General features: G+C 40.5%; 3 protein-coding genes across 5 annotated transcripts; 1 reads left to right on the top strand and 2 right to left on the bottom strand.

Annotated features, from left to right (window-relative positions):
- Positions 1-8,234: 8,234 nt before the first annotated feature.
- On the top strand, positions 8,235-75,904 carry ITGA2 (integrin subunit alpha 2). 2 transcript variants are annotated; one of them, XM_030968181.1, is made up of 30 exons: positions 8,235-8,334; positions 26,894-27,017; positions 34,978-35,087; positions 36,021-36,112; positions 39,792-39,906; positions 40,365-40,474; positions 41,612-41,760; positions 42,786-42,936; positions 43,410-43,575; positions 44,882-44,955; positions 46,299-46,437; positions 49,017-49,162; positions 49,871-50,014; positions 51,869-52,072; positions 52,845-52,981; positions 54,460-54,599; positions 55,556-55,707; positions 56,755-56,865; positions 57,504-57,586; positions 58,376-58,517; positions 60,117-60,209; positions 61,229-61,305; positions 61,404-61,487; positions 64,183-64,285; positions 65,079-65,189; positions 65,694-65,798; positions 66,106-66,219; positions 68,474-68,563; positions 71,881-71,997; positions 72,745-75,904. In XM_030968181.1, the coding sequence occupies exons 1-30, from the start codon at positions 8,289-8,291 to the stop codon at positions 72,832-72,834; spliced, it is 3,519 nt and encodes a 1,172-aa protein (XP_030824041.1). In that variant the 5' UTR covers positions 8,235-8,288; the 3' UTR covers positions 72,835-75,904. The 2 variants fall into 2 exon arrangements, with proteins under 2 accessions (XP_030824041.1, XP_030824040.1); XM_030968180.1 differs by having other exon boundaries at positions 40,347-40,474; positions 72,745-75,903.
- A 5,824-nt stretch (positions 75,905-81,728) lies between these two features.
- On the bottom strand, positions 81,729-89,864 carry LOC115915111 (molybdopterin synthase catalytic subunit). 2 transcript variants are annotated; one of them, XM_030968177.1, is made up of 8 exons: positions 89,778-89,864; positions 89,339-89,460; positions 86,714-86,860; positions 86,539-86,614; positions 85,490-85,625; positions 84,476-84,629; positions 82,955-83,078; positions 81,729-81,838 (listed from the first exon to the last, which is right to left on the bottom strand). In XM_030968177.1, the coding sequence occupies exons 5-8, from the start codon at positions 85,608-85,610 to the stop codon at positions 81,770-81,772; spliced, it is 468 nt and encodes a 155-aa protein (XP_030824037.1). In that variant the 5' UTR covers positions 85,611-85,625; positions 86,539-86,614; positions 86,714-86,860; positions 89,339-89,460; positions 89,778-89,864; the 3' UTR covers positions 81,729-81,769. The 2 variants fall into 2 exon arrangements, with proteins under 2 accessions (XP_030824037.1, XP_030824038.1); XM_030968178.1 differs by lacking the exons at positions 86,714-86,860; positions 89,339-89,460; positions 89,778-89,864 and adding an exon at positions 86,147-86,212 and having other exon boundaries at positions 86,539-86,608.
- Positions 81,816-89,886, bottom strand: LOC115915112 (molybdopterin synthase sulfur carrier subunit-like). The gene is made up of 8 exons (XM_030968179.1): positions 89,778-89,886; positions 89,339-89,460; positions 86,714-86,860; positions 86,539-86,614; positions 85,490-85,625; positions 84,476-84,629; positions 82,955-83,078; positions 81,816-81,838 (listed from the first exon to the last, which is right to left on the bottom strand). Exons 1-3 carry the CDS (start codon positions 89,787-89,789, stop codon positions 86,734-86,736), a joined length of 261 nt encoding a protein of 86 aa, XP_030824039.1. The 5' UTR covers positions 89,790-89,886; the 3' UTR covers positions 81,816-81,838; positions 82,955-83,078; positions 84,476-84,629; positions 85,490-85,625; positions 86,539-86,614; positions 86,714-86,733.
- Between the last annotated feature and the right edge of the window lie 23,684 nt (positions 89,887-113,570).

Here is a 113,570-nt window from a genome sequence, read left to right as displayed (position 1 = left end):
TCATTCCGTTTAAAAAAAAAGTGAGTGAAAGACCTAAGAGGCAGATTTTGATTCTGACTCTAGCACAGTGGGGTAATAGAGCTACTTACTGCTTTTCCCTGCTTGCTCTTATCCTTCGGCCCTTCCTCTTTTCTCAGTTTCTGAGCATTCTCAGAAAGGACAGACATTCCTCAAGGGCTCACTGAATGTTGCATCTCATGGGGATTTTCAAAGACATGGGATAGGGTGCAGAAGTATTCAAAGTAGATTGGCTTACAGATCTAGCCAGCCAGTTGTCTTGGCACACTTTGTCCATCCCCTTCATCCACTCTTTCACTTTCAGTGGTAGTGAAATCACACTTCCTGGTTATGGTTCAGCTTGATTTGATATTGGAAGTTAATATTTACTGCAAATCTTCACCCATCTAGTTCAGAATTACCTATAGTCCTTAAGATTTATGCATGTTCACGGTATTGTTATTCTTCCTGCGGTAAAGGAATAGAATCTCTTTCTCTAGTGAAAGTTTCTTCATATTATTTTCCATTACAACATATTTTCACTCCATCAAAATCGTTAAGATGAAAAACAGAGGATATCCTCAGTTTTCCCTGAAGAGTGTTTGAAGTTCAGCAATTCTGTGACAGTAGACGTAGTCTGAGAAATGTAAATTACTTTCTATCATTTCAGAGAACAGACGAAGAAATCTTTGTCATTTTTCTTTTCTCATGGTCCAAACTAATAGCCATTAATATCTCACTTTCTTGGATGCCAGTTCATAAAATCCCAGTGACAGAAGCCTATTACTCCAGCCTCAGCCATTTTTACACTGTGCCAGAATAGACACTGCTGCATCTCAAAACCTTTAGGGGTCAGGTAAAATTTCCAATGATCCTGTTAGCCAGAAAAAAAAGAGTTCTAGTGATGAAGGTTTTGAAAATCTTAGGAATCTCAGAAATTACTAAATTGCTTTTTGCTGTTTATTTGGAGCAACTACCAAAATTAACCGAGTGTCCTGGCTCCTATATGTCATGAATTCCCAGCATTTGAAAAAATTGCCTATAGAACCTAGCCAACAAATATTAGAGAGTAACATATGCTTCATAATGTGCTGCTACAACATAGTTCATGGAATCATCGAATCATTAAGTTTGGAAAAGCCCTCCAAATCATCAAGTTCACCCTTTGACAATACAGTATCAAGCAAGCCACAGCACAAAGTGCCATGTCCAGTCATTTCTTGAACACCACCAGGGATAGTGATTCTACCATCTCCCTGGGTAGCCCATCCTAATGCTTAACCATCCATTCTGTGAAAAAATTCTTCCTGATTTCCAATCTAAATCTCCCCTGGCGAAGCATGAACTTATGTTCTCTCATCCTCTCACTGTTTGAATGGCAGAAGAGATTGACGCCCAACTGGCCACAACCTCCTTGCAGGGAGTGATAAAGTCACCCCTGAGCCTCCTTTTCTCCAGGATAAACACCCCCAGCTCCCTCAGCTGCTCCTCACAGCACTTGTGCTCCAGACCCTGCCCCAGCTCCATTGCCCTTCTCTGGACTCTCTGCAGCCCCTCAGTGCCTTTCCTGCAGTGAGGGCCCAGAGCTGGACACAGCACTGCAGGTGTGGCCTCAGCAGTGCCCAGCACAGGGGGACAATCCCTGCCCTGGCCCTGCTGGCCACACCATTGCTGATCCAGGCCAGGATGCCATTGGCCTTCTTGGCCACCTGGGCACAGCCTGGCTCATGTTCAGCTGCTGTCAGCAGCACCCCCAGGTCCTTTCCAGCCACTCTGCCCCAGCCTGTGGCGCTGCCTGGGGCTGTTGTGACCCAAGGGCAGGACCTGGCACTGGGCCTTGTTGAACCTCACACCACTGGCCTTGGCCCATGATCCAGCCTGTCCAGATCCCTCTGCAGAGCCTTCCTGCCCTCCAGCAGATCAGCATTCCCACCCATACTGTCATCACCTGCAAACTGACTGAGTGCCCCCGACTACTTGTCAAGGTCATTGATCAAGCAGAACTAGCCTCAGTTGTAGTGACAAAATAAAATCTACAGAACATGCACAGCTTTGCACATCGCTTATGGCACCATTTCAGTCACATGTCACCAACCCTCAGAGGGGGCATGTCCTCTCTTAGCACATAGCCTCTCTTCCATGACCATCCCACCAGCCCTTCATGCAAAGAACTTTCAGATTTTATTCCAGTTTTTGAGGGCTGGCCTGTTGGTTCCCCCCAGGACAAATTTTCTTTGAAAATGAATAAGATTTTTGCAAGCTGGTAAGGAATGCATTATAAAAACATTAATAACAAAAAGAAGACGAAGGAAAAACTCCATTCTTTATTGAACTCTATGGGGGAAATATTGTTCCAAAGATGAGGAAAAGGCTGATGTCCTTAATGCCTTCTTTGCTTCAGTCTTCAACTGTGAGACCAGTGATCATCAGAGCAACCGGCCCCCTGAGCTGCTTGACAAGGACGGGGAGCAGAACAGACCCCTGCAGTCCAGGAGGAAGCAGTCAGTGACCTGCTGTGCCACTCAGACAACCACAGGCCAATGGGACCAGGTGGAATTCACCCAAGGGTACTGAGGGAACTGTCAGAAGAGTTTGCCAAGACATTCCTCATCACTGATTGTCAGTCCTAGCTACCTGGGGACGTCCACAGATGACTGGAGGTTGGTCATTGTGATTCCCATGCACAGGAAGGACTGGGAGGAAGATATGTGAAACTACAGGTTTGTCAGCCTGACCTTGGTCCCAGGGAAGGTTATGGAACAGATCATCTTGAGTGGGATCACATGGCACTTACAGGACAGCCTGTAGGGATCAGAGGGATAACACCCAGCCACCACAGGTTTAGGAAAGGCAGACCCTGCCTCATCTCCTTTGATGGCCTGGTGACACACCTGATGGACGAGGGAAAGGCTGTTGATATTGTCTACCTGGACTTGAGAAGAGCCTTTGACACTGTCTCCTACAGCATTCCCCTGGAAAAGCTGGCAGCTCATGGCTTGGACAGGAGCACTCTTTGCTGGGTTAGGAACTGGCTGGATGTTCACCACCAGAGAGTGGTGGTGAAAGGTGCTGCATCCAGCTGGGAAGCCCAGTCATTCTTGGGCTTCCACAAGTCTCATTGTTAAGCACAGTTCTGTTCAATATGTTTATTATCCTGTTCAATATCTTAAAGATTTGGATGAGGAGACTGAATATACCCTTACTAAATCCCGAGTCTATACCAAGTTGGGCAGAAATGATGATCTGCTGGAGGGCAGGAAGGCTCTGCAGAGGGATCTGGACAGGCTGGATCATGGGCCAAGGCCAGTGGTGTGAGGTTCAACAAGGCCCAGTGCCAGGTCCTGCCCTTGGGTCACAACAGCCCCAGGCAGCGCCACAGGCTGGGGCAGAGTGGCTGGAAAGGACCTGGGGGTGCTGGTGACAGCAGCTGAACATGAGCCAGGCTGTGCCCAGGGGGCCAAGAGGGCCAATGGCATCCTGGCCTGGATCAGCAATGGTGTGGCCAGCAGGGCCAGGGCAGGGATTGTCCCCCTGTGCTGGGCACTGCTGAGGCCACACCTCCAGTGCTGTGTCCAGCTCTGGGCCCTCACTGCAGGAAAGGCACTGAGGGGCTGCAGAGAGTCCAGAGAAGGGCAATGGAGCTGGGGCAGGGTCTGGAGCACAAGTGCTGTGAGGAGCAGCTGAGGGAGCTGGGGGTGTTTATCCTGGAGAAAAGGAGGCTCAGGGGTGACCTTATCACTCCCTGCAAGGAGGTTGTGGCCGGATGGGCGTCAATCTCTTCTGCCATTCAAGCAGTGAGAGGGTGAGAGGATATAAGTTCAAGCTGCACCAGGAGAAGTTGAAATTGGACATCAGGAGGTATTTCTTCACAGCAAGGGTGATTAGACATTGGAATAGGCTTGGTGATCTCAGAATTCTTTTCCAATGTAATTGATTCTGTGATAATGCAAACACTTTTTTAGAGTCTACTAGACAACACGTGATCACACTACCACATTTTTTCCACCACCTTTCTGATATTTCATCTTTTACTCAAGGTTTGTAGTTAATCCTACAAAATGTAGCAAATAACCAGGAGAGAATAGGTCCAGTTCATCAGTTACAGATATACTAAAAGATTTCTTTTATATTCAATATTACTTTTCATTAGCTTCACATGTCCAAATTGCAAACAGTCTTAGAAGGAAAAAAGAGGGAAAACAAATCCATGATAAAGCAATGCAGTAAGACTAAACTATTTCCCACATAATTAGTTAAAAATTCAGAGGGATTCAGTGGAAATTGTTAAGGGAGTCAGGTTTGCTCAAAAATATCTACCAAATTCTTGAGCAACTTTTGATGTCAAGCAAATAAAAAGGAATAATTTATAGATCCTAATTAAAAAAAAATCCAAACAATTATGAAGTTTTCAAAACAAAAATGTTCAGAAACATAAACAAAGGCATATTCTAAGGAAAGAGAGGCTCCTGTCTTTTCACTGGGTACTTCTAAATCCTGACTGATAAATATTTTAAAGATAAACACTATTTTTAAGAATTCATGTGATTATTGGAGCTGTATCAAGATTAAATGCTTTGGTGATTGGAGTAGCACATCAACTGCCCCAGAGACCCTGAAATTACATAGATTGTGTTAGTGGGCTGTGCTGCAGGACCTCACTTTTGAGACCACAGGTGGATGGAACACTTCCTCACTGGCTTCACTACATCCCATTCATATTATTTCCCCATGACAGATTTAAGCTTTTCTTACCTGAAAAAAGAATTGGTAAAAATATGTATTTTTAATATACATATATACATATATACATATATATTCTGTGTTGGGTAGAACACAGTTCAGTCAATACAGCAAGAGACAGGTAAGTGTATGCTGGTATTCCAGAGTAGGAATTCCAGAGTGGTGCTGTACATCAAGACCAAGACTGGAGAGTTCCTGTGTAGCTCTTTGAAATGATTGAACCAAAGTTGCAAAAAGCATTAAAAATGTGTGGTTTGCACATTAGCATAGCAAAGTGCTGGTTTGTCCTCTGCTTATTCCCTATGTGATACCTAAAATGCCATTAGTGTATTTTTGACCTTTTCCAGTTTTATTTCAAAACTGAATTATTACTAATGTCTAAACTACATCCTCACAGCTAATTTTAACATTTCCTTTCTAGATTTGTTTTTTTTTTTTTTTTAGTAGCTTGTTCTTCTTCCTTCAGTGGAGATCTTAATGTAACATTTCTGCTATAGACACCATGTTTCTGCTAAAAACAATAACTAATTTTTCTAGCCCTTTCCTCTAGCATCTCCAGACAAATCAAAGAGTGACCTTGAGCCATTCAGCTTGGCTTTCTGTGTGTAAATTTGTCACTTTTCCAAGATTTCCTCCCAGAAACACATTAACAGATAACTGCTAAGTTTTGCATGCCACAGAAACTCTGATTCTCTGGTCAGCCCTTGCAAATGACAAAAAATGGAGATACCTGCATATTTCTCTGAAAGGCTGGCATTAATTTGAACATTTTTCATTACATTAAAAAGCTAGAATAACATGCATAAATTGTAAAATTGGTCATTAAGTATGTGTTCACCAGAATAACTTTTAAAAGCAAGATTTCTTCATTATCTTCACTCTGCAACTTCTATTTTTTTCTTGAAAATGCAAAAACTATAGTGAACTGTTCATAGTGATCAAGCAACCTGCTTCACACAGGGAAAAAGAAAGTTTGTTTGGCCCTTGATAACAAAATAGTTTATTCTAATGTGCACACTGTATTTGCATAGAACCAAGCCTGAAACTTTGCAAATAAGCTCAGGCAGATACAGTGCTTTTGGCAAGTGTCCCTCTGATCAGTGACTAGCAGACATGACAAGGTGCTATGAAACATCATTAAACAACAAACACGTGTGCAGCAAAGGGTGTGTATCAGATCCCATTTTATAGTGCAGAGATAAGGAGCACTAACCAAACTGTTCTCTGAGTAATTTGATTATCAGAATAGGTGAACAATAGTAAATAATAATTTCCCTGAATGTGTGTAATATACATGTAAAATCTCTGAAGTGAGTCAAAAAGGCAAAATATTGCACAATATAAAAACTCCTGTTTCCTATAATATGCAAAGTACAGTTCAGGATTATATGGGAACGTTGTTATCAAATGGCTTACAATAATTTAAAACAAAAGCATTAGTTTAAGGGAGTATTGTTGAAGAATACAGTAGTTGTCACAGTATTTATTCTCCTACAGCCTATTCTTTGTAAACACTGAAGAATGTTGGTCAAAGAAACAGCACCCTGGGAGACAGCCTTTGTGTGTGAGAAATTATGCTTCAACATTGTATCTGGATGAGAAAGAAAGTTTCATATCCTAAGGATATATTTATAATTAGAATGATGTAACTGAATCAAAGACATTGTTTCTTAGGAAACTGAGACATTAGTCTGCAGAGGTTATTTTAGGGTGGGGCAGAGGGCAAGTCTAGGTTTATTCCATTATTAAGAAACCATTTTGCTCTATGATGTGGATTTTTTTGTTGTTGTTGTGTTTTATTGTCCTTTCATCAGAATTATTTAATTATGTTCTTCTTATTCCTTGTGGAAGTATAGATTTTCCTTCTTGTCCTGGAGTGGCACATACATGTATACACTCAGTGCAGATGGAAAGAAAAGCTCCCATGGCTGCGCTTCCCGTCACAATTTTCCCACTGGTCCCTGGACCAGTCTGGGTGCTGAAGGTGGTGTTACTGCTTCAATATCTGCACTTCAATACTGTTTGAGGTGTCTGCAAGTCTCCTGTGATGCCGTGCAAGGGAAACAGAGTGCTCCCAGACATTTGTGAGTTGTCCCTGGTGGGTTGTCCCTGGTGGGTTGTCCCTGGTGATGACTTGACCAAGGGCCTTGGAAAGGGCTTTGGAGTTCGGTGTCTTGGGAAGTGCTCACAGTAAGTCCATGTACAAGCTCTTTCATTAGGTTGGGTAACACTCCTGTGTGTCCTATAAAGTTAATACATGAAAGAATCCAGGGCAAGTTATACAAAGACAGGTCCCTGCTGCACTTCCATCAAGTGGATTTTATCATCCTGGTAGAGATTTCTTTAACCGCATGATGTCTACATAAAACCCATGTCCAAAAAATCCTGTTGAAAACCACCTGCTGACAAATGCTGAGAAACTTCTTCATTTTAATTTACAGCTCAGTTTCCAAAGGTTAAGTACAAATAAGAAGCTGAGAGAATACATGTGCTCCTTAAATAATAGCTAGTGTGTCACACCTAAGTGGCCATGACCTAGATGGCAAGGAGGGCGAAGGAAGGAAGCTCTTTTATTTCAATTTTCCAGGCCAACTGTCTTTTTCATTACACAGTGTAAATGCCAAGAAGTTCAAATTATTCAGCAGAATTCACTGCACAAAATGAAATACATTCCATATGAAAAGGTAGTGTCATAAATTTCAATATTTACTGGGACTGTGGGATGGAGAAAATGCATGTTTCTCAAATACTCTGCACATACAGTATTCAAATAGTGCTGACAAGGATAGGTAGACTGAAAGCTTCACAGCACCTTGCATAAGAACCCTTTCTGATTGCATAGGAAGTCAAAGTTCTCATCTCCCTATTTTTGCTGGCTTTGATTATCTTTGTCTACCTGGATATTGGCCTGGCATCCAAGGGAACGCAGGCAGTTATTTTGCCTAGACAATACATCCTCACCGTCATTGCCAAGTTCGAGACAGTTGTGCGGCAAGGCTTCTGGATCCTGTTTCACTCCTGCATAGCTGGGGGCAGATTCTGCAAAAATTTCATTTAAAGAAGAAGATATAGACTCAGTGTCATCAAATGTGCAATTTAATAAGAAAAAGAGGCATCCCCAGCCCTCCAAACCGCTGTTGCCCGGGGTACCCAGGGCGGGGGTGATGGGTGTCCCGATCCTGAAGCCCCCTTCCACGCAGCCTTGGGCAGCGCCAGGCGGGCCGAGCGCGGGAGGCTCTTCTCCAGGGAGTAAAACCGGGAGGGAGCAGAGTGGGGCAACCCGGCGGCAGAGCCTGCAGGGGACAGCACAGCCGGCTGCGCCGCGGGCGCGGAGCAAGGGGCGGGGGACGAGAGGAGCTGCCTCCGGCCCCTCCGAGGCCGTGGACCGCAGGGGGCGTGGAGGAGGAGGAGGAGGAGGAGGAGGAGGAGGAGGAAAAGAAGGAGGAGGAGGAAGAGTATTTGGGGGCGGCTCGGAGCAGGTGGCGCTCAGTGTCGCCCTGGGAAGCGGCCAGCTCGGAGCGGCCCCGGCCCGACCCCGCAGCGCGCCGGCCATGGGCTCCGCGGGCGCGGCGCTGCCGCCTCTGCTCCTGGCGCTGGGTACGTCTGTCCATCCCGCCGCTCCGGGAAGCAAGAGAGGAAGGAGGGAAGGAGGGAGGGAAGATCCAGCGGCGGGCGCGAGGTGCGGAGCGCCGGCGGCCCCTCCCGCGCCGCCGGGCCGGGCGGAGACGCGCGGAGGGTGCGCGGGCGCGGGCGGGCGCGGCGCATCGGCGGCGATTTTAAAGCAGGTTAAACTCCTGGAGCGGCGTGGATTTCACTTCGCCGTAAAATGGACAGTGTGGGTGCGCGCCGGAGCGGAGGGGACGGGGACAGGCTGATGTGTGAATTTAGGATTATATGATGATTATACCTTTTTAGGTGCGAAGATGATGTTCTCTTTGTCAATGCTGCTCCTATTTGCAAGAGTCCTCTAGGTCTCTTACTACACTGTTGGGCAGATGTCTCTCCTTGGACAAGGATAGGGAAACTTGAACCATCTCCTCCTTCTCTTGGCTAACTTAATTACCATTACATCTATTTTCCTGGGAACTATAAGCAATCATATTCACTTGCCATGAGCAAATTCCCAGGCAGTTTCAGAGTTTTAATATTACTGTATACTCTCAAAACCCTTAATTAGCAATTCACCGAAGAGGCAGCATGAAAATGAGTTTTCACTGATGAGCTGTTCTAACTTGTTCTTTCAGTAACTATAGCGAACACTGCAGTGGAATGTGTGGCTGCAGGGTATGAAATAAAATACAAAAATTTTAACCTGTGATGTGATATAATAGAACAAAAACAACCTGCCATTTATTTTTTTTTTAAGAAAAAATTCTGAAAAGTACCAGTGGTGAAAACATTCCACCGTGTACTTTTGCCTAATCTATCCTTTATTCTCCTGGTTACAGCTACTGAAAACCAGGACCATTAGCATTCACTGCAATTCATGGGGTCTTAAGACTTGCAAAGGTTGTAGAGCAGTGCTGAAAGCAGAAGATAAGGGTTGATTGTGAGAGGAGAATTCCCCTGGCATTTTGAATGACAGAAGTGGGATAGGTCTATTTCGTTCAGGCACTACCCATGATTTATCTCAATTTATACTTCTGAAAGCTGTCATAATTTTGATTTCAGATATGTCATGACATTTGATGTTAGTGGATACAATTACTGGGTTAATACTTGCTAAGGCCTTTTTGATCTTATTGGAGTAACAACAAAAGTTTTAGGACAGGAAAATTTTCTTCAAGTCCTTTTAGAGTTCTGCTGTGGTGGCACTCTTGTAGCTCTCCCACAATAATTTTCAAGTTGTTTGAATTCTAGTGAACTGGTTTACTTTCAAAGGTGATATTCTTAAATTTAATTGGAATAGCTTGGCTGAATTAGTCTTTACTTCCAGAAAATATTCCAAGTTATTCCAGACTTGATTTTATGTCAGTATATTAACTTCTGAATTATCAGCTGTATTAAATGGGCCATATGAGGTGCTTTGTTGTGTCTCTAAATTCAACTAAAAATAGTGCAACAGTGAAGTAGTGGGTTACTCTTTTCTGATGTGTACTTTTGTGTCTGGAAAGTAATTAAGACTTTGTAGATGCTACAAGAAGAAGAGATCTGTAATAGAACTATCATTTTGATAGCATGACTTTGCTACCAACCTTGTTAATTGTTGACCAAAAAGTGTATAGCATAGAGAAGTAGTTTATGTCAAGAGGAATAAATGATGCATTAACAGGACAACTTATGCAACAAAGCCAGAAGCTTTTCTGTTGCTACATGTTGCTGATAGATTTGCCACGTCCAGTTCTTTAAACTTACGTTTTAAGTATGCATTTTTTTTCCTTATCCTGTTCTTAAAAGTCAGAGCCAAAACAGCCCAGCTCTCTCTGAGAGTGAAGCCAGTGAAAAATACAGTAGCTTTCCTGGGCTCAGTTCTGGTAACATTTCTTTGGAAAGCTCTAGTGCCCTCATGCTTCAGAGGAGATATTTGAAATTTGGCAGGAAGGCACTATTTGCATTGTCCACCTAAATTTGGCCAGGTAACAAGTCTGTGCAAAACTGTATTCCTCTGGAAAGAAATGCATTTTTATCGGCTAGATTCAAAGTTAATTTATGTCCACCTTGTTGTGCACCTTAGTCAGATGTTTCTGTGTGAGGTCTTAGATCTACACCTGCAAATACAAAAAATTTCTCTCTTGACATCTCATGTTATTTGTTATATTTAAAGCAATATCCATCATTGTCTAAGTCACTCTGCTTTCCGGTTTGCTTCTGGATGGTGGTCTCCTCACTGTCTGTACTGTGTGCTCTTAACTATTTCCTGGGCTTCAGATGAACCATCTTGTTTTCCTTTTTATAAGAATAATTAACTTCAGAGTGAGTTATCATGTGATAGTGTTGGAGGACCATACATAGGGGAGGAAGTAAAATTTGGGGTGACCTCTCCTATACTACCTCAGCAAGCATTCATATTAAAGCCTAACATGCACCTTCCTCCAGCAACCCAGGATGTGAATGATACAACTCTTAGCACATTCATAAAATCTCCACTCTGTGAAGTACACATCCCTTGAACCCTTTAATTCTGAAATGAACACTTGCAGCAACACAAAGGTTATGCCTTTTTGGCTAAGGTCTACCACATGAGTGCCATGGATTCTCAAGTCTCTCCGTAGGACCCAGGCAGACCAAAGGAGGAAACAGGTCTACCTGAAATTGGGGTGTCTGTGTAGAATAGAGAGTTTCCAATGATGGAAATTCTTGTAAGTAATAGGCTGTAAGGCCTTATAGAGGAATAGGAGACCCTACTTACAGACTCATTTTCTTCAGAATGCTTTTGTTTAAAGTGGGATGGAAGCTGTGATAATGGCATTTAACATGCAAAAGTTGGAAAGCGCCCAGAGTAAGTTGGCCACCTGGATTTGTCTCTTTTGCACATCAGTACACCATGCTGTCACTGTCTATGAACAGAGAAAGATGGTGTGAGCAGATAATGAGCTGGAGCTCCTGCCTTGCTTAGTTTTGAAATTAGAAAGTGGTCTAATGAATGAGAATGAAATGTAGGATTAAGAGAAATAAATTTCTCATTTTTCCTTAAAAAAGTGGATTCTTTCTCACTTTCTCTCTTTTTTTTTCTTTTTTTTTTTTCCCACAAAAGCTGAGTACAATTTCAGACGAGTCATTTAAATCAAATCTTTGACATGTGGTTGGAGCTTTTGTGTTCTTCTCTTTCTCTTTGCTCAGCCAGGGGTTCTCAAAACTGAAGCTGCGTTTTCACGATCGGGTTAAGCTGACCTGAATGTGGAGCTGACGCTGCAAGGACATTTCATCCACTCCTGTTTGCATGTTTCTACCAGTTTCTCTATGCTATCACTATGTCTTAGTCTTGGGAACAGGTCAGGGACCCATTTGCTTAAATAATTTTTTCCCCCTTTTGAGCCAGGTTAGTTTTGGAGATGAGCTAAACTGATCCTGCTCACTTGAGCAATTTATTTGTTAGTGCTGGCATAGGGTACAGTCAGAACTCGTGGCCAGAGGAGGGAGGAAAGCTGGAAAAGTCTCTTTCACTTGTAGCTGTCACTTCCACTGGCTTGAGCTGGTTGTGCAAGTGCATCTTGATGTGCAAAACTGCTCTGTATTCACTGCTGTGGCTGAAGTAAATGGAAATTGTACTTTAAATGTGAAAAAATAAGGGTTTAGCTGTATCACTAGATATCCAAAAGTGGTAAGTACTTTTTTTTTTATGGAGATAAGGATGATCTCTCATTTCACTTGAGTGTTGAAAAATAAATCCTCTGTCATATGCAAATACTTAAATGTTTATTTTCAATATATGTAGGCAATAATCAACAAGGAAGCTGCTAAGATTAAAATCATATACATTAAAGGACATGGCAATGTACAAAGCAGAATGGACTAAACTGATAACTGAATAGCAAATGGAAACAGAACATTTGGTGCAATAAATGAAGGTAAAAGTTGGGGTGAAAATGCTTTTAACGTGCACTCATGCACACCCCGTTAAATCTGTACAGCCTATTTTGATTTCTGCCTTTCTCTCTCTTTGTGATCATCTGTTGATACCTTGATGTTTTATTATCATATTTGTGAGTAAGGTTAAGGTTAAAAATTATTCTGTAATCTGGAGATGGCTTGAAAGAAGGACCTAAACATGAACTCTTCTTAAAGTAAACCTGTTTCTAGTTTTTCCTTCTTTCTGAGGTAGCAAGAAGTAGCAGCTCTACTATGTATTATTTTTGGAGTTTTGCCTCTCACAGCATTGCAGATTGAAGTAAAGCTTCATTCATACTGCATTACAGGACTTGTATTTTGTATTATGTTTATTTTAGGCTATTACCATCAGACACATAAACACATTAACGGTTAATATTTATTTGTGCATAATTTGGTTAAAGTCAACATGAGATCCTACCAACAAGTTTTAACTGTGTGCTGCCTCTCTCTGGAACAACATGTGAATTGTTCTTTGCTTTTTTGATTCAGTATCACAGCACTTTAATTTAAGAAGTTAAAGAAGTAAAAGTACAGCTACTCCTTTTTTTCATTGTGCTTCCTAGCCACTATATAAATATTATTCATTGTGGTCTTTCTTCACTATTGTAATTTTGAATGAATGAAAGTGGGGTTTGTATGTACTTCTTGTGATGTGTTTTCATGAGGGCTAATAACTGGAACTACCAGTGTAATGTCTTAATGTCAAAACAGCTAAATGTGAATAAAGTACTTTCCTTTAGGATTGATGCAGGTAAAAGGGAGTTTCTGCATCTCCAGATGAGTAAAACAAGTCATTTTCCCCAGCAGAAATCTTGTGCAGCCTCTATCCAGTGTTGTTATTTTCATTTAAAGGTTTCCTTTGTTAGGCTCTGTGCAGGCTGGTTCCCATTTCCATGGTGACCGTGCTGAAATGCAGACAGGACACAGACTGGATTCTCATCGGCATAGCCATGCACTTGCATACCAACACATGTTATCTGCTTGGCTTAGGGCATTTCCATTAGCAGTTTTAATGTTTAGAGCTTCTTTTCTCTGGAGCTTTTAGACCACATAGTGGTCTGGATACTACACAGTGTTGGGATTTCAGACCCTGTGCAGCAAGACAGAACAAGTTGATAAGCTTATTTTCTTGTGTAAATAATTTGGCTCTACTGTTCCAATGTAAATTACTCAAGGACATCAGAGAACTGTCTGAGCCTTTGTTTTCTTTTCTATTCAAAGTGATAACACAGAAGAATTTTTTATTTATAAACCCTTAAGTGGACAACTGACATATATCTGTGCTTAATAGTTATGGGAACATACCCCTTCTTAAGGCACTGAAGAAAGCATAATAAAAATAAGTGAGTGTGAATTACACAGGATAAATGATTTCTTCTGTCTGTACTGGTCAAGTGTGAGTATATGTCTTTGTGAAGCAATATGCAATAATTTTCTTCCTGCTTATACTGTAATCATTTTCTGGAGGTAGTGAATACTAAAGGCATTTAGTGGTGTCAACATAAGCATTTCCATCACTTCCAAATAAGGCTGTGATTTCTGAATTGCCAAATAAACCCAATATTCTCAGTGTTGGTAATCATTATTTTGAATTATTCCCTGAGTAGCATTTCAGGATCCTCAGTGGAGAAAATTTTATTTTCTCCCAGAGATGCACATGCTCCAAAAAATATAGTAAGACTTGCATATTATTCAGGACTTAAAAGAGCAGGCAAAGAAGAAGGATCAACACAGACTCTTTGAATGAAGGATGAGCAAAGACATTTTGTGTGCAACTGAATGGCATGTGCATGGTTGAATGTCACACATGATGAATGTCACGGATTCTTTTGTCCCTTTCAAATTGCTGTTAGACAGGGTGAAGGGCTTGGAAGTTATGCACAGCCCTGATGGAACTCTTGCCTTATTCCTGATTTATTTTGCCCTTTGCAACCTGCTTCCAAGTTTATCATTCTTCCCTTATATCATACACTTGCATGCCTTTTTTTTCCTTAATCACACGAATCTCCTTGCATAGCATGATTGGTTATTTCTAAAGGACAGACAATAAAGAAATCTTGGGGGAAATTACTGTCAACAGCAGGCTTCAGGGAGGAAGCTTAGTGCACAGTAGAAATACCTAAGGAAATAGTGGAATTTGAGGATGGAAATGTGAGGAGGGGTGGATGGGTGTGAAGGATTGAACTAAAAGTTTACCTTTTATCTATATGACAGCTAATCTATCTGCCTGTCTAGCTATCTGTCTCAAACATAAGGGACCTTAAGCAGGAAAAGCTGGCACTGGTTGATGCTCTGTTAGGACTGCAATACAAAGCTGCGTGTGATGATAAGACTACAGATGACCAGGCTGCTTCACCCACTGGATTTCCTGGTGAACAACTACCTCAGCCAGCTGCAAGATTGGTGTTCTTGCCTGACTGAGGAGTAGCTGCCTTGTGCTAGGTCTGCATGCTTAGTGCTGCAAAGGACGCTGTTACTAGAAGTTGTCAACCCAGCACTTTCTGGGGGATGTGCCTGTGCCATGCTCTGTGCTGCCTGCAGTAAGGTAAACCAGTGGAATTAGCTATCAGTGTGTCTAAATTTCTACAAGCACAGCAGTCACTTCTCATAATTCCTCAGTTTCTGTGGCTGTTGCGTTCAAGTTTCCCTTCAGCTATGAGAGCACGCTGGCTGAAAAATTCTACTTCATTATATATTCAGCTTAAAGAACAAAACAGTAAACTGCTGCAATTCAGGCCTAAATTTATTCTTGGCTGGTCCCATTCTCTTAGCTGAGTAGATGTCTGCGTAGGTATCAAATCAGGGCAACTCATGTCAAGAATTTGTGTCCTGGTTTCTTTATAGCAACATGCTAAATAAGGAGAGTAAAACACAAAAGAATCTCCTTGAGGCACCTGTTCAAAGCAGCAGCAAGTGAACTATTATGTCCTGAGGCAACTAATGCATCCTAGATAGTTACCAAATATCACTGCAGAGGAGGGTGTGTGACTCAAATGTCTCTGTACCTGTATTATTATTTGAATTTTCTGTCTGAAGAGAATATTAATTGCTACCTAAACAATAGCAAAACATTTTATGAAATAATTTTTCAGTGATTCAATTTTCTTACCAGTAAATTCTAATAAGACAATGACAGCAGTCTTTAATGAAGAATTTTTAAACTATTTTATCCGGTATTCCTACTGTGTAGTATAAAATTCAGTTGTCTTTATATGCAGTATTTTAGATGCACATAGAACAGATTGAATTTAAAATATTAAACTCAGATTTAGCTGAAATTCCTCAAATGATAATTTAGCTCACCTTTTCTGCATAGAAAAAATTTAAGTGACATAACACTTTCTTTAATTGTGCTCACAAAATAAAGTTCCCATTTAAACATATATTTAAGTCAAATATAAAATAGAAGAAATGATGAAGAAGGAACTCTTAGTAAGATGGGCAAATATAAACTGAGAAAAAATCCGGCAGTGCTACTCACATAGTCCCTCTGCTGATAATAGTTATCCATTTAACTCTAGCCAAATATCCTTTTGTTTCACTGTTTCTACTCTCATTCTTTATTTTTTCCCTTTTTTGTTTTTTGCGGTGGTGCGAGTGGGGGTTGGTAGACATTTTTTTTATTTTTTGTTTTCCCTTCCAAGCTGCCAAAAACCAGTTCATCATATTGAACAGTAAAAAGGTACTTGAGTCTCTGGAGTTGTCCTTCTGAGAAGCCGAGAGCTACAATAGACTTTGGTTCTGTGAAGACAAAAAAGCAACTGTTCTGCTTTTGTGGAAGCAAGTATTATCTCCAGAAAACTCTTCTTAAATGTACATGGGCCCTTCTCTCTGACCCCGAAATGTACAATGGCTTCATTTTACCAAAAAAAAAAAAGATAACTTCCTTCTGAACTCTAACTATAGTATCCTGTCACCAACCTGAGCCCTGGCATCTGGGTAGACCCCGTGTGATGTGTGGGCTGAGGGCTGGGGGGGTGCCTGCTGCACCCCCACTTCACCCAAAATGTGGTCCCCCAGCCCCAGAGTGCAGGGTCGGGTGCCTTGGACTCAGCACTTTAAAATGCACAAAAAGCCAGCTTCTTGCAAAGCAGGAAGACTCCTGCAGCTAAGAGGTGGACCAAGGGTGTTTGAACTCCATCCTTCTCAGGCACCGTCATAGTTGCTTCATGCTACTGAGGTCAAGGATGGGGAAGAATTATGGGAGACAAGTGTCCAATTCAGCTTTCTTTCGAGAGGCAGCTGCTTCAGAAGTAATGGTAATAGTCATCTAGAAAATATGGGAAATAGTTACCTAGTTCCCCCTTGAGGCTCATGGTGATGTAGATTCACCTCTCAGTGTTTTCCAGAAGCATCCTTGCTACCTGGCAACAAAGCAGTCAGACAAGCAGTCTCTACCCCATATTTTGAAATGAGGTCTCAGTTCCTCCCAGGATGTATATTCATGTTTCCAGACAGGCAAAGATACATCTTGCCTGTGGCCTAATGTCTGGGCACTTAGCTGGAAGGAGTTCTGAGCAGGCTTTTTGGGACCAACTGCCCATATAATTCACATTTGGTAATTTAGTTGTTAGAAAAGTTACATAACTATTCAGTTAAATAATTTCATTATTACAAGTCAAAATAATTAAGTTGAAAATCCTTCATTGCATCTTACTGTTGTATCAGAGTGGGTTAACAGTAGGGTAGAAAACTTTGCTCTTAGACAGGGCTGCTTCTACACCTGATTCATATTCTAAACTTTTGTGCAACTTTGTGTAATGACACCTAAGTGACAAGTAATTTTAGGTTCTTTGTGGGTTAGCCAGCTGCTGAAGTCTGGGCTTCCTGGATTGTTTTCCTGATTTTAATGTGCCTAAATTCTGCCTAGACACTATCTGGTGCCAGAATTGATCATTTCAAGGTGCATTAAGGCGCAATTTCAGGTGAGTGATTGGGACCACCTGCCTACCATTCAGGATGCCCAGCCATGAGCTCCCATTAAAATCAAAGGAGAGAAGTAGTCATTACTTCTGGCATAGGAGAACAAATGATCTGATAATTATAGCTCTTCCAAGTATTGTGTTATATATCCTGTGGTGCTTCGGAGTTTTTCTTCTTGCAGGAAGCTGATGTAGCAAACTTTTTACAGCTGAAGCTGCTTTTATTTCTGTGGCTGTCCGTGTACAGGGTACAGAGCTAAGCTTCCAGTTAGCTTCAGAAGCTGTGAGGGAGGAACAGGGTCTTAAACATGCTGCCCTAAAAATGGTATGATGGAATGGTCACTGGACCCACTGCAGTCCTCACGCTTTAGGCTGTGAGTGGCAGAGGGATGGATGGTGATGGCAAGTCCCTCAGCTTTTTTCTTGTCTAGCCTTTCAGGTCACATTTAACAGTGATATAATACGATATAACACACAGTATAATACGTTGTAGTACACTGTAATTTTCATATAGGCTAGTGTGATATGGGTAGAGAAGTATAGAGACCTGTGCTTGTTTTCCCTTCTTGATACTTGTGTGAAAACCTGCATTTTTGCTTTGTACAGTCATGTTTTCATAGCAGCTGAGATGAGCAAATGTGGCATATAGGGTGTATAGATAGCAGTCACATTGCTTTCAGTGTGGTGACATGCGTTTCCTCTCTTACAGTTGTAGTGTGGCTCATGGTTCTCTGACTATATTTGGAAATATTCCTGGTTTAAAAAAGAGAAAACATGACCACTGATAATGTGGACACAAGGGAAGAGAAACTGCTGGAGTGAAATGCCACTTGGAAAGTCAGTTTTATCATAGGGAAGCATGCAAAGTTTTTTGTGTTTATCATCCTTACTTGTGAAGGCCAGTGACAACCGCATAAATAACATATGTATATGTACAGCTTGTTACCCTTACAGACCTTTAATCTCATTGTGGTGTTGAAAAAAAAATGGTATTCTAAGAACAAAGTTGAAAAATCCTGTTAGTACCAAGATAAAAGAAAAACTGCATGTCATAACAAAAAGATAGAATTTAAGTGAATTTTCTGTAAAATAAAGCTTTTCCCCACTGAAAACATGGATAGAAACATGCCAAGATAATAAATTTGTGTAGGCTTGAATACTTGCTGCCTTTATTAAAAACTCATAGGAAGTTGTCAGTCCTGCAGGAGCTGCTCCTAAGCATTTATTCGGAACCAGTGCTTGTGTGTATAGCAGGTTGTCTGGATTTCTTAACTACAGATGAAGAGTGGTTGATTTGTCTGCTCTGGAAGCCAAAGAGGGCAATATCTGGGCCACAAGTAGGCAGTTACCAGGAGAAAGACAAGTCTTGTAGACTAACTAATGAAGTTGTGGATAAATTTAATTAGATCTCTTATTCTGCAGCAGTGTCAGAAGAGCAAAATAGACAGCTCCTATTTGGGTTATCACAGTCTCTGCAACTTTACAGTCACAATTTGTGTCCTATCAGGTTTGGGCTGCTTTTATAGGAGGTTATTGACTCAGTGCAGCTTTTGCATTGTGAACCATTGCAAGGGAAAGGCAGTGTCTCAGGCTTTCACACACACAGAGGCTCTCAGGCTGGAGGCTGACCTATTTCCAGGAAGAAGCAGTCAGCCAACTAAGCCAAGAAAACTTGCTGAAAAGAAGGGGAGGAAGAAGGGTGGGAGGATTGTTACTAAATGAGGCATTGTTTCTCTTTTGTTCGAGTGGTGGATTTGGGGGAGGCTTTTTTGCCTAAAATTTATTTCTACTCTAAATGTTTTGATTTCTGTTAATTATTAAGAAGCCTGAGATATTGTGGCTGTTGTGAGGAAAAAGTTGGTCTCAAGACAACAGAAAGTAAAACAGTTAGATGAAGTAGTAAATTGAAGACTTGCCTTTTTCAAGCTTCTGTAAACATATGAAATAGTGGCAAAGAAACTGAAGTGAGGATTATACAATGTTTCAACTGCCAGTATAAACAGTGTCTTGCCAATCACTTTCTTTATTCTTTTTGATTCCTGTAGAAGTACATATTGTCTGTATTTAGGAGGTTGTCCTCTATAAGAAGTGTGTTCAGGTTTAAATAAAACCAGATTAAATGTGATTTAAAAACTGCTGTTTTAGTATATGAGCTGAAGGTATCTACATGCCATTATATCTACTGCTGTGGGTGTATATATTGAAGAAAAAATTATTACAGAAAGTAGAAAAGTAAATATAAAAGAGAAAACTAATGAGAATTTTTTTCAGTTATGTTGACCATACTGGGTAAAGGCTAATACACCTTTCCAGATTGAATTATAAGTAGTCCTTTATTTTTCTTGCATGTTGGATTGGATTCTGTGTAGCCATTTGTGAGTATTCTAAAGACAGATAAAAAAGTTATTTTATATTTATGTTCATTTGTAGAAAAGTCACAAAGAGTGAAACCAACATAGTTGGAGTAGTACATTACAAAAGGAAAAAAGAGTTCTTTTTTTGTGAGGATTTTGCTCATTACAGTGAGAATTGACCGGTGGCTTCTGAAAGGCACAATGAAGAACATCCATATTGCAATTCAATAGCCTAAATTAACTGCATGCTTGTTGTTGTTTTCTTAATGTTGCCACAGTCTGTCAATAAAGCATTCAAAGCACAATATATTATGAAAGCTGGATAGTTCTTTCTGTAAGAATACTTGACTAATTCCAGTTGGATTATTACTCTGATAATATATGTTCTGAATAATAAGGGAGTAACATTACTCTTAAACCAAAATGTTGTTCAAACAGTAAAGTAAGACTAAATATATTTAATATAAAGCAAATACTACTTGACTACCCTCTTTCATAACTTTATTGCTTCCCCTTCCTGCCTTCATTCCACCTTCTGGCTAACATTGTAAGGACAGTAGGTGATTATAATGTGAAGGGGGTCTGTACTCCCTCTCTAACTCTGGAATCTGTGAGCCAACTTCAGCAAACTTTTGCAGAGGGATGAAAAAATTAACCAGCTGGGTATCAGACGGAGACAAAAGTGCTTTTTCAAGTTCCCTGACAACTAAGGAGATCCAGTGTGACTTTGCACAATAGAAAATAGCTGAAAATCTACCCCAAAGAGAGCCCTTAGAAATATTTCAGTCATGGAGAAAGCTTGAACCAGAGTGTGCATCCACTGTGAGATGAAGTCAGTGGAAAACAACAGCTACAAGTTCTCTCATCCCTCCCACCCCTTTCTTTTCTCTGTCCTCAGCAGGGTCTGACAGGCTTCAGGGCCCTGCTGATGTGTGTTCTTTGGAGGTAGAAATCTTTGAGACCAACGGAAAAATTTTCTTTGTGGAATTTGTAGTGGCTGTCTTGGAGCAGTATAACATAAAAGAGCAAAGCAAAGCCCTCTTCTCTAATGAATAGATATTTTTTAAAAGGCCAGACTGAGAAATTAAGGCAATGTCAGCAGCACACGTCTTAGTGGCTGCCAATCTAAGAAACTAATTCAGGAAGCAACCAATAATCCAGTGGGGTAGTCTTGATTCATTTTTCCACCCAAAATAACTTATAGATGAACAACCATAGTGCATGGTTTTAGCATAATGCCAGGGCATGGCTTTGCTTTTCCTTGGTGACTGCATACTTACCCCTTCCACTCCCAAATCCCTCAGCATGCTGCTGACACCTTGAGTTTGGGTTTCTTGGGGTCAGCTGCCCTGCTGGAGCTGGCAGAGGGGGCAGTGGTTATAGCTGTGGCTGTGCTACCCAGCGGAGGGGAGCTGCCAAGGATGCTCTCCTGGCATTGTGACTGACACAAAGGCTCACTCACAAAGACAAAGGGTCACTTAGCTGGGTTATATAACAAACTTTTTCTGGTTTATAGCTAGTAGCTCTTCAAAGAAGGAAACACCATGACATTAAGTTAAAAAGGCAAACTTTCCTACTGGCAAGGTTAATATTAGACACATTTAAAACTTAGTGTGTGGTGGATCCTTACAGACTCAGTGGTCAAAGTCCATTGTCTCTTTTTTTTCTTGATATGTCTTTGCTAGACCTGTTTGATGGAGAGAGATAAATAACAACAGCAGAGAATGCCTCTGACTGGATATTTTAATAACAGGTGAGACTTGGCATAACTTACTCTAATTATGGTATTTTGTAATTTATCGCCATCTAAATTTGGCACATCACCTTTGCAATCTAGTAAAATGTGATTGAAAATTCAATCTTTACTATTTAGAGTGAAAACAAAATGACACATTTATTATGATACCTATGATATATTCTATTAGAGCTTTACAAAGTTGTTCCACCAAATGAAATAATCAAATACATAAAAATCAGATTTCATTTTTTTATCCAGTTGATGTTTTTATGCTCAATGTTAATCTGAATAAGGAGCTTCAATAAAACAGCTATTATAATCTTAGCAACTGATTATCAAACAGACATTTTTTGCTTGATCACTTTAAGCTGTGAACTTTGCTTACAAAATCAAAACAATTATGAACTGGGTGTACCTAATATGAGCTTTTACTTCATTAAAACTTGCTTCAGCTTGTAGTGCAAACAGAATGAAGCAAACAAGGCATTAGAGCTATCATTAGATATGTCATTTATAGCTACAAAGGAATTCCCACACGTTGAGGCTTAAAGGTGCCCAGTCATAACATGCATTATTTTTCATCCTGCTAGGAGAAAAAAAAAATCCTGGCGTTAAATTATAAAACCAGCTATATAACTACACTGCAGCTCCCATGGCTCACACTGCAAAATGCAATTGCTTAAGTATGGAAATTTCCAGGGGGAAAAAAATACCATGCAGAGGGTTACTGGAGCTTATTAGAAAGCTTAGAGTTTCTTTTATCCCTTTAGGATTTCTTTTCTTGCACTTCCTTTCTGAAGCTAGATGTTGGGACTACTCTACTTAGTGAAGGTGTTCCCTTTAAACTGAACTGCCCAAGCAACTTTCCCAGTGGAGAGGAACTGCTGCTTTTGAAGTCTGCAGAGGGGCTTTCAGAAGCTTTAGGCTCATATCTAGCTTCCTTTGTTCCACAGAGTCTGTTTACTTGACTGTAAATAAAGTGCCATTTACAGACAGAAGTTAGGAACTGGATTTTTACTTGCCCAACCAATCTCTCATCATGATCATTAGGTCACAAAGTAGAAGTCTGTCACCAAAAGCTATTAAAATCCAGATAGTGAATTAGTTTTCTTTATTTCAAGATTCTTAAATTATCAAAGTTCATTGCCTGAAGGCAGCAACAGATACGGAATCGTTCCAGCCTGGAATATACAGTACTTTGAACCTAGATGCTTCAATGATTGGCACCCTTTTAATGCATAAGAGACCCTCTTATTTTGCACAGGCTTAAAATAGGTCTAAAGGAAACTTAGAATTTTCTCTTTTTTTGGCTGCAAATGCTTGAGTTTCTTTTTATGGATACTATATTAAGATAGATGTACAAAATGTATAAAAGATGTCCTTATGGTGTAAGCACTATATAAGATGGAGGAAAATGGCAGGAAAAATGCCTACTATATTATTGCCAGTATATACTTGCTAGGCCCAAGCCAATTAAGATTTGTGTGGAATAGATCTAAAAAAATCTGATGATGATTTTAAAATGTGGAATTTAAAATGTGACTGAAATATGCTGAAACTAGGCTGATCTGTAAGAACACTGCAGACAACAGTGTGTCTTCAGAGGCTGGGTTTTATGATTGCTTTTTTTGTTCTTCTCTTTTCACTGTCCTTGACTGGCTGCCTGTCCAGAAAGTGAACATGAAGGAGTCAGATTTGAAGAGACCTATGACCTGGCAGACACCTCTCCATTGTTCCAGCTGTGCATTTTTACTCTCAAAGAGCAGCACTCTAATGCTGCACTTGTGCAAATGATTAAAAAGAATAAAATCAAGCCCCAGTGGTAAATGGGAAGGATGGGTGAAATGGTTCAGTGAGAAGAAGGCCATGGGAAGAGAAAAAGGACATTGCTTCTGTAAGCTGTGGTGAAGCCCAGGGGAGCTACAAGGAGTTGAAGCTTCCCAGTGCAGGGACAGGTGCCTTGTTCCTTGCTTCTTGGAATAACCCCCATCTTGGAGAATACAGGACCACAGAGAGTGGCCCTGGGCAGTTCAGGGAGGGATGTTCAAGGGAGGACATGAACAGGCAACACATAACCTACCACACATTTTGCTGACCCCACCTGTCTTGTCACAGCACCCCAGGGGAATTTGAACCATGGGGACTTTCCTTTAGGCTGTTGGCTGTCATACCTGCTCCCTGCATTTTCACCCAGTTCTGGAGGAATTTTTTGCCCTGCCTGTGGCATTTAACAAAACTCTTACCTTGGACATAAATTAGAAACATCTTCCATGTATTTGCATCAAAGTTGTCCAATGCACTCAGCAATGTTACCATTTGGCTTGCAGCTTGATTTGGTAATAAGTGTGTAACAGTCCAGAGAGTCAAGTTTTTCTCTAAATGTCACTGGATTTTGGGTCAGACTGGAACTGTTTATTATTCTATATTGCTTTCATCTCTTAGGTTTGAAAGCCAGCGTTTATTTTCATGTGCAACCTATAATGTGGAGAGTTCTTCTTCAGTATTTTCATGCAGGATGGTGCTGTGTTATAGTCTCCTTTGGCCTCTTGAGAAAGGGACACTGCTAAATCACACTTGATTTCTGACTGAGAATAATACAATTTAGCAATAGACACAAAAATAATCCTCAGGATATTACATGAAAAAAATGTTTTTATAAAACACAAGTATATTAGATCACAAAGGAGTTACTGGCAATTGTCAAATACTATCTCAATACACCGTTCCTTGTCCTCAAAACCCAGACATAAACTGTGATTATATGAGGTTGCGTTTAGTGTCAAAAGGCTTGCAAAATACAGGGCAATGAGTCTGTACACATTCTCTTCTCCAGTCTTAAATAGCTTGACTCAAGAAATATATTTATCTCAAGGATGTTTCTTAAGAAACTATACTTCTAGCAGTGGGTGACATCTTGCTTTCCAGAGGCTGACTGTAGATGTGGTTGTTTGAGATAACTAATGTATGACTTCCTGTTTGAATTTGTGGTAAAAAAAAGTAGTAACTCTTTTACTGTTGTATTTGGTCTTCTGCTAGTGATATTCCTGTTTTGAATTCTGTGGGCAAGGGTACAAAATACATTGAGACTTTCTACAGGTCATGAACTTTGCCTGCAAACCTGTGTGATTTTAATATTTTCACTATTGTTTTATTATCATTATTGCTATTACAATTCAGCTACTGTGATGGGCTGTTTCATGCTGATATAAACCCTGTTAACCTCTCTTCCAAAGCTGCTCCTGGGACCTGGGAGAAAGTGATACCAACAGTAAGCTCTCTGCCCATCAAAACTAGAGAAATGGTTAGAATTTGAGATTATACTTTTAAGATGCCATCTCTCCATAAAGTAACCTTGTTGTAAGGGATTATTGAAAAAGCTGCTTCTTTACTACACAATGACTCATACTAAATGATTGTGGTGAGGCATATTTGTGTGTAAAGCAGATAAAACTCATTCTGTCTGGGCACACAGGAAGGGAGGGGAAACATGAGGGACATTGTTTAACCCAAGAGCAACTCTGTGAACCTGCCTCATCTGGAAACCTCAGGGAGTAGCTGAAGTCATGATTTCTTCCATCACTGCCATTTTTGGAGGCTTTTCAGGAGCTCTAAGGTGTTCCTCAGCTGGGCTCTAGCTTGTTCCTGGAAACCCACTGTTGTCTCAGTCCTTTCACCTCCACTCTGGGGAAGCAGTTACCTAGTCACAGCAGAGTCCCTCACGGGAGTCTGGTCTTTTTCCTGCAGCCCTCTCAGTGCATATTCTCCTAGGTATCCTCCTACGGTTCTTGATCAGAAAAACAATCAGGCCCTTTATGGATGAGAAGGGGGCCCCCATGTCCTACAAAATCGACTTAATCCCCAGTCCAAATAGCTGGTTCCTTCCAAAATGGCATGGAATGGCATGCCATTATTCCCAGGCACATAAGTGCCCAAGGAAAAGCAATTAAGAACAAAACCACAGCTAAGTAGAATTGCAATGTTTAGTGTCACGATTTATTAATGCTGTTCTACCTTGCATGTTTGTAGTTCTAAGTTTTCCTGTTTGGACAACTGTTCAGACTGTTTGGACTGAAAACAAAGGCTTCTGGCATGATAATGAAATGACTCAAAAATTTAGGTTTTCTGATGCAGCAGATAATCTCATTTTTATTCCAGTGCCACAAACTCAATTATAAACAGTGTTAGCAGGTACAGTCAGGCCATTTTGTTTGAGCACAAAAAGTTGAGGTGAACGGAGTTGCACCCAGCTGGTGGATGGTCACAAGTGGTGTTCCAGATGTTTTGCTTTGTGGTGTTCCAGTTTTGCTTTGATATCTCCATTGCCTGGATGAGGGGATCGAGTGCATACTCAGTCAGATTTTGGGTGACACCAAGTTGGTTTGTGAGAGTGTTGATCTGCTGGAGGGCAGGAAGGCTCTGCAGAGAGATCTGGGCAGGCTGGATCATGGGCTGAGGCCAGTGGTGTAAGGTTCAACAAGGCCCAGTGCCAGGTCCTGCCCTTGGGTCACAACAGCCCCAGGCAGCTCCACAGGCTGGGGCAGAGTGGCTGCAAAGGACCTGGGGGTGCTGGTGACAGCAGCTGAACATGAGCCAGGCTGTGCCCAGGTGGCCAAGAAGGCCAATGGCATCCTGGCCTGGGTCAGCAATGGTGTGGCCAGCAGGGCCAGGGCAGGGATTGTCCCCCTGTGCTGGGCACTGCTGAGGCCACACCTCCAGTGCTGTGTCCAGCTCTGGGCCCTCACTGCAGGAAAGGCACTGAGGGGCTGCAGAGAGTCCAGAGAAGGGCAATGGAGCTGGGGCAGGGTCTGGAGCACAAGTGCTGTGAGGAGCAGCTGAGGGAGCTGGGGGTGTCTATCCTGGAGAAAAGGAGGCTCAGGGGTGACCTCATCACTCTTCTAGAACTGCCTGAAAGGAGACTGTGGCCAGGTGGGGGTCAGTGTCTTTTCCCAGGTAACAGCCAATACCACAAGCAGAAATGAGATCAAGTTGCACCAGGAAGGTTTAAACTGAATGTTAGGAAAAATTTCTTCCTGGAAAAGGTTGTCAAGTATTGAAGCACTCTTCCCAGGGAAGTGGTGGAATCACCATCCCTGGAAGTTTCCAAAAGATATGTAGCTGTAGCACTTGGGGACATGGTTTATTGGTGGATTTGGCAGTGGTTGACTAAGGTTCTTCCAGTCTGCAAAAAGATTTTGTGATTCTAGTCTACCTCAGCAGGCTGTTGATGTGTTTGCTGTGCCATAAGCTTAACTTGTGCCTGAAGGTAAAGGAGGATAACAGACCTGTGAATCACACATTTTGCCTCTATTCAGCTAAAACATTCCCATTAGTAATGCTGCAACTTTTGTCAAGACAAACAGGGAATGAGTCACTGATCTGTGCCCACGGTAATACAACACGAATAAAGAGTGCTAGAGAGGCATTTGGCATGCACGGTACTGTGGCAAAATCACTGTTTTTTCAAGCGTGTGTCAAAGGCTGTATTTATTTTCTTCTGTTGGGGGAGCTGTCGCAGATGAAGAGCCTTTTTCACTGGGATCAAAATTCTTCTTTAATTGCTTCTGTTATAATCATAATCTTTCTGTTAACAGGCATTCTTCATAACTGCTGTGAAGCCTACAATGTTGGGCTCCTGGAAGCAAAAATATTTTCTGGTCCACCAAGAGAGCAGTTTGGATACGCAGTTCAACAGTTTATAAATGAACAAGGCAAATGGTAAGCAGTTTGAATGGGTTGGTTTAGGTCCAACTAAAAGGTTAAGTAAAAAAATGTTGCAACTCTTAATATTTCTTTTATAATTCCACATCTCATTTAAAGGGATTCTGGCTAATTTGTCTTTATATTACAGCTATCTTTTTACGAATACTTAATGTTATTAAACCAAAAGTTGAGATATTCTAAAAGTATTTGCATGTGATGGTTCACGCTTTTTTCCTTAACATCATATCTTTCCTTAACCTGAGGTCTTTCTTATGGTAATCTTTCACTTCTTCTCCAATACTCTAATTTCCTTAGGCTTACAGTTTCTCTAGAATTTCAACTTGCATTTCATTCCTTTGTGTACCCAGAGCATCTTTGTTGCTCTTTATGCTCTTTTATGCTCTTTATTTTAATATGTGGGTATTTTTCCATTTAACATTGTTAAGGTTGAAAGAAATTATTAGGTCTAGTGAGTTCTAATTATTAATATTAAAATTAAACTAAATGGATATAATTTTGTGTCTGATACAGTATTAACTGTTTGCTTCACAAGGGATGGTGTATTTGGAAGTTTATGATAACACAATCATAGCAAAGTATTGTGTTTACAACATCTCTTCAGCCACAAAATTTGACCTGAAATCCTCTGTTGACACAACATTGGGCTTGATGAGCAATTAGTAAAATATTTTCTCTAGTAATGTTGGTTTCAAGAAGAACTTTAACATATTATTGGGAGTAAGCGCATTTAGTGGAAGACACATTGTTTCCTCTTCCACAGCCTCAGCAGGCACAAATCTTGAGGTGTCTTTATGTCTAAGAACTGTAAGTCTTTGAAAGCAGTTGAGAACTACTGAACTCTTCAGTGGCTGTTTCTGTATACATGGGTTTAAGTCTAGGGCAGAAAGCCACACCAGATTGTACATATTATGGTATGCTGAGACTCTTCAGACTGGTCATCCTCCATGGACAGGAACTGTGTCAGAACCCAAATAGCCACAAACTGGCAGTTCTGCTCTTGTGACAACACCCTCAGGAACTGCACTTTTTTTTCAGTAAAGAGAAAGAAAGATGTCACACGAGAAAGTGTATTTTGCAGTTAAAATTTGGAAAAGTGGCACAGAGTGACGGAGGCAGCTGAGAGGTTTGTGACAGAGGCAGCGCAGAGGTTTGTGATGGCGCTGCTGCCATCGGCTGCACATGCAAATGTACAACCCCGAATTCCCAGAGGTGTTGGCTTCCAGGGACCAGGAGACACAGCCAGAGCAGAGCAGAGCTGTAGCCTATGAATTAAAACCTTGGCATTTTCTCTCCCTCAGCTGAGTAGGCTTCCAAACTACCCCCACCATTCATCTAATGCTGTGGTGGCTTCTCACTGCATTTCTGCCTGCTTTAATTATGTGTTTAGTCACCCATAGATCAGAGATCTCTTTAAAAAAAAAAAAAAAAAAAAAGCAACCAACCCCCCACCCCGCAACTTCTGTGTAAAGCCATTGAAGGAGAACAAGAATGTGTGCCTGTACTGAAGTGAACATTTCTGCTTCATACATGGAGAAATTGTTGTGTTTTATACTTCTAGCAAGTTTTTTATGAAATCTTGCAGAAGAAGCAATAGCTGCCTGATCCATCCAAGCTATTTATGTTTTATATTTCCCTCTTTTAGTTTTGCTTCTAATATAAAAACTCCTCCGCTACTACTTTCTTGGATAATGTGTGCTGGATAGAAGGAAAAAAAAGCAACTTTGGTTTAACTTTTCCTACCTTACAGAATCATGGAATCAGTTAGTTTGGAAAAGACCCTTATGACCATGGAGTTCAACAAATCTCTTAAGTATACGAATATTTTGAATCTGGTAAACTTTTCTGGATGTAGGCACTTCACCATTAGTTCTTTCCCGCCATGGTGTCCGATGTATCTCCAAAAATCAGGGAAATTTTATCAGCTTCTGTTCAAATAACTAGGACTTGTTAGACACTCTTCAGTGAAGAAAAGACCTTTTCAGTGTTCCACTCAAAAAATCATTAGGCAAGCTTAAAACAAAAGCGAGTCATGTCCTACTGTCTTGTTCTCTTAATTTCTAAGCTGTTTTCTTTTTCTTGGGACAATAGAGCTTTATCTTGTATGCGTTATTAAAAACAAACAAACAAAAAAAATTAAAACCCAAAACAAAAAACCCAACCAAGCAGACAAAAAATAAACCCCAATCCAAACAGAACATTCAATCTCTTTCAAGTTGTTCAGTAGAGTTGTTTTCTCGTTTAAGCCATGTGGAGGCTGCGATCCATGCGCAGAGTCCTTGTTGACATGGCTGAACTGGGAACAAGATAAACAGTCTGAGATAAGATCAGGGTGATTTTTCTGTCTGAGGGGAGCATTCATCAACATATGCTTTTGTGGAGAGATCGTCACTGTGCAGCAAGAATGTGATGTATCAGAAAACTTCTGTCCAGGCACAGAGAATGGGGCTGCTCACCACACTATGCGCTCCTGGGGTGCCATCCCTCCCCAGAAAAGGTTATTCAGGATCTGAGCTCCACCAGAAATTCTGTCACTTCCTAGACTTTGCTTAATAAGTTCATAGGGTGCTATATAAAATACAGCTTAAAAAAAAACTTCCTGTACTCAAAGAGTAGAAAGGAGAGCTACAGAAATATAGCAGATGCCAGTTATGTTATTCAGCAGCATTTCTGGGAGGTGCATCTCCTGAGGCAGTATGAACTAAAGAAATTATAAAGAGAGAATTTTTGCAGAATTGTTACTGGTTTTCACTCTTGCTCAGGGATGAGTTCAGAGAGAAGAGGGAAGACAGTCCAAAAGGGAATGCAGGACTATTGAAGAGTCTGGTACATGCTGGGATGTTGTGGCCCAAACCACCAAGGAAGACTGTTTGTGTTAGAGCAGACGATCCAGGATAATTGGGCACTAATCCAATCCGCTGTGCATTGATGAGCCTTGATGGTGTGTGGTGCTCATAAATAAGGACAAACTTGCAAGTCAAGCCCAGCTCAAGCTTTTCACAGTTTCTGGTGGGAATTTTAAAACAGGAGCTCTTTAATGAACTCAAGGAAAATTGTGAAAGCCAGTGAAATTCATCAATTAGAAAAGCAGTTGGCCACACAAGTAATTAGCCACCACAGACACATAATTCAGTTTATGCTGTGGTTCTCCCTGTCAAGAGGTCATCCACATTTGAATCTTAAATTGAAACTAAAATTTCTGTTATTTTATAAATATAATCTTTTAGAAAGTCAGATTGTACCCTATCAAGTTCATCTTAAATGTGCATTCCCTGAACAGCACTGACAGTATATTCTTCAGAGATAACCATATTTAGTCCATGCTGAGAGTTGATTTTATAGCTGTCTTGGGTGAGGAAGATTGAAACAGTTGCAGATAGCTGTGAAATGCTTTTCCTACGCACATGTGTCTTCAGACACATGCTCAGCTGTGTCTGTGTGCTTAGAATTTGCAATTTTAAAAATTATTTTGGTTTTGAATTTATACTGTGGGATTTTTGTCTTAAAATATTTTGTTTCATCTCACATGTCAGTAATCACACAATATACAGTGCACTTACTGATGTATCTCATAATTACTGCACTACCAAACATAGTTTTAAAACTCATTGCCTACTTCTTACTGGTCACCAAACATAATGGCCTTTCTCCTGATGATCCGTGTGGCCTTTTCAGACTAAGAAGATATTTTGCCAAATAGACACATTTCTGTATGAACTTCTATTGATATCAGTACATTTTCAAAGCTTCTGATTTTAATGAGGAAGGCCATTTCTTTTGAGGAGGGTAATTTTTTGGTTTTTTTTTTTCCTCCTAACAGAAGCTGCCATTGTTGCAGCTCTGTCTTTTCAGTGCCAGAACCACTGCTAATGCTGAGTTCTTTACCCAGTTTTGTTTTCCCTGACTGCATGCAGCACAGTTTGCCCTTTTCCTGCTTGGAGAAGCTCAGGCTGCTTTTTTCTAGGACTTCTAAGTTTGTCATTCAAAGTCTCTTGCCATAGCTCACTGTATGTAGTTTTTGAACTTCTGATTCTTGTTGAAAGGATCAAAAGTTTTAGATGGCGAAAGTGCTTTGGTGTGTGCAGAGAAGCATCCATAAGCATGAAGAGTTTTCTGGTCTTCATATCTACTCACCACTTCCTGTAATTGTAGGAAAAAGGCCAGATGATCTAAGAGGTTCTTTCTACTCTTATTTTCCTATTAGCCATCTGCATGTTTAGAAAACAAAACACAATGCAACACAATAAAAAGCAAATACATGAGAAGAGAGAAAAAAATATTAAAAAACCAGAAAATACAAAACATGCTCTAACAACAGCTGGGAATTCAGCCCTTCACTATGAATTCTGATTTTGCTTTCTGCTACATCACAGTTTGCTGATTACTAGCTTTGTCATGGTGTAATTTCCCAGAAATAATTCCTGTTGCACTTTGATCTGCCACTCCTGCAGCTTGTGTGGTAAGGCCTTGCTGCTGAACTTCATTTGACTTCCTAGTGCCATTGCTTTGTATACAGTGTTGGAGAATGATTAGGGAGATGAATAATAACATCAGTAGCAATATTACATTATACTCACTATAGTATTTTGTAAAGATGATCTGCAAGGACATATAAAGAGGTTTTGTAAAAATAAATATTTGACTCATGGCTGAAAAAGAGCCTTAATTAATACATTATAAAACATACAGTTTATTTGGAAACAAACATTTTCAAGTATTTTAGTACTGCTTTCTTGCATGCTTTCTTGATATATTCTGTTTCACTTTGTCTCATGTATCCTGTCTAATTACAGTAAAAAAAAATTGTAGTTAGCAGGATGCTAGCCAGATACTCCCTTGCTGTCTTCACTTCTGATGTTTCAGAAAGATACACATGCATTTTCCCAGAGCAGTGTTGTGTAACTCCCTACTGTAATGGTTTATGTTAATTTTGAAAGGCAAGTAGGACATTCTGATTTCTTACATAGATTAAGACTGGTATTAAATATTAAGTAAGGCAAAGAGTACAAAAGAAATAGAAATTATGTTATTTCCTAGAGCCTTTACAGCTGGCAAAAGTAGGGGGCTAAGCTTGGCACAAGTCAGTTAATAATTTTTTCTCAGGCATGCATTGACGACAGGTTAGACTAATTAAGTCAAAGAATGCAATGGGTTTAATAGCTCTGTTCACTTCTGAAAATCACCATCAGAAACAGTCGGTTCTAAGTGTAAATTCTGTGTATGGAGTGGCATTTTTTGGCCTGCAATATAGGTATGACACTGAGATTCACAGACTCTGCAAATCTACAAGGAATACAGAAAAATAAACTAATAAAATAAGTCCCAGTAAACTGTGAGGAGTGCAAGGCAAATGAAAGACAAAATTAAATTTCTTTATTTGGCATAGATTTGAATCTGGATTTAAAATGAGAAAAGTTTATCTTGTTTTGTCTTATATTTTCCTGTTTGTACCATGCAGCAACCCCAAGGTTAGTTTCAGGGGTAGCAATAGCAAAATTAGCTTGTGAATATCAAGTTTTAGAAGTGATAGTTCCTTGGTATAAGTGCATGTCTGGATTGCAGTTAATGTTGAGGGCAGGGAAAATGGGAGGCAAATAATACCCATGGAATGAGCAAAAGTATGCATGCTGAAAAGCAGAGAACAGCTTTTAGTAAACACTACAGCAGGGATGATGTTTGTCTCTATGCCAGTAGCAGGGGTGGAACTTGGGGTGAGCTTGGATTTAGGTTTGAATTTGGGGTCAGCTAGTGCTCAAGCATGCTTCTGTTCCTCTTCGCCTTCTCACTCACTCTTCTTGTGAGTGAAACTGTGTGCTCTGGGCTCTCAGGAAAACCTGTGGCTGCAGAGCTTTGCCAGCATAACACAGATTCACAGTGAGTTTCATGACTAGATGGGAGTAGTTGCAGTGGGTATTTACAAGATACAAGGCCATTCTCTGAACAGTAGCTGTCATCCTGCAAGGACTCTGAAATATGTTTGTCTTCTGGGAAACCTAGAAAAAAAATGCAAGTGTTTATAAATGTACACAGTGCAATGTTCAGCTTGACAGTTAATGCTGGAAAGCTGTTCCAGTTTCAGATATTGCACACACAGTGTTGCCATCCATTTTAAATCTGTTTCCTCTTTCCACAAAAACTCCTAACCCTTCTCACCCATCAGCCCAGTCAGCATTTTATATTCCTGTACCCAACTCAGTAGTACCTAGCAAGCTGGGACAGTGTAACACCATGTCTTCCTCCTCCTTCTTCCTCCCACTATTGACCAGGTCCAGCCCTCTGTATCACTGCAAGTATTTGCAGATTATGTTATGTGTTGGCACATGACCAGTGCAGTAGCTGCTTATGAGCTCTATTTACTTGGTCCTGAGCTGTGGCAGTTCTGGTTTCCACTGTGCTGAAAAGGCTCAGAAACACTCATTAAAAAAACAAGAAAATCAGAGGCCTCCTCACAGCTACTGCAATTTTTTTGTTTGAGAGAGGTGTTTGTATGAAGCTAAGTTGCGTATTTAGAGATGCTAGAAGTACAAAAAGTCCTGTTCCTGCTGCCTGCATGATCACCCTTTTCCAACAAGGTAATTGAGAAAGAGTTAGGCATTCTTAAAATATCCAGACACACAAGAAAGAGAATCTGAAACCAAACCCCCAGCTCAACTGATAAAATAACGTTATTTGTGTTTGATAAATGTGAAATAAACTTAAAAAGAAACTGCAGTTTAGCAGTATTTTCTCTGAGCAAACTAGAGAAAAACTCTTTCATGTGCATCTAAAACTCTTTTTTGTCATAACCATTTTATTCAAACTAACATCACAGTAGTAAAATCACATGATCCCTAGGAAGTTAATGATATATATAGAAATTGCTTTAAAATATAAAAATGTCACAATTTTTTTTATAGCACAAGGTATAAAGGTATAGGTTAGATACCTAAAAATTTTTAGAGAATAGCGATTTTACTCTAAACAACATACCGATGGACTAAAAAAAGATCATTTCTAATTGAATTCAATATTCTGTATTGGGGCTGCAATGCTTGTCTTCCTACAGTCTCCAAAATGCATTACTTACTACCATGGATTGTTCTGTTTGAAAGTAAAGTCATGTTGCTGCTGGAGCAAATACCCATAGTCCCTTCTTTTCAATAATCTGCTTTATTTTTAATAACCCTTGAGATCATCATTTAGAGACTTTTGATAAAAGATAGGTTTTCTTAAGCAGTATTCCAAGCAGGTGAACTAAATAGTTTTGTGAAGGCTTTCACAGAAAAATTAAGACTCTTGAGGGGCAGATGTTGGGGGGAAATCTTATGGCAGATGAACAAATGAGTCAGAGAACATGAATCACTTTGTGTTGCAGGCAAAATTATCATAAGTATTAACTTTCTTGTTCAGGATTACAGACTTTATGCAGCAGATTGTTACCACCTGGAGTATTTTCTTTCTGACTCAGTGTTATCAAGGTGTGGTAGTGCTCAAGCTCAGACATAAGTGTTTTATTGTTGCTGAGCAGATCCTGTAGAAAATGCTTCTTATCAGTTAAAAGAGTAACCCAAAAGGAATCAGTTAACCATTAACTGATAGAACAATAAGTAATATGTATCTCAATCCCCAACATATATATTTCTACATTTTTATGTGTCTATATATATTAGAACCTTCACTGTATTTCTTCTGACCTATGACATAATGTCACATTAAAAATACTACACGTGTTGGAGGCAGATGAATCCCCAAAGGCTCTCCCAATCTTCTTCTCCACCAAAGCTGCTCCCAGTGAATCCAGTGCAATGTACTGACATGCAAGTAAAGCTTCTGAACAGTTCTGGAGAAGACTCCCGCACCTGAATGCCTTGGGTGCTCGTGAAAGCCTCTCTACCTGTTACCTATACTGTGCCATGCAATGCTGCTGCTGAACTTTTTCAGTATCATTAAGGACATAATCAAGTTCCTTTTCCTTTAGGTTGTTGGTTGGTTCACCCTGGAGTGGCTATCCTGCGAACAGAACTGGAGATATATATGCATGTCCTGTTGGCGTCTCCAAAACCACATGCAAAAAATTGAATTTACAAGGTACGTTCTAACTAACAGTGTCTTGCTACACTTGTTCAGTTTTCCTCTGTGTTTGTACGAGGCCAATCTACCTTATTAAAACTTTTCTTAACTAGCAGTCTGCATAATCACAGATTCTGTGAAGGCGTGTGTGTGCTGCAGGGCCTCAGTGCTGATGAGATATGTGTCTGCCTGAGCAAAAATTGGTGTCTGCCACTGGACCCAGGCCAGGTAGTGCCAGCTGCAGGAGGCACTGGGGTCTCAGTGTCACCCACTGGAGCACCTGGGGTCTTCACCCTCCAGCCAAGGGGCAGGAGCACTGTGGGTCCCAGAGCCAGTGGCTGGTGGGCACAGGGCTCCAAGGTGGCATCCAGGTACAGGTGCCTGTCCCTGTCCTCCCTAAACCAGGTAGGGGTGTGTGTCTGTGCTTGCAAACTAGCAAACTTGCAAACTAGCTATAAAATGGAGTTCAGGTTGGGATACAGGGAAAATACGAGACAGAAGGGTGTGCGGAGATGGCTCCTTTGTGTTTATTTGTGGTGCAGATAATTTCTGCCCTCCGCTGGCTCTTCCAGTTTTTTGTCTAAAGCCTGATACTGGATCAGAGGAGTCTGGTGTCCTGAGGAATGTAACAGTAGCTACTCAACTGCAGCTATTCAGCCAGCCAAAAACATGCAATAGGTAGTTGTTTTTCTTCCTCTCTTTTGCCTTCAGCTCTCTTGAGGGCAGATACTCTAAATGGCCATACTTAATTGATGTCTATATTTGACGGTTAGCAACTTTTTCCCCCCAAAGATTGGCTTTTGTTTCTTTTGTCTCAGAATTGCATGCAGCCATTTGGAAAATGCACCTTAGATTATGAAAAATCAAGTTTTTGAAATGAATTCTAACTTAGCAAATTGCTTCTGCATCTTATTTATTATTCTGTCATTACTTAATTTAATTTTATTTCAGCTTTAATAAATATTCCAAATGTGACTGAAATTAAGAAGGACATGAACCTTGGCTTGACTCTGATACAGAACTCAAAAACTGGAGGATTTCTGGTATGTATCATATGTATCATATGCAGTACACACAGAAACTTCTGAAGAGACTCAAGAAACCAGAATTATCCACATATTTTCATTAGTGCAGGCTAAATGTATTTTATTATGCAGCATGGATTAGTACATCCTACTGCAATTACCTAGGGTCCAAAATCAATTGTAAAATGTATCATTAATGCAGGAAAAATTGTGAAGTCTCTCCTTTGTTGTTTATCTAAACATCCTTATTAATGTCTCAATAATTTAAGTCAGACAATATAGGCAAGAATATTTCCACCATTAAATTATTTAAGGCGGTCTTGTATAGTTCTAATTGTGCTTTCAATGGGCTTTATATAATCTGTCATCTATCATTCACACTTGCACAGGCACTGTTCTCCTGAGATATCAATATTTCAAGTCCCTTTTATTCGGTTAGTGAGCTTGGAAGAGGATGCATTTTCTCAGTGTATATTTCACAAACCACTGTCGTTGGAGCCTGCAAAATTCTTACTTGAAAGGAAGTGCATGCCTGTTTAAAATGGTTTTTTATGATCCTAATCATAACCATGAAAACTCTTGGTGTGTAGGTGTATTTCAGTTTGATGTAGCCATATGCAGTACGTAAGTCAAACAATAAAATACAGAGAGAAAAGCTCTAGGCTGTCCTTAAGCTTTCTATTTTTTGTTGCATCTTCCTAGTAATCACAAAAGTATTCAAGTATTTATTATATTCATTAACATGTAGTTACATGTAGTACATGAAGTACTTAGAAGTATGTCTAATTCCAACCTTTCCCGCAGTTCTCATGGAATTAGTAAAGTTATTCATAATTTCAAAATATAGCAACAGTAATTTTCTTGACTTGTGGCTTGAAAAGGCCTTGATTAAAATATCTTATTCTCTCTCTTGAATAATGCTTTCAATTACTTTTAATGTCCTATGCATACCCACTTTCAGTCAGTATGAGTAACTAGACTGTTTTAAAATATCTCATGCAGGGAATTTTGAATTTTCTAATAATATTTGAACTTCTCTCAGTTAAAAAAGTATTTCCTGATCCACATGTTATTGATTGCTTCTCCTTAAATTTAAAAAAAAAAAACACAAAAAAGCCAGGTTGAATTCTAAGACATAAACAGTCACATTTTCATCAACAGGAGTTCTTTTTTGACATAAGGAGAGCGAGGTTCTGGAGACAGGTGCTTATCTGTGACTCAGCCTCAACAAATACCCAAAGCCCCATGGTTTAGTTGTGGCAGGTGTTGAACCCCGTGCGTGGACACCCTGCTCCTATTTGCAAGCTGCTACCAGCCGGGACTTTGCTCCAAGACTCAGTCTATGGCAGCTGGCCTCTGTGATGGGCTCTGCGGGTTATTTCAGGCTTTCCTCCTCCCAGCTCACTGTTCTCCTTCCTCCTGAGGGTTCTCCCAGCCTCCATCTGCCTGTCCCACTCTGTGCTGCATGCTCAGTCCCTGGGCTCTTTGGCTTGGGAGCATGACCCAGGCTGGCATGTCTGTGCTGCAGCTCCCAGTCCTGCTGGGATGCTGTTTGATGCCAGGGGATTGCTTCCCACAGGTATTCCAAGTGCAGGGCAGTAATTTCCCACACACTCATTACATTTTTCTGAGGCATGCTTAGTCCTGTTGGAGAGGTGCTGAAGAATTTCACTGACGGTTAACAAGGTTTTTCTGGATTTCCCATCTAAATTTTTATCAGTTTGTTTACTGGGCAGTGCTGCACCTTTAGTTGAAAGAAGCAGCTCTCATCTCCCTGCAGGTAAAATCTCCCTTCTCTGTTTGACAGCTGAAACCACCTTTCTCCTTTGCCTTTCGAAACAAATACAGAGTTTTTTGGCTGAAATGTTCTTTTAAAATAAGTCTCTCTCAAACATCATTGACCAGGTCTCTGCTGTATTCCATGTGAGTCTTTCCCAAGCACTACACAGTGTATTTGGTATTTCCCCAACTCAACAGGTTCTCGTCACACATCTTTAAGCAATATTTGCTTTGTATACTGGCTGCATGCTTGCAGACACTCTGCAGTCATCCCATGCCCAATCCATCTGCTTCTCTCCCTTCCATTCAATGGCCTTCCAGTTTATGCCCACATTTCTCAATGTTAGTCCTGAAGGGCAGGTCTCCACCCCTTTATAAATTTCTGCCTTTTAAGTTCATCTGTCCTTGATATGTGATCTCCCCTTCAGTAATGATGCATCTTAAATTTCTGACTTAAGCAGTGCTACAACATTAAGTTTACCCTGTTTTTGTTCCTCTAAAGATCAACAAAGATTATTAGAACATTTTTGCCTTTTGCTCCAAGGTTAACATCACACTTTTGAACTACCACCAATACAAGAAAAAAAAGCTAGAAAATGGGCAAATAAGACTGATCTAAAAAGAACTTTAATTTTAAAGGCCAGTAGCCCTCCTCCAGCTCCATATAGATTATTTATTTTGCATCTTTCACCTCTCTAAAATTCTGTCTTTTCAGTAAGAACTAACCATGCCTCGTGTAGCAGCTAAAAAAAGCACTTATCTCAAGATCAGATAATGTGGATATACTTCCTTTCTCATCTACAAAATCCGCCATCTGGTCAAATATCTTAGGATAGTTTGATGTTGTCTCTCACTGGGATACCAAGTGGGCGATTTAGCTCATTTTTTACTTACTTTTGAATTTAATTACTTTTTTCTACCCTCTACTATTCTTGAGAAAAGACCCTCTTAAATAAAGGCGGGTGCAACTAGAGCATATATATAAGGAAACTACAATTTCTCACAGAACAGTTGGAGAGAGGTTATGCAGAGGTTACATTTATTTCCTCGAGTTTATAATGTTTTCTTTTAAGAAGGAAATACACCCACCGACTCGCCACCTCAACCCACACACACACACACAACTCCCCCCATATTCTCACGGTAAGATACTGCCTTAATATGTGGTTGATATCAGTACATAAAAAGCTGTTGGAAGATGTAAATGACAACAGGATGATGAAAATACTCCTGTTTAAAGAGCAGCGAAACAGGGTCATGTTACCCCCAAGCCAGAGAAACACCGGGGGGTGCGCGGCCCTGGGCTGGTGTAGCCCGGTGAGGCAGCGCTCACCGCCAGGCGGGAGCTGCTGCAGTGCACCCTTTAGATGCCAGGTGAACTCCCCTTGGGACGAGCCTTTCGGAGGGCTCCCAGCTGTCGGTCCCCGGCTCGGGTCCCAGTTCCCGGCTCGGTCCCGGTTTCCCGCCCGCCCCTCTCGGGCCCCGGTTCCCGGCTCCGGTCCCCGTTCCCGGCTCGGGTCCCGGTTCCCGGCTCCGGTCCCGGTTCGGGTCTCCGGTCCCGATTTCCGGCTCAGGCCCCGGTTCCCGGCTCGGTTCTCCCGTCCCGATTCCCGGCTCGGGTCCCGGCTCCCCGCCCGCCCCTTAGGGCGCCGCCGCGCGTCCCCCGAGCCCGCCTGCGCGGGGCGCTGGCGCCACCTGGCGGCCGGCGCTGGCTCTGCAGCGCGGGGTGGGCGGGGGCAGCAGCGGCGGGAATTCCTTCGCTCCCTGAGGAGCTCTGTGAGGGAGAGGGGCGGCGCTGGCTGGCCCCCTGGCCCCGGAGAGCCTCGCTGTCGTCCTGCTTGTAGTGGTTTTGTGTGCAGATATGGTGAGACAAGTATTTGTTACTTCTATCGTTTCTTTTTGTTGTTATTTTTTTAAGACTTGTGGTCCCTTGTGGGCGCAGCAGTGTGGAAGACAATACTATGCAACAGGAGTTTGTTCTGAAATCAGTCCAAGTTTTGAGATCTTAAGAAGCTTTTCTCCAGCTGTTCAAAGTAAGGCAACATGTACAAAACACATTCAACAACAACAACAAAAAACCAAAAACAAAAACAAAAACAAAGAAAAACACAACAAAACCAAACATATCGGACAAAATCAAGAGATACTGTGTGTGGGACTGGTAATTTTGATTTCTTAAAAAAAAAAAAAAAAAAAAGTATATGCCAAAAGCAAAGTCCTGAGATTTATATGTAAAGGCTGGCAAATTGTGATCCCGTGCTGTTGTAAATATGGTCTTAATCCTCTGTATTCAGAGGCATTGCACCAGTGCAGGCTTAAAAACTGCATATGCTCTTATTGAGTTCTCATTCTGGCAAAGCCTCCTGAGCTGAAGTGTTGCCTGTGTGAGACCTAAATATGCACCTCTGTATTTAGCTGGGGTGTATATTGAGATGCAAATGCATTTAATGTCCACTTCTTATTTTTATTCTAGAGTGTTCCTCTGTTATAGATGTTGTGGTGGTTTGTGATGAGTCAAACAGCATTTATCCCTGGGATGCAGTGCGGGCATTTTTGAAAAAATTTGTACAAGGCTTAGACATAGGCCTTAACAAGACCCAGGTAAGTCAAAGACATATTTGAGAAAGACCAAAAAAAACCCAAACAAAACCTAAACAAATCAATTTTTAAAGGAAACCAAGCATGATTTTGTATAACTACAGTATCTCAAAGCCACAGATTACACAGTTATCCTACTCAGTGCTGGGAATTTTATCTCATGGTTATCATATTTCAAAAGGGATTAGTAATTTGATCCAAAATATAAATTAACTGAAATAGAAGTCTGTGTTGTATCTAGGGGAGTTAGATCTCTTTCACACATTAGACATAAAAATAGTTGAAAATAGCCTTTGGGTATGTGATAAAACTGGAACAGACTTTTAATGGACTTTTCATACAACTCTTACTTTCCAGCTGCTGCATCTTTAAAACAGGAACTTTTCCTGCTGGTTTACTCACTGATCTTTGAGGGTTTTTTTTTTCCTTTTGATTTGATGATGATAAGGAAAATTTTATTGCCTTTTTGTTTTTTGTTTTAAACATCTTCTGTCTTTACAGTTGTCCATTTTCCCTAAAAAGTTCTGAGAACAAAGACTGGGGCACTGGAAATCTCTCTCCCAAAGGCTGCCTTCTTCCTTGGGCTACTTTGGAAGTGAGGTGCTTAAATGCTAGGCTTCCTGCTCAGTTCTTTCTGAACCTCACCTTTAGCATCTTCTCTTTTTTGCCTTTGTTTTAAATGCACATCTTATCTTACATCTTTAGCTTTACCTATATTAAAAACAAGTAGGATTTGCAGTGTTGTGAAGTAACTAACCTTTAGGACTTCCTTAGAAGAGATCAGACTGAGGTGCTGTCAGCTTGTAGAACTACTGCTATTTTCTCTTTTTTCCCAGAGCTCCTTGTATTATTGCTGTCCATCAGCCCTTCCAGAAGTAACCAAGCAAACATTTAATGTCTACTATTTCAGATCATTTGCAGTAACATACTGTAGTCCATAACAAATGATACAAAGTGCAAGAGCATTTTAGCTTTCTTTGCTTTTCAAATGTGTTAATATTAATTGGTTTTATATGTGTTGAAAGAGAACTGTGCATTTGCAGACCTTTTACACCAACTTGACACATAAGTAAGCATCATGACTCTATGTAACTAATTGTAAAGCATCATAATCTAACACTATTTTTCTTTATTGCATAGGTGGGTTTAATTCAGTATGCTAATGATCCCCGAGTAGTCTTCAACTTGAATACGTATCAAACCAAGGATGAGGTTGTTAAAGCAATGGAGAAAACGTCTCAGAAGGGAGGAGATCTCACTAATACTTTCAAAGCCATTGACTATGCAAGGTGAGATGCATTGATGATCTACTGTGCAACTGTTGTAACTTACCTTACATGGCAGTGAGAGCATCTTAAACTTCATTCCCACTGGAAGTCCATGTGCCCAGGGCCCCTGGAGCAAGCTCCCAGCACTAGGCAGAATCCATCAGGTGCATTTACAGTGTCCCATGCAGACTGGCACAGGAATATGTAAACTAGAATTGCTGAAAAGCATATTGTTAACCATTGGGTTGAAGTCTGCTCTAAAGGAATTCTGGCACCCAACAGAATTGCTTGTTATGTCACAGATCTCTAAACATGACAGTGCGTCAAACAGAGTGGACAAGGTTTTAGGAAGGATGCAAAACCCCTGAAAGAAGCAAAGTTTATCCCCGGATTCAGTGGGCCCAGTAACGTTTGTGTTTGCAGATCAGGCTTTGGTTGGTTGCAGAGAAAATAAAAACTGCTTGTCTATTGTCAGTCTATAACTGCAGCAGCATGAGTGCGAAAAAATAGGGAAAATTTAAACCAATGTTTTATGACTCTGAACACATATATAAACCAGGTCCATTTCTCAACAAGAAGATGCTGTTTTGAAGTTTTATCAAGTACAGAACTCTAGGCCAAAATACATGCTGAATCAAATGAACTTGAGAATCTGGTTTAGGAACAGGCTCAGCTGTCAATGGAGTTGATATTTGCAGGAGTATTGAGAAGTCTGTTATTAATTCTGTTCTATTTTTGTATGAGCTTGATGATGTAAATTCCTGGTGTTATAAAACTGTAATAGTTCTGATACAACCCCCTTTTTGTTTAGAAATATTTGTACCAAAAAAAAAAAGTACTTTTTTTCCTGGAATTTACATTTTTATCAGAAACACTATCCAGTCCTTCCAGCCCTACGTATTTTTTTTCCTGCTTCTTTGGTTACATTTCTTATGCACTACAGAAGCAACTTGCTCTAATTCAGTGATGGGCATATCCATCACGGTGTGTGTGCTGGTTCCATCCATGATGGATTGATGTGTGATAAACCCCATGTTTCATAACAGACAGTATGCCTTCTCAGCTGAGTCGGGAGGACGCCCGACAGCCACAAAAGTCATGGTTGTTGTGACAGACGGCGAATCACATGATGGCTCCAACCTGAAAACAGTGATAGGTAAATGCAATGAAGACAATATAACCAGATTTGGCATTGCTGTAAGTAATACTGAAATTGTACATTACTGCATGTTTGAAAGATTGTTTTGTTATGTATGTATCAAAGTGCATGTTCTATACAAAAGTGGTATGTAATGCACACAATGTTATGCTGGTGAGACTGAAGCAAAGCCAAATTAATCCTCTGAGCTGAGGGAAATGCTGGTCTTTTCACTGGCTGAAAAAGCAGGACTTGTATTGCCTGAGCAGCTTCAGTGGTTTTCTCCTTTGCCAGGCCTTATGTTCTTTTCCTGTATGAATGGTCCCTTGCATAGGAAAGAACTCTAATAAGTAATTCAGTAATATGAACAAAGGTAACTTTTTTAAACTATGTAGAATATTTGCTAAAATAATACAGGAAGAAAGGGAGTAGCACCATGATCTCTCTCTCTCTCTCTCTCTCTCTCTCTCTCTCTCTCTCTCCCCCCCTTCTTATTTTGCTGTTTGTTTGTTTGTTTGTTTTTTTGCACAAGGTTTTGGGATACTTAATAAGGCATGAACTTGATACTAAAAACTTAATTAAAGAAATCAAGGGAATTGCTAGTCACCCAACAGAAAAGTATTTCTTCAATGTGTCATCTGAGGCTGCACTACTGGAAGAAGCAGGAACACTTGGAGAACGCATTTTTAGTATAGAAGGTAAAATACTCAATGCATTTGAAAAAATTACATCAGATTCTCCCAGCTGACAAGCTTAGGATTTTATTTAGCTTCAGTTTGTGCAGTATTGTGAAAATGAGGGGTAGCTGGAGCTGCAGGCTTCTCCCTGCTCGTCTCTGCTCAGGTAGGCTCTGGTTTTCACAGGTGTTCCCCCAGATACTCCACCCCTAATTAGCCTGATCTTTAAGTTAATTTATGCAGTTTGGCGAAAACATTCCTGAGCTAATGAAAATGTCTATCATGATATGGGCTTCAGGCATAGGGGCTTTTCCATTTGCAACCAAATGTATTTGTTACCACCAGAAGAATAAGGGTATCTTTATGCTTGTGAGCTTCACCTGTGTGAAACTCAAGCTATTTTTAAGTTAAAAAAAAAAAACAAAAATAAAAACAAAAAACCCCCAAAATCAAACAAAAAACCAAAAAAAAAAAAAACAGACCTACAAGCCAAACAAAACAAACCAGAACACTGGGTTTCTGATTACAGAATTGAAAATGCAATTTGTGTGCTGCCTACCAGGCCCCCTCCTTAGCACCGCCCACACTCCTGTGTATTGCTCAGAGGAAGGTGTTACAGAGGTGGCACAAAGATACTTTGGCTGTCCCAAAAGCCATCTTTAAAATTTAAGTTAAATTGAGACCTTGCCTTGGAGATGTGTAGCCTGCTCTCAACTCCCTCAGAAGCTTATTTCTGCCATGTTCCTGTACTCAGGAAGAAATCTTCCCTTCTCTTTCTCCTTCATTTAATCTTTGCTAGGCCCATACAGATACTCAAAGCAAGAGAATGGGTCTTTTTACTAAGCACTCCCACTGAATTCCTATCAATCTAGCTTAGGAAATGGATCTCACAGTATTTTTCAAGACAATTACAACAGTTTTTAGGAGTTCTATACAAAAATAAAAATTTATATTCTGTTTGGAAGTTATGAACATACAGTCATTAAAGTTGTTAATTTCAGGATATAAATGCTTCCTAGGAAACACAAAAAGAGACCAGCCACAATGGCAAAACTGTGCAAACTGATTCAAGCTATCTTGACTCTCATCTTCTGCCCTTTTTTTGGAAGAGACTTATAGCATGGCTCTTGGCTCCATCTTATCAATTTAACTCAATTGAATCCTCCAAATTTTCTACATTTTACCAGCTCTGATTTCCATTGCTTGTAAATGCTTTGGCCAAATTGGTGGATATACACAGTCCCTATATAGCTAAACGCAGAGGCAAGAAGACTGGATTTTGTGTGGTTACATAGAGATAACCATATATGCACATCTGTTTTACCAGGCACTGATCAAGGTGATACCTTCCAAATGGAAATGTCACAGGTGGGCTTCAGTGCATATTACTCACAAAAAAAGGTATGTGAGTTTAATTATTTAATGATACAAATAGATAGACAGATGTACACATGAGTGTAAGAAAAAAGAAATAAAAACACAATGTCCAATTTTAAAAACTTTTTACAAGCAGAATATCAAATTATCCTTTTAATATTTTACTTGAATATATATTAATAAGTATAATTGTATTATAGTTTTTTTCATGTACTAATTTTGAGATGTGTTAATACAATGATTTCAGTGATTTCTGAGTTCATGTAGTGGGAAAAATTTAATTCCTCCTTGCTTGTGACTAGCTATATTGTAAGGCTGGTAGGCAGCCACCAAAATATAAATAAATCAAATCTGAAAATAATTTCTCTATAAATTATAAAATTAATTATATTTGTTTAAAGCATATTTAACTTGAAAATTAGAACCAAAAATCAGATATATTTTAGTGCTAATAAATTTTAAGATTATCAAATAAGTTCTCCTTGCAAAATCCAAATGTGGTTCAATCAGCTTTCAACTGAATACAAGAAGATTTTTTTCTCAAAAAAAATGGCTTTCTTTCTCAAAGCCATTAAAGATGAATGAAATAATATTTTATAAGTCCTTTTTATTTTCACAATTTGAAGTTTTAAATTATGAAGCAGCTGATGCTAAGAAATGACAAAAAAAAGAGAAACATATGGGCATTTTTCGAGGAAAATTACATATTCAATTGTATTGCAGTTTTCTGTAAAAGTATGTCAGTTTAGTGAAGAATTTTAATAACTTGAATAAACTAAACTATGTTTGTTTTCTGTTTGCAAGTATAAGATTGTTTCTGTATGAAGTATTCTGTATAATGATCCATGCTAATTTGGATTTTAGTTTTAACTCTTCTCTCAAGAACATCTCCTTATGTAAAGAATTAAACTGTATCTATTCACATCAGGTTTTGTGTGCTGTCATTGGCACTTTTGTTGTTGAGAAATGGGGCTTTAGCTTTTTTGTACAGCTGCATTTGTGTGATCTTCAGCCTTCTGAGGATCATGGGTGCACAAAAGCATGGACTTAGCAAGCCCAACCCCAGCACGGACAGATGTAGGAAATTACAACAGTGTTTAAATAAACCCATTTTATCATGAGTTGCAGTGCCACAGGAACCAAAGCAGTCACTTATCCTCTTGCAGTCTAAGGGTGATAATCCCTTTTAATGGGGCAATAAAGTCCTGCACCTAAGGAGCAATGATGAGCAGCTCCAGTGCCTGCAGGCTTTACTCTGCATCACTGCCTTAAAGACAGTGATGTGAAATTATGCATGGAACCTTCAGCTTTGCTCGTACTTCTCCTAAATCAGGTAGTTCTAAAATGTAGACTTTTATTTTTTAAAGGATGTTCTGCTGCTGGGTGCAGTTGGGGCCTATGACTGGAGTGGAACAGTAGTTCAGGAGTCTTCAGACAGAGCCACCACCTTTCCAAGCCATGTGTTTGAGAAGATTCTACAGGATAGAAATCATAGCTCATACCTAGGTAAGGGGCTGAAATCTGGAAATGTGTGAAACCTTGATTAAGATATTAAAGAAGTTGGAAAGTTCTCCCCTTGCCAGATTGGTGTTAAGAAATTATTTGAGAATGTGAAAAGATTTTTTGGTCAAAAAGATTATTTTTTACTAGTCAATAGTTCATTGAATAAAAACTTTAATTTTTTTTAAATCCTACTACTATCAAAGTGGTAAGCTGAAAAAAAAATCTGTCTTTGTCACTGCTGTGGTTTAACCCCAGCTAGCAGCTAAGCAGCCACTCAGTCAGTCCTCTGAAGGGGAGTGAGAATGCAGGACAGTCAGAAGAGTCAAAGTCAGCGAACTCCTGGGCTGAGATGCAGACAGAGAAAGTGAAAGTCAAGCATGCAAGCAAAGCAAATCAAGGGATTTATTCACCGCTTTCCATGGACAGACAGGTGTGTTCAGCCAGCCCCAGGACAGCAGGGCTCCTACACACACAACTGTGACTGGGAAGACAAAAGTCATCACTCTGAATGTCCCCTCCTTCCCCCTGCAGCTTTATACACCGAGAGTGCCACCATACAGAATGGAACGGTCGTTTGTGTCATTGGTGGGCAGCTGCCCGGGCTGTGTCCCCTCCCAGCTCCCTGTGACCCCTCCCAGGCTCCTCCCTGGTGTGACACACTGAGGAGCAGAAAAGGCCTTGACACTGGGTGGGCACTGCTCAGTAGTAACTAAAACATCCCTGTGTTATCAACACTGTTTCCAGCATAAATCCAAATCACAGCTCCACACCAGCTGCTGTGAAGAAATTTAACTGTATTCCAGCCAAAACCAGCACAGTCACAGAGACGTAATAAATCATGGGATTTGAAAAGGCTGCTTAGTGAATCATACTGATCATTATGAGTTGCTTCTGTTACAGTATTTGAGTGTCCTTCCCCACTTCGATGTGGATGAGAAGCTGATTGACTTTCTATTGTTTCATATGTGCTCGCTGTTTTCTTAGCCTTTTCCAGTTCAGTTTGTAGATTTTGAATATTACTACCACTTAATAGAGATGCTACTTATAATCTCCGTATGTATTTTTGACATGCTTTTGTGGCCCAATAAAGCCAGTCTGTATTCTCAGTTCATTGAACTGCTTTCTGTAAACCTTCAACATGCCTGCTCTCTGTTTCATCCTTGAAAAATGCTACTACATTAAGCATCTGTAACTTTCTCATTCTTAAAGATATTTAATAATATGCTCTCTTTGCAACTAACATACTCTTTTTTCCCCCGATGGCTCAGCATTACTTGCATCCAACAAAATGAATAAATCTAAACCCAAGCAAATGAGCAATAGCTCTTTTGGGTGTATGACCTCTTCAGACTTTCTCTTACTTAATTTTCTTAATAATTTTTTAAAGCTCAGGTAATTCCCTTTCTCTACAAGGCAGTTTCAGTGTATTTACTTTTATCTTTCTGGAGCAAACAATGTTGTTGCCTTTTCTGTCCCTTTATTTCCCTTCCACTTTCTGTCCTCCAGTAGGAGCTCTCCATACCAGCTTTCTATCATCAGCTTGGGAGAGCAAAACTTAAAAAGCTGCTAGAACATCTCAGCCTGCTCAATTGCTCTGCAGCCGGCTCTGCATGGCACCCACTCACTTCAAATGATTGTATTCTGTATTGATTAGAAGGTGTGTACTTGACTCGCAGAATAAAATATCATTTTGTTGCTCATTGAACTTGCAGTCAAAAAAGTTGTGTGTGTCTGAACAAAAAATCTGAATTAGACTGGTGTGATGCGAAGATCGAGGCATAATCCTTTTAGACTGTGCTCCTCATGTTGTTCTGCAGCTTGCTAAAGGTCTGCATATTCTGTCCCATCACTGGCATTTTGTTATTGAGTTTAACTATAGACTTTATAAAGGATTACTTTGTTTTCTTTGCTTAAAATAAATTTGCTGGAACAAAACCACAGAAATCTAAAGTATGTACTAATGCTAGATTTATACTGCTAATACATGTTTACATTTTTACAGGTATTAAATGACATTTCCTGAAAGCAAATAAATGCTAGAATAATGGTAATGAGGATTAAAATGTTCAGAGAAGTTCAATCAACCCTCCAGCTGACAAGCTGTTCATGTAGCCCCTTCTATTCAGACAAACCACTGGTCTGTGGTTTAGTGAGCTGTGGGAAAATGCACTGCAAACTTTGAACCAGTCGTCAAACTAGGGAGGAACACCTAGCTTCTGCAAACGTTCATCTCATATTTCTCTTTATTTCTTCTTTCCAAGGATACTCGTTGCACGGTTTTTTCCCTTCACAAGCGTCTCCTTCACAAGCATCACATTTTTGTGGTCTACATTTTACTGAATAGGCTAAGCTATTGTGTTATTCTGTAAACCTGCTTCAACTTGATCTGTGTGTCATTGTTCTCTCCAGGAGAATATTGCAAATTTTATACATATGTGACAGCATAACTTCCCATCTGGAATCATCATGCTGTTCAATTAACATACTAGATTGATTTATCCTCTGTGCTTTTATGGATAACCAACTGATAAATTGTAATTAAAGATCTCTCACATATGTTAAATGTTGATTTCTATACCCAGGTTACTCTGTTGCTGTTCTCTCAACTGTGAGCTCTGTCTATTTTGTTGCTGGTGCACCAAGATCCAACTACACTGGCAGAGTGGTGGTTTATAACGTTGACAGTGATGGTAATGTTGCAATTGTGCAGTCACAGAGAGGCGAGCAGGCAAGTATATTTTGGTCATGAATAGACACTTTCAGGGATCTTTTTTTATTGACCCAGCAGTAAATTGCAATTTGTTTTGCAAATTCCTCTTTGTCTCAAAGCATTTAGAATCCACTTGAACTTTTCTCTGCCGCTAGACTATTTCAATGAGGTTAGCTGTTACTCTTAAACAGTATTTTAGGAAGTCATCCAATTGGTGGCAAAAGATAATATACAAATCTAACTAATGTATCCTTCTGTCAACAATTCAAATCAGGAGACACTCAGTAAACTCTGCTCTGCCTGAGAAGTTATGAAGTAGATGGCATCAGAAGACAGATATGGAAGCTCAATCTCTTTTTCTCTGTTTGGAAAAGAGGAATAGTTTTAGCTGGTTTTGGTACCATCTGTAAGACAAATCTGAGAGTAGGTCAGAGGCTGGATAGTTTCATGTGCAGTTATAAAAAATATATACTTCTCATATCTTACTTTCTGCTGGCATTTGTACTGCTAAAGCCATAGCAGCAACTATGGGACAGAAATAGTGAAATATGTGTAAGGATATGATTCTTCCAACAATGGAGCATGCTATAGAGTAATTTAATTCATCAACATTCAGTAGCATTAGAGCATTAGTGGATATAAGTTTTCTGAATCAGGTGCTAAAACACGATTTACAAAAGCCACAAAAGCCCCATACAGTGACAACTTATTTGCTTATGATTTCAGATTGGCTCCTACTTTGGCAGTGTGGTGTGTTCAGTAGATGTCAACAGGGATTCTGTGACAGATGTGCTGCTTGTGGGTGCACCAATGTTCATGAATGACCTGAAGAAAGAAGAAGGGAGAGTGTACATGTTTTCCATCACAAAGGTAAAAATGGCTCAAGCCAGCGCTGCTTAGGGCTAATTTCTTTCAAATCAGATTGGCCACATGCATACTAAAAGACCTTTGGCTTCTCCAGATCCTCAAAGTCACTATTTAGTGAATCTTTTCAAAGTGTTAGAAATATTTAAAGTGACTTTTTAACAAGAAACAGAGCACGTGCTTATCCTGGGGTGTGGCATAAGGGCAGGGATGAATGGTGCCAAGCCTTCCTGATTAGAGGGATGTGTGGAGGACTTTCCAATGCTGCCTGGCTTGTTCTGCTTTTCAGTAGCAGCTGCAAACTTGCCCCAGAACTGCTTGTGCATGTAATCTGGGAATTAGGCAGCTGGAACAGACCAACATGGAGCCAATGAGCAAGGCAGTAGCTAAGCACTGTTAGTAGTCAGGGGCCTGGTGCTCCCTGTGTCTTCCTGGTCCTGGTGTCAGGCAATGTCATGCTAATATAGCGTGGATTGGCTGTATCTCTGAAAAACCTAGCTCAAGGCTTTTGCTAAGTAATTTCCCTTTTGTTTTTGGTGAATGTATTCAATGCCTGACAGTATTCCCAAAGCAGTCCTAAGAAATGCTTTTCTACCAGCTTTCTGCATTGTTTCATAGACTCTAACACTGGATGGTCACCATAACTCTTGTTGTCTCCTCTGTTCAGTAAAGCTTAGCATCATTAGTCTGATGCTTGACTGACAGTGCTTTTTATTCAGACCCATAGTAGTTGTTTTCAGAATATATGTATTAACCATACAGAGCCCTCTGGCATTTTTGAACAGTCTTTCATTCACTGGATGTCTGTAAAGCAAATTAATTTCTGACATCCATCAGAGAAAACAGAAAACGGTCTCTTTACTAGGTAAATTGCAATCAAATAGAGAGGAAGGACCATGCTCTGCAGCAGGACCTCAGTCTGAGTATCCTAATGCAACAGGAAACTAACCAAAACCAATTTCAATGTAGATGGCGGAGTTGAAAGTTGGCAGCTGGCATTGGTCTTTTTGCCTGTGGTATCAGACATGAGATATGAAAGAAAAATGAAAGGATTTTTTTTCTTTGCTTTTGAAAACCAAATAAATTGGAAGATTCTCTTTCAATTTTTAGTTGTTGTCAAATGTTTGGTTTAAATATTAAATAAGAAAGAATAATGAAAGGTACTTTCAATGTTTTTTAAAAATCTGGATTTGTGCAAGTTGTCCCCATTGCGCAAGTAATACTTTTCTAGTCATTTTTAATAAATAACTTGGCTGTTATTTCTAAAATTTTAATCACAGTATGGTAACTGAAGTTAAAGGTGAGAATGCTATTTGCCAGAGCTGCATTTAATCTAGTGTAAATGAGATTATTTAACTATGAAGATCTCCAATCTTTCTTTCTTCATTGGCATTTGAGAGGTCAGGAGTTTACCATTTGGACACATGTTTTTTGCATTAGTTTAGTAAGGAAATTCCATTTCTGTTTCAAAGAATTATGTCCAGTTACATAATTTCCATTCCCTCTGCATAAAAACCAGTAATCCAAAACTGGAAACTGTATTTTTCAATGTATTGTGAAACTTCAGAACAGTCAGATGAGGACAGAGAGGGCATTTAAGCTTCATACATATGGTTATATTTGCTGTTAGTACTTTGCATAGCATGCTTTGATTTTGCTGTGTAATTCTTGCCAAGACTTTGAGACATAATGCAAACTGAATGGGCAATACAATGGGGAAGGAATTCAATGTTGAGCTATCTGAGGGGAATGTACTGGGAAACAGAAACAAAAAACAATGCACATAGATACTGCTCCTAGGTCTAATCTGGTGCAATGATAGCTGAGTTTCTGCTTTTTCTTATTTTTCATTTTTTAAAGAGAATCTTGGATCAACAAGAACTCTTGGAAGGTCCACAGGGGTCAGAAAATGCACGCTTTGGATCAGCAATTGCAGCACTTGCAGACATTGATTTGGATGGTTCTAATGATGTTGTAATAGGGGCACCACTGGAAAACCAAAACTCGGGAGCAATTTACATTTATAATGGATTTCAAAAGACTATACGCACCAAATATTCTCAGGTAAATAACTGTGTTGTGTAATGCTGTACTCGGTGCCTTTAAACCTGCTAGAGGAAAACAGAAGGTTTTCTGTGCTTTAATTGGCTAGTGTTTCAACCCCTTAAGGGAATGCTGTTATTCTCATGGTTTATTTCACATTTTGTGCCTTTCCTCCTTTCAGCTGTCAGTATATCCAGACTGATGTTGTGGTGTTAATAAACCATATAGAGGAAAAGCATGTGCAAGATGCTCTTTCTGAGCTATTTTTGATGCCTGAGTGTGAAGTCAACTACTATCCTAAAACTGGCACCTGTTATTTTCAGGTTTTTAGTGTTGATGTACAGCAATGAAGATTAGATAAATCCCAGCTCTGCAATTTAAAAATACATAGTATTAAAGGTCTTTCTCTAGTCTTCATATAAACTATAGTGGTAATCTTGCTGTCATTTTCTATGCAGATTTTCTGGTTGCAGCAAGTATTTGTTAGAACTCCTATTAAGCTTCGTATTCTTTGGGTTGCTCAATGTGAGATGGAAAAAGTTTCCAGCTGTATCTGGCATACAGCAGTCAGTTAGTTGATCTGCACCCAAGACAGAAAAATCTAGTCCTTTGTCTGCTCCAACAGAGGAGAAAGAAGTGCTACAAAAGCATCTGAGAAAACACCCACAAATGCATTTTGTTTAAACAATACATTGCATATACAGGGAGTATCAGTGAAAATCTGTTAACCAGGCTACTATCTACAGACTTAAGCATGCTTTGGCAAACTCAGTAACCAAACTCTCTTTCCCAGAAAATCTTAGGATCGGATTCTGCTTTTGGACAAAAGCTCCAATTCTTTGGAAGATCAGTAGATGGCCATAGAGACTTAGATGACGATGGCATTACTGACGTATCAGTTGGTGCTGATGGAAATGTGGTTGTGCTATGGTTAGTATACTCTTTCTTAGAAAGGAAGCAGTTAGTGCTTCAGATGCAGCAGTTGAACATGAAGTTAATTAAACAGGAAAAATAAGCAAATCAAAAAGCTCTTTTGTTCCACATGTTCAGTGCTAGCACACTTACTGCCTCATCACTGCTATCAAAACTAGCTAAAAAAAGAGCATTAGACTGAATCTCTATTAGGCATTTATCATTAAACCACTGAAAGCCAAGGCAGAGGGGCACAGAAACCCAAGGCAAAGGGCAGAGCCAGGGCATGTGGGAGGAAGCCAGGTGGCAGAGCCTGCTGGGAGGGACCTGACCAGGAATGAGAGGGCCAGGAGACATCTTTCTGCTCCTGCTGTGCAGACACATGGTCCAGAGGGAAGGGACAGCAGCAGGGAATGGGGCTTGATGGAGGGTGTTTGTAACAGCGGGCTGTGTACCTCAGCAGCCAGAGTATAATTTTGATAGCTGAGCCTGAGAAAGGCGAAACCACGTCTCACACAACCTGTGTGACCTTTACTGGCTGATAGGCTGGTATGAGGGCAGCCTTGTCCTGCAGGGTAAGGACAGAGAGCAGTAATAGAGAGCTGACAACTAGTTCTGGCAAGAAACACATTTGTAATGGCACATTGCCTTTGCCACAGAAGTCAGAGTACTTTCACAATATATAAAAACGTTTCACAGAACCCAAATCATCTGCCTGCCTACGTAGACTGTGATTTCCACTCCTTGCTTGAGGAGCTAAATTCAAATGCTGTTTCCTTTCCTTTGCCTGTCATGCCTGAGGCTCCCCATTGTAAGAAAAATATCAGTGAATTGCTACTTCTTTCATAATGAAACAAGATAATTAAAAATGAATGGTCAGTTTGGACCTTTGCTGCTGCTGCTGCTGGGAATTTCATTAAAGAAAATTATGCTCCTTGAAGTACCAGCATTTATTCAGATTTGATTAATGAAGATGCTTGTTCTTCTTTCACTCTGACATTTGGGCTGAATAATGCATTTCATTTTGATTAAAGTGTTTGTTTTTACATGCAGGGTTCCTTTGAAATTCTTCTTCAAAATCTTGATTAAGTACATTAAAGTTGTTTTTCAGAAAAATTAGATTATTAAATAAAATGAAGAATTACCCATCTTCATCTTCCCAGAAGAGCTCTAAAGGAGCAGAAGGTTACTTATTTGGAAAACAGGCCAAGAGTTTTATTCTCTGATACCTTGAGGGATTGATTAGGGCACAGGCTCAAGCCATCAAGCAGCCATTAATTTGACATGAAAATACATATTGTTATTGCTGTAAGCAATGGTATTAACAAACTCATGTATACCTAAGGAAAAATAATTTTACCAGTGCCATTAAAAGAAGTTTACATTGGGAACCTAAAAAAATCAATACTAACATTTACAGATAGTATTGGATAACAGCTTCTGTGTTACGTAGTGTTCTTCAAAACCCCATGTAACTTTTAAAATTTATTTTTCAGGTCAAGAGGCATTGCAAATGTGTCCATAACTGCTTCATTTAAACCTGAAAAAATCAGTCTGCTGAACAAGAACACAGATATAACTGTCAAAATATGTTTTCAGGCTTCATTTAGACCTGCTAAGAAAAATAATCAAGTGGGTAAGAGTATTTCAATGATATGTCTTATATTAATTTCTGCAAAAGTCCATTATTTAAATGAGTAATGAAAAGTCTAAATATGTATTAGACTGAATGTCAAGAATCACAAAATCAATGTAAAAATTAAGTGCTTGAGAAAGTGTTTTTAAGACCTAACTCATTACTGGCTCCATACTCTTTGAAAAGTGGGGAATTAACAGTATAGAGGACAGCTGTGTCCTTGTTGTTCAATAATCCCCAAAAATGTAATTAATGTGGAACTAGGTTCATCCAACCTTCTGTTTTCAACAGCAGACTGCATACCTTTCTTCTTCATAAAAAGAAAATTAAATATTTTTCAGAGGGTCAGAGCAGCTTTCAGTGGGAGGAAGCTCTTCTTTTCAGAGCACAGTGAATATTTCTGTGACCAGCAGTGGGCTCCCATGAAGTTTTCAAGTTCAGTCTCACAGACAACACCAGTTGGACTGCTTCAGTGCTACATAAAGTGCCTTTAGGAGCTCATGAATTTAAGCTATAAAATAACAATGAACCTTCACAACAGAATAGTCATAAAACAAAGAGGAGGTGGCAGAAATTATTATGTGATTGAAGAGAAGATGCAGATTGTTTAAAGTCACCTCTGAGTTCAGAGATATTGTTGCAAGGGCCCTTTACCTAGAGTAACCCTGGCCCTGCTGACTGGCTTTTTGCCTGAGCTGCAGGCTCAGACATCTGCAGTGGAGGCTGGATTGGCTGCCATTTGATGTGCCCCTTGCAAATCAGGACCTAAACCTGTTTGACTGCTTTGGAAAACACAAGAGAAAGTATTTTCATTTTGAAACTGCTCTGTATTTAGCTATGAAAAACATGAAATACTTAGTGTGGTTAGGAAAGCCTGGTCCCTATAATATTGAGCATAGTAATGAGATCGCAGGCAACCATGCTCAGTCAAAAATGTACTGTTATTCTTCTTGTAGCTATAAAGTACAATGCAACATTGGATGCAGATCTCCAGTCCTCCAGAGTGACTTCTAGAGGATTTTTCAAAGAAAATAATGAAAGGTACATGCAGAGGGATCTTGTGGTGCATAATGAAGAGAATTGTGTTCATGATGTCTTCAGTGTACAAGTAAGTGCAATTGCAAGTACTCTTGCATAACAAAAGATCAGAGGAAGGCATGGATTAATTTTTTCTCTGTAATGTGAATTTCATGCATGGTGTATTGAATTATTTATGTTTCCCAAATCCCCCCAGCTGAAAAATACTTAATAAGATTATGATTTTATAGAAACTAATAACTGTCACATTCAGTACAGATTGTTAGGATATGAAAGAGGGTTCTTAATTGTGTTATTCAGCTTTGGTGTAATACAGAGTCCATGGTCTATAGTTTCAATAGATTTTAATTTCCCTCTGAGTAGACTGTTTTGTAAGAACTAAAACATACATGCAAATGTTTTCTTCAAACTAACATTCAGGCAGAATTTGCATACATCCTAACCCCTGGTACACAACAAGGAATTAAATAAGCAGGTCTCCATTTTTCTCCAGAACCAAAGACTGAACAGAGCCCTGAGACTTGCCTTAAGCTCTGCTGCATGATGCTAGGTCAGGTAGAGGACTTCTGTCCTTGCTCTGGTTTGCAGTGACCTATTGATCACATTTAGTGCCATGTGGAGCAGTGAGCCACAGGGCTAGATGGTGATTCATTCAGGACTGAAAAAATGAGGAAACATGGCATTTACTGTGTTTTAGTGTCACTCAGGCCCAGATGCTCTTTGTGATGGTAAGGCAGAGTGGAATAGGAATTTGCCTTCTGCAGCTAGATGAGAATTAAAGCTACCTGGTGATGGCTTTGAGGACCAGCTCCTACAGCTGCAGACAATCTGCATGTTCCTTAGCCCTAATAGTTACTGTGAGGTGCACAGTCTCCAGGAATCCTAGAAAAATCAGTTTTATCATGGAAATCACACTGAAATCTGTTTATCTAGAGGAGCCCACACTGGTCAATCTCACAAAATTATTTTCTTTAAGAAATGAAGCTTTGAACTGTTGCTTCTCCTTGTTTAGAGCAAGTATTATTTTACTGCGCATTCCCAATTCACAATAGAAATTACCAATTTTACCCTGTTTTCTGTGCTGGCAGCCATCATCTGAACCATGTGTGTTTTACAGGAGCCTTCAGATGCCGTGAATTCACTTAGTTTGCGCATTGACATTGGCCTTGCAAATCCTGGCTCCAGCCCTGTCCTGGACATATCTTCTCCAGCATCTGTGGCCTATAGTGTAAGTATGCAGATTTACTATTCAGGAATGCATGGCCATACACATCCATAATGTGTGACCCCTACAAACACCAAAGTGAAACACATGCAAGTGAAAACTGGTGCCTGGTGCTCTGTGTAAGTCACATGGAGGGCTGTCCACTGGTTCCTTTCACACCTTTGCCTGTATTACCTGAGTTTGCTCACACATACACACACACACACACACACACACACACACACACACACACACACACACACACACACACACATACATACATCAGCCACCGTAGCACATAACAAGCATGTCAGTTCAGCCATGTCACCATTGATGTGAACTTCTAGTTGATGGCAAAGATGAATTCTTTCAGTTTATTCTACAGTAAAAAGGTACATAGAAGAAAGATGGAACTGATTTGACTACATTACCTTTGTTGTCATTGAAGAGTAACCTGTCTGTACTGTTATTGGATCAGTTGACATGTAGCAACACATTCAGTTCACTCGTTCACTTGTCAAGATTTTTAATGTCCTTCAGAGGGATTTTCTTATCTGCAAACCAAGAATGTGCTTCAGTTTGAAGGTGTTTGCACTCCAGGGTCTTCAGATCATGCTAAAAGTTGAGCCCCGTCACTCAGGAAATGTTTTTGGTTTTCCTAGATTCCTTTTATTAAAGACTGTGGTGAAGATGAACTTTGTATCTGTGATCTTATTCTGAATGTTCAGCAGAAGGCAGATGACGGGTAAGAGCTGAGTCAGTGGAACTGTTAAGGTCCAGTGTTTTCAACAGTTGGTTTGTCTGTAGGCTTTGGATTAATTTCTAGAGGAGAATGCCTTTCCAGTTCAACATCTAGTTAGAAACAGCATGGATAAAAAAAACAATGGCATCTAAATTTAATCAAGGAAAAAGAGGTAGGATAGGGACACAAACACAGAAGTAGGACTCTTGTCAGCTTAGACCAACCCAAGTTTTGGTACCTTAGAGACGAGGACACATAGTGAGTATTTGGACAAATTGTGTCTGACTGGCTGCTGTTGGGAAATGGAGCACAATGGGAGAGCAGCAGCAGCTGCAGCAGCTGTTTTCATCCCTCCTACAGGGAGCAGCGAGGATCCTGCAGTAGCTGTGCCAGTGGGGAGTTGTGGTCAGCTATCTGGGCAGCACATATTCTAAGTCCGTGTCAGATGTATGTGCATATATATATGCATCAGAGATGAGGCTGCCCATGTGGGCTGCCTGCTCTGTCCACCTTCCCACCAGGGAAGACCCCTTGAAAATTCAGCAGTCACTTTGACAACACATAATCAAAGTCCTGCACTTTTGGAATACAATAATTCTATCTGGTTTTAGGAAACACCATCACAGAATTTCTTATGCCAAAGGGTTTAGAAAGCAGAGTGTTTAAGTGTGTACAATGTAGGAAATGTCTTGCTGTGCTTGTTATTTGTTGTTGGCTTCAGGCAACACATTTTCCTGATCCACAGCTGTTCTAGTACCTCTATTTACAACAATGGACTTTATTTTCCAACAGCAAACAACAGTTCATTGTCAGCAGCAAAAACAGAAGACTAACATTCAACGTGAAATTGAGAAATAAGAAGGAAAATGCATATAACACCAGAATCCAGGCTACATTTTCAGACAACTTGTTTTTTGCTTCATCTTCTTTACCGGTGCGTGATACCCAACTTCACTGTTTCTGTAATTGCCCCTGATTTTTGAAGTTCTCAGAGGAATTTTCTTTTTTCCTTTCTAGCAGTGCCTATTCCAGAAAAGAATGTGTGTACAAAAATCTCTCACAATTTGTTTTCTTGGATACCAGAATTATTCCCCCAGCAGATCAGTTTATTTAGGTCAAGGAGAGATATTTCCAACTCAGCATAAAAGCTGGCAACTTTTCGAGTTTGACCTCACCTCAGACATCTTTTCCTCACTTTAGGCCTTGGCACCCACATCTTCTTAACTCCCAGCAGTATGCCTGAAGCAGTTGCTGTGCCACAGGGAATTTGTATTTGATAAATCAGACATGCAGCATTGATGATGAATCCTTAAAGCACAGACTTTGGATCTAGAAATAGTGTTACTGCCAAGGCCATGTGTTCCAGCAAGACAGTTAATCAGATTGACATGATGGCTATACCAAAAGCTCCTCTTCCAACAAATTTTGTCTTAGAGAAAGCAAAAGAGAGGAAATATGCATACTATTTTGGGGAATGCAGTATACCTATAATTCAAATTGCTGCTCCCAATTCACAAAGGATGAAATGCAGATTCCAGTGCTTGGCTTATATGGTCAGGCTCCTACTGGAGAGGTTCGTGATAATCCTGGGGGTGAAATCCAGAGCAATCCCCATACTGAAGGGAGAGGAGGGATAGCATTCATTCCTGCCCAAGAGCAGCATTATTCTGAACAATGAATTGGCAAAAGTACTGCACACAGCGCTGGGGGTGCCCCTCTACCTCCCCATCCTGTTGTGCAGCAAGATTGTTCATTTCAGTCCTGCCAAAAGACCACACTGGAGCTAGAATTTTCTTTTGCTTTAAAAGCCCATTTGCTTAGAAGCACTTCAGCCTGCAAGTGAAGTTTGGACCAAAAATGTGCCTGCTTCAAGGCAGGAAGAAAAACATAAACTGAGTATGTATGGGTCTTTTTGGAGGTCTTGTTTTGAGGGCTTTTTTTTTTTTTTTTTGTAGCACAATTCATGAATGGTAAATGTCTAGTAGGAATGTTTTTTACAAAAGACAGTACTTTTTAATAAATTCTTCTTTAAGGGTTGATAATTGGTTCTGGTCTGTGAATTTGTCTTTGAATCAAGGATGATGACAAGCCAATATTCTAGAAAGTAGTAAACAAACTATTATGTATGGCAAATTTTCTTACAGAAAGTTTCTTTTCTTCCAGCTCTAAGACTGTGTAAATATGTCTGCAAAAGTTCTATAAAAATTCTGTAAAAAAAGGACTTACGGAAGTTAGTGGTAGAGCTGACCTGTACCCTCTGGCCTGTATACCTCCTTCCAAGCTCAGCACAAAGTTCTAGTAAGATGATTGCAGCCCACAAGAAATCGAGTGGGAATGGTCCTTGTCCCACCTTCCTTGTGACTTCCTCCTGGCCCTGCCTATGCACCACCTATCTGCTGCATCTCTAGGATTTACTGCCATAACACCTATTTTCACTCCTCCTTATCATAATACATGCGCTGTTGAAGGTACACACCTCTTTACCTTATCAAAACCTGACATAAGATGGTGTTTCTGTCTCTTTTCTCTGCAGAGCGATGGGACTGAAGTCTCATGTCAAACAGGAACAGCACAAAGTACAGTCATTTGCCAAATAAGCTATCCTGTTTTCAGAACAGGACAACAGGTACAGCTAGCATGTTTAAATAACCTTGAATGATACCCAAACCCTTTTCTGCTGTTGTTTTTTCCTAACTCTACATTTATTGCTGATAAAGGTTTCTTGGATTTTACAACAGAGGCATTAAAATAAGCAGACTAGGGCTTAAAATATGTCACTCCCTGTCAGATTAAAGGACAAACGGCTCTCAAAGCTCATTTGTCAAAACCCACAGCTTCCAAATGCTGCTGCAGTTATGTAACTTTTGGAGAGTGAAAGCTGGGGACAGAGAAGCATAGAGCATCATGTGCAGGCTCCTGAGAACTGAGCACAATTCCCATAAATTCCCTCCTGCAGTGTGAACCTGGGCTAACTCCCTCACCTGCTCAGTGAAACTCATCTCTCCAAGAAAGCAGTATTGTTTTGGGAGGAGATGGAATGCCCACACAGCCCTAAGATGAATTGTATATCTTTTTTTTCATATATACGATAAACCTCAGGATATGCACAGTTCCATGAAATCTCTTATTCCTCAAGGGCAGAGCAGAAACTGGGTTCTAGCCTCTCTAACATAATCAGCTAGAGCAATAAGAAACTTGCTTGAAAGAACAAAAATGTGATGTCTTGTGGTGGGACATGTAGAATAATAAAAAAAAATCATATATAGAAAGTTCAGCTTGTTCTGAATGTTAATGGAATTGCTCAAAATGGACCTGCTGGAACAAATGGAAGAAAAGAGTGAATACAAAGCTTGTGTCAATGCTAGAGTTTAAAATAAAGGAATTGTGAACACCTTTTGTTACAGTTTACAGCTAGTTGTACACAATTTTAAAATGGAAATAACTCATGTTTATGTAAGAATGCCAACTTGTAGGGAAATGTAAGAACAAATTAATTCTGACTATTAAGACATTACTGAAATATTACACAGAAATCTGTAGAGAATTCACATATAGAGGGCAGTTCTAGATTGTTACACATATGAATAATGTCTTTTGAGATGTTGTACCAACTTGTTTACTATGTGTTCCTTGTCTCTTCTGTAGGTATCCTTTGATATTAGCTTTGATTTCAACCTTAAAAATCTTCAGAATGTGGCAGTTCTAAGTTTTCGTGCATGGAGGTAAAGTACATAATGATATGAAAGCAAGTTAGGTACTAAAGGCTTATTTGTATAAAACAATATTATTACACCTGACTCAAATGTGTTTTGATGAACAGTGAAAGTAAGGAACAGCAAGACTCGGACAACCAGGTTGCCTTATCAATTCCTTTGCGATATGATGCAGAAATTCACTTCACAAGGTATGCTGACTTATGTAAACAGACAAGGGCATTTTGCCAAGCTACTTGAAGTAACAGTCTTGAAAGGCCAGTAACATATAGTGAGGCTTTGCTTTTGTTTTGGAAGTCATAAGAAATTCCCTCTTCACCAGTAGTAGAAGTTTTGTCTGTCCTTCCAACCAAACTTATATGTAAAAAATTAGGAAAGTTGAGGACCCGTGTTTACCTCCAAACACTTGTTATAGATGCTCCTGTGAACAGAGTTGATACAAAGGCCAAACAGTGCATGTGGTTTTGATAACATCAATAGTATATACTGTATAATAACACTGGCTTCTTGGCTCAAATGTAATGACATGGGATCAAACCTGGAGTTACAGTGATCAAATCTAAACAAAGGAATATCAAAAGGAAAAATATACCCCCCTCAGTAAAGGAGGGAAAGAAAAAAAGAAAAAAACTATGGACTTATCTGCTGAACCTGGAGCACGAATATAAATTTTTTAGCAGTTTGAGATAATGATTTGAACTAAAGCCCTAGGTAAACCTGGCAGATTCTAACTTGCTGCAGCTGCACTGGCACTGGAAGCAGACACCCTGCTTTCCCATGTACCCATTCAGATGGGTACATGGGAAAGTCTCAAACCTACCCCCCTGCCTGGTGCCAGACCTTTCTTCTCCATGTAGAAGGCAAGTCAGGGCTGTTGCAAGAGAGATCCTTTACCCTGGGAAGGTAAGGAGAGGCAGCTGAGCAGGCAGGGAAGAGACACCAACAAAAAGCCTTTTAAGACCTTTTTTCTTCATATAGTGCATTTGAAAATCCTTATCTTGAGCCCTGGAAGCACTTGGTGATTTGGGATGCACTCAAACAGTAATTAGTCTGTTGCTGTTCCAAACAAGAATTATTTCAGTTACAGTTTAACATAGATTGCAACTGAAACAAAAATACATGGATGTCGCTCTCAGATCAAGGCAGGATGTTTGAATTTTCATCAAAGAATAGATTTATTTATCTCTCCCAAATACTGAATTTCTAGGATCAACATGTAATTACACTTAATGCACTTGGTCACCAATTCTTGGTGAAAAAATGCTTTTGCATCCCAAAGTGTTCAAAAATTAGTAAATATAAATAGATATAAAACCCCCAGTAGATATTCAGAGAATAACAGAAATTTTAAAAAGAGGGAGCTGCTTCAAAATGCACAGGAACTATGGATCCAGGAAATTAATATTCAGAGATCACCATAGCTACAAGAACTGTTGGCTGCTGTGTAGGATGAGCTGGAACAGGGACCACAGTACAGAAGATCAAAACATTCTTTGCAGAAGCAGTTTCAAAATATTTGACGCCCGCATCCTGAATAGGTGCACCAGTCCTGGAGTCATGCAGAATTTTTGAGATTATTTTAAATGCAGAAAAGCATTTAAGTCAGTGGTTCAGGTTCTTTCAGCTCCTTGAGAAAGTTGCATGAGACCTCACCAGCAGCAGCAGAGACTGCAGGAGCATCTATGCAGAGTGCTAGCTCCTTAGGAAATTCAGATGGTGCAAACTTGAATCAGTGGGTTTAATTAGCCGAGAAATATGGAATGAAATGAAATGGTTCAGAAGAAGCGAGGAATGTAGTCTATAAAAGTTATTCAAGGGAAAACAAGGGTTTGAATTCAGCTACATCTCCTGAATATGAAAAAATTCAATTTCATATGCACATCAAGGAATGAAGGAATACCTACTGCCAGAAAATGGTTAGTTATTCTTGGAGATAATAAATTTTAAAGAATTAAATAAAATGCCTATTAAGCCATGGCATAACTTGGCTTAGGAAGTATTTACCTGGAATTAGTTCTTTCTGAGGCAGGTAATGCAGCCAAGAAGTAATCCCTTAAAATGCAAGTGTTGAGAAAAAAGTATTGTTTTGCTGAAGTTAAGTCTTTCTAGGGTTAATTTCCTGAGTTTCTAGGAGAAGATGTAGCAATATGTCTTTCCAGAGACTTCTGAAAGGACTAGGAAGCTGATACTCAGCATCTTGGAAGGATTGGAGTCTTTAGCAGTAAGAAAGCAGAAAATATGTCTTGTGTGTTTTCATTGGAGTTCTTGTAACCACCTTGGAGCATGGTTCCAACTAACTGAGCTCCTCAAGCACCCACAGTTCCTTGCACCATGCCCTTCCATCACACACCTGCCATTCCATGCTGCAGTGGGCTGAAACCACCCTTGCATTACTTTGGAAATTATGGATTTTAAACCCCATAATTACTGGACAGTGTGACCCAAAGAGGACTATGAGGGCTGTGTGATATGTACCGTCTACATAAGCAAGGTGATGTCTGTGTTTCCACCCCCAGCCAGTTACAGATGTATCAAGGGAGACAGCCAGGAAGGCCTGTCCTGAGTAAAGGGGTGACTGCAAGGGTGAATGTTGCAGTTTGTGCGCAGAGAAAAAGTTTGCAGTATGGCCCTGAAACAATGCAGGGTCTAGAAGCCTGAGAGAGCCTGTATCCTGTACAATTCTCTTGTCTTAATTTCATATGTTTGTTCCAGCTCTGGGCTTCAGCACACCATTTTCTTAACCAACTTTGTAAAATTCAAACAACAATCTAAGTGACTGACTTCTCTCTCTGTACTTCTGACCTGTTTCACAAAGAGATATCCAGTAACATATGTTTTCAAAGCAGCTGCCAAATTGAAATGTATTGTTTTATGGTTGTTAACCAGGCTTGCCAATATCAACTTTTATGAAGTATACTCTGGTCATAACATTCCTTCCACTGTGAATAATTTTGAAGATATTGGCCCCACGTTCAACTTCTCAGTTAAGGTTAGTAAGTCTGTTTTGTTCTGGTTCAAGAAGTTGCCTTAGCTCCCTCTGTAGCCTGCTCCCAAAACCTTGTTTAAAAAAACACTCCTGCTTTCATTGTCTGATTTTGAAGCTTCTGAATAGGTCAAATAAGAAAAAAAAAATTGCAAATAGCGTAAGTTCTTGGAGTCTTCATAAGGTTAAGGATGACATTTGCACCAGTAGAATAGGGAAGGGATTGGTCCTGCACTGTGTACATATTTAGAAGATGGTTAATGCTTAACTTTAGGCCAGCTTAGACTGTTTTTTCACAGAGTCTCCTGACAACTTGATAAAGAAAAACAAGTGTTTGCAAGCTTGGACTTTGAAACTTGAAGTTTGGCAAGGGTTAAGGGCTCAAACCTGATGCAAGAACTAGCCAAATCACAGTGCTTATTACATAACACAGAAAAAAAACTTAGATCCAAATATGCAACGTGGAAGAAAGTTAAATTATGTTCCATTTCCATTCCTGTAACTGCTACTCCAAAGGACTAAACAGGCCTATTGGCCGTGACAGAACATTTGCTTTTCAAAACATATTTCATGCAGTTAATATGAACTCTGCTAAGAAAACAGACAGGAACCTGGAGCTCTACAATATACTTTCTGCTTTACTATTCACAAAATTACTACCCCAGTGTCTTAGTAAAAAAAAATTGATGTAAAAGGAATCCAGTTCTTCCATACTTATCCATTATTTCTACTTTTCTTGCTGTATCAAATAATTTATGCATAGCTACCTGAATTAACTCTTGCGTTTTTTGCTTTGCAGGTAACAACAGGAAGTATTCCAGTAAAGATGGCATCTGTAACAATCAATCTTCCCGAACTGACCAGCAAAGGCAACCCACTGATGTACCTAACTGCAGTCACCACAGATGAGGTATAGAACTATTGAAATAATATCCCTGCACCACACTGCAACATAGAACTGAATTGTGTTTTGAGGGTTTATCAGTACTATAAACATTAATTATTTCCCCAATATTATGGCTTAGTTTAAGAGAATCCATGCTCTTTCTCCTTGTCCCTTCCTGATAAAGAGGGAACCACAATGCCAGCAGTACACTAGGCTATTACTTGGCAGATGTGGAGTATCTGGATCTCTTCAATTAGGTCCTTCTCTAAGTTCCTGAGAAAGTTATTGTAAAAGTGAAATTGTTAGATGAGGAAAAGCCCTTCAGGTCAATCTAGGGACAAAAAAAAAAGTGTCATAAGAATTATTTACTTCTGGCCAAAACCTCATACTTTTAGTTTCCTAAAGAATGTAGTGTTCACACTTCAGCCTTTAACAGCCACCATCTAAGCCCAGCAATATATATTACTACAATGAGTATAAACTCCCAAGTAGAATATCATCCAGTCTCATTCCTGCCATCTTTCCTAGGTCAGAGGTGTTACTTGCAATGCTCAGATAAATCCACTGCAAATAGGAAAAAGACCTTATTCTCCATCTTTCACGAAAGAGAACTTCAGAGCTTCCAAAGAACTGGTGAGTAAAACCCAGGGCTGCAGTAAGCAGAACCTTCTGTGCTGAGGGAAGCAGAGCTGACCTTCTGAGCCCACTGCTGTACTTGTGAGGAAAGCTGTGATGGGGTGGCATTCCTCATTTACAGAGCAGGAGCTCAGCCTATGGATATTCTCACAGATACTGCATCTCTTTAGCACAGCCTGTAAGCACTTAATTTGTATGCACAGAATGGCAAAGGCAAGGGCAAAAATCTGGATGTTGCAAGAGTATTTTTTAAAGTGTATTTTTAATGCACGCTCTTGCCTCTTCTTGCTGTTTCCTCTGGAAGAACTGTAAGAACGTGAAATGCAGTACCATCACATGCAAGCTGGAACACATTGCACTGAAGGGAGAGTACTTTGTGAACGTGTCCACCCAAATCTGGAACGGAACCTTTGCTGCCGTGAGTATCCGCTGCGTCTTTATAGAGGATACAATATTCAAGTATTTTCAAACTCCTGATATTTTTCAAAGTCCAGTACAGAGACCTTACTAAGAGAGTACAGAGTACTCTCAGATTACTTACTGAGTACAGAGACCTCAGTCTAGAAAGACCTTCCTTTACTTTATATTGGTTTTATTTTTCCAGATTGAAAACTTGAACCTGAAAGTAGTGAGGCTGCATAACAGAGCTGCTAAAACTTAATCCAGCACAGAATCTAAGAAAATGCTATGATAATGCAACCTTCACAGCTGAAAAAAAAAGTTTCCTACATCTGTTAGATTCATTCTTGGGGAACTACAGTTTCCACAAAACTCATCATAGGACAGCAGAGCACAGTATCACCATAGCCTGTAAAATAATCATGCTTTTTAGCTTTTGAACATCACAGCCTACATCGTGGTCATTTTAGATCACATCAAAATACCAAAGCTCTGTTAGTGCTGCCAGTTCTATTTGCTCTATTTGATAGAGAAAGTGTGGAAAACATCTTTAATTGATTTTTTGTGTTTATTAGAGTAGGTGTCAAAGAAACAGTCCTTGCTTAGAGACCTACAGGATGCTTCAAAAAACCATCAATATCTCAGCCTATTTTCAATCACCATGTGTCCTCCAGGATATAACTCATCATGAGTTACCAGACTTTTGAAGTTAGACCATGTTTGCTTCTAAGCTAGGCAACCAACCAAACGATCTTGGAGTCCTGCATTTGCCTAATGCGTCAGGAACATGACGCAGTCTCCTTAGCGTGTCTGGTGATTCTTGTGGCAGGTATTGACATTTAACAGCAGGGCTGTTGTCAGCTCAAGCATTCAACTCTTAAAAGGAAAATGTCAGGTTGATATTGTTAAATGTGTTATGGCAGTGTGCGACAAAAAGCATCTGTCTGTCTTTAGCGTTTGTATTTTTCTAATCAGCTGGGTCAAGACCATTTGTTAGTGCTGTTAGGTACGCAGAAGGTGGAGACCTGAACAAAAGGTTACTACCCTCACAAAAAAGTGAGTGGGAATGGTTTGTTTACCATCACTTGCTGATGGGAAGGAAAGTTCATATGTAACAGTTCTCCTCACATCTCCCATTTTGTAATTTTCTATTTGGTTGTAAAAAATTCAGCACAAATAATCTTGCAAGCACTCGCTCAGTCATGCACATTATCAACCTTTTTATTTAGTGGCAATCAGCCATTGTCCAAGAAGGGCATAGCAGGCTTGCCAGTACCTGCTAAGCCAAGAAAATATGTGTTTAGGAACTGAGGTGCTTTGAAAAGTGCTCAGGTGTTTTTCTAAACTTTGAGGTGTGCAGGACACACCACTTGGGCAGATGGCCACAGTGCAATAACTCACACTGCAGAGCCAGTCAGTTTGGTGTGTTGGCCACTGCAGACCCACAACTGCCCATGGTACTTGGCCCTGCCACAGGGGAATGGCTGAGGAGGCAAAATGGCAGAGCAGGCATTGCCTTTGGGTCAGCTGGAGAGAGTGGTCCTGTGCTCCCATGGAGCTGAGGCCATTCCTTGTGGTGCTGTGGAAGAGCAGCAGTGAACTGTCAGCATCTACACAGCCATGCACCTCTCCTCCCAGTACATCCACAGAGGGAAGTGGGATCTGGCACAAGGTCCCTTTTCAAATGGGAATTGGCTTAAGATTTTTGTCATCATCTCTGTTTAAGCTGAGAGAGCTATGTCAGAATTTGAGACGTGGAGAGGAACACATAGTGAAAGGAAAAAATAAATGGGGAAAAACAGAAGCACTGGATAGAAGTGAGGGCGGGCGGGGGGAAGTAAAAGAACATCCAGTTTCCATTTCTTTCAAAGGCCAGAGATATATTCCCATCTGTCTTTTGTTGCTGTGTCTCCTTTTCTCACTACCATTTCCCCCCATCTCTTCCCTGCTAGCAGCAGTAACAGCTTTGAAATAACTATAAAAAGGGTTACATAAATATTTCCTTCTGTTTTGTTTGAACTGTACATTAAAGAAAAAGAAAAACCAGTTCCTCAATGTCATTGCTAAGTGGATTACTGATATATTATTACTTTGATTGACATGTTGGCTGGGGAAAAATATTAAAATAATTTTCTTAATACTATGATTTTTTTTTTCTGGCTGTGAAGTCTTCATTTCAAGGACTTCAAACTTCAAGGACTTTTAGAATATCTACTTTTTAATTGAGTTTCCCCATAACAGAGCTTTACAGTTGTTTTAATCTTCTCTTTCAGTTAATTTTCCAGACATTACAACTCTCTGCAGAAGCAAAAATTGATACAAATAACCCTGAGTTATTTATCATTGGAGAGAATACCCTAACTGTAAGTGATAGTTAAGTATATTTTTTCAACTTCTCTATCTTTGACTGTATTAAAGTGATAGTATTTCATTTGCAGTGTCCTTTAGGAGTACATAGCAACTTGATTATGTTTAAGTAATGTATCATTTGACTATATACAAGTCCCTTAAGCTATTAAAATGTTTTCATTTCAGCCACTGCTATATAAACCAGGCATAGTTAAAGCCTGTAGGTCTTAAATTGTAGAACTCTGAGAAAAAGTCAGCTAGAAACTTCTGAAATTCAGATATCTTTCTGGTCATGAAAAGATCAAGATTTGGCTTTCTTGCTGCGATGGAATTAGTTTTTATAGGTAAATGAGCTCTGGGAAACATGCTCACAAATCTGACTTACAGTCTTACTTCTATAAGAGTATGGTTTGAGGTTTCTACACAAATGTTTGGCAAAGGTCTCTAGAAAATAATCTCATTTGTAAAGGAATGTGGAATATTTTTAGCATTTGGAATAGCTGTCATATGGACAATGTGGACACAGTTAATCTCAAGAGAAGTCTCCATACCACTGCTTTATTAGTACTGAATTCTTCTTCCAAGCTTTCTATTTGCTATACACAAACATAAAAAACTCTGGAAGAATATAGTATTACTGTGGTACTGTTGTGATAAAAGAGGACACCTTATTATCTTAGTCTGTCTTGAGAGGAACACTCTTCCATTTGCAGTACTAATTTCAGATTTATTTTTACAGGACTTAAGAGCCTGTTTTACCCATAAAATAACCAAGGCTATCAAAAAGCAAAATGCAAATTAGTAAATGAGTCAAATATAAATAAGAATATGTATAAGAATGTACAGCATAGCCCATTCCCAGGCAATAGAGAATTCAACTAAATGTGTACAAGGCAGTTACAGATTGGTCTCTCTCACTGTGTGGTATGATCATCATCCAATACCATTTTTAATCACTGGTTTCTCATGGATCACTATATTTTTTGTGAAGAACCTCTAAATAAGCCGTTTTGTAATCAGTAAAACCTCCAGTGCCTGAAGAACAAAGGAAGTATATTTTCACAGAAAAATTACATGCCAATATTTGAAGTGTTCTGAGTGCTTCAGTTTGGCATGGTATTATTTCTACTATGAAATGAAGTTCATTACTATACAGTGCAAATATTCCAGGTAATTGCATAGGTTTTTTAGGTAACTCATAAACCATGTATTGATAAGTATTTTTCCACATTTGAAGCATGGTACTGCCAAATCTAAATTACCAGAAGTTCTGTTGGCAGTTTCAGGAGAGCTAGAATTTAATTATTCAAATGACAGTTGAAAAATGAAAGTCAATTCCTCCCCCAGCCATTGAAACCTGTGCAGCTGGGACTTCTACACCTTTGAGGCAATAGCTGAACAGACCCTGAAAGTTATCCACAGGGTTCCTTGGAAACAAAGTGGCTTTTGGGGACTTCAGCCTGACCTTTACTCAACGATCTAGTGCCCTGTGAGAAGTCTTGGTAAATGTGCCAGGTTGTGAAAGTACATTCTCCCTAGAGCAGAGAGTTTGACACTTGGAATCAGTACCCTGCACTGTACTTCTTGTCAGGCCAATAGGGATACTCAGCCTGCCCTTCACACTTCCTTGGGAACAGGACAGTACAGAAGCAAACAGAGCTTATTTCCCTACTTACCCTGTTAATTTAAATGGATGTGGTAGGATTCATCCAATTTAATATCTGCATTTCTCATCCATATTCTATATACCTAGTCCCTGGAAAGAACAGGTATTTCTGAAATGCAGTTCATCTCATCCTAAATTTGATCCTGAAAATAACTAGGGTGAATTAGGCTCTTAAAAAGCCTATCCTCCTTTGGGAGTCAAGGAACCATGCTTTAGATAAATACCAGATGAGTTGAATCCCAATCTCATGCTGTCTTACTGACCACAGTTTAACTTCAGGAAAGATAATTTGTACTTAGGCATCAATTTTCCTTTCCAATAGTGCCACTTCACTGTTAATCTAATGCGGAAAGCATTACTAGGCAAACTGCATATATGAAATTGACTTTTTGTATTGGATGAACTGGGTTGTTGTTTAGCCAAATAAATGAATATTGCCTTTTGATGCTATGTGGGGAAGCTGCTTAGGTATTTTTACGTAAAAGCTTTCACATTTTTTCCAATTAGGAAAGGACTGCCAGCTGGAGGCCAGAATGTAAACCTGCTAGAATCATCACTATGGCCATTCAGTTAGAAAATACACAAAGCCATCCTGCCTTGGTGAAATGAATACACATAACCACACCTAGCACAACACTGGAGCCTTCCAACAGAAATGACTTAAATCACTGAAATGTCAGTCCAGTGCAAGTTTCCCAGAAAGCTTAAGATTAAATTACTCCAGACAAATGCACTGAACAACCACCCTGAGAAAATAAACCAGTGTGACTTGTTTTATCATGTTTCAGGAAGGAAAAAAAACCTTTCAGCTAACTGCATGTCATTCCAAGATTAAATCCAAAAATTTGACAGTTCATAAATATTACAGCAATGTCTCTCCAAGAAACTCTGTTATATGTAATTATATATTTGGTTATACCTAATCCAGCTAGATAGGGTATCACCTGAAAACTAACTTCCAGACACTCTATGCTCCTCTGGGAGCTCTCTGGTATTGCTTGTGGTTCAGGAGATGTAGGTGTGCTAGAGGTGCTCCTGTTTGACCTATACATCCTGCAGCAAATCCATACAGTTGACCCAGGAGATCACCATGAGACCTGTCAAGTCATTAGTGGTTTTATAGAAGGTAGGAACAGCAGGCAAAGGAGACTGAGGCACCTGCCCAGCAGGAGGATTGGAATTTCAGCAGATGTGATGGTGTCTGGCCTCAGTGATTAGTGCTGCCTCCTACAGCTGCCGAGCACAGATAACGGGCTCTGACAACACTTGGTGAAAAGGAGTGCTCCTCCAGCAGTCTGATTTTGGGGCTGTACACCAGGTTATTCCCCACCTTCATGTAAACATGGCTGGTTTACACAGTGATGGTGTGTGGAGCCTTTGAAAGGGCAGCTGTCAATGGAGAGGCAGCTGGCAGGAGAGATTGGTCCTCTGCCTGTTATGCATGGCCAAGAGTGATGAGGGCCTCTAGTCCTTAGCTGGCATTGCCGTGTGCTACAGTGCAACCAGGCACCCATGGACACCAGTGACAGGGCTGTAATTGCTTGGTGCATTCCAGTCACTGATCCTGGAATATATGCAGTCCAGGCATTCTTGATCTTTGGTTTACAAGTCCTACCTTATTTGCAGTTCACATGAGCCCCTGAGACACAATCTCTCTGCTTTCAGATCCCAGTTACAATAATGAAGCCAGATGAGAAAGCTGAGGTACCAGTAGGTGTTGTGATTGGCAGCATATTGGCTGGACTCCTCTTGCTGTTGGTACTGGTTGCTGTTTTGTGGAAGGTAAGTTGGTACTTATATCTTAAAACCAGAAAGGGATAAATACATTTGGGCTATTTGCTTTGGAATCTCTCTTCTCTAGTGTGAAACAAAACCACATCTGCAGTTTGGTGATATGAATAATACTGCATTGACATTACACCCTTGACATAGTTTAAGAGGGTTTATGAAATGAGTCCTTATAGAAACTGGCACGATGAAGATCTTAAATGACCTGCCAATCATTCAAAACAGGGGCTGTGGCATTTACTTTTTTCCTTTCAACACTGTCTGTCTCCTTCTATAATATCCTATCTGGGCTCTGAACTCCCATGATATTCCCAGTGACAAGGGTGGGGATTACGAACAAGGTGAGACAGAATATATTTTGGACAAAAGAACAGACAAAAGAAAGGGCAGGGGCAAAAAGTAAATTACAAAGGTTACATAGAAAAAGGGGAAAGTTTTTCTGTGTGCCAGGGCACTGGTGTTTGAAGTGTTTCTTGGCACACCAAGGCATCATGGAAATGTCCATATCTCAGCAGGGAGAAAACTGTCTAATCAGCACTCCTGCTCTAGCATTCAGTTGCACCAGGTAGGAGTTTAGGGCCCACCTCCTTTCATTTTAAAGGCAAGAATTGTCTACAAATCAAACTCTATAGGGTATGCATGCACACAGGTGCATTTTTACCATCACAGTATTTAGTTTTGCTGAGTAATGTATTATCAATGACTGACTGCAATGTGGTATTATTTTAATAATTCTCACAGCTTGGCTTCTTCAAGAGACAGTACGAGAAAATGACACAGGATATAGAAGATGTCGATGAAATTGCAGAACTCACAAAGGACAAAGATTGAACATGAGTTACATGGATAAAGAGGAGATCTGAGCCACCAATAGTAGTTGTGATCAGTCAGTTCTTCAGCTGGAGTGCCTTAAAGCTTAGTAACATTTAAACATTTTTAATGGAAGTGTCTTTATAGATGAAATATTTTACAGATTCTACTCTATTGTAAGAGTAACTGCAGGACAGTTTGGTTTTTTCAAAAATGATTTATAATGCCTTTTCTTGTAAAGTTTTGCCTTTCAAACAAACTTAACCCTTAGAACTGGCAGGTCCGGAGTATACAGTAACATACTGTTCCAGCAGCCCTTCTCTTGATCCACTGCAGAGTGAAACAGAAGAATTTATTTCAGATTATTGTGGACAGCATCACTTGGTAATTCAGTTGAGAAGTACCACATGTGTTAAAGGACATTTTCTATTAAGCTGATGATGAATGTGTGGTGAATACTGCTTCCAGACTGGGAGAAGAAAAGTCATTTTTTCATTGACTAGCTCCATCCTTATTGTTTTAGAAAAATAATTTCCACCAGCAAACCTTTGCTTTAACTAATCTATAAACTGGGAACTGTGTATGAAGATGTCTGTCTGGATGCTACAGGACAACTGTTGGGCAAAGTCTTCCAAAAGTTCACCGTATTTCTTGCACTAAGGGTCACAACTAAATTACTGAAGGATATTGTTTTGGGGAAGTATTGTCAAATGGTATGTATAACTGTCTTCTGCATACTTTCTTCCTGAGAAGAAAATATGAATTTCATAATCACTTACAGCATGTTCTCTGCAATGTTATTACTCATTTTCATCTTGAGAAGCACTACTACTGTTATGCTGGCCTTTAAACTCTTGGTCCCTCTGATATCAGTTTGGCTTTTGACATAAATAGACAGTTAAGATCTTGCCTTTAATTCTGTACTGAAAGATTTTGCAAGACTAAGAGCATAGAGTGAACTAAAGGGGATATCTGACTGAGGAATTATGCACGTTACAAAAGGGGATAGTGAAGATCTAAGCTCTGTAAAATGTTTACTGCACTTACTTTTTTAGCATCTCAGTGCCCTCCAGGAGACGAAAGTTTAGTACCTTACCTACCACAATTTTTTTGGTCCTACCTGTTCATGTCTTGATGAAGTTAACTTATGTTTTATACAGTGAAGTACTGTAGCGCTCTGGAATGAGCTCTAAGCACAACACTTGGGTGACTTTGTGTTGGTTACACACCTCAAGTTTATCACATGCTGTTACGCTGCCTGGTTATAATGAAAGCTCAGTCTTAAAAAGGCCCATGCTGTTAAGACTGGTAACAGTCAGGGGAATTGGCCTTTTGGCTGCCTTTCTCTCTCATGCCTGTCAGTTACACTTACAATTGATCGTGAGAGATGATGTGTGTGTTTTTCGTATGCATGCTGCCATGCAAGTGAGATTGTTTCCAACTTGAGGTGATTTACTTGAAGAGTAAAACATGCAAATGATTGAGAACACGAAGTCATGGTTTCTTCCCCCCAAAGCTGGATTGTAATTATGCTTAGGCAATTTTCCATTACTTTCTGAGGGACTAGGCTTAAACTCATTTGAAAGTTTTACTCAGTCTTTTTTAATAGCTAATCAGTCAAAAGCCAACCATCTCTTTGGCAAATAACAGCTTCATTTGCAGCAACAGCTGGATTATGCTCAGTGTAGTTTTATATGTGTTTTGAATTTATTTTGTATCTATGAAATGTTATGTTTTGGGACATTTTGTCGCGGTTTTTCTAACATTCTGAAAAACAATTCAGATTCTTATATCAATTATCAAACAAGATTCTTGCCATCAGCTGAGTTTGTGACTAAGACAAATATTTAAAAAGTGGGAAAAAAATAGCAATTGCATAAATCTAAAGAATAAGCTTCTGACTTGTAATTATAAACTTTGAGGGCAAATGCTCTGAGAGTAGAAAGAAAAAATTTGTCTGCCTCAATTCTTATATAAACTTGTGCAGAAAAAAATAACCCCTACAGCCATGTATGTGGGAAGCTCCTACATAATCAGGGTCATGCACTCCAGAGCAGAGGGGGAATTTCACAATACACCAGATGGTAAAATTTTCAATTTCTGGTGCTGCCTAGCAATTCAGGCCTTGACCCAGATTTCCTTCTTCCGCCTTCAGTGGGAGGTACAGGTCAATATCCAATATGCAACTTCTTTGGGGATTTTACAGTTTATCAATCAGGTAGCAATGATTCAATTCACTAGCTTTCACTGGGTTATATTTTGACATGGACAATATAATTCTCCTTCCCAGCCTGAACACAATAATGCTTTTCCAAAATAAAGGGGAGACATAGCAATGGGTAAGATTTTTGTATTCTAACCTAACCACTCCAAGTTACAAGTTTATTTTTCTTTTACAATTAATACTTAAATGGATATTCAGTTTTTGTAATGGGTAAGTCTATTGCACTTTTAAGTTGGCACAACCGCAAATAATACTGGAAATATTATGTATATTTTGTATTGTGTGCAAGGGTTTGTTTTGTTTTTTTCTTTTAAGCTTACTTTTTTAAAGCAGCATGTTTTAAATACCCTGAAATTTTGAGCTTCAGCATGTACTTCTGTTTATGCTTGCAGCAAGGAAAGTCAGCAATACCTTCAGCAAACTCAAGTTATATATGATTCTGGTCTTGAAATCTAGCTGCTGATTTCCTGAAGTACTAGAATCAAGTCCAAAATCTGAGTTGGTTTCATGTGAGCCTATGTATAAATTTGGAATATACGAGAGCGTTTATACTAAAGTTGACTTCTAAAAGCTAGCATGTAAGCTCTGTGGGAGCAGGGACTGTATCACTGTGGTGGCCTGTCTGAGGGCCTAACAGCATTACTGCAATAAAACCCAAGACTACTGCTGAATGCAGACTCATTTATTTTTAGACAGCACCCTAAAGAGAACGAATGGTACTGAAAAAGCACTGCATAAAATGGGGCCAAATATGGCTTTGTCCCAGTAGCACACAGTGAGAACCTAAGGGGATGACTCTGCTAGGCAGACAAAGACACTGCACCTGAAGTCTTGCAGATCACAGTCCAGAGTGAAACATAACCAGTAAGCTGTACTGTACTGTAACCCAGCTCACATAAGTGCAAAATATTTGGAAAGGTCTAGCTGAGTAGATGGTGTTAAAACATTACCATGGCCAGGCCTTCCTATAAACATGGGCTTATTATCACTGCTATCTAAAATTACATCCTATTCTGCCAGTCTCTGCACTTTATCTATATACAGAATTGGTCAGCAGTAGCATGTCATGACTCTGGCTCTGGCTACACGCCACCATATGTTGGAAAAGCTGAATTCAACTTTTCAACAGGAACAATGTGGCAAAAGAAGAGAGGGAGGAATTTGGCTATGAATAGAAAGATGACAGGAAGACAATATTGTCAGAAACTACCACCTGAAAACTACACACTTTCACAGAGCTTTTAATTTCCATTTTCAATTCCTCCATACTTTTAACAGTGGTACATAAACACTCAGGTAGGCTACCAGTTTTAACACTTCCATCATACAGTATCAGATGAACCTAATCTTAAGGCACAAAGTTCTGTCTTTCAGGAAGTCTTAACTGTTTTGCAGAATTACAAGCCAGATTCCTTATATGTATGTGCTGGTTTTGACTGGGGCAGAGGTACATTTCTTGACAGTAGTTAGCATGGGGCTGTGTTTTGGGTTTCTGCTGGAAACTGTTGATAACTCAGGGGTGTTTTATCTGTCACTAAGCAGTGCTCACAGGTTCAAGGCCTTTGCTGCTCTTCACGCCATCTCACCAGCAAGGAGGCTAGGGGTGCATAGGAAAGTGGGAAAGGGACAGAGATGTGACAACTGCCCACAACTGACCACAGGCATTCGGAGTGTTTGGTGTTTGTCTTCCCAAGCCACTGTCACGTGCAATGGAGCTCTGCTTTCCTGGGGTTGACTCAACCTGCCTGCCAATAGGAAGTGGTGAATGCATTCTTTGTTTCACTTTGCTTGCATGAGCAGTTTTTACTTTCCCTATTAAACTTCCATCTCAACCCATAAGACTTCACACTTTTACTCTTCCTATTTTCTCCCCCATTCCACAAGTGGCAGAGTGAGTAAATGACTGGGTGGGGCTGAGTTGCTGACTGGGGTTGAAAACTGAACTACAACAAAAGATTGCAAATGAAAGACTAAAAAAATGAAGGTATGAAAATGCATCTCAAAATCTATAGCTAATTACCTCAAATTTTTATTGCCTGTGAAAGTAAATGAAGTGTACATTTTCATAGCTTTAGAAAAGCTGAGTCCTACATTTTAAGTGAACCTTTCTGTTCTCAGTTAATCAGTCAATTATTTGTATGCAATCACAGGTTTTTAAAATGTACTTGCCTCTTAAAATAGTCAAAATGGAACTTTTATAGAAATAATTGCTATAAAGATAGATCAGGGTGCTAATTTTTGGTAAGTTGATACAATCAAACTTTATGGTGTGTTTGTTTTTCAAAAAACTGGCCTAAGGCACTCAAAGAAACTGGTAATTTATAGTCATCAATCTATTCTGAACTCTTTTCAGTCACCTCCACAGGACAGTTAATTGTACTTAATGGCACTTAATGCTCAAGATTATTTTTCACAGCATTTTAAAAGGGAAAGGGCAGCACTGTCTGCTTTAACATACAATTTGTTAATAATTAGATTTAGCAGTTCTTTTTAATGCTTCTGAAGCAACAAATGAATGTGCTACTCTATAAAACTACAACTTAGTTAGAACAGCTGTGCATAAAGTGAGCAGAGAGAAAGGCCAAAAATCTAGTTCAAAGTTGAGCATCTAAAGGCTTCATTCCTGAGTGCAGCAGTGCCACTTTCACCAGCAACAGCCAAAGCAAGGGCCTGTATTTGCCAGCATGGGCAGCACCTGAGCAGGCCAGGAGCTGCTCCTGCTCAGCCATCTCTTGGCTGCCATCTCCTGGGAAGGCCCCTTATAAAACAACCCCTTCCTCCCCTGCCCCGGTATTCCATGACAATCCATCAGCTGCTGTTTTCACCATATGCATCAGGCTGAGCTTCTCTTGAGAACAAAGCATAATGCCAAAATCAGGAAAGGAAACTCTTAAAATCAATCAGTGCTGGTATATGGATGTTCGGCCAGACAAAGGGGTGGATCAGTGTATTCAAATTTTGCCAGCCAAGACTAAAGCATCTTTTCAGAAGGACAAATTATCGCTCTGAAGACATGCACTTCCACAGACAGCCCTCATCTGGCAGATCTCTACAGGAATCACATGGTGACCCTCTGGATCTGCAGCATTTGTGTCTGGGAACATTGCTCTATGTACCAGAGCCACCAACTCAACGCAGCTGGTCTCATGGAGAGGTGGGATTAGCCTTCACTCTGGACAAGGAAGAGAAACAGCTGGACTCATCCCAGAAAGCTGGGTCTTCCTTGTAGACAGACAAATCCGCAGCTGTCTATCATCCCACTCAACGGACCTCACCATAACACAGAGTAGCCCTCATCCAGCACTGTAGTTCTGCATGTGTGGACAGCAAGAATTGCAACCACATCTTTTCCTAACACACATTGCGACACTGCTGGGATTCATCCCCTGGCCTGGCAATTTGGAAATGCTTCACGGTCACTTCAGATACAGCTTCAGCATTTATCTTAGAACACAGTAATCTGCCCTCTTATGATAATACTGGCCTAGCAGAGAGGGTAGCCCTACAGAGGGAGGCAGAACACTGAGTTCAGAGCATGAACTTAAATTTCAGTGAGATACATTTTACCTCTAATTAGCACACCATCCCTCCCAGAAACATTTCCATTTCGCTTTTACATGCCAGTTGAAGAACCCAAAGTTACACAAGACTGATATATCATTGTTCCAGAACAAAGCAGTACTTGCCTCATGCACAGCTAGGGACAAAAAATGACATTTCATTGTCTTTACCACGGCAGCATACACACATTGTAACACTCAGCTGTGACTCAGTACAACATCTCTTCCATTCATTGTTCCTGGTCACTGTGGGGAAGTACACAATTATTCTCTCTTCTTTTCTGCACCCTCTTTCCCAGCTGCATTGCTGATGGGGAAGGTGCACTTAAGGTCACCCTGGAAAAATCTTCCAGGAGACTGCAGTGCTAGAAAGGCACTAAAGACACTACTGCAACTCAGGAATTGCCCCTGATCATGGGGTCTCAAATAGAATTTAACAATGGTAACTAAGATATACCATTGATTTTCTGTATCAGACCACAACACTAGTATGGAACCACTGCATAAGTTTTACTAAAATATCCACTGAAAAACAAGATTTATTTTTGTGAAATTAATACACTAATTAGTTGCATAGTAACAGCAAACATAAACATGGAAAAATGAACACCAAGTATGAAAAAGTTCATGTATTTCTTTCTCTTCTAAAGTGAAAAATAATTATTTCACAAAGCAAGTGATTGTGCTCAGTATTCTGTACAATTCCCCAGAAAAATTACATTCAAACAGCAGAGGGCTTCTCTCCAACCTCCAAAAAAACCAAAAACTCAGTCTTGTACTTCACCAGCTCTGCCTAGATAATACGGTGCACATGGTTTGTAGAGTGTGTATCTGTAAACATGCAAGAAGCAGCTGCTGTCCTGCAGATGAAGGACTGACTTCCACTGAGGAAAGCACATCAGTAATTTAATAAGCACAGTTTAACGATGTTTCTGCCTGAAGCTGTATGTTTCCTTACAATTTACTTAATTCAGATACAGTAACTAAGTATTAAAAGTGATTAAATCCCTGGGAGAAAAAAAAAGATCATCACCTACTTTCCCCATTTTGTGCAGCTAGAAGTTGTTAGTAGATTTTTGCAGACACAATAAAATACAATATACAGCTGAGGCTCCACTAGTGTGTGATGTAATGATTACAGAATCAAAGACTGGTTTGTGTTGGAAGGGACCTTACAGATCATCAAGTTGTAACCATCCTGATAGAGGCTGGGACACCTTCCACTAGACCAGGTTACTCAGAGCTCCATCCAGCCTGACCTTGAACCTTTCCAGGGATGGGGTATCCACAGCTTATCTGGGCTTACCTGTGCCAGTGCCTCACCACCCTCACAGTAAAGAATTTCTTCCTAATTTCTTCCTATTATCTGATCTAAGCCTACCCTCAGTTCAGCTTAAAGCCATTCCCCCTTGTCCTATCACTACTTGTTGTGAAAATTCCCCCTCCAAACTTATTGTAAGCACTGTTTAGGTACTGAAAGTTGATGTAAGGTTTCTCTGGAGCCTTCTGCAAGCTGAAAAACCCCAGCTCTCAGCCTGTCTTCATAGAAGAGGTGTTCTAGTCCTCTGATGAACCTAGTGGTCCTCCTCTGGACTCATTCCAACAAAACTTCTTGCACTGGGGGCTCCAGAACCAGATGCAGTGTTCCAGTGGGGTCTCATGAGGGCACAGCAGAGGAACAGAATCAAACCCTGTGACCTGCTGGCCCCGCTGGTTTTGATGCAGCCCAGGACAGAGCCAGATTTCTGCACATTGCCAGCTCATACTGAGCTTTTTGTTCACAAATACCCTCAAGTGCTTCTCCCCAGTGTTAGTCTTGATCCATTCTCCCTCCAGCTTGTACTTGTGATTGGGATTGCCCTGACTCAGGAGTATGACCTTGCACCTGGATTATAAGTAACTATATATGATGTAGGAATGTACATATGAGCAATGGAGCAAATAATTTCGCATTACCTTATTTTCCTTCGCTTGTATCTACCTTGTCTACACTGATAATGACGACTAGGTAACACTGCCTCCCAGCATTAGCAGAAATGCCACACACAATGGGACTTTGAACCCTTAGCATCTAAATACTACCATGGCACAGTAGAAAAACAAATAAAATTACCTTGCTCAGACAAATAACCCAATATTTCCAGTGAAACACAGGCACGTTACGTCAGTTCATTTAACTAGTTTTCAAAACAGTAACAAGAGAAAAACTGTAATAAGATTAAATCTGAAATGTGAATATAAATACATATATGAATTGCAGTAAGTTCAATAAACTCCCTTTTCTTTGAAAAACTATTCCATTTGATGACTTTTAATCCCCACACATATTAAGTCAAATTACTGAACATAATTACACTATAGTTGTGTATTTGTAATAATAGCTGCTTTGGGTTTTTCTTCCTGCAACACCACACAACTACACAACCACACAACCAAAAAGTCACCTTCAAATTTTGTCTAGACATCATTAAGTAGTTAGAGATTGGCATGTTATTGCTAAGGCAATTCTTTTTGCTGGTAGAGCTTTAACTTTGTATCAATATCTATCCATATTTTTTTAATTCAATGGACTCGTAGTATCAGCTGCACAGAAAAAGTCTTTCTGTGAGACAGAGCTACTGGAACATAAGCACTACTAAAAAGTTAATAACTCTGGGGTATAGTTTGTATTTTCTCCTCTGTCTGCAATAAAATAGTTCATCTACTTCAAGTAGCTTTCATGTTACAAGAATGTCAAAATAGCATAAAGTTTGCAAACTATGTCTGCAGTCATTTAAAATTAAACCTCTCTGAACTTTAAGATTGAAAAAAAATGCAATTGTCCTGTGGTGACCTGCCATGCAGCCAGAGAACACAGACTAGCAAAGCAGAAAGACTACTAGCATTAGAGCAGTATTTATCACAGAGTAGTCTAAACCTTGCAACAAAGAATTTTAGGGAAGGTTCTTTTAAAAACTGACTCCATGTGGAAAATGCACAAAAAGGCAATTCCAAAGGAGAGTCAAGACACCTAAAACCCCTAATTAATCCTCATTCATTTCACTCAGTCCAAACTAAATTACTGAAATTGAAACATCCGTTAGAACCATTTAGAAACAGAGATTCTCTGTAAAAACTCAAAGGTAAATATGTTCATTAGGAAGAGTAGCACTTTATTTTCAAAAGAGTACAATTATTTTTCTGAATTTGCCCAAAAGCATTCCTTGTTTTCTTTCCAAGAATATTCATCCTCATAAATCTCCTGTAATATAAACAAAGAATGGGAAATGTTGTGAGTCTGCTCCATACAGCTACAAACCAGGCCAAACAACTCAATAGCCATCCCACTATCATTTACTGATCACATCAGGACTGCACAGCACTTGGCTGACAAGCAGAAGAGAGGGCAGCACCCTTAGAACATACAGACATGGCTGAACCCCAGGCTAATCCCCACTGAATTTAAAAGGGCCCACCTAAGCTAAAGTCAATTCAATGAAGATATCTAGAAGAAATCATGTAATAGCTGTAGAGTACACAGCAGTCATGCTGCTACATTAACCTACTGTACCGTCATTTTAAGACAAAAATGTAGAAGTAACAAAATGTCAGTATTAAAATAAAAATTACATTAATACACTAAATGCACTACTAATAGATCTTAAGAACAGACTGGATTACCCAACAGCAGTCCAGTCCTAAGCAGCAAATTCTGAGTCCCTGATTATTTATTCTGAGAGAACCTCCATCTCCTCAAGGAGGTATCAGAAAAGTGAAGTAATATATGTGGAATATCACTGTTAACCACATACCAAGTTCTGCCAGGGAGAAGAGGCAGATATAATGCTCATTACTTGCATGCAACACTGAAGTTATATAATGAAGCTCTTTCTAGATTTGGGCTGGTTTCTCCACTCACTGTTGTATGCCTATTCTAGCTTTGGGACTTCTGCTCATTGCGTGCTGCTGCTTAGTGCTTTGTGCTTTCTCGTGGCCACAGCAATGAGGGGCAAACAGACAGGAAAGAAATGCTCCTGTTACTTCCAAACTGCAATGCTATACAAAGCAAAGCTGACCCAAATTCTTCCACAAGCCTCTGCAGAACTGAGTTTTGCTACTCAAAAGAGGACAGCTCAGGCCTCGTTTGCTTTCACCCTAGGATGGCTTAAAATAAACAGGAGCTAGATGGAACAGCTCCAGGAGAACCTTCCAGGTGCTCTACCTTCCACAAATGGGCCTGGCTGCAATAGAGCAAAGTCACTGGTGCTAGACACTGACAACCCATCAGGAGCAGCTGCTACTGCCTGGAACGCTGCTAAGGCAGCCCAGATGTCTAAGACTGGCACAGGCCTAAATTTGATTTTGTCCCCAAACATACCTTTTTCCATATAGGGACAGATGCTTTTAAGGTATTGATGCAGTACATTACAGCTTCAAGGGACTCTGCTCTGTGCGGCGAGGAGACTGCAATAATTACACTTGCTTCAGTTATTGGAACCACACTAGGGAGAGAAGAGGAACAACAGCAGCTTTAGCTAACACTTAACATCAAGAGCACCCAAAAGTTGTAGCCATGTCACGTCAGTATTCTGGCCACATGCTCTCCTGACTCATTCATACTGAGCAAGTGTCAAACCACATCCAAAAGATTATACACTTTTTAAAAGAAAGAAAACCACAACCAAAATCAGTACCAGATGTTAGAATTCCACACTCTAGAATAAATAAACCCACCAGACATAGGCTTTTTTCTTCCATTCTTTCTTTTTTTAAAATTATGCCTATGGAATTAAGAGGGGGAAATTGTTAACTTGTAACAATGCATAGGAAACTCACTGGAAGCTGGCTTAATAATGAACAATAACAAGTTAGAACAGCCAGTTCTTACCTAAAAACCTAAGAAATCATCTCAGTTTGCATAAGAATTTGTGAAAGAAGAAATTAATTGCCCCACACTATGCAGATTTTGCAATTAAACCAAACTTTTGATGAATTTTGATTTTAGATTCTCAAGTTTCCTACTTGGTGTGCTGTGTAAAACTTAAGAGAAGCACAAGGTTCTGTGTTTCTCCTTGCAGTTGTACCATTCCCAAAATCTGCCTGCCAATCCTCCCTCTATAGTAAGACTCCTTCAACCCAGTCTGTAGGAAGAAATCTCAGCCTAAATGCTTTGACCTGCCCTCATGACAGCCACCCTCTCGGTGGACTATAGAGGAAATCTAGAGAAACTACCCCTCAGGCCTTTTATCTTAGTTACCCTTTGCAATCACATCCCAAATTCCTTCAGGATTTCTGCAAATCCTCCTAGTTTTAGCAAGAAATCTTCTCTGAACTGGGAAGGCCCAAGAGTACGTCAGACACTAGTATTCCACGTTTTGAACCAAAAGGAAAATGCTTATCCAAGACTCAAGGAACAACAGGAGGCTCTCTCACAAGCATGGCTGGCAATTACCATGCCCCACAGACTAAGCGTCCAGACTTTTTGTAACATAAATAGACTAAAATCTGATAATAAGAACATTCTGCAGCCCCTCAACAGGAGAGAGAAGAAAAAAATAAAGTGCTGCCAACTTCACACCTTTAAAAAATAAAGAACAAAATAAACCAATAGCCTCCCCTTCCCTGGAGTGAAATATCTCCCCACTTTCAAAATATCACATCAGCATCAAAAATCCTTCCAAGCTAAGTGTGGACTCCAGTAAACCCTACCAATAAACACATTTTTGAACATGAAATTTTTGAAACTTAGCTCCAGAGCAAGAGCTTGATCCTGCAGCCAGCTTTGCTGCACTATTGTTTCTAAACACTCCTGTGGGTTCTGCAACTATGTAAGCACAGCCATGCAGCAGACAAGAACTGATATTCCAGTTGCAGAAGAATGGGGTCTGGACATACATACCCAAGCCTGTGGTGCACTGCAATATGTTTGACTGAAGGCCATTTCTGTCTAACATCTCTGCAGATTTTCTTTATTTCAGTCTCTGCCATTGAAGTATATGCTTCATATTCCAAGTGAATCACTTTTTTTCCTTCAAAATTATTTCTTGTAGTACCTAAACAAAAATGATTTATCAACTAAAAGCACTGGGTAAATGAATACATATTGTATCTTTATAATACACATTATACACTACATTAATACAGACTAAAAACCCAGGATCTCTTGCTATAGTCAAGGTCAGCATTGTGTAAATATATACAACTTCCCTAATCATGGCTGCATAATGAGATTATTTGAACAAGATAAATCTTTACTATAAAAGGGAGAATTTAGTTTACACATTACACAGATCTGCAGCCCACAATGCCCAAGGCTGGGACATCTTCTGTGGTAACTGGTAAGGTTATATAAGGTTATAACGGCATTTGCCCACGTAATTTTTAAATTCCCAGTATTTAGGAGCCTAGTAGCACTAAGGTTTAAGCACATAGCAGTTACATATGTGTGCCATGTACATTAAGCACTATACAGAGCTATCAGCCCGACCTTCACCAGCCCACTGGTAGAATAGTACTCCACTTTTAACCAAGACCTGAGTTACAGCACCTCACATACAGGCATGGACATGTGGCTGTCATAGCCACAATAGTCCATTTCCCACCCTGAACAAGTTGTATCCCAGGGGACAGGAGAACAACTCCCAGGCGGTTCTCTACTCCAGAGCTACTGCTCTGTTTAGTCCTATGATAGCCATATCAGCCAGAAAGCTCCACACCACTTTAGCCCATGGCAGCTATTTAAGAGCTGCCATGGTCTCGCTTTAATAATTCAGAACTTGTTTTCTAAACATAATGGGTTCAGACCAGGAACTGATTTATTTGAGAACTACAAGTCTGGGATGTGGACAATCTAAGTTACATTTATTAGACTAGTAACATGTCTAGTGACTTAGCTCACAGATATTAAACTCACCAATGAACAGAGACACTGCCCCACAGTATGGTGAAACAACCAGCTCTGACACTTCATCTACAGAGAGCTTTTCAGACTTGAGCTTGATAAAATCTTTTGGCACATCTTCGTTTTCTTCCATAGCACAATAGAAAAACTGAAACCAAACAGACTCTGTTGTTGTTCCTGAAGATACTAGCATCAGCCAACTGCTTTTTATCCAGTGCTCATGCTACAGTTTATGCACAACACAGGCACTATCTATTTGCCCAAGAGATTAGTCTACATGGGAAATTCACTTCTCAGTAGCCTCACTGAAAGAATATTAACTGCAAATAAAATTACTTGGTTTTATTGCATACATATTTCTTTCTGATAGGAAAGTCTAGTACAGTGGGATGAAACTATAATTAGTCCAAGGCCCTGGTTTAACAGTACATTCAACCAGCACAGACCAGCGTGTAGTGCTGGTAAATCTGTGGTGATATTGTCAGTCCCTCCTATTTATCTCATCAAATCAAACAGTTTAAAACAGATTTCTGAAAAACATGGATTAGAGTTCTAAATCTAAAGTTGAGTATGCTCTCCAGGACATTCAGAACCTTATACTATCAGTCTGTTACAGACACACAGAAGACACTTCTAACTTATCTGAGTAGAAGCCAGTCATCAGATCACCTAAGAATGAGATGTAATTTGATCAGCAGCAATGGAACAAGCTGCAGTGAATAGATGAACTGGCACCTGAAAGCAAGCACAGAAATGAAGCTATTCTAACAACACCTTTTTAACAGCAACAAACTAACAAAATTTCTAACCAGCAGTCAATTATTTTTACTTTATTATCTTTTCTGTTAAAAAATGGCAGGAAATTTTTCATTATTATCTTGTTTAAGCAAGCTAAGTTTCCACTAGTAGGAAGAAACAACCAGGAAAGAGTAACAAGACCTAAAACCCAGATTCAAAGCAATGCCTAACCTCTCTGGCAATTGTCTTTCATTTACTGCATACATGTTAATCATTTACTGGCGCACTGGCCTATAGTTTCTTCTCAGCACAACTGCACTCACCAGATGGAAACACAGGTTGGGTTTTCTCAAAAGAGTACTGGGGTGGAGGGAGAGAATTGCAATCACATCTTCAGACCTAAACAAGAAAAGGTTCTTGTAATGTCACACAGAATTCACGAGGTATTTTAGCACAGGATTACACTCCCCAGGAGACTAGACAGTAAGTGATACCTACCTAACAGAACCTGGGCAGGTTCAGCCTCCACTAATTGGTGGGATGATGGCAACCTCGTCTCCAGGCTGCAGGACCAGGAGCTGATCTCCAAGAAGCACGTACTCCTGCCGAACAGCAAACACCACTTGATCCCGGATGAGAGCAAGCCTGAGGGGGATTGGAAAGAGCACAAATAGGTTTCCAAACAGTGTTTGCATTTAACCAGGAGATTTCATTAAATACAAACTGGTGCTCAGTATAGGGCAGCTGAGGTAAAAACCACTGAGACTTACACAACTTCACTTCCAAGACACAGTCAAAAATACAAAAAACACACACCTCCTAATCTTGGATTTTCTTGTAATGGCTAAAAAGAAATTAGATCAGTATAATTTTCAGAAATCAGGAATTGGATTTGTCATAGGCCTATGTTAGAACAAACCAATCCATATCAGACCTACTTCAGAAGCTTACAATAAAAAAGTTGGTAACTCAAGAGGCAGCAACTATCCAGTTTGAGATTAGAAGGAAATACTGTCTTGATGCAGTCTGGCAGGACTGGACCAATTTTCTTATGCATCAAGAAGCATTGTGGTATGCTGTTCAAGAGATATGAAGATTCAGTAGTCAGAGAGTTGCTCTTGTGCGTGCTCAGACTTTGTGAGGCTTTGGGTCTTTTGTACTTACAGGTCTGAAACCTGCTATTGATAAGGAGTGGCCACAGAACTAAGAGAGCAAATGTGATGTGTCTTCTGGCAGATCTTCTACATATTTTTTATTTGAGATATTGCTGTGAGAGTCCATAGCTCTGGATATCATGAGGCAGGGAATCATTCCTATGACTAAGTACAATTCCATAGCAAGCATGACGGCCATAGCAGTAAGACAGGAGAAAAAAGAATTGCATTTTACTTCAGATGACACAGGCATGATAACAGTTCTTCTTTGAGACTACAAAATCTGGTATAACCAGCTCAGCTGTATTGCCTAGAAACAAGTAAGCTGACCAAAAGAGTACAAGTAAAAATCATCTTGTTTCCTACCAGCTAGATAGACAAAAAGTAGTCAAGGCACAGGCCGAGCAAAACACAGTAGCACTGATTCAGAGAACAGACTGAAGGGAGGGATTGTATGAAAGCAAAGCAAGCCGCTGAAGAACTGTGCACTACCATAAAACTGAAGTGCCCATTAGAAGGACGGGCTCTAATTAAAGTCCCTTGCAAGCTAATTAGTTGGGGAAAATGTGTCAAACAGAAAAGCACTGTCAAGTACGCTCAAGCTGCAATTTGAATATCCATTAGCAATGTGAATAGAAGTCTGTGGTCAATGCCCTACAATTATATTGAGTTTTTCCAGAAAATTCTACTGCCCCAAGTCATCATTCATAAAAGGACAAAGTTGACAAATTACAGCAAAATGACCAACGGTGCTGCTGCTTCTGACATAGACGAAAAGGCTGCAAACTAAAATATACGCATTCCCTACTGCCTCTAGCACCCAAACATACTTTATTTCAATTCTCTGTGAGGAAAAGGTCCCTGGTCCAGTGTTTTGTGAAGAGTTTCTCACTGGGAAACAGATACCAATGTTGAATAGTTCATTTTTTTTCACAGTGTTTGAGAGCATTTTACTAAAGAAAGATTTGGACATCTAAGTTAAAGTTATGGAAATCTCAGAGCACTGAGCACTAAATCCTGAGGACCTCTTTTATACTTTTTTTACCTCCTTCTATCTCTCCAAAATGGTGTTGGCATCTTTGTCCATCAAACTTGTTCTTGACAGGACTGAGCACCTTCCCTCAGCTTTAAAAAGAGCGGACATTTCTATTAACACCCCCAAGAGCACCAATGCTGGTGAGACCCTTACAGCATACACAGTACTTTCTCAGGACCAGACTCCTTATGAAATGCAAACAGCAGTGTTTCAGAGCATTGAAGTGGCTGACCATATTTGCTGCGTCAGGGCTGAGTGGCTGGAAACCTGTGGGGGCTTCAGTTCCCTTCCTGACCTGCCTTGCAGAGTGTGCCATAGGCTCACACCAATGGCTCACAGTACAGTTAATCACAGAATCAATTACGTTTGAAAAGCACTCTGTGACCATGGCACAAAGTCCAATCTTTCCTTAAAAACCTTCAAGGACAGTGACTCCACCACGTCCCTGGGCAACCCATTCCAATGTCTTTGCATCCTTTCAACGAAGAATTCCTTCCTAATGCCTAACCTAAGCAACTGGAAACATCCACATATTATCATTTATTTCTTATAAATGGTAATATTTACTGGCTGCGCTTGATCCCTCCTTGCAACATCTCACCTTCTACACAGACTGAAAACATGGTAGTTTTCAGGTTACCATACCACAGCCCTCCTGGACAATGGACCATGTGTACTCTCAGGCCCAGCTTGGGGTACATCTCCTGCACCTGGGCTTTCCGTGTGTATACAAAAAGCTACAGCACTTCCAACTGTGCAAAACACAAAACATTTAGTGTTTAGGATTACCAAAAGAAGGTAACACCATTGGCTTTGTGCTGTTGAAGTACTGCTATGTGTTCCAGCCCAATGCCAAACACCAAATTTGCATTACAAAATTTTTTTAAAAAATCCACATTTCTGTGTGCACCTCAAGGGTAACTTGCTGCATACCTGGGATGGACCTTGACGATCTCCTCCCAGAGCTGCAGAGAGGTGATCTCCCGCGGCACCGAGAGGGTCTCGCAGCGCAGCCCCGCCAGCTCCGCGCTCCGGGCGAAATACAGCACCGAGACCTGCCCGGGGAACAGACAGCGCTCAGGGCCGCAGGCCTGCCCAGAACACCGCTCCCCAATACCAGCACACAACCGGACACAACCGGAACCAGAGCGCCAAGATCTCGATGCCGATCGCCTCAGCCGCGTCCCTCCTGCCCCGGCTGTCAGGACAGCGGGGGAAAGGAGGAGAGGGCGGCGGGCGGTGAGTGACCGCGGATCCGCGCCCTGCGCCCGCCGCCCAGGCCGCTCCCGCTGCCCATCGGGGCCAGGGGCAGCGGGAGCCCTGTCGCCCTGCCCGGCACTGGCCGAGCCTCCGGCCGGCTGGTGGCACCTACCTGGCAGCGCATGGAGCCGCCGTCCCGGGGCGATCTGCCCTCCGCCGCGGGCCCACGGCGGCGCCTGCGCCGGGGCGAGAGGCACCGGGCCCGGACCGCCCCCTGCGGCCTGGCCGGGAGCGCCGCGGGCCCGGTCCCCCTGTCGGGCCGGGCGCTGCCGGTTCCTTGCTCTCACGGATGGTGGCGAAGGTGGGAGATGCCGGGGCTTTGCCCCAAAACTCAGGGTACAGTGTTGGGGGCGGCACTTTACAAGCCGGATTTTCAGGGGTACTCGCAGCCCCGCGCGCACCGGGATTGCAGATGTTCGCAAACATTACGCGTCCACAGCCTGACGTGTTAAACGTGTACTAAATGCTACTAAAGGTAGAGTTTGCGTGTAAAAGCCACGGATCCGTTTCACTGCTGACACAGGATTTCAGGGTTAGGGCCTGTTTCACCTCCGGCTGCAGTAACTGAGCATGGAAGGAGAGAGCAGAGTAGGAGAGCGCCGGCTCTCACCGGGCAGGGGAGAGGGACACGGGGTGTGTAAAAGTGCTGCCGAGAAAGCCACAGCAGTTGTTCCACACGGCACAGCTGTGTGCCAAAACTACTCCTTGTGGGTGGCCAGGATTATTTCTGTAGTGTTTGACTGGTGACACTCGTAAGCAGTAATGGAGGAGCTCCTCCGGGCAGACAAACCAGGGGCAAGTCCACAGCCATTAGCAGTGTGCAGAAAATCATACTGCCAATGCCCAGGGTCCACAATGAGACAGAGGAAGTCCTGCAAAAACAAACTCTACTGAAAACTAGGGAGATCCCACTGGGGCATAACCATCTAGGATCTCTCCAGTTTTTAGGAGACACAGCCTCCATCTATTCTAAGCACCCTCCTGCTTTTCCCATAGGGTGAGGTACTACGAGGATACAACCTTTCAGAGATCCACATACTACATATGTCCCCTCCAGCATGTACCCCCACACCCATTCTTCCAGAACCTGACTGGTTCTTTCAGATTATCTAGTTGTTGGTAAAGGCATGCACACCCATTTCTCTTATCATCAGTGCCATAGAGTTTATGGGCAGTAATTGTGATTTGGGCTGGTGGTCACTGAATTGTTAAGGTTGGAAAAGGCTTCCAAGATCATTGAGTCCAGTTGTTGCCCCAGCACCACTGTGTTCACCACTAGTTCATATCCCTGGGTGCCATATCCACAGGTTTTTTTAACCCTTCCAAAGCCAGTTATTCTACCACTTTCCTAATCAGCCTGTTCCGATGCCTGATCACCCTTTCAGTGAATTGTTCTTTATATGCAAACTAAATCTCCCCTGGTGCAACTTGAGGCTGTCTGCTCTTGTTGTGTTGCTTGTTACTTGGGAGAAGAGGCTGACCCCCACCTGGCCACAGCCTCCTTTCAGGCAGTGGTAGAGAGTGATGAGGTCACCCCTGAGCCTCCTTTTCTCCAGGATAAACACCCCCAGCTCCCTCAGCTGCTCCTCACAGGACTTGGGCTCCAGACCCTGCCCCAGCTGTGTTGCCCTTCTCTAGACAAGAACATCAGTCCTTCCTGGATGCAACACTGTCGGTAAAAAAAAAACAAAAAACCAACCAAACAAACAAACAAAAAACCAACAAACCAACAAACAAAAAAAACCAAAAACCACCACCAACAAAAAAAAAAAATCTAAGAACCTCAAAGCACTCAAGATGGCTGAGAAAGCAAGCAGAGTTTTCTGCGTAATGATTCTTGCCTCTGAGTTACAAAAACAATGAAAGTTAAAGTGATTACATTTTCCAAAAAGGGTGTGATAGAAATACAATCATTTCTGCAGAGCAATTGTATTGCACCACTTGTTCAGTACATCGTGTCTTAATCCTCTGCTGCGAGGAGCAAATAAGTTACTTTTAAAACTGTGTTCTTTTGTGAATGATTAACTAGTGTTACAAATTGAACTCTCCTAAACACAGCATGTGTCAAGTGAATAAAATAATTGCTTTCTTTCTTTTTTCTGGGCTGAGTAATTTTGGATCTATACATCTTAGATGGAATAGATCACTTTGACATGGTGTGTATGACCCAGCCAGTAGCTAGCAAGTGGCTGGCACATTTTTCCCATGCAAAAGGTGTACCATAATAGGTGTTCTTAGAGTGAAGTGGAGGAGTACTGGCTTCAGCTGGAGAAAATTAGCCTCTCAGCCCAGAAAACAGTGAGCTTTGAAGGATTTATCTGTACATTTAGGTTTAAGACAACTATGGAATAAGGAGAGATGGGTTACTGACAGTGAATTTCTGGATTTTCTTTCTTTGGTCTCGAAGAAATAACTCAGCTAAACCAATTCTTGAGTATTTTTCAAAGGATGGATCAGTCCTCAGCTCTGCATTGTATGATTTAGTTAAAGATTATGTGTCTAGAAAGCAGAGGAATAGAGTATGATTTGTGACTCTTACGATCCATTATCTATGTTCTTGAACAGCTAAGAAGCAGTTAGATGTTCCTAATCAAAACCAGGAATTAAGATGAGGTGTAGTATTAGTGGCTAAAACAAAATTCTCCCTAAATACCTCTTTATTCTGGAAGTCTTGTCTTCCAGGAACATCAGCCTCAGCAAGAGTTGGGACAACTACACTGCTTGGTTTGCAAGAATGAGTTTTATCCAGATTGATTTTGTTTGATTGTTTTGTTCTTTGGCTTGTTTGGTGTTTTTGGGGGTAGAGTATAGATACCTACCTACAATTAAATAAGAGATAATTTTATAGCTCAGGAGGAGATATGCTAGCTTTGTAGAGACCAGGATTCAAAACTATCCATTATTATATGGCCTGACTAGCTCTATATGATATTCCCTTAAAATATTTCCTGTTCTGTATCCTTCTTTCAGGCACGATTTTCTTCTTGGAGCTTTTGTGTTGGAATGTGGGTATCTGCAATTTATAATATCTTGTTCGGTTACTTCTTGAATCTATTATTTTTAATTAAATCTTGTCCTAAGTAAAGGGGCCTTTGCTGTAGCAGAAAGGTGTGTATGTATTCTCCCATGCCAATAGGTACATTAGCCAGAATGCAGTGCATGTACATTTTCAGAATTTATTTCTTTCAGATGTCTTCAATTGCAAAAAAGTTATGTTATGAAGTCCTTCAAAACAGGTGTTTCTTATTCCACATTACAACCTTTCTTTGTTTTAATAATGCTTAGTACTGAAAATGCAAATTTTCCTGTATATGTGGGATATCCTTACACTTCCCAAATAGCAGCTTAAAGAAGTTCAGTTCTAAGGAATATTCTTGATAGGGATGTTTTAACTTCTAATTTCTTTCTTACTTATCATCAGGAAATTTTGAACTTTTAGATGTAGCTGGAGTATGCCCAGACACTCTGCTTACAATCTAAAGCACTGATTCTGCATGTGATGTTGAATACAGAGAGCCACAGCACAGTCAGCAATACTTAAATAGGTACACTACTCTGTCTGCTAGTCCTAAGTTAATTTTGTAACAACTTATTACAAGAATTGGTATAAAATATGACTGGATGCAGTGGGAAAACCAAAGAGGATTGAACTGGAGACATGTTGTTAATCTTTAATTCTTTTTACCAATGATTTACCTAATGTCGCTGCAGAAAAAAAGTCTCTCTAGGACTGCACAAGACTATGATTGTCTGATTTCTAGCAGATTTTCTGTTTCCTTTTGTTTTCATTTTAAACATTTTCTCAGGACTGTTTGGTATAAATCATGAGTTGCTGCTCTGAAGTTCAGATTTATACTTGGGAAATCTTCAGAGAATGTTTTTTACTCCGGTTTTGTTGTTGCGAAGAATTTAGGCCATGTTGATGTCAGACTTGAGTGGTCTTTTTTTTTTGAGATGTTGATGCATAAGACTTTATTTAGAAGAACAAAGAAAATTCCTTTACTTTAAGCTTCCTGAAATAACTAGGGGAAAGAAAAATTATCACTCATGACATGAAATAACCCTTCATTACCTCACACACCCTTCTTAATCCTTGGGCAACCAGCCAAATCTGAAGTCATTTTAGCATTACATTTTTGCTACTGAGTTCATTTGAAAAAAACTCAAAAAAAAAGAAAAAAAACAAACAAAAAAACCAAAAAAAACACCAAAAAACCAACCAACCAAAAAAAAAAAAAACCAACAAAGGAAAAGAAGGGAAAAACAAAAAAAAAACCAAACACCCCAACCCCTCCAAAAAAACCCAAACTCAAACAACCCCAAAAGGCATTTGGAATAATCCAGAAGGATCCAGAAGCCAGGCAGGTATAGGAGAGATGTCACTGTGAATTCCAGTAATTCCACTGAATTCAGGTCTGAATTTGGCATCATCCGTATCAACACTGGCAATAATCTGGAAAACATCTTCCTATTTTGGAAGGAAGGAGAGCTGTTTCTTGAGTTTCCATAGTGGAACATTTGAGGGAAAAGCTTGAAAATATGAATCTGTCTGAGATACTGTGACCTCTAGGATTCCTGTGTGTGAGGTATATGTGGCCGTTTGACCAATGTATTTAACATTTCCCTTGGCACTCTTTGAAATTGTCTATTACAAAACAGATGGCGCAGTAGTTACTTTTTGAAGGGCTAGAAGAGCATGACTACATCTGGAATCAATCTTTAGCTCCCTAAACCAATAGATCACCCAGTTTTAAGAGGGCCTTCTAATATAATTGCATTGCACAAGTACAGAGAAAGAATACACAGCTTTAAGGCAGAGTATAAGCAGTCCGGAACTATAATTCATAGGCATACAAGTCTTTCTGTTCAACTGTCTCATTTATGGGCCAGTCTTTTCTACAAGAATTTATTTTTATTGAGCAACAGCAGTAAGTGATATGTGTAACTTCTTCAATGAGATTTTAAAAATCCAGAAATTTTCTGGGTTTGTATAAAGTATTTTTCTTTCCTGTTGGCAACTGCAGTATTCTTAGAGAGATTACTTCTTTCCTTTTTATACTGTCCTTTGCCCTAATAGGTAGGTCGAGGTTGTATTAAACTAGAATGCACACCATCATCATTCGAGTAAAGCCAGTTATGGAGTTTTTGATTATTATTAAGTCATACAACACAAGCTCTGAAGAATAATGGGAAAGGGTATTAGGGCATTCAGGATTGATGGTAGCATAAAAAACTGTTTCTGCAAACTTCAATGCCAAAGGAAAGTGTAGGTTTTAACCCACAGAACCTCATATTTGAAACTGCCTTGTACTGAACTGCCTGGTTAATATTTGATCAGGATTGTCTAAATATTTAAAAGATTAAATGTGTCATTTGTCTTGGAAAAAAAATTGTGTTGTCAAAAATGCACTGCTTCCTGCAAAGGTCTTGAATTTCTGTAAAAAAGTTGTTATAGGGCAATAAATTTGGAATAATATCAAATTAGATATCTGAAATAATGTTTAGAAAGATAAAATTGGTCTTATATTTCAATAGGTTTGTATGCCCTTCTGTCCTTTTGTAAAGCACCTACAACAAGGAGACATGAAAGGCTGGCAGATAAATAATAGTTGTTGGTTTTCATTCCCAGATTACATTGTTGGCACTGTAATTATCATAATGTGTAAGAATTTGAAACACTGTATGAAGTAAGACGCATTTCAGAATATCAGTTTTTCTGAAGCCAATGGAATTCCCCAGGAACTACTCAGATCTGTGGGTGACAGATGAAAATGAAGAAAACCTCTACTAGTTCATAATTGGTAATGTCAAATTACAGATTCCAGTTACCTTGTCTTTCCATTATTCCTAATCATTATAGCTGCTTTACTCAGCTTGAATGGGGAAGTTTTGCTGAAGTTTTTACTTACTATTATCTGAGATTAGTATTTCAATTTAGTATCTTTATTATAGCTGCCACTGGGGGCACACACAGCACAATTGTAATAGAATGTCCTGCAAACAGCAGTCTATCTCAGGTTTAGATTCTGGCTATATAACATGGTGATTCTTTTGATATCTGTTAACGTATTGTGGAAGGATTACCTTCAATCTTTTCCTTACATTTAAAATGTAAATATTATATAGCTGGTTCTGTAATGTTGTACAACTTGATTAATTCTACACGTAGAGTTTAATATTTTCAAGTAATAGAGTTAAAAATGCATACACTTTAATAAGCACTCCAAAGGAACAGTTGTACAGTAGAAATGTACCTGCTCTGGCTCTAGCAGGGGGTGGGCTGCAGCTTGCATCCTGCCTACTCATCCTGCCTACCTCATACCTGCCTACTTGCCATCCACAGGATCCCTGCTGATCCCTGCAGATGTTCATCACCACATGGTGCATGTATGAAACTGAATTAGTATTCTTATTGAAAGGGATCTATGCTTTTCACTCACCTGTTTGGCACATTTCCAGGAAATCACGCCTAGATCTTGACTAATTGTGTCTTCCAATGAGGCTGATCAGAAAGGCATTATTTCCACCAGCCCACATGTCCTGGTCATATTCAGCTCCTCTCTGTGATGGCTGACAACTGGAATGCTTCCTTTGTAAATAGGAAAAGTGTTTCTTTAAAAAGGTTATATTCTGTTGAAATTTTCCCAAACCCTGGAAAAACATTGTGTGATTAGTTCTGAAAGCCAGTCACTTGATACTTTTACATTTTAGTATGAATCCATAGGGGTTTTTTGAGGGAGAGAGATTCTGGTTCTGCAGATAATGAGTTCATTTTCATACTTAAAATTTACATTAAGTATGCTATATACTGGCATCCAGGTAGCAAATTCTGCTTACAACTAAGTAAATGGCATTGCCTGTACTGCAAGTGGATAATGAAAGACTCTTAAACCATCTATCCAAATTCTATGTGCAAATCTGAGATGTTAAAGTTTCTATGGCTTTGTTTTGACCAAAAGTTTCATTTTCTATTATATATAATGGCACACTTATCCACATGAGGGCACCAGCTGACATCTTATTCTCAGACTGGTGTGAAACCTGTTTCTGAAATGATCATGTTTATCAATGGCTGTTCCATCTTTACAGAGCTGGAGTAAAGATTAAACTGTTAAATGTTACAGTTCTCCAATTTTGGGCTATTTTTTTCAGTTCTTAGGACAGCAATATTTTCACTTTCCCTAAATTCTACATGCACCAGAAATCTTGAAAAATACTTCAATCACATAGAGATGTAGGGATGTTAAGTTTTTAAAATAAATAAAATCGAAGTTATTCTTTTAAATTTGGCTATATAATAGAATCTGAGGGAATATTCATTTAAATTGGTAAACTTTAGTATTTCTTAGCTTTGGAAACAGAACAAATATCCTGAGGTTTTAGCTTCGTTCCTGTTAAACCCACAACAATATGCAGTCAACACCCATTCCATTTGTAGACAAGCATACAATCAGGTTATTTTTACAATTTTATTTTTATATATAATAAAAGTTATACAATCTTAAAAAAAAATTCAAAGGGTAATTGATGTACTCTATACATGTACAGAGTACTAATGACTGTACTCTGGGTTAGGCTGAGGATCCAAGACCAAGCTTGTCCATTTCGTTTCCCTGCTGAATATTAAGAACATTGACCGATGTACACTACAGGAACAATCTCATTTCCTCTACTATCTCCTAAAGTTTCAGGCAATCAAAACCGCAAAGGTCTGAGGCTTTCCTCAGGGACCAGCAGACTGCATGCTGTAAGGAGGAGGTATCAGTCTGTTATCCACTTAGGGAAGGGCACCCAAGCAGACTGCGTAGTTATTTGACAGAGACAAGTGCACACAACATGGAGATGTAAAAGTTATGTTTCTTTGAAAACAATTTGACAGCCTTTTGAAGAAAAATTTCCTTTTCCTTTTGAAGTCAGGGACTTCAAAAATGCTTCAGAGTACATTCACAAAATGTTTTAGCTTAGTGAAGCTAATCTTTCTAGACTCTAAGAAGTTGAAATCCACACATTTTTCCAAAGAATGATTTTGATTTCTCTTGATTTCCCCTGCCCAAGCCTGTTTCTCCATTGACTGTTGGTGTAAACTGGAGAAATCGGGATTCTGGGGCTGATCTTGGTCTTGGGGAATATACTCCCCTGATACATATTCTCCCCAGAGAAACAAAGTGCCATTTTTTATATATTAAAGTTATCATGGTAGAGCAGATTTCTCTGAGTGGAGTGGAAAAAGCCTAGAAAATTTCTTCTCAGTAGACAGCCCATAGAGCTGGAAAAATCAGAAAAGGTGTTAAATTATCCTCAGTCTTTACTGAAGAACAGATACAGACACAAGCATGTTTTGTAGCATGAGAAGTAACCTGAGCATGGGAACAGGTACTAAAAAATTGAGAAAATCTGAATCTACTGAAAATCCTGATGCAAAATGTTGACTTAATAGTCCATTTTTTTCTAAAAAACAAAAAGGAAAAAAATAGCCAGTAAGAGTTTCAAATGTTACAATAGAAGAGGTTCTGCTTGATCCATAAAATATTTGATCCACTACCTAGAAGTCAGGATTAGCTGAATATATATTCATTATCTGAAAAGCCTGATGCCTTGGAAACACCAGAGGATTTCTAAGATTCTAGACCACTTTTAGCAGAAGTCTGACCTCGATTTATTTCAATGTAGCTGATAATACAGGGGAAAAATTCTATGTTCTTAGAGAAGAAGACAAATCTAATGATGCATAAGAGAGGACCTGAGATTTCAACATGCAGACTGAGCCAACAGGAATAAGGCAGAAAATGTAGCTTTGTTGCTGAGTAAAACACTGAGAGAGTCAGTAGTACTATGGGAGTGCTCATACCTGAGGGGAATTGTAAAGCTGATAACACTCTGTGTGCCAGGATTTTTGGCACATGTGAGTCACAGCCTCTTGCATCTTAGTACACACAACTTAGAGAAACTTTCAAAGTCATTGCAGGAACAACAAGAACTAAGAAAAAGATGAAAAACAAAAGACTGTAAACTGAAGCTGTAGCAACTCTGGCTAGAGTAGCAGTGATTTCTGTAAGAATCTTCTGAGCAGGGATCTGTCAGAAAGGATTGGAGTAGTGTGATATACTTCTAGCTGTCCAGTATAATGAACCTTAATTTGTTGCCTAGGTTTTTCTTATAGTTGATAAAGAGATAGAGATATCTTCAGATAGTGGTTCAGGTTTTTTATACCAATCTAATACTTATCTTGTGTAACATATCTGCTGTCTAGAGGCAGCTGTACAGTTTCACTGACTGTAGAAGGATCATCTGAGACGAGATTAGGCACAAAACTTTTTGACAGCCAAAGTGAAATAGTTCCATTGATTTCTAAGTGGTGGTGTGCATTTATAACTAGCGTCTGAGTAATGGTGTCTTCTGCACAGAATGATAGAATCATTAAGATTGGAAGATACCTCTCAAACCATTAAGTCCAACTGTTAACCTAATAGTGACATTTTCACCACTGAACCATGTCCCCAGGTGCCATATCTAGACACTGGATGGTTAACCTGATCTCCTTCTCTAACAAAGTGACCCACTTGTGGATGAGGGAAAGGCTGTAGAGGTCAATCAAGCAGAACCCACCTGCTACATGGCTTGTAATATTTGGTACGTGAAGACCCAGGTGCTAAAAGTAACACACAAATAATGACACCAGGAGAAAGCAGTGATGTAGACAGGAGTTCAGATGCATGCAGGCTTTGAAGACACAGGCATCCTTTTACTGGGAAGTGGCAACTCTGGAAAAAATTTAGAAGTAATGACAGGAATCATGTGGGGTGTTTTCCTCGACTCTTCTCGTTTGCTAATAAGCATTCAATGAGAGCATGGATCTTTCTGTATACTTAAGAGCTCCTGTTCCTTGGCACATTGATACCCAAATAAGAGTAAATGGGTTCAAATGGATCATTTCCCAAACTAAATCCAACTGTGCTAAGAAGATTCTGTGATACAGGACCTAAAGTTTCCTAAAAGGCTCCTGATTTTCCAGTCATATATTTGAAATAATTATTAATATTAAAATTAATAGGAAAATCCCCAAACTCAACAATATGTTTATTAAAAGAGTAATCTTTCCATGAGCAAAAGCACTAACATGTTTTCCATGGGTTAACTCTGATTGATTTACCAGATATCTCTACTGTGGAAATCGGGTACTGGGATGATTGGTAAAGCTACCACAGTGAACTTTTTTTTTTTTTTTCTTCCCCAGTTAGGGGAATGCCCCCTATTTTTTCCCCAACACAGCCTCAAGGCAGACTTTTGGCCTCCACTTCCTCAGTCTAGACTTCTCCTGGACACCCCAAATTTTTTACATATACACTGACAGGGACCTGCAACCTCTTTTTCCAGGCAGCAGCGCGACATGAATATACTTGCTTCTGGCTGGTGTTTGTGTTGAAGGACAGATGGCAGTAGCCCTTTTTTCCCCACCTTTGCAGTGAGTGTAGATCTGCTACAGAATGTTTCCAGAGTGTGCCAAAAATGGTACCTGTAGCAGCTTGAGAGAAGCTTACTCTGTACTCATGTACAGCAGCTTTACAGGGCTCTGGGAACTGCAAAACCTGCTCTTTTATAGAGACCTGGTGACCCTCAGTCAAATTCTGCAGGATTAGTAGCAAAGGCAAGTAAATGTTGATTAGATTTAAAGAATGTCTCTCTGCCTTTCCAAGGGTAAAACTACTACTGAATTTCATTTTTTTTCCTGGCTGGCCACAATTTACAGCTAATCTTAAGAATAATTTTGTCACTTCCTCTTAAGCCTACACATGTAAACAGCAAGAACATACACACAGCTTGTTGAATGCAGAATGGTATCTGTGGGCTTGAGTTTCACACACCTTTGTGTGCTTTCTGCAATGAGGACATTTAATGTCTCTTTTGAAGAATTTTCACTTACAAGTTGTCTTGGTTTGGAAAGACAGGAGTCTGCTAAGGAAGGCAGGAGCCTCCCCTGAAATTGAGAATGTAAACCCTCCCCACCCCTCCGAATTGCTACAATTTTAAATTAAGGGGCTCTCAGGCAAAGATATGGGAGCAGGCAATAACAGTTCTTTAATAGGGAAGAAATAAAAAGGATAAAATAAACAATACAGTCCACTGGAACAACACTGACAGAGTCAGAACCCAACCTGACACCCTGTGGGTCCGGGTGTTGGTGGCAGTCCGATTGAAAATGTGGCTGCAGTCCTCTGAAGTATCAGGTGTGGTTCTGTTGGAGCAAGGGGGTTCTGTAGAGAAGGATGTAGTCTTCCTCTGAAGATCCAGGAGGAAAAGGCAGCTGCTGTTCCTCCGGGGAATCTCGTGGAGAACAAAACGGAACTGCAATTTCAGAATCTCAGAGTATATGGGGTAGCAGTGCTTGGCTCCTCCCTCTGGGCGGAGCATCTCACAATGGGATGTTACAGTTCTTATCAGTCATGCACCGATATTCAATAGTCTGTTATCAGCGGAGGTCCCCTCCCGAGGAAGGTGTGAATGTGGTCATTCAAAGAGAGAGATAAGGCAAACTGCTCACTTGACAAGGTAATCAGCCATACAGATGGTAATGGAAAACATCTTGCATGCAATCTTCAACACAAGTCTTTTCAAAACTCAGAATACCCTGAAAGTATTGTAGATAACCTGCTAGTAATTACCCTTTTTTTTTGATAATGCACTGATACACTTCATTCAACCTGATGCTAATGATTGCTCGCCTTGTATTAAAAGACTAACAAATGCATTTGTTGCCTGAGTAGAAACTCTCTAACACAAAGTAGATACACATGTAGCATTTTTAATTCTGTGAGTACTTCTGGTTAGCAGCCAGCGTCATGAACAAATGTGGTAACTGCTGAAAGATGTCTAGGTTTAGCCAAAAGAAACTTTGCAGAGAAAATGTATCAGTTCACCATGCAGCTGCATGAACATTGATGCCAGCTCCGGAGAGAAGGTATGGGTAGGAACTAGCAGTTGGAAAGTGGAATCATTTATTTCATCAGCATATGCCAAAATAAACTGCTGATGGGTCTGCTAACTAAGGGTTGCCAAATAACAATGATATGTAAGTAGAAACTCACTACTGATAAAGTCTTACGTTACTCATCCATAAATTTAAGAATAAGAAACTGAACCCAAATTTAAAAAGAAGTCCAGATGTCTGATACCAGAATGTAATCATTCTCTCAAAATTAAATTCAAAGAAGAAACCAGTCAGAAACTTGTGCATGAAGATGGGCATGCTGTTGTCAAAGAAATGAAGGTTTAAATTAATGAAGTTGAATGCCTTTCATTTTGCTGTCCATGCACATCATCAGCTGCCCTATGAGCTGGAATCAGGGTGCTGGTAGCTCCAAGACACAGGCCATGGTTTTGTGCAGACCTAGGAGTGGTTCCTGAAAAGTAAAATGGCCCTATATTTTGAGAATAAATCTAGACTCTGTGATTGTTTTTTCAAATTAAAGACTCACAAGTGGTTAGCTAAACTAAAAAAAATTACATTTGAAGTTACAATGAGAAATTGCTAGAGTATTAAGTAATCTCCTAGCATTACACCAGGGCCTATGGATTACTCAACTAATCTGGAATAAAGCTTTCTCTGTAAAATTAAACTCTCCAAAGTAGAAAATGATATGGAATTTCCTTTGGGCTAAGTACTCAGATCTCAGACCTGGGAAATAAACATGATCTGTAACAAACCTAATAGGAGCTCAGATACTACACAGCCTCCTCCAGTGACCCCAAGGTAATTATTCTTTTCCTCAGTGCTTCTGTTGCTACATCTTGAGAATGCTTCTCAGGACTGAGGGTAAAATGTCTCTTTTTAGACAGCACTTTCTAAGCTCCCATCTTATTTGCACACAGCACTGGCATTAGACCAATTTAAAACTGGTGATGAGCAGTTGTAGCCTCTTTATTACTAACACTGAATAATGCACACAGTTGTGCGCACATAAATGAAAATGGTTAGTGGAAACCTGTATCTTATAAGCCTGTTTTTTACTGTAGACCTTTCTTTTGCATTCAAATACATATAGAATGGAGATGTTTGGTTTTTCTTTTTCAAAATGTTGTTATGCAGTTTAGTGATTTTTTTCTTTGCAGCAAGATGAGCAGGAGTTGTTAGTTAAAAGACTTGAGTTTATAATCCAGCATACATGTGACAAGTCATATAGTGTACATGAGCAGCAGTGGTTTGTGAATCACTTCTACTGTGTTGTCTATTTTTCACTCTGTTGATATGTGATAATCCTGACTTGTAAGCTCTCTTGCCATGTCAGAGACTGAGAAACCGAAAGTAACACAGCATTAATTAAATTCAAGTTATTTCTGATGAGTCTCAATATTATTTATAGTTTCTATAAGTATATACTTTCTTATTTATACTTACTATAAATATATACTATATTTATACTTTCTGTACCTGTTTCAGCCTGTCACAATTCCCTTTAAAAGGAATAACAGCACAGATAAAGAAAATGTAATACTTTATGCAGAGCACAGCACCACTTCAGATACACATGAAAACTGTGAAAAATTTTCACCTTGGTATTCTATTTGTATGTTTCAGATTGAGATTTGTCTTCTGTCTCTTCCAACAAAGGATGTATTTTCTTTTTTTTTTCTTTTTAACTTTTTTTCCTTCTTTTTATTTTCTTTCTTTTTTTTTCTTTTTAAACTTTTTCCCCTTTCTTTTTCTTTTCTTTCTTTTTTTCCTTTTTTTTCAGCTCTTTCATGTGGATAGGGCAAATTATAGCATATTGGTTTTGGCAGCTATGAAGGAAAATTAATGTCCCCACATTCAAAGGCCAGTATTTGAAAGGACTGTATATAGATGAGCCATATACTTCCATCACATGAGTGAGACAGAGCAACACTGTCAAGAAGTGCTGGAAAGGAAAAGTAGAATATCTTTCTTTCAAAGACTTTACATTAATTTACATTGCCACTGTTTCTACATTTTGATCTTGGAGCTTCTTCAGTTCTAGCTTGACCACTGTCAAAGACATTCTATTGTTAAAATCAGACTACTGGTGCTTCAGAGATTTTGCTAAAGTTTAGTAAAAGCAGAGGAAAATGTCACTGCTGTAGTTATAAGCATATATAGGGATAAAATAGTGTAAATTTTGAAGTACACATTGCATATCATTCTTAAGGAACTAAAGTACAGTAACAACCTTTAAAACTGTGATATTTCTCAGGCTATAAGGGTTTTCACAGTGGTGCTACCCCAAGAGGAAAATTTAAATATCATCCAGTACAATGGTGCAACTCAGTATCCTTTTTAAGACCAGTTTATTTAATTTCACTGTCATGCAGACTAAAGCAGCCTAGATCACCATAATCTTAAACACATATCAAGATGGAAAGAGAGCACAACAGCACAAGGATCCTAACAGAACCTGTTAACATTTATGGAGAGCGTGATACTACGGGATACTACATATATAAATATATATACACACAGATATATATACATACATATATTTACAGGAGGAACATAACACCGCTTTCCCTCTAGATGAGAAATATGGATGGATATTCACTGATGTATGCTTGTCATGTATGTCTGCCAGAACTGGTGCATCTTGGTTACTGCCTCGGACCTGAGCTTATGCCACATCCCCAAAACTTTTCTCCTTCCTTTTTTGTTGGTAGGTCTCGGGGTCTCTAGCTGGTCACTGTGACCCCAAGAAATGTTAGAAAATCTTTTTTCCCAGCCTGGCAGTCGAGGAAGGAGTCAGAGCTCTTCATTTCTCAGTCTCAAGGTTGTTTATTGTATCTTATCTATAAAATTCTTTCTCCTGTCCAGCTGAGGTCTGCTCAGCAAGACAGCCCGAGGCACTCTGCCTGCCCCTGGGGTGGTGTTATGTCTTTATACTAAAAACTATGTGTACAATGTTTACAATTACTTTCCAATACCTATCACCTGTGTTAGACAGTGAGCTTCTACTCTAAACCAATCTAAAAGTGCCAACATCACAGCAGAAGATGGAGGCCAAGAAGAAGAAGAAGAAGAAGAAGAAGAAGAAGAAGAAGAAAGGCTGGATGCACCCAGATCCCTCCATCTTGCCCCCTGAACCCCCATTCTAGAAAACCCCAAAGTCTACTTTTTCACCTCATGATAAATTCACTATTATTCTACTTAACTGTCGTGGCTTTCTGATCTTCATATAAGGTTGGGGTCTCTGAGCCCCCTGGCAGGGATCTTGGCTGCTCAGGACAGCCAGAGGGATGTCCTGGGTTCCGACAGGTAGGGAGTGTGTGCAAACCTAGCCTCAGCAAATGAGCCTGTGGGCTCTGGCCTCCTCCTGGCCAAACCCAGCCAGAGCTAACTTTCAGGACAGCTGCGGGGCTTGGCTTTCTTGTGGATACATTCTTCTCCCTCAGTCTTGTTTACCTCGCTCAACCTGAGGTAATTAAACAGTAGTGTCACTATTGTATCTCAGGTTCTGTTGGGCAGCTTAAATCACAGTCGAAAGCTCCAGTCATGTCAAGGATGGGTGGGCCTCGGTGGTCAGAGCTTCTTTATACAATTTTGCCATAATGGGAAAAGGCTTGCTTCATAGCAATGCTTAAGCCATTACCCATAACATTTCAGTCTCTGACATCGCTAGTATGCCCAGAGCCACTGTGAGGCTTTGGACACAGTGCCTCATGACACCCCAAGCCCCACAGTGCAGAGGCCTGGCTTTGGAGGGTGGACTATACAGGGCATGAAAAGTTGGGCAGATGGATGCGGCCAGGGAATATTGGTCAGTGGCTCCATGTCCATGTGGAGAGCAGGAATGAGAGGTGTCCCTCAGGGCTCTGCCTTGGCACAAGAGCACTTTAATGGTTTTGCCAATGAAACAGAGATTGTATGGATCTTACCCTTAGCACAGGGTTTGCAGGGGACAGGCAGCTGAGCAGGGCAGAGGCTGAGGAGGAGGAGTTAGGGTTGCAGATGGAGGAGAAGCTCAGCAATACGTGCTCACAGCCCAGAAAGCCAGCCATATGCTAGACTGCGTGGAAAGGAGCAAAGAGCAGCAGGTCCAGGGAGGTGATTGTGGTTCTCTAGTCCATTTTTGGGAGAGCCTACACAACATCTGTGTCTGGGGGCACAAGCGTAAGAAGGATGTAACATTAGAATAGAATAGAATAGAATAGAATAGAATAGAATAGAATGGAATGGAATGGAATGGAATGGAATGGAATGGAATGGAATGGAATGGAATGGAATAGAATAGAATAGAATAGAATAGAATAGAATAGAATAGAATAGAATAGAATAGAATAGAATAGAATAGAATAGAATAGAATAGAATAGAATAGGAGTTCAGAGGAGAGTGATGGAGGTCCTCAGAGAGCTGGAGCACCACTGCTATAATGACAGGCAGAGCAGAAAATATGTTCCAATCCAATTAGGGAGAGATGCCTCTGCCTGAACCAAGGCACACAAATGAGACCATATGATGACAACAACATGCAGATTTTATTTAACAAGAAATGCGAAGTAGAGAGATAGAAAGAAATAGGAAAGAGATGTCAGAAAGAGAAAGAATGGAACTTGAGGATCTTTAAGACCCTTCCCAATCCAAAGCATTCTGTAATTCTAGAATATGTGTGTATTTGTACTTTAACTTAATATTATTATTATCATCAATATAATCGTTATCATAAATATAATATTATCATCAATGATAATGATTATTGTTATTTACTTCTACTATTTCTTAGTCTTATTATTTTTCTTCTTTTGCTTATTATTATTTACTACTATTACTATTTCTTCTTTTCCATCATCCTATTCTTCTTCTTCTTCTTCTTCTTTTTTTTATTATTATTATTATTATTATTATTATTATTATTATTATTACTACAAGTAGTTCTTCATCTTCTTCATCTTATTTTATCATTATTCCTGTTGCTATTCTTTCTCTGTGGTTTTTTTCATGTGGGTTTTTTTTTTGTGAGGGTTTTCCTTTTCTTATTTCAATGATTTCTTAAACCCACCTTTCATTTGTTTTGAAGGAGCTGTGTGTGTTGCAATCCTGCAGTGTGTAGTGAGACCCTGGGAGCAATACCTCCTGTCTGTGCCCATTCTTCATGGATAAAATCCCAAAGGATCAGCAGGTAATCCTTTCAAGATAAGAGAAAATGGTCTTTCCACCAGGGAAGGTTCAGATTAAATATCAGAAATAATTCTTCCCTGACAGAGTTGTCAGGCATTGGAAAAAGCTGCTCAGGGAGGTGGTAGAGTCACAGTCTCTGGAAGCATTCAAGGGTTGTCCAGATGTGGCACTTGGGTACATGGTTTCAAGGTGATGATGGTGGTGCCAGGGTGATGGCGGGATTGAGTGACTTTCAAGATCTCTTCCCATCTTGATGATTCTCTGTGATTCACTGCTGAGCCACCTGCCACCAAATGTCCCCCAGGAGTGCTGGTTTGGGGCTGCCACATCAGTAATATTTGGTCTTGAGAACACTCACTTGGGATGCTCCAAAGCAGCCAGGCAGTGCTGAGGCTGCAGGGCCATGTCCAGGCAAAGGCAGCCCGCGTGGCTCCCTCAGGATGTGGGGCAGGCTGCGTGGCAGTCACCACCTGCGCAGCCTGGGCTGGTGCCAGCGGCGGGCCCTAATCCTTGGGCTGTGGCCCAAACAGGGGCAGCAGAACTGTCTGCACAGCACCTGCAGCACCGGCCTGAAATGGGAGGCGTGCTTCTCATGGTGTTCTGGCTGCCACCTGCAGCGGTGCAGCTGGAGCTGCCAAAACTAGCGCCTTCCTGAGAGCATCCTCTTCGAGAAGGGATATCTCTGCACACAAGGTTCTCACACCACACATTGTTTCTCGAAGGTCGACAGAGGGAAAAGCACACAGGAGGGTTTTTTTGTATGGTATTCCAAGGGCCTTTATTAGCAGCACGCTAAAGGGTACCAGGGACAAAGAACCAAGAACAAAGGAGCGTCCAGCGTCATAGATGGGATAAGGGAGGTGGAGCATCAGGTCTGAGGGCCAATGGGTTGAGGGAATAGGGGCGGTACAGAGACGGGGTTAGAGGGTAACAGCCAACTGGGATTCTGGGGAGGAGCTGGAAGGAGTGAGGACCAATAGGGAAAGCAGAAGTGAGGAACATTCCAGAAATGGGGAGGGGAAACGGGATGATGTAATTTGGCTTATTAACATAAAGGCACAAGGAACTGTGGGAGAACATTTCTTTGTGTCGCCCCGACTTTAAGGGCTGTCTCTTCCCAGCGCATCCCTGCCTCCCTTCTATGTCTTGGGATGTAGCGGCAGCCCACGTGGCTCCCTCAGGATGTGGGGCAGGTTGCTTGCCAGCCACCACCTGCGGGGCCCAGACTGGCATCAGCAGTAGGCCCTAAGCCTTGGGCTGCGGCCCCAGGCAGGGGCAGCACAACTGTCTGCACAGCGCCCGCAGTGCCGGTCTGATATAGGAAGGAGGTTTCTTGTGGGGAGCTGGCTGCCACCTGGAGGCTTGGGCTCCCAGCTGGGGACCTAAGCAGCTGGGGATGCTGCACGGGGCAGGGCCTGCCTCTGGCGCCTGCTTCTTGAAGGCAGGAGAAACTGCAGGTCCTCTGGGTGCTTGGGCTTTCATATGGGGAGGTTCAACCGAAGCCTCCTGAGGGACAGGTGCTGGGAGCTCATCCTCTGCAAAGTGTGCCAGTCTTTTGTCTCTGTCTTCTTCTTCAGACAGCTCAAGGACACTCAGATTGTCCCACTCATCCTTGTTCTGCAGCAAGGGCTTGACCTCAGTGTGGTGAACACCCATGTGTTCCCATCTGTCCTGCATGAGCTCTTTATCACTGTCATTTTCCCAGCTGGACTGCATGGAAGGTCTGTTAATATTGCCTTTGGACACCTTCTGGCCAATGGAATCTTCCTCTTCAGAAAGTTCTTGTGTGATGGGCACTTCCCAATCAGAGAGTTCTTGGTTGCTACTGACTTGGGGGGACAGCTCTTGCTCGCTGTATTCTTCCCAGTTAGACAGCTTTTGGGAGCTGCCGACTTCTTGGGAAAGCCTTTTCTCTGTACATTCTTCCCAGTCAGAAAATTCTAGGTAGCTCTTGGATTCTTCTGGGTACAACTCTTGTTCTGTGAAGTTTTCCCCTTGGGACAATTCCTGGTAGCTACCAATTTCTCCTGGGGACAGCTCTTGCTCCGTGCAAGCTTCCCCTGGGCACAATTCCTGGTAGCTACCAGCTTCACCTGGGGACAGCTCTTGCTCCATGCAAGATTCACCTGGGCACAATTCCTGGTAGCTACCAGTTTCTCCTGGGGACAGCTCTTGGTCTGTGCAGGCTTCCCCTGGGGACAGTTCCTGGTAGCTACCAGCTTCTCCTGGGGACAGCTCTTGCTCTGTGCAGGCTTCCCCTTGGGACACTTCTTGATATTTGTTCATTTGATGGGAGAGCTCTGGGTCTTCTTCATCATACTGGAAAGGCTCAAGCTCCCCAGCCAAGGTGCCCTTCTCTCTCTCCTCTCCACCATGCAGTCCCTGTCCTGACAGGGATGACTCCCTGTCTGTCTCCTCTTCCTGCTTACTGAGTGCCTGGGCTCCCAGCAATCTGGGTGAGGGGCTGGGCGAGGGGCTGAGCGAGGCAGAGGTCGGTCTCTCTTTCCTTTCTGCTGGATCTGCTGCTTCCAGTTCTGCAGCCATGCTTTGGTCCAGGTCCCTCTGTTCCTCTGGCTGCTGGCCAGATGCCTGGACCTCAAGCTCAGCCTTGCACACCACCTCAGAGCTGATGTGCCCTGCTAAGTCCAGCAGAGCCTGGCTGCAGCCTGAGGTGCTGTGTGAGGCAGGGCTCTCTGTCCCTGGGCTGTCTGTCTCTAGTCTCTCTGTCCCTGACAATGGCACCTCATCACTGAGCACAGGAGAATCTGGTGCTTTTTCCTCCTTGGGAGCCAGAGACTCAGGGGGCTTCTCCTCAGCAGCTTCAGCCATGGCAGCAACAGCTGCTGGCTCAGCCTCTGTGGGACTTTCCAGGGCAGGAGAGGTGCTGGGCAGCTCACAGGCTGCCTCTCCTGATTCCTTAGTGCCTATGCTGCCAGAAGAGCTTGGCCTCTGCTGGGCACAAGTTTGGGCATCCTCATCATTTTCTGTGTGCAAGGGTTTGTCCCAGGTCTTGTATCTGACTCCTTCTCCGCATTGGGACAGCCTCTGGGTGCTCACACTTTCTTCCTGTTGGGACTGCCTTTGGTCACTCTTGTTTTTTTCCCATTGAGGCTGCTCTTTGAGACTGTAGCCTTTTCCTTGGGATAACTCCTTGTCACTGTTGTCTCCTACTTGGGATAACTCTGAGTCTGTCTTGTCCACTTCCAACTGGTGCATGTGTGGATGGCCTCGCACATCTTGCAAAAGAGACAGGTCCTGGTATCCCTCCCCTTTCCACTGGGACGGCTCTTGGTATATTGGATCTTCCCACTGGGAGCACTCTTGGCATCTGTCATAATCTTCATGCCATGCGTACTGGACCGTCATGTTTTCTTCACAGTGGCACAGCTTTTGCTGTGTTCCACCTCCCCACTGGACTGTCATACCTACCTCACACGGCAATGTAATTTCTTCTTGCAGTCGGTAAAAGTCTTGGAGTCTCATTTCTTGCCACAGGCAAAGCTCTTGGCCACAAATACTTCCCCTTGGGGAACATTCTTGACCTGCATCATCTTTCCACTCTTCATCCACATTGACAAAGGCCCCCTCCTTCTCAATCTTTGACAGGGGTGGGACTGAGCTGCCCTCTGCTCCCAGCCTGGTCAAGGGACTGGGAGGCTGGGAGCTGGGGTTTACCTTGGCCTCTTCCATCTCAGATGTCCTTTGATGCAGGGGGTTCCTTTCTCCTGAGATGGAGGCTCTCATGGCATTGGTCAGCACGGGATTGGCTCTGTGCCTCTTAAGTACCCCCCTGGCAGGGTGGGGCTCTGCCATGTCACAAGAGCCTCTGGGCATCACAATGTCCTGTGTCACCAAGGGTCCTGACACAACGCACCTGTGTCCTGTGTCACAAAAGGCCACACCCAGCACCTCTTTGACAGCCAAACATGCTGGAACTCTGGGTTTCTAGCCTCCTCATAACTATTAAAATTCCAGCTATTAAAATTTTCAGAAATGCCTCTGCCTGAATTAAGGTGCAAATGACACCATATGCCAAAGTGAATAGTATGGGTTTTACTTAACAGTAAACAAGAGGGAGAAACAGAGAGAGAGAGAGAGAAATAGAAAGAAAGACAAAGAAATAGAATAGAGATGGGGGCAAGAAAGAGAGTGACAGAAACAGATTAAGTAGAAAATATCACCACTCATGTTGGGTCCTGTTGCTGGTCTCCATGAGGGCTTCTTGATGTGAAAGGAAACATTGAGTTCAGTGGATTGATATACACTTGGGCTGGGTGGGAAGGCCAAGGTACCGACCCAGGGGAAGGGGACAAGTTTGACACAGTCTCTTGCAGATCTCTCTGAATCTGTTGCATCACTTCGTATCACATTCAGTGCTCTCTGCTGCATGGCCTCAGCAATGAGGCTGGGGAGAGCTTTGTGGGTCTTTGATGGATTATGACACCTCCTCAGTGCCCCTTGTGTGCATGGATGTGGCTTTCCTGGGGTGGGAGGTTTTACAGCTGAGGCAGTTTGTGTAAGGGAGGATGGGTCACTGATGTGCTGGGAATTCAGTACACATCCCCAGAGTGGGGCATGACTATGGAGCTCCTCAGTTTTATTTCACATGCAATTCCAGGCAGCTAGAATACTTCTGGTGGGACAGAAAAAATTTACAGAGTATGTGACAGGAAACTGTTAGATATTGATAATATGCAGTTATGCATATTATAAACTTTGCAACTATTCTATGTTCAGTACCTTTCCTGACGGAAAATTTGCAACTAGGTAATTCTCATATGACTGACCTTTAGCTATTCATGTTTATCAACAGTATGGCCATTACATCATGTTACATTTAGTCATCGAGAAAGAAATTGTTGTAAACACTCTCTCAAAACAGGGATCAGGGGCATAATTGATTTAAACTGACTCTGACAATGAAGTGGTCTCATTACAGTGCTCTGCAGCCAGGGCCCATTAAAGTAATCAGGTGTTTTTTCCTGGATGCTTTTGAGACACTGAAATTTTGTCAGCATTGAAATAGAATGAACTGCCAGGAGTGTATTTGTAGATGTCAATGACATCTCTTTCAATGTTTTTCTACTTCCACTGAGTATAAGACAGAAAAGTATAGGTTCCTCTGTGACAGATTTATAGCTGGAAACCCTGGAGATGCCATTATCTGCCCCATTTATTTTCATTTTTCTATGGCATCTCCAGAGTTTCCAGCTATGACAATTTCTGCAGGGGCTATACTTCCAAGAACAATTTTCTTTGGGGATAAATGGAAGAACAATATATCTGTAACATGAATTTTTAAAGTTTCCAGAGAGAAAATACTTTTTTTATCCCTTCCAGGAAATGTTTTTGTAATGCAAACATTCTACTTTTTAACCAGTTCAAGATAATTGGATGCCTGCTGTTACTCTGGGAATTACACCTTCAAGATGCTAAGGAACTATTTTCCAAGTGGGATCAGGCAGGCACTAGAACAGGTTGCCAAAAGGGATGTGCAGCCTCCATTCAGCTCATCTGAGCAAGGCATTAAGTAGCCTGAGCTGATGTTGCAGGTAGTCCTGCTCTGAGCAGGCTCTTGGGTTGGGTGATATCCTGTGCTCCATTCTAAAATCAGTTCTTCTCTTAGCCTATTATTTCGAGGACTTATGCGGAAAATGCTAACTTCTTCAACTCTTGCACTTCAATTGACAGCAGATACCTGTGCTCAGGGACATTTATTGTCTACTCTGACTTGGGCCTTTATTAATTAGTAAAATAAAATAACTGACTGAGAAGGAGAAAATGAGGATTTTTATGAAATAAATGTGATTTTAAAAGTGTGGCAATTTTCTTTTGACCTTAGGTAAGTACTGAATAATCTTAGTTATGAATAATAAAAATCAAGTTCTTTTTACAAAAACTACTTTTATGGCAGCCTAACACAAGTTTCTTGGAAGGGGTTAGCTCTGATCTACGTATTCTTGAGAACAAAAGCTGGCCATTGTCTCTTAATAGCTTGGATGCCAAAATACTTTTGGGTACTCACAGTTCTGACTACAGTTTCACATGGTCAGAGGTATCAGAAATTTGAAATCAGCCCTGATACAGAAAAACACCCGAACAGGTTAATGTTTTTTCTTTTGTTGAAGCGTCGTCTGGATTTTTCTTTTTGTCTAGGTAGTGGGTTTGGACCACAAAATGCTGATCCACAGATAGAACTAGCCCAACCTGTGGGACTCTTCCCATCCAGATTTTTTTCTCAACCCGTTAGGTTGTAAACTGCTAAATTGCAGAAAATGTCATTGTTTGTGTGTATTCCTTGGAGAGTAGGAGACCTGGTTCCATTATTTGACTCATTTTTGTGGGTTTCTTTCAGACCTCTCAACATTTGTTTCTTGCTGGCTGAGTCTCTGGGGATGTAAGAAACAAAGACCGGCACGTTTTTATGCCTTCAGCGCTGAACAGCGCTGTGGCTTCTCTGGTTACCGTATGTCCCAAAAAGCAAATGTGGGGTGCCAGATGATGCAATGACATGCGCCATGCTACTGGCTGAATAGAAGTGTCACATAGGATTCAGCTGCACCACTTTCTTGCCTGCAGGTCTACATTTTCATTCTTCCTCAATTTGATGCATTCAGAGTTAAAGTTTGTGGGGTGCAACTGAATGCAAAGATCTAATTCTCTCAGTTTGAGGGACTGAAATTAAGATCATATTTACACAAGGCTCTCTTAGTAGTCTGTTAAGAAACAGGCTTTTTTAGGAAGTGTTAGGGTTGAGGTGAATAAGAGGCATCCCCTTCTCTTTCAAG

The sequence above is a fragment of the Camarhynchus parvulus genome, chromosome Z, assembly GCF_901933205.1.
Source record: "Camarhynchus parvulus chromosome Z, STF_HiC, whole genome shotgun sequence".
NCBI classification, from domain to species: Eukaryota; Metazoa; Chordata; class Aves; order Passeriformes; family Thraupidae; genus Camarhynchus; species Camarhynchus parvulus.
Note: the sequence above shows the minus strand (reverse complement) of the source record. Positions and strands in the feature narration are given on the sequence as shown.

Excerpts from the sequence above, each read along its gene's own strand:
- ITGA2 (XM_030968180.1), top strand. The coding sequence starts at position 8,289 with ATGGGCTCCGCGGGCGCGGCGCTGCCGCCTCTGCTCCTGGCGCTGG. Across the intron at positions 54,600-55,555 it reads TAAGAAAAATAATCAAGTGG|CTATAAAGTACAATGCAACA; the intron begins GTAAGAGTATTT and ends TTCTTCTTGTAG. Across the intron at positions 58,518-60,116 it reads TTGCTTCATCTTCTTTACCG|AGCGATGGGACTGAAGTCTC; the intron begins GTGCGTGATACC and ends TTTTCTCTGCAG.
- LOC115915111 (XM_030968177.1), bottom strand. The coding sequence starts at position 85,610 with ATGGAAGAAAACGAAGATGTGCCAAAAGATTTTATCAAGCTCAAGTCT. Across the intron at positions 84,630-85,489 it reads GGCAGTGTCTCTGTTCATTG|GTACTACAAGAAATAATTTT; the intron begins GTGAGTTTAATA and ends ATTTTTGTTTAG. Across the intron at positions 81,839-82,954 it reads CTGTCCCTATATGGAAAAAG|GAGATTTATGAGGATGAATA; the intron begins GTATGTTTGGGG and ends TTTATATTACAG.
- LOC115915112 (XM_030968179.1), bottom strand. Across the intron at positions 86,861-89,338 it reads ATCGTCAAGGTCCATCCCAG|GCTTGCTCTCATCCGGGATC; the intron begins GTATGCAGCAAG and ends AATCCCCCTCAG.